This window comes from Miniopterus natalensis, chromosome 1, assembly GCF_054644295.1.
Source record: "Miniopterus natalensis isolate mMinNat1 chromosome 1, mMinNat1.hap1, whole genome shotgun sequence".
In the NCBI taxonomy this organism is placed as follows: Eukaryota; Metazoa; Chordata; class Mammalia; order Chiroptera; family Miniopteridae; genus Miniopterus; species Miniopterus natalensis.
In genome coordinates, this window is record NC_142081.1 from 61,551,611 (window position 1) to 61,681,281 (window position 129,671).

A 129,671-nucleotide genomic window follows, 5' to 3' on the forward strand; every position below is an offset into this window, starting at 1 on the left:
TGTAAGTCAGCCAGTAGGTGGCGCTGAAGTCCCACACCTCGTATTTCCTCAGAAACCAAATGAGTTCGTCCCTCACCAGCCCCCCACCTTCAAGGCTGGAGAAAAATCATTTCCAAATGATCAGGTCTGAACACAACAAGCCATCGGACCAGTCTTTCTCATCATGCCATCTAGGTGGTTTCCTTCTCAGTGCGCACTATTACTTAAGCGGCTCTGTTTCGCCATTTGCTTACACCACCAGATTAAAAAGAGAAGGGACCTAGAAGAAAAGGCAGCTGGCAGCGTTCAACCTGCATGCAGAACGAGGAAACGCCCTGCACGCGCCTCCACACATTGAAGAACAAGAAATTTAAATCACCCGTTAGTTTTCATGTAAGAATTCTGATTTACGCAAGAGAAATTTTCCACATAGGGATTCAGGTAACATTATATTACTAGTTAGTCTTCTAGACCAATTTGGAAACTGGGTGTGTTAACTATAAAGATCCAAGGTGAAATAAAAACCGTTTTATCACCATGATTTTTAATGAAGAAACTTGTTTAAAATTGTAAAGGAAAAAACGGGGATGGGATGGCAAAATCTTAGCAGCAAAGTGGTTAAAACAATTTGAAAATATTAATGCACAAACATTAAAATATTAAAGCATATATGTTGCATATAAAATACAGTACAGAACCAGGAGTTGCACTATACTGATTAGTGCTCAACAGAAGAAATGATTATATTTGTTCTTCCCAGAAGTATATACACAGTTCGTTTCCACAGCATTTTCCTATATAATAGCCAGCAAGTTATTTTCTTCAGTTATTCACACCTTGCTCAAACCTGAATTATAAACTCTGCACTTACAAATATGAAAATTTATTCACAAGGAAAACCAATATTCCCATTCCACCAATAAAAAGTAATTTTGAAAGTTAACAGTCTATTCTAGGTAACCAAGTTTAGCTGAAAACTTCAGGGATGAAGATCATCTGGTGTAGCAGCGTCCAAATATATAAACAGTAAAAATAAGACTTAAAACTGCTGCTACAGTGTCACGTTTGGATTTAGTGCATCCAATTGATTTTTAGTACAAAACTAGAAATAACCTCTTCTTCATAACATCTATAGTTATCAATATATTTTTCTTCTTTTCAATGTGAAATAATACTTCAAGATGATCTATATACACAATGTTGTCAGTTCAAGCTGTCATATAAATATAAAATGCTTTCTTAAAAAAAAGTATTTTACAGACAGGTAGTGTTATATACATTGTTCAGTTTGATCTGGGGCAAAAGAAGACAGCTAACACATGCTTAAGTGTGAACATAAAAAGAATGACACATAAATGACATTTAAAAACCTGCATAGAAAATTAGCTTCAAATGGTAGTGTGAGTTTAATGTTTATCACTTCTGAAACTTCAAGCCATTGAAAAAAAGGCACGCTTCTCAACTTTATCCCTCTAAGGGAATGTTCTTAAAGAACCTCTTCCTTGATTAGAGTTTGAATGTAATACTTAAAAAAATTAAGACAATTTGATCCCAAAGTACTTTAAATAATTTGTTGGAACATTTATCCAACGACTTTGTAAAAAAAAAAAAAAAAAATCCAGTAATACAATGCTCTGCAAAAGAAATAAATTTTTATGTACAAGATATTTCATTCACAATGTTGGATTAAATACTTCCCTGGGATAGTTTAGCACACACTTTAACATAAAATAATCTTGCTTCTGGCCGGTTTAAATACAGTAAAATAAAATGCAACTGAAAAAAGCTATTGTTGTTACATGAATAATGAGCACTGAGTATTAAGCTAAAAAAAATTAGTAACACAGCCGAACAAATTCTGGGTTAGCAAAATGATAAATGGAGATCTCAGGAGGAAACTTTGACATTAATTATCCAGTTACACTTTTTTGCCTTGTAAAATATTTGTAAATGCAATATAATTTTCTTGAAGGAGGAAACTCTGAAAGAAAACAACTTGCTGGTTGAATACCACAAAAAACAAAACAACAATCCCCAAACCTCATTTTTTTCTCTGTTTACTCAGTCTCTTTTTATATAAAAATAAGTGTTACGTTCCCATCAGAACACTAGACAATTACATCTGTGCTTTAAAAAAAAGTTGGTCACTCAAGGCTATTAGAATATTTTTAAGAATTTTAGATTACCAGAATGTACAGATATAACTCAATATAAACCGTAGCCAAAGGGAAATGATGGAAATATCAAATCATTCACATGGAATAAAAACGTTATATTAACTAGATGAGTAAAATATTCAAAATATAATGGAATGTGACAGTAGATATATGCACATCTACTTCAGAACTAGGAAGGGGAAGAAAAGTTTAATATGTCATAATTCGTACCCTATATTTAGTTAAATATAAACATTTGTTATTTATACATAAAACCGCTTTCAAAAAACAATAAATGATTTAGTTGCACTTGTTTAACTTCTTATAATGTCCAAGTGTTAACTTTTCTTAGACTGAAATCAGTTGTCCCCTAGTGCACTTTTAGTTCATGTCCTAATGAATTCAAACCTTTAAAAGTCCCATCACCTAATACATAAATATACAAAAATGCCAAAAATTAATCCCTTTTAGTTGGATCATGTTTTAGGTTCACTTTTTATAGCCGATAACCAGAAATGGTTTCCTTTCGCAAATATGCTTTACAACCTGTAACAAAACAAGCCATGCGCTCAAGGGAAAAGTTAGGCATGGCGGGCATCCGTGAGACGCCAAGAACTGAGGAGTTCTGCCTCCTCCACGAGTGGCCCCTACGACCCCAGGCAAGATTTCATGTTGCTTGCCGAAAGCTTCCACAAATCCAAGTTAGCTCATTCCTGGAAACAAAGATTACAAACTCATCCCGGCACTGGACCCTTTCATCCAGCAGCTTTGTGTTTCCCACCACAACACCCACACGCCTCCCCACAGCGGTGGCACATTCTCAGAGGGACGTAGCAGCACATACACGGCACAATGAACGACAGAGCTACCAGCGCTAACCATCGCAAGCAGAACTTGTCATCGCTAGTGTCACATGAACAGGGATCAGAAAAATCTCCCTCTGAGTCCGACATACAATGATACAACATGCTCTCGGCACAGAGCATGCAACTAACTTGATATATGCATCTCTTAATGGGGTCTGGAGCATCCTGGCACTTCCCCCTGCCATTTTCTTCATGATTAAACCTCTCCTGGCAGTATACGCAGCGAGAACGTTCACCATCTTCTTTCCTTCGTTTTGACTTCTTAAATTTTAATGAGGAAGGCTGTGTCTTGAATTCCTCAGAGTCTTTGAGTGAACTTAACTTAGTCTCATCTCCACAAGAGTACAGATAGTCTGATTTTTTACTGTCTGGTTTAGAAAACTGAATACTGGAGTCATTATCATCTCTCTCCAAGTCATTTTTCCACATGTCAGGATGTCTGTAGTCTGCATAGCGACGTATTAAGATGTCTCGTGGGTTTATTCTGACGATCTCATCCTCATCTTGAAAGCTGACGTGTCGGATTGATTTCAAAGGGACCTAAAAAGGAAGAGATGAAAACTGCAATAAAAACCGTAAATGCAAATTTTGTGTGTCAACTTGACTGGGCCACAGAGTCCAGATATTGGTCAAACATCACTCTGAATGTTTAAGTAAAGACGTATCTTGGCTGAGATTCACATTTCAATCGGTGGGCTGTAATGAGTGAAAATCATCCTCCACGACATAGGTGAACCATATCCAGTCAGCTGAAGGCCTGAATAGAACAAAGACTGACTGCAGCTCTTCTCTGCTTCTCAAGCCCGACCGCTTTCCCTGCGGCTTGTGGACACATACCTCCACTACCACATGCGCCGATTCCTTAACAAGTTTCCGTATATATGCACATCTTATTGATTCCGTTTCTCTGGAGACCCTGACTCATATTTTGGTATCGAGAAGTGGGCTGCTGTAACAAATATCTAAAAACATGGAGATGGCTTTGGAACTAGGTAATGGGTAGAGGCTGAGTTTCGAGAGTTTCAAGGCACGTTATAAAAAGCCTTGAAGAGACTATTGGTAGAAATGCGGACTTTAAAAGGGTTTCTGGGTGAGACCCCAAATGGAAATGTGGTAAAAAAATGTGAACAAATTGGATTCTAGTGTTTTGTGGGAGGTAGAACTTGTGAGTAAGCATGTTCTGAAGAAAACACCAAAGGCGTGGCCCTGCTGGGGTTGGCTCAGTTGGCTGGAGTGTCGTGCTGTACACCAAAGGCTGCAGGTTCAATTCCTGGTCAGGGCACATACCTAGGTTGCGGGTTCGATCCCCAGTCAGGGTGCAACCGACTGATGTCTGTCTCTCTCTCTAAAACTCAGTAAACATATCCTCAGGTGAGGATTAAAAAAAAAAAATACCAAAGGTGTGGCTAGACAATCATAGGTTTAAGAGGTTGTGGGTGTGACTCATAGATCTTAACAACCATCTCAGCTGAAATGCTGCCAGGCTGGATCTAAGGGGACAGAGTTGAGAGGAAACGAATCAAAGCTGTTGAAGTTACAGTATTTAGAAGGACTGGCAAACAGAGCTATCTGGCTGAGAACACGCATTATCTTTTAAGGGAAGAAATGAGAATGTTGGGGCTGTCTCCTCAGTTCAACAGGACAGGGCCACTTCCTCAAGCTTCAGTGGGCCAGGAAGCCTAGGGCCAAGGGCATGGGGCCACCCTCCCCCGAGGACAAAACATCAAGCCAAAGAGGATTATTTTCAAGCCTTAAGGTCTAATGGAATTTGCTCTGCTAGGGTTTGGACTTGTTTGAGAAGCTCATGACTCCTTTCTTCTTTCCAGTTTCTCCCTTTTACAATAGAAATGTGTATCCTATGCCTTTCCCGCCATTATATTTTGGAAGCAGGTAACTTCTCTGGTTTCCCAGGTAGAGAGGTATTTTGTCTCAGGATGAATCATACTTGAGTCTCACCCACTCCTGATTTAGATGAGACTTGGGACTGAGTGCTGATGCTGGAATGGGTTAAATTTTCGGGCTGTTGTGATGAAGTGAATTTTTACATGTGAGAAAGGCATGAATTAAGGAGGACCAGAGGGTAGACTGTTATGGGCTGAATTGTGTCTTCTCCAAATTCACAAGTTGAGGCCCCAACTTCCACTAACTCAACAAGTGACTACATTTAGACATAGGGCCTTTTAAAAGGTGATCAAGTTGAAACGAGGCCCTTGGAGTGAACCCTAATCCACTACGACTGCTGTACTTTGTTGTTATTGTTAATCCTCACCTTAGGATATTTTTTCCATTGTTTTTTTAGAGAGAGTGAACCAGGGTGGGGAGGGAGGAAAAGGGAAAGGGGGAGAGAGAGAGAGAGACATCGATGTGAGACACACAAATTGGCTGCCTCCTGCTGCACCCTGAGCGGCACCGAGGATCGATCCTCCAACCCAGGTACTACCCTTGACCAGGAATAGAACTTGCGACCCTTTAGTGCATGGGTCAACGCTCTAACAGCGGACTGATATACGTTTAAGAAGAGGAAACTGAACACAAAGAGAGACACTGGGAATGTGTATGAAACAGCAGAGAACAGCAAGGACACACCAAGAAGGTGGCCACTTGCAAGCAAGGAGAGAGGCCTCCGAAGAAACCAAATTGCTAACACCTTGACCTTGGACTCCAGTTTCCAGAATCATAAGAAAATAAATTTTTGTTGTTGTTCCAGCCACCTAGTCTGTTGTACTTTGTTATGATAGCCCTAGCAAACAAATATACAAAGACATACTTTTCAAAGCTTGGCTATGCAGTTCTCTGAAAATGACTTAAAATGTACCACACCACATACGCATACATGTACACGAACACATATACACAACCCTCCTAGCCCCTCCTTCTGGGTAGACTGTCTCCTTGAGGCCAAGAAGCAAAGGAAATCTTTTGGAGATAAATCATATGGGGTCTAAATCAAAATGACCCTTTTTTTACCCACACAGATGGGCTTTTATAAGTCATATTTGTATCTCCTAGCCCCAGTCCCTGGACAGTGACTAGTCTACAAGCAAACACCTGACCCAGGTTGGGGCAAACTTCTATTCCTCAGATATTTGGTATTGACGCTCAAAAAAATTCCAGGTCTGGGCTAAAGGTGAAGTGATTAATGCAGTCCATTAAATTAACAACGTACAATTCTTATTGGTTCTATCTGGTGATAAATACACTGCCGATATCCCCCAGACACACACCAGAAATGTGGATAGAACTTACGTATTTGGGTTTACAAACATATATGTAGCAAATTTATACACTAAAACTCTTTTTCTTATGCAATTCAACTATATAGAGAATTAGAAGGACTAGAAAATTTCACTTAAATGTTTATTAGTTATAGCCCACATCAGAAGATAAACTAAGATAACTTACCTTATTTTGGGACTTTAGGCCTCCACATTCCTTGGATATCTGCCGCTGTGCATATTCTATACTTCTGCCTGGAATGTCTAGGCTTGGATGACTGAATGTTATCTAAAGCACAAATAATTTCTATTTAAGTGACAAAAGAATGCACTTCTTACATTTAATAAAACTATATACAGTGTAGATTCCAAAATTTCACAGCCTATTAGTGGTGAAGATTTTCAAAATGTTGAGTCATCCTATGTATTATATAAATGTAGGTCTTTGCTTATACACTTAAAATTTAAATTAAAAAGTAATACGCCAGGCTGGGCATGGCTCAGCAGTTTGACTCCCGGTCAGGGCACATGCCTGGGGTGCAGACTCGATCCCCAGTCAAGGGTGTGCAGGAGGCAGCCGATCAATGACTCTCTCATCACTGATGTTTCTCTCTCTCTCTCTCTCTCCCTTCCTCTCTCTGAAATCAATAAAGATATATTAAGAAAAAAAGTAATATAGAATTCTGGTTTCTGGTTCTGCATGTAAGCAGCTTTTAAGTTGCCTCACTGTCCTAACAAGTAAAAAAAGAACACAATCAACATCACTTCTCGGGTCCATAAGAGAGAGAAGGGCACAAGGCAAGCCACTGCCTCCAAGACTGGAGAGACAGACAGAATAAAGAAAGTAACGGCTTTATAGAGCAGACTCATGAGTGATAAATGCCATGGAAACCAGTGCTGGGGTAGGAAAAGCTGAACTGTAATTGAAGAATTGCTGAGAGCTCAGTGTGGACAACAATGAGTTAAATACTCCAGGAGGTCCCAGTCATAGTAAGTCACCTAACTCCTGTGAGTTCACCTGCAGGAGGCTCAGCCAGGTCCCCACAGTAAATATCAGAAAAATCCCAAATGCTTCCAGTAGGGGGAGGGGAAAAAAAGAACCATTTTGAAATTAGCGAGCACTTTGCTTTTAACAAAGTCTGTCCTCAGGAGAAACTAGTTAACCAGAGTCTGACCTCCTGGGGTATCATCAGAACCTATCTGACCTAGGGAAAAAGAAATACACAACTCCAGTCCACTCTAACCACTCCACCCACCCCAGGCAGAGGAGGAAAAACTGAGAAACGTTTGTACATGGCTCAGACTAAAAGAGACCCAATCACAGGACTGTAAGAATGTCTCCTCTCCCTACACACCACTGCATTACTAAAGGCCTATTTACAAGAGTTCCTTTTACCCAGTACATCATGTGGAGCTATCAAAAAAATATTACAAAACATATCAAACAGCAAAAAACCAGAATCTGAAGAGACAGAGAACAAGCATCAGAAACCAGACATGACAGGGATGCTGAAACTGGGAAAGCAGGAATTTAAAACAACTATGATTCATATGCTCAGGGCTCTAATGGATAAAGTAAACAGTATGCAAGAACAGATGGGCAATGAGAGGAGAGATGGAAATCCTAAGAACAACAACAAAATGCCAGAGATCAAAAACACTAAGAGAAATGAAGAATGCCTTTGATGAGCTTAGTAGAGTAGACACGGCTAAGGAAAGAATCTCTGAGTTTGAGAATGTATCAATAAATACCTCAAAACCAAAGCAAAAAGAACACAGATTGGAAAAAATGAATGAAATATTCAAGAACTGTGGGATAAATGCAAGAGGCATAGCATATGTGAAAAAGGAACATCAGAAGAACAGAAGAAATCTTTGAAACAATAATGTCTGAGAATTTACCCAACTTAATGTCAACCACAGACCCAGGAAGCTCAGAGAACACCAAGCAGGGATAAATGAGCCAAAGTGAACCTAAGCATAATATTTGCAGACTATAAAAATAAAATCAAAGAAAAAAAGAAAATCCTGAAAGAAGCCAGAGGAGGAAATACCTTTCTTACAAAGAAGCGAAGATGAGGATGACATCTGACTTCTCCTCAGAAACCATACAAGGAAGACGACAGTGGAGTAAAACATTTATAAAGTATTGAGAGAAAATGCCCACCAACCTACAGTTCTGTACCCTGTGAAATTAGCCTTCAAAAGTAAAGGAGATAGATATGAACAATTCCTCAGGTGAACAAACATCAAGGAAATTTGTTCCCAGTACACCTGCCTAAAGAAATGTTACCAGAAGTTCTAAATTTCAAGAGATGGAAAATAGTGTAGGTCAGAAACTCGAATATACATAAGAATGGAAGAATATTAAAGAAAAAATAAGTAAAAATGGAATAAAACATTTTATTTTCTAAGTTTAATTGATCTAACAAAAAAGTATGTTCAGAAAGACAGCAACAATGTCTTACATTATCAAGTACATGCTTATATATAGTAAAATGCTTATATATAGTAAAATCACTATATATTGCTTATATATAGTAAAATGAGTGACAGCAATGATATAAGGGATGGGAGGAGGAAACTAGGATTATTTTATTATAAGATACTTGCTCTACCTATAAAGTAGTTTAGTGTTATTTGAAAATGGACGTAAATTAATTGTAACTGTATATTGTAAACTGTCCAGCCACCACTTAAAAAAGAAAGAAAGTATAACTGATATGTGAAAAAGGAGAGAAAATGGAATCTCATAAAATGTTCAATAAATCCACAAAAGACTTTGGGAAAAGTGAAATACAAAAATAGAAACAAAGAACATGGGTAACAAATAGAAAATTGTAACAAATATGATAGAAATTAGTCCAACTATATCAATAATCACTTTGAACATTAATGGCCTAAATATTCTAATTAAAAGACAGAGATCGCCAGAGTGAATTAAAAAAATAAGACCCAACTATATGTTGTCCATAAGAAACCCACTGTAAATATAAAGATACATATAAAGTAAAAGTAAATGGATGAAGAATAATATACCATGCCAACACTAATCAAAAGAAAGCAGGAGTGGCTGTATTCATTTCCAACAGACTTCAAAGCAAGGAAAATTAACAGTGATAATAAAGGATATCACTGGAAAAGGGGTCAGTTCTCCAAGAAGACATAACAATCCTTAGCAAATATGTGCTTAACAAAAGAGTGTCAAATTCCATGAGGCAAAAACTGATAGAGCTGCAAGAAGAAATAGATGTACCCATTATTGTAGCTGGAGACGAAATGGACAGATCCAACAGACAGAAAATCACTAAGGACAAAATTGAACACAGTAATACCATCCATCAAGTGGATATAATTGACATCTGCAGACTCTACTTCATCCAGCAGCAGCAGAACAGACATTCTTCTAACCCAGAAAGACCACATCCTGGGCCAAAAAAACAGATCTTAACAAAAATAAAAAAAAGAATTCTTACAATGCCTGCTCTCAGGCCACAAAGGAATTAAGCCAGAACTGAGTAAGAGAGAGGTAACTGAAAAATTGCAATACACGTGTAGATTAAATAACATACTTCAAAGTAACGTGTGAGTCAAAAAGAAATCTCATGAGAAATTAAAAGGTATTTTGAACTAAATGAAAACAAAACAACTTATCAAACTGTGGGATGCAGTGAAACAAGTGCTTAGAGAGAAATTGATAGCACTGAATGCATATAATTAGGAAAGAAGACACATCTAAAATCAGTAATGTAAGTTCTCACCTTAGCAAAGCAGAAAAAATCCAAAAGAATAAGAATAAGAATTAGAATAGAAATCAATAAAGAGAATTAACGAAATAAAAAACTAGTTCTTTGAAAAGAATCAACAAAATTGACAAGCCTCTAGTCAGGCTAGCTAAGAAAAAGAGAGGACACAAAGGACTAATATCAGCAATGAAAAAGGGAATATCACTACAGATCCCACGAAAATTAAAAGGATAATGAAAGAATATTATGAACAGCTCTACACCCACAAATTTGATAGCCGAGATGAAATGGATTGATTCCTTGATAGGCACTATCTGCCAAAACTCAATAGACAATTTGAATAGGCCTGTATCTATTAAAGAAGTTGAATCAATAATTTTTCAAAACAGAAAGCACCAGATCCAGATGGGTTCACTTAAGGAATAAATTATGCCAATTTTCTACAATCTCCTACAGAAGATCCAAACAGAGGAAATACTTCCTAACTCGTTCTATAAGGCCAACATTACTGTAATACAAAAACATTACAAGAAAAAAAAAATCCCTACAGACCAGTTATCTCAAATAAGCATTGATGAAAAAATCCTCAACTAAATATCAGCAAGTCCAACCCAACAATGTACAAAAAGAATTACATGCCATGACCACATGGGATTTTTCCCAGCTATACACGGCTGGTTCAACATTTAAAAATCAATTAATGTAATCCATCAACAGAGTAAAAAAGAAAAAGCACACAATCTTATCAACAGATAGAGAAAAAGCACTTGAAAAAATCCAATACCCATTCATGATAAAAACTCTCAGTAAACTAGAGATTGCAGAGAACTTCCTCAACTTACAAAGAATACCTACAAAAACTTTACAACTAACATCACTGTTAATGGTGAGAAATTTGAAGCTCTCCCGCTCAGATCAGATACAAGGCAGGAATGCCCCCTCTCGCCACTCCTTTCCAACACTGTACTAGAATTTCTAGCTAATGCAATAAGACAAGATAAGAAAATACAAGGTATAGTTTGAGGGAAGAAATAAAACTGTCTTTATTCTTAAATAACATGATCACCTCTGTAAAAAAATCCAAAAGAATCAACAAAATAACTCCTGCAACCAGTAAGTGAATTATACATAGCAAAGCTGCAGGATACAAGGTTAATACACAACAGCCAATCACTTTCCTATATACCAATAATGAACAAGAGGAATTTGATATTTAACATTTGATATTAAAGTATGTACAAGAGCTACAAGAGAAAAGCCACAAAACTCTGAGGAACAAAATAAAAAAAGTAAATGCAGAGATATTCCCATGTTCATGTACTGAGTGACTCAGTATTTTCAAGATGTTAGTTCTTCCCCAAATGGCCTATAGCTTCAATACAATCCCAATTAAATCCCAGCAAGTTATTTTGTAGATATCGACAAACTGATTCTAATGTTTATATAGAGAGGCAGAAGACTCGGTAGCCAACACATTTTGAAGAATAAAGCTGGAGTACTGGTATTACCTCATCTCAAGACTTACTATAAAGCTGCATTAAGGCAGTGTGATACTGGCACAGGAGTAGACAAATAGGTCAATGGGACAGAAGAGATGACCTTGTTTATGATAATGACTTTTTAGATACAACATCAAAGGCATGATGATACATGAAAGGAGTAAATGATAAACTGTATTTCATTAAAATTAAAAATTTCTGTTCTGCAAAATAGAATGTCAAGAAAATGAGAAGACAAGCCACAGACTGGGAGAAAATATTTGTAAAAATATCTGACACAGGATTATTATCCAAAATATACAAAGAACTAAAAATAAATAAATAAACAAACAAACAAGAAACCAACCAACCTGATTAAAAAGTGGGCCAAAGCCCTAGCCAGTTTTGTTCAGTGGTTAGAGCGTCAACCCAAGGACTGAAGGGTCTCAGGTTGAACCCTGAACAATGGCACATACCTTGGTTGCAGGCTTGATCCCCAGCCCAGTCAGGGCGCATATGGGAGGCAACCAATGGATGTATCACTCTCACATCCATGCCCCTACCCTGCCTGACAAGCAATGTAAAAAATATCCTCGGGCGAGAATTTGGAAAAAAAAAAAAGTGGGCCAAAGACCCCCAACAGACAGTTCACCAAGGAAGATATACAGATGGCAAATAGCATATGAAAAGATGCTACACACCATGAGTCATTAGGGAAATGCAAATTAAAACAACCACGAGATACCCCTGCACATCTACTTTAAGTCCTCACGCTTAACTTGCTTGATAGGTTCCTGAGCTGCAGTGAATGACACATAACAAAACCAACTTAACCATAGGCTAACTGATATAAACAAGAGCTAAGTTCCTATGGCATCTCCTCCAGGTTATAATGAAACCACCTTGAGGATCTCCTGTGTTGGAATGGCCAATATCCAGAACGACAATACCAAATGCTGACAAGGATGTGGAGCAACAGAACCACATTCACTGCTGGTGGGGATGCAAAATGGTATAGCTACTTTGGAAGATAATTTGGCAATTTCTTACAAAATTAAAGATACTCTTTTCATATGATCCAGCAAATGCACTACTTGGTATTTACCCAAAGAATTTAAAAACTTATGTCCACACAAAAACCTTACACAAATGTTTATAGCAATTTTATTCATAACTGACAAAACTTAGAAGCGAGCAAGATGCCCTTCATGGAGTGAATGAATAAACTGCTCCATCCAGACAATGGAATAGTATTCAGTGTTAAAAGGAAAACACAGGGAAGCTTATATGTTACCAACGGAAAGGAACCAATCTGACAAGGCTGCATACTGTAGGATTCCAACCACATGATTGATATACTGGTAAAGGCAAAACCAAGGAAACAGTAAAAAATATTAGTGGTTATCAAGGGTTGTGTAAGTGTGTGTGTGGGGGGGAGCAGATGAATAGGCAAAGCACAGAAGGTTTTTAGGGTAGCAAAAAACTACATGATGCTATAACGATGCATACATATCGTTATACATTTGTCCAAACCCAGGGAATATACCACACCTTATTTACATAAGAGTGAACCCTTATGTAAATTTTAACTTTGAATAATTACAATGTATCAATGTATGTAATTGTAACAAATGTACCACTCTGGTGGTAACTTTCACTTTTTTGCTATGTATTAATTTACACACACAAATGCATGCATGCATATATGTACAGCTTAAAAAAAATTTAAATAGGACCTTTTGCACTCTGCCTTACTTTTTTACACTTAATGATATATCATAGACACTTTTCTATTTTTTTAAAAATATATTTTTATTGATTTTTAGAGCGAGAGGAAGGGAGAGGAGAGAAACATCAATGTGAGAGCAAAACATCGATCTGCTGTCTCCTGCACACCCCCTACCAGGGATCAAGCTGCGATCTGGGCTCGTGGCCTGACGGAGAATTGGATCAGCAACCTTTCGGTGCACAGGGCGCCACCCAACCAACTGAGCCACACCAGCCAGGGCAGTTTTCTATGTTTAGACATACAGCTTTAATCTTATCTTTTTAAAATCACTCTTTTTTCGTTTTTGTCTATTTTTCTAACCTTATTTTTTTAACAGCAGCTTAATATTCCATTGAATGAATAACTTTTAACTTATTTAGCTAGCCTAATTAATATACACATAGGCTTTCCCAGTCTTCTGTTATAAACAACATAGCAACAAATATTCTTATATATTTACCTTTAATACACATGTCCAAGTATATCTTTGTATCACAAATTTCTACAAATAGAATTGCTGAATTAAAAAGTTTGTATACGTCAATTCAAAAAGGAATTTAAATGGATATATCCAACTTGAACCACCTTCTACTTTGTAGTGTCTTAAACAGAGAAGGAAGTTTAATGAAATTAGTTAAAAACTGAAGAGGTTCCCAACCTTTTTTCCTGTAATTTTAAAATTTTACTTTCATTAGCACTTTAATCACATAGGACATAAAGAGAAATAAAAACATTTCTATTTTAATTATCCTATAGAACCAAAGGGCTGATGTGGAATGAAGTGGATTATGGAATTTTATTTTCTCTAACCTGTCTTTATTCTCCACTCTTCTATGTCCAGTTACCTCTACCCAGTATGGAAAATTAAGAGCTAACACTTAGTTTTCCTTGAAGTTTCAATATTCAAGTATACAGGGTGTCCCAAAAAATGAATACTCATTTTAACAACTGATAGCTCAATTCAGAAAGTGAAATGTATTTAACAAACACTGCCTTTATAGTCAAATTATAATGCATGTGTATACATTTTCAGGGACTCCCTATATTTGATTTCCTAATAAATACATAGGACTAGTCTCTATGGAAAGCACAGTGAAGTAGAAAAAGGGCTCTTATGCTCACGCGTAGGATGATAAAGTGTAAATAAACTTGCAAAGTTATATAACTACAACTTAGGGTGAAATACGTAAGAATTCAGGAATTAATGGAGGAAGGAGGTGCTATGATTAAATGCTCTGAAAAAGATTCATGAAGAAAAAGAAACTGAAAGTAAACACGGAATAAAGCCAAGTATTTGTTCAGGTTTTGTTTTTTTAAAAGATGGAAGAGCATTATAGAAAAGTAAGCAGAGAAAATTTTTTATTTTTCCCCCTGATAGATGTACTTCTTAAATAAATACAGTGATAAGTTATGTATTAAATATACTATATTCCCGAGGTTTATTTTTAAAGTAAAATGTCCACTTTTTAACTTATTACTTAAATTTCACTGTCTCAGAAAAAAGTCACTAATAGCACCAAAACACACGCACTTTGAAACTACTCGAGTTAATAGAGTCTAATACTATTAATCCTCTCACACAACCTTTACATGAAAAAACAAATGGACAATGCTGGCTTTTACACTTATTAAGCACAGATGTTGTAAGATACACCCCAATTCACCAATAATTTTTAATACCCAGGGTATGCTGCAGGTCTTCAGAAGAATTTACTAGCTGAAAAAGCCATGGGAGATACTTCTTTAAAGCTGGTCACAAATGAAATTTTAAAAGGACATTTACAATGGCAACAACTACAAAATGGCACAAAGAATCTTATAAAAGACATGTATCTTTTCATGAAGAAAATGTAAAGCTTTATTGAGAGATAAAGAATAGCTAAACAGAGGGATATATTATATTCAAAAATAAGAAGGCTAAATTTTCCCCAAAACTAAGAGATTCAGTGCAATTAAAATACAAACTGCATATGGATTTTTCACCAAATTTCATAAGCTGACTCTAAATTTTTTGCAAGAGTAAATAGCCAAAACGTTTTGTTTTTGTTTTTAAATCTAAGAGGAACAAGAACGTAGGGGCACTTATTTTACAGATATTAAGATTTCTTAAGAGCTAAAGTAATTCTATAGAAAAGAAGATAATATGGCAGTGATGGCAGGAAGAACAAACCAATAGGTCAGATTAGAGAAACCAGAAATGGATCTCAACAAATACAGAAACTTGATATTTGACAGATACGGCATTCCACATCAATGGTGAAAAGGCTCCAATAAATGGTGCTGAAGCAATTAATTATACACATGGTAAAAATGAAACTGGATTCCTATCACAGAAGAGAAATCAGTTTAAACTGGGTTATAGACAAAACTAAAATTTTTAGTACAAAATAGGAAGAAAAATCTTTGAAACAAGGATAGGGAGGTGTTTATAAAAAACACCACCAGAAAAAGAATGATAAATTCAAATGCATTAAAATTTAGAATATCTGTTCATCAAACCCATACAGAGAGTGAAAAACAACCATAAACTACAACATGCTGGCCATAAATAAAACAGAAAAAGGAGAAGTGACACAGAAAATTTTATTGCTCAGTAACAAGGTTATTATATAAGAACATGAAGCTAAAATTAGTGTGCAAAGGAACAACCATGGCTATTTCTCTAATCTTTCAAATGCTCAATATATATGGCTTGTACTCAAAGAACACATGAATCCTATAGATTAACTCATCCCAGAGCCTTTTGTAGCCCACCAACCTCAGAAGCCCGCTCCTATATACCCTAAAGAAACTCCTGTGCATGAATAGCTGGGGGCCAACAAGCCTATACTAGTAGTATGCCCAATAACAAAATTATGGAAACAACTGAAATATCCACTGGCAGAAGAAAAATAAATTAAGTGGCAGAATTATCAAAAAAGCATAGGTGCCCTAGCCAGTTTTGCTCAGTGGTCAGAGCGGTGGCCCACGGACTGAAGGGCCCAGGGTTAAATTCCGACCATGGGCAAGTACCTCTGTTGCAGGCTGATCCCAGGCCTTGGTAGGGTGCTTGCTGGAGCAAAACCAATTGATGTGTCTCTCTCATATAGATCTCTCTCTCTCTCTCTCTCTCTCTCCCCCCCCTCCCTTCCACTCTCTGAAAAGCAATGGAAAAAATATCCTCGGGTAAGGATTTAAAAAAAAAAAAAAAAAGGCATAGAAATTCTAAGCAAACAAAATCCAAGGCAATGATAACTTCTAGAATGAAGAGAAGTAAACAGAAATGGGGGCATTCCTTTCTGTAAGTTTGGTGGTTTCTAGGTGTTCATTACATATCTTGTTTATGTATTAAATATGTCATAAATCTTTGATCATAAGCTCATCATTGGTGCATGTGGTCTTACGTCTCTATAGTGAAATAACCTCCAGATACTTGAAAGTAAGCAAAATTGAGTAAAAGAGCCACAACAGCTTCTAGGGATTACACTTAACTAAAACCTGAATGAGAAAATTAGCATTTTGAAAGAATGTACATCAAAAGGATATAAATAGCCCATGGAAGCATAGAAAATGAATCAAAAACAAACACCACAGAGAAAAAAACCTAAGTCACTCTTAAGTGACAATTCTCCATGGGTCTCACTTCTGCAGACCTAGTGAGCAGAGGCACTATCTGTCTTTGTTTCAGACTGTCTTTTCAAAGACCTGTGCTTAGTGAAACCCTTGTAAGATATAGTGTCTCCCCTTTAAAGTTAGGTTGTTTAGTATCCAGTATAACAAAAACAGTCTCCTTCCATGGCAAAAGTCAGGCAGGCTTATTGCCCATTAGAAAACATTTGGGTTCCCTAAGCACAGGGGTTCCCACTGTGTGTGTGTAACATCCATCTGAGCAACTCAGCACCAACGCAAGGGGACTTGGGAAGCAAGGGGAACCAACACAAACAGAAAGCTCATACTATTCTATTGTGCTGTGAGAAATGAAGTCCTTTGTCTCTTATCTAGCGGTCTTATGTCTTCTGGCAGCATCCATGCAACTAGAAAGTCAACTTGCTGGCCTTTAAGGAGGGTAAAATCTTAGACTCTTCATATTTCTTGGCAGTGAGGAAGCAGTCTAGTTAGTCCTGGCAAGGCTGTTCTTCTCTTGTAGAGAAGGGTCTATCAAACTATCCTAGATGAATGCAATCAAACATTCAAAGCATTTAATTACTCTGTTGAGCATATACATATACAAAGCTACCTTTTGGTAATGATGTAGTATCTCATGAAGATCTATTTTATGCAGACAATGTACGAAACAAGCTGTTACTAGTACCACAGTCCACAAAATGGCTTAAGATAAATTTTACATTATGATTTTACACAGTTTTCTTAAACTTGATTATTTTAATATTTGAAAGATTGATTCGAGTCTTACTATCATGACTAAATAAGGTTTCTAATCTGCGGTTGAGGGCCAGATTCTATATTATGGAAAATTCACTCTCTGAGATCTTTTTGGTGACATCCAAATGGACAACTGGCACATAATCCTAACAGTACTGTGCTAAATGCAAGTGTGTACTTTTCTACATGGTGACTACTTCAACCGTCACACCACTACCATCACTGCCATTCTGGGAGAAGAGTTCAGTTCTTTTCCCTTCCATCAATTAATTAAAAAAAAAGCTTTAAGTTTATAGTTCCCTCAGCCAAAGAGGTAGGCCAAGAAAATTCCAAGGATACAGATGATGAATATTAGTCTACTGTTAACTGTGTGTTACATTCACCAGGTTTTTTCTTCCTATTCAACTATACGAATCAATGACCTAGTTCAGGATGTGCATATCTTCCCTCTCTCTTCCCACGGGATAAGTTTTTCTGCCCATTACTCAAGATGTTAAAATGTATTTTGTATTTAAAAGGGTTAAAGTGGGTATCTCCAGGCTTAACTGCCCTATTTCCTAAGATGTCTGAAAGTTTATGAGCAAATAGGACTATAACGTTCTGATATCCCAAAATTCTTGAAAAGGACATGCGGATTATGTATGTTCTGCTTCTAGTCTTGATATTATTTTTGCTCAAAGTAAAACTGGTTCAGAATTACTTTTTCCTTAATACAATTTTTCTTGCATTTCTTAAAGAATTTCATAATAAACTTAGACAAAAATGCATATATTATAATTTCTATCCCAGAAATGAGGCAGTTTGTTGGAGTAGTTATTGTGAAGGTCAAAATGAATTATATAAGGAAAGTGCTTTAAACAGTAGCCAGCACACAGTGGGCACCAGCTGTGATAAAAATTTAAAACTGCAATGATCAGATTTAATGAAATATAAAGGTGCCTATTTACATAAGGGAAACATTTTTTAATCTGAGCTAGAAGAAAAAGGAGGAGGAGAAGGGGAGAAAATTTACCATTTCTAAATAAGAACTCCAATAATTCAGCAGTTACTAACCTAGTGACTTTGTTCAGGTACTTAATGATTCTACGCATGAATTTCTTCACTGATAAAAACTAAAGATATTGGCTCTGCTCAAATAAAATAATGGACTCAAAAGCACTTAGTGAAGCACCAAAGGACTATAAAATGTCATTCTTATTTTAACAGTCTTCTCGATTTCCTAAGGCAATTATAGAGGTGGAATACATTATTAAAGTGTTCTATGTGATTTTCCATTTAATAGCTATTCTGAACATGAGAGCCAACCTACCCAAAGAAAAATTGAAGGGTTCTCATTTGCGTGTTGTTGCTTTCAAGTAGCTTTCTGTGTTACTTTATTTTCTGTAGAAATTAATGAAAAACACCAGGCAGGAATACTAACAAGTTTCATCATGACACTGCACATACCATTCCTTCTATAACATGTTAAAGGGAAAAAATGTCAAGAATATCAGTATAAACTGCAGTTCCAATGTACTAGGAAAAACAGAAACACTCATGTCTGACAGAACAAATAAGATAATCAAACGCTATCAAAGAAATAAGAGTCCTCTCTTGTCTTTTGAGAAGAAAAAAATCTCCCTGAAAATGGATGACAAAACTAATGTTTCAAAAATGGCCAACACGAAAGTGAAATGGGCTACAAAATCTGATGTGAGTAGGAAAAGTAAAATTTCAGTCAAGTAAATAATTTTCAACTGTCTGATCACAAGAAATACTTAGGATAATCATCACGAAAATTTAGATAACAGGATCCATGCTGTTACTGTGACTACTGCTGAGACCAATTCTCCTGAGTGACCAAACTTCCTAGAGGGTTAAAATATTTATTTAGAAAGAAAGGGGGGATCCCATAGTCACATTAACTATGGGACCTCTCGAGCTTTCTTTCCCACTGGGACCCTAAACAACATTAAAGTTTGCTAGTATTTAACCTATGTCTTAATGAGTCTTTAATCCAGTAAGATCATAAAGAAATGTTTACAGATTGCTTAATTCACTCAGAAGAAAATTAGCAGTGCTACTGCTGGAATTAGAGGGTTTATCCTTATGCTAGATAAACACAACAGCCCACCAGTGAGATCAATTATCATGCCCCTTCCTCCAAAAACCAACACACATGTTCATGAGCATATCTACATGCTCGGAAGCACACACACACACACACACACACACACACACACACACACACCATCTGAGAGTTAGCCAACTATGGGTCCTAATCCCAGGCCAAGGCTGAAATATCAAATGTTATCTGACCTGCTGGGTTCCTTTAGCTCTCTTTACTGGAGGAAAACTCACCATGTAGTCCTTTTAAAGGAACCCTAAAGATGTAAGGGGTCAAATTCCACACCAATGTAGGGTTTGTTTTACATAAATAAATGGCAACAATAGGACATATTAACTATTCACTGTCCTAGTTTACATTAAAAACAAGCAGCAGCAGTAACAGTAAAATTAGAAACACTATCTTAGGATGTATGTATTTCTTCAACTTATGTTTTCAGACTAATTCAAATCACCATAATGTTTAGAAAACTTACTTTGTTCTTGTCATTGTTCTTCACTTAAATTTATCCCTCTTACTGCTCTACCTTTTAAGATTTTTGTTCTTTAAGGAACTGTTTCACTGTTTTTCTTTTTATGCTGCTGTTCTTTCAATCTCTATACTTTTAATCTCCTAACCCACACAAGTTTGGGAATTTTGTCTTTATACTCCATCTATTCATCATTAAGAAATATTTATCATATTTTTTTACCCTCAGTTTCTCAGTTTCTGGTTCAAATTTAGTTTTAAAATGTTAGCTACTTTTTAAAAGTGCTGCTTTTATTTACTTTTCCTTGACTTTTAAAGTTTTATACAGTGGTACCTTGGTTTTCGAAGTCTCCGTTGACGAACATTTTGGTTTACGAATGCCATAAACCCAGAAGTAAATGCTTTGGTTTTTGAACTCACCTCGGAAGTGGAACATGCCACACGGCTTCTGCTGAGGGCAAGACCCTGAGGCCTAACTGCCGGCTGCTGATCCCTCGGTTTTCGAACGTTTCAGAACTCCAACGGTCTTCCGGAATGGATGACATTCGAAAACCGAGGGACCACTGTATCTCATTTATGCTATCAGGACAAGTCATGTCTTTTACAGCCACTAAATAATCATGACAGTTTATTTAATCATGACATACATTACTCAGAATATAAGGGGTTACATGTTCTAACATGTTTGTGGTCTCTAACATACAATCCTTGGATATTAGGCAAATCACTTATCCTATGCTCTCTGACAAGAGCAGGACATGGTACTGGTATTGTATTGGCGGTGACAGATGTAGCCTTCCCCAATCTCCTCCATCTCAGATAATAGTATTACTGACCACTCAATTGCTTGGACCGAAAACTCAGAAGTCATTGTTGACTACTCTTTCCCTCATATTCCATATCTAATCTATTATCAAATGGGCTTTTTTGGCTCTTCCTCCGGAATTTATCCCCAATCCAACCATTTCTCATCATCTCTACCTAGTCCAGATCACAAATATCATTTACCTGGACAAAAACAATAGCCTTCTAAATTGGTCTTAATTCCACTTGTGACCATACTCTAACTGTCCATTCTTCACATAGTAGCTCTGTTTAAAAAATGCAAATGAGACCTTTATTGGAAATTTACAACCTTCCAACAGCTTCCCATTAAAACCAGAACAACATTCCAAGTCCTCCCAATAGCCTATCTACAGTATTCAAACACTACCAGATTCTCGAACTGTAATTTGTATGTATTATTATCAGCACCTTAATTCACTAAACTACAGCCACATAGGCCTTTCTGTCCTCCTACTATTTTATTTCCAATTACCTGGGAATATTACTGGTTATTAAGATTATTTATTGTCTCTCTCCCCCACTAGCATTTATATCCTTTGTGAAGCTAGGGCTCATAGCTGTCTTGTTCACAGCTATTCCCAGGGCTTAGATAATAGATGCCGGGGACACAGGTGTTCTAACATTCATCACATGCATATATATCACATACACATCAATGTATGCATGAATATGAATGTCCTTTCAAACCCCTAAAATAACATGTGGGAGTAAGTTATTTTATTATTGCTATTTACATATGAGGAAACAAGAAGACAGAGAACATTAGTAGCTTTCCAATTCTAGTAAGTTAAAAAGCTGGGAATTAAAGTTAGATCTGTCTGTGACTAAAGCACAAGATCTTACCCAATGTTGTAAAAATTTCTATCCAGGGGATAGCTTTTCCCTAATGCCTAGTCTGAGCCTAATAAGTAAACAGACCTTAAAGATAAATGGCAGAATAACTAGTCTATGGAGGAAACGTAAAATTCACAACTCCAATTTAAACAAAGCAGCAAGAAGCATCTCCTTACTCAAAGGTTGTGATGATTAGCCAAGTAACTCTCCTCCCAAACAGCCACAACTATGAATAAACTAGGACCTGGCAATGGACATAAAGGCAAGCCATAAGCTTATAAGACAGCCTGGAACAAGAGCTCTGTCTAAAAGCGGCAACGTTGGATAAAGTGTGCATCATTCTATCTCTCTGCACAATCTGTCCATCCTGTAACCCTAATACCTTTCCGATCTCAAAAACCCTAGCTGTATTTATAAAAATAAATTCTGAGAAATGCCATTCTGTGTCATTAAAATAAAGTCTTCTTTCCTTAACCTAGTGTGAATGGATATGTTACTTACAACCAAATGAGCCTAATTTAATCAAGTTCCCAATACTGAATGATAACAAGACTAGGAATAAGCTGAGTCAGAACATCATTTGCTTCCAAGGTGACACTGTTAGCATTTATTCTTTCATTTAACAACTGTTACCTGGATGCTTACTCTATTTCAGGAACTTCTAGGTTTCTGAACATCAGTGAACAAAGGAAAAAGTACAAATATATAAACTCAGTACGTGGGGGGAAAATAAAGCAGAGTAAGAATATAGTGATGGAAAGGTGGCTATTTAGAGTGCTCAGGGAAGGGTTCACGAAAGAGGTGACCTGAAATGAGAAGCTAGCTCTGTGCAGATGTGAGATTTATAGCTTAAAAGCATCACTTTGCTACTGTGTGGAGAACAGACTGTTGGGGTGGGGGGGAAGGATATAAGTGGAAGCAGGTAAGAAATGATGGAGGTCTGAACAAGAAATATAGTAGAGCTTATAGAACTGCCCACTGATTGGATGTATAGTGTGTGCAAAAGGAGAGGATGAGGCAGGGCGGGTTCAAGCTTATGCCCTAAGCAATGTATAAATGACATACCATTTACTGAGATGGCAAAAACTGGCATTACAACCAGTCAGGGTGGAGGGAAACCAAGAGATACCCTAATTGAAATTCCAATTTTGGGGGGACCAGGGAGGTTGTCTGAATAGGTTCTTCTATCATGGTATTTGTCCAGGTCCCTACAATATGTCCGGACCATCTGGCATAGCCTGAGAATAGATGTTTCTTGCAACCTTAAATAACCGTGTGTCCAACTTGAATACTGCAAATTATATTTATATGCTATGTTATGGCTGCATTGAGAGTTACGAGAAGAAAAGTTCCCAGATGATCTAGAAGGTTTTTTATTTTATTTTCAACCCCTGCCCCATTCAAGTCTTCAGGAGTAAAAAACAAAAGTTACATTTTAGGCTCATTCAAGAATGCTACGACCCACAATCCTGAATTGATAGAGTTTGGATTTCATTAACTTTCGGTCTCCTTCATAATAAATCTGTAATTGTACCTGAACTTCTCTTAAGCTTTGAAGAATGAAGTGATGCCGTGTCTCTCCACGCAATTCCTGCGCCTGTGTCCTCCACCGGCCCCATGGTGCCTCTGCTTTCAGTTACCTTCTCTTCCTTAACCTTCCAATTCTAAGCACATTCGGTGCTGGCCCCACAGCCCTCCAGCTCTACCTATTGTCTACAGGAAAACTTTTATAGTCAAACTTTTTGAAGGAATCAAAAATAATAATAATAATAATAATAAATTGTCTGTTTCCTCTCCTGTCATGAATGCCTCCTAATCCCACTAAAACTGTGCTAACATTACCAATTACCTTTATAGAGACAAAATCAAATTTTATTGGACCATTTAACTGCAAGACATTAACTACTCATCGTTTACTTTCAACTCTCCTTCCTAGGCATCTGAGAAGAACTAGGGAAGGGTAACGCCTATCATCTGTGACTGTTTCTCTTTACCTCACTGACTCTTAATATTTAGTTGCCTCAGTGATCTAGTTGCTTTTTCTCTCTCCAAATTTTTAACTGATTTTTAGAGAGAGGAAGGGAGAGAGAAACATCAATTGGTTGCCTCCCATGCATACCCCGAATGGGGATTGAACCCGCAACCTAGGTGTGTGCCCTGACTGGGAATTGAACCTGTCACCTTTTGGTGTAAGGGACAACTCTCCAACCAACTTAGCCACACTGGCCAGGGCAGTTTTGAACACCATTCCTACAAAGTAATTCTAACTGTTCTCATAGGTTGTTTTTTTTTGTTTGTTTGTTTATTTTATTTTTAGAGAGAGAGGAAAGGGAGAGAGAGACACTGATGTGAGAGTGAAACACTGATGGGCTGCCTCCTACACACCCCCTACCTGACCAGGAATCCAACCTGGCTGCCGTGAACAAAGCCCAACCAAGTGAGCCACACCAGCCAAGGCTGCTCTCATAATTTTAATTTCCATCTTTGGATAATGATTCTCAAATTTTTATCTCCAGCCCTTATCTCTCCTTAAGCCTCAGATCTAGAAACAATATTTGAAGAGACACTGGTGGAGAAATCTCTAAATCTGTTCAAAGACATAAAGGCAGATTCAAGAAGCTCTAAAACCGAATCAAAATAAATAAATAACCTAATACCTAGGCACGGCGTAATAAAACAGCTGAAAGCCAAAGATAAAGACAATATGTCTTCTAAAGTGCTGAAAGAAAATAAATGATAACTTAGAAGCAACAGTCAGCAAAATGGCCTTTAAAACTGGAGAAAATAAAAGATGTTTGCAGAAAAACAAAAACTGAGATTCACTGACAGCAATAAAAAACAAATAATCCTAGATGAAAGTACGGTAATAAACAAGGGGTTGAAGAACACAAAAAGTCATAAATAGGTATATAAATCTAAATAAATATTGACTGTTTCAAACTATATTTTGTGAGAGTTTTTTTTGTATATATATATGTATATATACACATATATGTACAGACAGAGAGAGAGAAGAGCGATAAAGAGAATGAAAATGAATTAAAATTTGTGACAGCACCATAAAAAGTAAATAAGAGATTAATGGCATTAAGGTATTACGGGATCCCTGCACTGTGTAGGAAATGATAAAAACATACAAACAAACAAACATTTTAGGGTAGATTCTAAGGAGTCAACAATATGTACTGTAATTCTAGGATAAGTACTAAAAATAATGAACAACTGTATTACTAATTAGTTAATAAAGGGGGAAAATTAAGTAAATATACTTGAATAAGCAAAGTCAAGGAAAAAGGGAGGAAATACACAGAGAATGGGGCAAGGAGAAAATAAGTAAGATGGTAGATTTATACTAAAATATATCAGTAATTGCAGTAAAAGTAAATGAACAAAAATCTCAGACACCCTGAGAAAAAACAAAACCCAAATATATAGTTTAAAAGAGACATATTATATATAAGATACAGAATTATTCCAAGTAAAGGAATGAAAAAATATGTTGTTCTGTGCTAACCAAAAGAAAACTGAGGTAGCCATACTAATATCAGACAAAGCAGACTTTTAGGCAAGTATTACCAGAGATAAAGAAGGATATCTCATAATGACAAAAGAATCAATTCAACAAAAAGGTATAACAATTGTAAAATTACATGCAATAAATGTATAATAGCTTCAAAATATATAAAGAGTTGATGGAATTAAAAGGAGATGATTCTACGATCACAGATGGAGATTTTTAAACATACCTTGCTTAGTTACTGACAAGCTGATTTTAAACAAATTACAAGGATATACAACATAAGTTCAAGTAGATGTCCAGCAACAAACCTGATCTAATATATACAAATGACACTGCATCTAACAACTAAGAATACACATTCTTTTAAAGTGCACACAGCACTTGACCATATGTTGAGTTATTAACCAACAACAACAAAAATCTTGAAGGAGAAAGTTAGAGGATATTAAACTCCCAGATCCCAGAATTATTATAAAGCTATAATATTTAAAAAGTGTGGTATAGGTGTAAAAATAGACACACAGGCAGAGGGAACAGAACAGAGATTAGAAACAGATCCACACACATATCGTCACATGACAAAGCTGACACTGCAATGCAGTAGTTTTTGGAAAACAGTGACTTTTCACTAAATTGTGCTGGATCAACTGGCTATGCAGGTGGGGGAAAAAATAAATCTTGACCTAATCTCATGCAATTTATAAAAATCAAATGAAGGGAAAAACAATACAGCTTCTGAAAGACAACGTAAAATATCTTCATGATTTGGTGAGGGCACACAACGATTTTTTAACCAGGACATAAAAACCACTAACCACTGAATAAAAGATTACTAAGTTGCTTTTATTAAAATTAAGAATTTTTATTCATCAAAAGAAATTATTAAGAGAGTGAAAAGGCAAACCACAGGGTAGGAGAAGATACATACCTATAATACACATATCCAACAAAAAGTTATTTCTAAAATAAATAAGTCCTATAACTCAATAAGAGAAAGAAAGACAATATAAGATGTGCAAAAAACTTAGACACTTCAGAAAACAATTTCTAAATGGTCAAGAGGCATGACACAAGTTGCTCAACATCAGTAGTAATCAGGAAAGAATAAATTAAAATCATAATAAAGTACTGCTTTACTTTTACAATTGACTAAAAGTAACTTTAGTTACTTTGGGGGGAGGGGGGAGTTGAGAGATACCAAGTGTTCAGGAATGTAAACTGGTACACGACTTGGAAATTTTTTGTCTTTGAGTAAAACTGACACTCCATAAACCTGCACTATGTTTAACCTGCAGTTTCTTGTGTCTTCTAGCACTTGACTGTGTACCCAGGTTTGTGAAGCAACAAACATGATAAAGTTCAAGGTGTTCTGCAGAACATAAAAACACAACAATCTGGCCCTTGTCCTAGCTGCCTCTTCCCTTACCCTCCATGTTGTTCTTCCCCTGGATTATGCATGCTTTTGTTTATGTTGTTCCTTGTATAAACTGAATGTTTATGTTTCACCAAAATTCATACGAAACCCTAACCCCCCAGGTGATGGTACTTGGAAATGGTAAATAGTTAGGTCATGAAGGGTGTGGACCCGGTCTGATGAGATCAGTGACCTTATAAGAAAAGACACCAGGCCGATTGCTCACTTTAATGCTCTCTCCTTCTGCCAGGTGAGGATGAAGAGAGAATGCTTTATCATTTTGTTCATTTGATTTGTGCCACTATCTATAGTGTATGCAAATTCCTTCCCTAACAAATTGTATGTCTGAAGTCCTCAGGTCAAATGAGAACCATTCAGTAAGAAACTACTGGGCTTTAGGCGTAACCACTATGTCACTGGACACTACTGCATCTTATAAATATCATCTATCAAGAAGAATAGATATTTTAAAACATTTTTTAAACAACTTTGATTGGCCTTTGATTCTGTAAACACTGAGTGGTTATGATTTTAATTACCGAGTTCACACAGTGTAAAAGAATTGTAACTAATACATTTCTCCTTTTCACCTTTGTCACTGAAAATTCTAAAGTCAAATTTATGGCTCAATTATTACACCTATAGAGGACTGTACGGCCTATATATTTATTGTCTAATTCTGGATTTGATTCATTATAAATCAAATTCCCTTGGGTTTCTATTGCTGTTTGTTTAAGAGCAGATGGCCTTAACCCTTGTCTAACATATTCAACTTCTACACATATGAAATAACACACTGGAAAATATTTATCTTCTCACCTGATTGGCTTGGCTTTGCAAGTAGACTCTTCTGGCGTTCAGATCTTCAAAGGGAGAAGGTCTTGAGCTTCTAAAAGGCTCACTGGTAACAACTGTCTCTTGATGGAAAAGATGATCTTTCACCAGAGAACTGGGAGTATTCTCTTCAGCAGTTGCCTAATGGGAACAACCCCCAATTCATTAATTGCCAGAATATAAAAACCAAAAGTAAAAAATTAAAGACTTTCACTCTAATGGGTATTTAGCAAATCAGTTAAGAATGTACCACTACCATCACTATAAATAACAATTCCCTAAACTCAAATGTGTATGATTAGGGAGTCATGTTAAAATAAAATTTTTTAAAAAAAATCAACTTTATGAAGAAACTGAGCTTTCTTACAGAAAACAACTTAGGAAGAATTAGAAGGCTAACCATTCCATGTGAGAGAGATATTTAATTATAATGAAGCTTTTAACTAACTAAAAGTGGCCTTGTAGTACACAAAGTGTTCTTTTGCAAGTTAAAAGGTACGGACCAAGAACTGTGCTCTACTGCATGACACAGGGAATCAAAAGAAGAAAGAGAGCAATCATGACCTTGCTAAACAGTGAATGAATTAAGTAGCCTGAACTTGTTGATTATTTTAAAGGATTAAGATCACACGAGACTTAGGTAGAGGATATGCTCAATCAATGACAGTGACTAAAAACATGCTTTTAAAATTTTATAAACAATTATTTCTGTAAAATAAATGTTAAATAAGTGAAACTTAGCATGCTATAAAACAAAAAGTTGTAAAAGTTTTTATTGTTTCTCTTTTTTTAAAGAAATGAGATACCCATTTGCTATAACTTTCCCCATTACCATATAACTACTTGGGAAGAAACCATGACAGTCAAGTAAAGATGACAGAAACACTTCCTTTGGCTCATTCTAAAATAATTTAGAATTAGGGGCTAACAATTTTAAAGGTACAAACCATTATAAGCTTTTTTAAAAAAAAATGCATTAAAAATTTTGGTGTTACTTTCTAAAATTAAACAATAGAATTCATAAAATGGCTAAGATATTTAAAACATAAATGGAAGTTCTAGCCCTTCTGGAACACAGTAGCCTTGTGACATTTGATTTCTTTGCAACCTAGTTGTCTCAATTATCAAATAATTATAATTCCTATTGTTTTATGACATGGATTGACATAAGGACTTACAGAGACGATAATATATGTGAAAATGTTTTGAAAACTAAAAGCTTTTATTTCATCAGGAAATAAGCAATTAAACTTTAAAAATATGAGAATCTACTGTTACTTAAATCTAAATATGTTGAACCCAGTTAACTGCTAGTTAGCTAATTTTCATAATAGTTGTCCAAATGTGTTGCAACAGTCAATGCTAAATTATCGGAAAGAAGTTGGCTAAATACTGGTATCCAGCAAACATTCTTTCAAAATGCATGATAAAAACTTGAAGGAATAAAAACACACTTATTTGTTCCAGAGAGTTCTCAAATAACTCAATTAATTGTCCAAAATTAAGCAAACTGAATAGAAGAATACACTGGGGGTGGGGAGTTTAGAGACAGGGCTTAGGGTGGAAACTTGTCTCATCCAATTAGGGTATAAAAGTTAAGCAATTCACTTCTCTGAATCACAATTTCTTTTTATTATAAATTGGGTATAATATTTGTACTAAAAATCTCAGGGTTAGTTAAGATACTCAAGAGATTAAAAACTACAAAAAAAAAAAAGCGTGAATGATAATATTTGTTATCTGCAGTAATTAAAAAGTAACCGCTTTTAATGGTGACAACTATTTGGATCAAGCTATCTTTACTGAATCCTAATATAATTGAAGAGTCAATTAAAAATTGTAAAATAAAATAAAACTTACTTTAAAATCTGTATCTAAACACACATAAAATGGTTATATAACCCAGTGTTTTACCGTACTGAATTGGGTTCATTCTACTTATATCCCATACATTAAACTGTAATACATTTCATTTTAAGACTAAGCATATTTATTTTTTAAAGAGTACTATCCCAAGTGTTTATTGTTTGGTTATTAAACAAAAATATGTATATTTGGGTAACAAAAGATTTAGTTTTACTTAAAAATTTTTACCAAAGTAACTAAAATCAACCTATTAATTAACTAGAAATACTTCCTATCACACAGTGAATTCAATTATACATCTAAATGGGTCTCAGATAATAAAATAACTAAAACATCTGTCAGGTGTCTATTATGGTAAAAACAAAAACAAAAAACCCTCACTGTTTGAAAATGCAGATTCTACAATTTATAATAAGGCATGTGTTATGCATGAATTGTGGGAAACAAATTAACATTTCTAAGAGAATCCTACACTGGAAAAGGGTGTTTTCCTACTACTTATCTCTTCAAAAAGTATACACATATTCATTTTATTATTTTTATATTATTATCTCATATAAAGGAGTATATACAGAATAATATAAAAATAACAAAATGAATATATGTATACATGTCATATGACTTAAGAAAGAGAATATAACCAATAACTTACATGTGTTTCTCCATGTCAGCAGCCTCCATCTCTACCACTTGGATTGCCAACAGGTAAACATCATTTTGAAGCTATTGGTTTTTTAAAAATTTTCTTACTCTTCCTTACAGAAGAAGTATTACCCTAAACAATATTTAGTTATAGATGCTTCTGAATTACATTTGACTGATATACTATTTGGGACATTATGGGACTTGCTTTTTTTTTTTGCTCAACTTTTTTTGGTGAAACTCATGTTGACAATATGTAACAATATCTCATTCACTTTCACTTCTTTGTAGCAATGATAACTATTACATATTGAGCACCTTCTTTGTATCAGGCATTGTCGCAGGTACTTTACATAGGTTAACTCATTTAATCCCCACAACCTTTGGCAGTAGATAGCATTATGATGTCTCTGTTCTATCTAAAGAAACTAAAACTCAGAGATTAAGTAATTTGCCTAAAATGAAAGTTACTTGGACATAATCTAAAGTTAGGCGGTGGGAAATGCCAAACATCTTCCACGAGAGCAGAAAATTTAATACATGATATGCATAAAGGCTATACATACATTTGCATGATCGTCAGAAGTTAAAATCATATATAGCAGTTATATATACCCACATTCAATGCTTTTAGTATTGTGCTGGCATAGGCTCATCGGCATTATCTATAAAGTAACCCATGCCAATTTTAATGTACAATAGAAATCTGTTTCACTCTCAGAGGCTGGTATAATAATTATTCTCCTATGGTTGCTAAGAGACTATTTAGCTTTTTTCTTTTTCTAAGGCTACAATTTTGTGTGTAGAGGCAAAAGGATGCCAGGTAAAGCAATAAAAGAATTTGGGCTGTACCTCTCCACCAGAACATAAGGCTAGACAAGAGTCGTGGAGAAAATAAAAACAAAATTTGCTTCCCTCCTCCCTTTGCTCTTCTTCCTGCATTAACTCTGAAGCAGAGAAAACTTAGTTTTGTTCTGTAAGCCTTCTTGAATGTATGTTCCCCAATAAATAATCAATCAAGCAAGAAAAAGTGGTAGCAGTCTACTTACTGCTCAGAAACGTCATTCTTGTAGCTGTATATCACAAATCAGTTTTCAAAATGTATGGCTGAGCCATATCCAGTAAGAGAAGTTTAAAATAATTATACTAATAGATTACTTTACAATGATCAAAATTTTTTTAAATGTTCTCTGATAAAGAAATTTTATATTTTAGTAGTGCATATGTTGAAAATGCTACCAAAGTTATTCTTGGCATTTAAAATTATATACTCAAATTATGCAAACTTAGCACAGAAAAGGAAAAAAAAAAAAAAAGACTGACAATTCCATGAACTTAGCAAAACCACTAACACTTTGGAGTAGCATCCAGTAGCAATTCATTTCAGATCTGACCATGACTATCTCCTATGCGGTCTTTTGCTTTCTTTAAGTTACTTTTGATTAGTTAAAGATTAGAATAAGCCGCTGGGTTTTTTATTTCACTTTTGTCTATGAGCTTTTTCTGAGAGCATTAACAGCACAGAGTATTTTGTTTAAGCAACCTGAATACAGTCATCAGTGAGGAAACAATATAAAAGGAATATGAGAAAAGTACCCAGCAAAAACAGAAAAGGAAAACAGGTCCCTCGCTCTAGGTTAATCAACAGAAAAACTAAACTAGTTTTGACTAATGACACTAGCTTGACTAAAAAATGGTACTAGATTTTCTGAGATTATTGTTTGTGACTCTGAATTAATAGGCAGTAGTTACATAGTTCCTGATAACTATGTAAATCTTTATACTATCCTTTAAATGGCAAATCTATTTCTAGAATTTTATCCTAAAGTCACACTCAGAAATACTAACAAAAATTGATGTAAAAGGTTGTGGAAAATAAAGTAAATGTTGAATGAAACGTCAATGATTAAATAATCTGTAGTACTGTTACGTAAGATACAGGCTAAATTCAAAGACTGTGAAGTCAGACCACGTGGGTTCAAATTTTATGACTTACGCTACTTAAATTCCAACCACCACCGTCACTACCATCACCAGTACAAATGAAAATCCTAACAAAAACACAATCAAAATGGAAAAGAGACTGATTCTGATAATTGCTTTTAAAAAGAAGTTTGCATTTAAATACAACATGCAAGAAATAAAATAAAAAAAATTTAAAAAGCCTAGGCAGGAGTAACTAAAAATACTAACAGCCGTTATCTCTGGTTGGGGAATAAATAATTCCTGATTTCTTCTTCATAATTTTCTAACTATCCAGATATTCTACACGAAAATGTGTTAGTCTAAGGGTCAGAAAAAAAAATTAGATAATGACAAACCATTATGCAAAAAGATTATACAGTTTTTTTCTCTCTTATTAAATAATAAATAAAACTCAATCTAAAATATACTGAGATTTTGGGAACTTAACTTCAGGGTAGTACTTAATTTAGAATGGTGATAAGTCACAGTAATATAAAATCCATTTGTTAGCTAAATAAAACCTATCGGTCGGAATGGTGATAAGTCACAGTAATATAAAATCCATTTGTTAGCTAAATAAAACCTATCCATTAACTTAGTTTTCAGATACAGAGCCTTATTAAAATGTTACTACCTCTGAAAATTAGTATACGAACAATTTATCCTCCTAGTCCATAGCAAAATTACTTTAAACAATAAATATAAATTACAAGCCATTTCATTATTTTGGCTCAGAAATGACATTACCTAATTCTAAAACAAGGATCTTAGTCAAATACTTCTCAGCAGCCAAAAGAAAAGATGTGATCACTTTTCACTTCAGATCAACTAGGTGCCATCTTTCTACTGCCCAAAAGCATGAAATCTGAGATCTTTTCCTCTTACAACCTCAAGTCTGTCATGAGGGAAATCTTATGGGTTTTGTTATCAACCTAACATCAGTCTAGCATAGCTGAGCAATTATGGCTATTGTAACTGAAAATTCCAGTTGGAGAGACACTATAAAACTGATCTTAAAACAAGTTTAAGCTAGCATTAAAAACAAAACAAAAACTCCTTAACTGACTCATTAAAATAGTCAAAAAAAGAGAAACAAAATGAAAAGAACATTCCTACCTTATTACTGCTTAGGTTTTTTTAAAAAATCCTGATTTTGAAGATTTTTCTCCAATAAACCTTTCTTGAATACCAACTATGTATGTGATCAACGCTGTACTAAACATCAGGGACATCAGGGATAAAAGATGGACAAGATACAATTTTAAATCCAAATGACAATGCGTTATGAAGCCCTTCAAAGACAGATGTGAAATAGGGAAGTAAACGCCTTCCTGTTGATTTATGCTAACTGATGAGGATATTGGTTATATTGAAAGCAGAAAGTTGTCCACCAGCAAATAACCAAATGTGTCTACCATACTTATTCAAAAAGAATACGTGCTCAAGTAGTTGCTCAATGAATTAATAAATACTCAAAATGAAGAGGATCTCCAATCTGATGTTTAATGCCTTCAGGACATTTATGATCTAAATATAATCAATACCTCCTCTAGGCTTAAAAATTAGATAATGGGTTATTCCTTTAAAACCATTTTAGTTGCCTTTGCAAATAATCACCAATAAAGTGAATCTGACATAACCACTGCTATAAATCAATCTGTACTCAAAATAGTATCAAACTGTTTATGCCACGGCCATAGGTGGGTTATGAAACAAGATGTACTTTACCCTAATACGGTAGCTAAACCAGCAATTTTCAACAGGTGTGCCGCAAGAATTTTTAGGACATGCAATGCCTGACTTATTTTCCCTTAGAATGTCAAATTAAAAAATGACAACAGCCAACACAACAACAGCCATCCAGTGTGGATGAATCAAAATGGCACCTATTTTTTTTAAGATCAGCAAAAAATATATTTCTTGATCTGCAGCAGAATTTTAGTAATTCGTTTATGTGTGCCATGAGATGAAAAAGGTTGAAAATCACTGAGATAAATAAATTAGAACACTTTATATCTCCACAATATCTTATTCCAAAATAAGAACAAAATGCAAAAACTTTGGCATAAATAGTAAGGTACATTTAAGAGTCCTTTGGTAGTTTTAATTCTGGATGTTTATTCCTCTTAAACATTTTCAAACAAAGAGTTCAGAAATATTTACCTCACACATTTCCTAGCCTTTCAGTATCCCACCCCCTCCCTTTTTGTATGTGTGTTATATGTCACTGTTGAGTTGGCTCCAACTCCTGGCAAAACCCTATGAATGAGTGATGTCCACATCTATTAGCCCACCTTTTTAAGCTGAATTTTAACCAAATTTCCTTTCACCATAGGATGAAATTCAGAACATGTTTCCCCATTTCTAGTCCCATGTTTTGATTGATATCAGAACAAAATGGAACCCTGAAAAAGGATTAACTAAAAAATATATTTATTTTGCATATTATTTATTTCTTATACCTAATTAACTCCAACTCACTGCATTTTTAAAATTATAACTAACCATCAACAAAATAAACAGATTAAAATTTTAAAGACAAAACTTTTATATGTACGAGTACTAGTAATTAGGATACATCTATTATAAACAAATTACATAAAAACAAAACCATTAAAAATTCAATATAAAAACATATTTAGAAAATACTGTTATTTAAGTGGAAAAAACAGAGTATAGTCTAATAACATAATAATACATGTATGTACATATTTATATGTAAGAAAAAACTCAAAAGCTGTATTTTAAAATACATATGGTGGTTACCATGGATGATAACAATTTATGTTTTTTCTTTAAACTTCACTGTACTTCTCAAAAAAACCAAAAACGTTTCTATATTCTGACTGCAAGAGTACATAAAACATTTTCCCATGTCTTTAGGTCACAACTATTTTTACAATATAAATAATTGGTTATTAATAAAAGGTATTCATATAAATTTAGGTTCTTTTATGTTATTCTAAAAATACTGTTATTGCAGCAAACTTAAAAAATACAGAGAAGTACTAATAAAAAAGCCATGTAGCTCAGAATTCCACAATCCAAAAGTAACTAACAAAAATATCTAACACTTTGAGTGATGATAACACCATATAATTTTTGTGTTTTTATTATTCAATATACTACAAGTAAATTCATAATTAATAAAATTTTAATAGTTTATAACAAAAATATACCTTAATAAATTCAACCATTCCCATTCTCCTATTTAGATAGCTTGTTTTTATTATCATCAGTATTTTATACACATATCCTCAAAAATCTGAGTATAAAAAATTTTGCCCATCTCAATTTCCTTAGTTCAGACTACTGGAAATGGATGCACTAGGTGTACAGGCATGAACGTTTCTATTTTAAAGGCTTTTTAATACAAATTACCAAACTGCTTTCTAGAAAGAATCTACCAATCTATATTTTCTCCAGCAGGGAGGACATTAATCTGTCAATCTCGTGGACAGACATAGTATGGGGTAATACCAATTTTTAAACCTTTGGTCATTGGGTAACTAAAATATGTTAACTTAAACTACCTGCTGATTATCAGTGAGATAAAACAGAAAGGTTTCCATATGCTTCTTAACAATTTGTAATTTCTTTTCTGTGATTTTTTTATAGAAGTACCTTGCCTAAGGGGTGGGTATCTGTGATAGTTAATTTTATGTGTCAACTTGCCTAATCTATGATGCCAAGCTATTTGGTCAAAAATCAGTCTAAATGTTGTTGCGAAGGCAATTTTCACATGTGACTAACATTTAAATCAGTAGACTCTGAGTAAAGGAAATTACCCTCTATAAAGTTGGTGGGCCTCATTATAAGAACACTTAAAGAAAAGACTGAGGTCCCCCAAAGAGTAGTTTGCCTCGAGGCAGCCTTTCAACTCAAGACAAAACATCAACATCAACGAGTGACAGAACTTCAGCATGTCTGCCAATCCTGTGGATTTCAAACTTGACAATCACATGAGCCAATTCGTTCAAAACCAAACCAAAACCAATGTGGATATGCATATGTATCTCCAAACCAAATCAAAACAACCTTCTCTCTATACATAATATATACATACATACATACTATTGGTTCTGTTTCTCTGTACTTCCTGACAAATACAGTGTCTTAAATAGTTTCTTAAAAACTTCTGAGTTGCTTATTTATTAAGGCTAGTGATTTCCTCTATATCCTTTATGTTTAAAAAATTCTTTCAAGCCAACTACTTACTTGTAAGTCATCTTCTGCTCCTTCAGTTTCATTTTTTAATGCTGGGCATCCTAAGAAAACAGGTAAAAGTTTAATTAAACATAGAATATTTGCCTTAGACTTTAAATTGATCACATCATTTCAGTACTACAGAAGTCTGATCAGAGACCATTCTGGGATGCCTGGCAACTAGTCATATGTTGGCCACTCATACTTGCCCCTTTATTAGAATAGAGAATAGAGTGATTGTTTTCCTCTTCTGCAGGTAAATTCCGAGTTACTTATAAAGAGATTTTTTTGTGTGTGAAAGTGTACTATTTCAGCAAGCCCTGCTCCTGAATTCTCTAAAATCTCAAACTGCTAGGTAAAGTATATGCACCACACTCCTCTGGTGTTTAGCCCATGTATGATTTCTTCAATTTTTCTAAACATTCTAACCCAGGAAAACAGTATTTACTACCCAGAAGTAGGATTTTAGTTTCTATAGTAAGAAAAATAAATAAATAGTCAATGGCCAATTGTTGCTATTGGCCTTTGTGTATCAATGTCTCTGTATACATTTTCATTATGTTCAAGAGAGCTTTTAGTCCAACAAATCAATGAAGAGGGATTTGTCCTAGCAATGAATTCTGAGTTTATGCTACCCTTGAGAGACATAGCTAGCACGGAGATGAGAAATCTGCCCTTTGAAAAGGGCTGCAATAAGTTCTTCCTTATTGTCACAGAAGGCTAAGAGAAATTTAATGAGATTGTTCAAAGTTTATACAGTGACTAACAACGTTTAAAAGTAACAAGACGGGTTGAATACAGCTGATGTCTATTTTACCTGGCTAGGAGTTTGGAAACCTCTCCTTATAAATTGTCTTTTTGAATGTTAAACTCAATCTATTTGACCCTAGTGAAAGAAGTGTCATCTCATGGGGACATAAGTATAAGCTTAAAAGTAATTCAAAACTTAATATAAATCATATCAAATCCAACAGCCATAGGTAATGATTTCCTCTTTAAAGCACTGGTTCTTCAACACTAGCTGAATACCAGAATCAACTGGGAAACTTTAAAAAACATACTGATGCTAGAGTATAGTACCAAAGCAATGTCAGAAATCTCTGTGAGGTGAGCCATAAGGGAGGGAATCAAGCATTTTTTATTTTTAAATTTTTTGCAGTGGTTTGGGAACCATAACCTTTGCTAGATAATCTGAAGATCTGTATTCATCATTTGTTTTTGAAAATTCATAATATAACCATTCAACTAGGATAACAATTCCTCATCACATCTGAAATGTCTAGGAACTTAAAAGAATATATATACATGAAATGCCTGGGTTCCACTCCCCAAATAGTTTGGTTCAAGTGACCTGGAGTAGGAAATAGTTATTCTTTTTCTCAAAAGCCTCCCCGGTAATTCAAACGTGCGGCCAACACTGAGAACACTGACATAAAAAGAACTTATCTCTCTGTCCCTCTCCCTTCCTCTCTCTCTGAAGTCAATATAAAAATATATTTAAAAAATCAAATAAAATGATAGACACATACTTCTTTAAAAAAACCACACACACACACAAAAACCCTGCAAGCTTTCGAGCTAATAATCTTAACAGACTGGAAAGATACACAAAGAGATAGATAGGGTTGTGGTATCCGTCAATGCTCAATAATGAAATCAGGTAAAAAGAAAAGGGTTTTGCGGTAGAATAACTGAAGTCTACCTTTATTTATTAGAAATTTTATATTTATCGTCACCCAAACAAGAATATGACTGATACACACACGGATTTCGAGAGTTGTAACTGGCTGCTCCCCTCTTCTTCACGCTCTTATTTGAAATCATCTGAATGATCTGAAGGGTACTGTTGACAGGCTCTTCAAAGGTAATAAATTTAAATGGTATATATTGTGATGCAACGAATATGAAACAGACTAAGGAGCCCATTATTTTACCTTCTTCACCTACAGTGAGCTTTCAAAGCCAGATCCCATTATTACAAAAGCTGACTTGTTCACAGTAACTCTACTTTTCTATATACAACTGATGAACAAATTAAGAAAACAGTGAAGAAAACTTACCTTGAGAAATATCCTCTATAGCTCTTCGAATACCTCTATCAAAAGCCCTAGCATCAGCAGGACTTTGAAAGGTAAGGCCAAATTTCTTGTCCTCAATCTTCCAGTGGTGAAATGTTGGAGTGACCTTATTGTAAATGAGGTCCTTTTTAAGCATACATTCCAAAACCACCTGTGAAAAGTTAAATGCCAAAGATTACTATATATATCAAATGCACCTAATGTAATTCTTAAATACGAACTGGAATGAGAAAAGAGCTATTACGTTTTCATGAGTATTTCAACCCTATATTAATACGGAGGTCTTGCTACTTAATCTACTTCACAGTTACTCAATACAGAAATTAAGATGGGACCAAAGAGGATTCTAGGAAAATGGAAAAGAACCACTAGGAATCTGTCTTCCTACCTAGACAACAACTGCACTGGCAGAATTTGTCTGAAATAACTATGCTGGAAGTCTGGAGTCTGTTGAAAGCTTGTAACTTCCAGAGGAACCCATGGATAGTTGTGCATGTGGTCCTGGGAGTTGTGCATGTGGTCCTGGAGCAGCATGCACACAAATCGTGGGAGCAAGGGTGGGCAAAACGAATCCTGTCCTCCGAATACCGGGTATCTGTGCTCTGATCACTGACTGCTGCTTCTGATCACAGAGGTAAAGACAAAGAAGAGGGCAGCCACTGCTCTCGTACCTTCCCTCACTGCTGCAAGTCCTTCCCCATCAGAGTGAAGTGACTTCCAGGGTATTTAAGGGGCTAGCAACCTTTTTACCTGTCATTTTTCACTTTTTCCCATTTTGAGAGCCAGGCATTAAAGACTAGAACATGCAAAAGCAACATATGTGGGGAAAATTAGAAAGTGACTATGCATACCCAGGAAAAGGATTAGAAAAGACATGAGAAGACATTAAGTTTATATCTCATTCTGCTCCTTGGCACAGAGACTAATAATAATAATAATAATAATAATAATAATAATAATAATAATAATGATATAGTACCAAAACCAGCAAACCCTGGAGAAATGAGACAATCTGATTTCCAGAGTTACCACATTATTAGATTCAAATGCGCAGTGTTCAACCAAAATATCCCAATGCATACAAAGAAATAGTAAAGTAAAGCTGGATTAAAGTGGGGTGGGGGAAAATCAACAGAAACTGTTCCTGAAAAAGACCCGATAGATCTACTAGACAAAGGCTTTTAAAAAACTGTCAAAGATTTTGTTTTGTTAAATATACAGTAAAGATTATTGATATGCTAAAAAAATACATTAATAGGTGATTTATTTACTCTGTAGGAAAAATAGGTAATGAGACAAACTATTACTGGCTGACAGGGAGTTATACCTATTAATTACCACTGTAGTAAACTAAAAGGTACTCTACAGAACTGAAGTGGTGACAACTCTCCAGAATAAATGACCTACACTTACTCTTAGAGCTTCTTTATATGTATCTGGTACAAAATAGATACTCCTAAATTCTGTTAAGACTCTCCTAAAGGCAAATGCCACAGCCATTACAAATATAATCTGAAAACCATTCTGTATATAGTTGCTAAAATTGAAACACGTCTCTAACTAATCTTAATAGTTGAAAAAAAATATGCCTTTTTCTAGGGTTAAGGAGATCTGAAAGTATGTAAATTTCATCAGACCTCCATGGTTAACGATGAATAACACTTATAAATTAGAGAGTAAAAATAAATTAAAAACTGAATCAGTGACCCTGACCTTATTTCTCCCCTAAAGAAAATATTTTACATTAATTTAATATAAAGCTATTCATAGTGTAAATAGAATTGTAAAGTGAAAGTTTAATAAAGACTGACTCAATAAGAATAACTATGAAAGAATATGTTGCCCAAAGAATATGACATCAATTAACTTTCCAGATCCATTAAGAATGTGGCTGGTGTGGCTCAGCAGTTGAGCATCGACCTAAGATCCAGGAGATCAAGGTTTGATTCCTGGTCAGGGCACATGCCCAGGTTGCAGGCTCGATCCCCAGTCAAGGGTGTGCAGGAGGCAGCTGATCAATGATGACTCTCTCATCACTGATGTTTCTATCTCTCTCTCCCCCTCTTCCTCCTTCTCTCTGAAATCAATAAAAACTTATATATAAACAAAAAGAACAAAGAATGTGGCTTGTTAACAAATAATAAATCAAAGGGTCACATTTTAGAATCAGCACAATACCAGAACTTTTTGAACTTTTGTTCACCTACAAGTGTGTTGGGATTAGAAATGAAGCATTATTTATTAGAAACTAAAAAATTAATGTATGATGAAAAAAATTAAAACTAGAAGAAAGCAACAACAGATTCAAAAGCTCTTTAATGTTTATGACTGCATGAAAAAAAAATTTTTTCAGACTTTGACATACCAACAGACACGACCATGTTTGCATGGAATATAATTTCTGTTAATAGACTGGCTGCAGCCAGCCTTAGGAAGGTGACTATTAATCATGAAGGAGGAAAAATACAACTATGTAGGGGTAGTATTTGGAAGAACAGCTTTGCATTCCAATACAGATCTAAGTTGGTTAAGACATACAAGTTTAAATTTTTTATTAGCTAAATACTTTTGGAACCATGAATATTTTAATGAGATCTTAAAGTCTTTCAATCTAGTTGTAACAAAAGGAACAATGTGTGTGTGTTTTTCTTCTTCTGTTAAGGGGAAACAGGTATTAATTAGGAAAAAATACATATGAACAGGTGAAGTCTAAAACTAAGAAAAGTGAAACTACAATTAGCATAAATGTAAAAATCTGATACAGATAAAGGGAGAGGGAGGAGAAGTGGTCCCCCTATAGTACCAGGCTAGGAGTTAAAAGAGAAGGGAAAAGAAAAAAGGTGGTTGCTGAAAACGGATGTTTGCACAAGTGAAAAGTGTCCAAAATAAAATTATTTGAGGCGTGAATAACAGAAGGAGCAGGAACAGGGCACATATATCCCCACTCCTCCCCCCAAAATGTTAGTACTGTGTAAGAGGAATTTGGAATAGTGGGATAGCAATTAATTAAGCTTGTGGGCTTTGCAGCTAAGATCACCTGGGTCCCATCCAGTCTCCACCACTCATTCATTCTCCATCTGACTTTTGAGAATTAAATGAGGTACTACAGAGTACTCAAAATATGCCTGACACATAACAACAAAACTTCAATAAATATTAGCTGCAATATTGAGGTTGGTCTCTAGGTGATGTCACTAACCGTAACAGAACAGTTGCTATGAGAGGCTAGGAGGTCGTTATTTATGAGGGGACTTTTTTTGAGAATGGAGGGGGAGGGGTTTGAATGATAAAGGTACTCAGGACCTCAAAGAGCTTGTGAACAGATTCTGAGGAGCTTAAGTTAATGGGTTCTAAAAGCAGTGAAAACATTTCAACCTCCCCATGTTTTTCCTTCTTCTAAAAGAAATTCTAGGGTATTTGATGGGGGGGACACACACCAAGATCACTAAACAACTAAAACTTCTGAAGACATATTCCAAGTTATTTTGGGAAATATAGAGTAAAACTCCCATCATAAAATTACTAGACTTGTTTTCCACAAGCATTTAAAATAGAACAAGCCAAAAATGGGTATAAGTGCATTTTTGTTTAACTAACAACTACTAATAATTTGGGAGAGCAGAGTAAAATTAAATATGTGCTTTAAACTACTATGTACTTTATTATAGTTGCTACCTTACAAGTAGAAAATTACATGTTCACAAATAGTATTATCTAAAAAGTAGTACAGCTGGTAACCAAAGCTAAAAAAATTTTACTAGTAACTTTCTGAAACACCTGTGAATCACTTCATTTTTTAAATAAAAATTTCAAATTCAAATTAAATTATTTTTAATCAAAATCAATAATTGGCATCTTAAATAGTTGCCTCAGATTATGAACTTTAGTCTTCTGGATGACATAAAAACAGTATCCTTTATGAAGGAAACCAAGGCATCCTATGAAATATGAAATTGTATTGTTATTAAATACATTATTCTTACTAATTATTAATAAAAATAATTTATATTTAACACTGTTCTGAGCTGAGTGGGATTTTAGAAATTTTTAAAAAATGACAAAAGAAACAATAGCATGTTTCTTGCATGATAGCAGTTCAGCTAGTAAAAAGGGAAGGAGGCAGTACTCGTTCAGAAAGCCTGCGTCATAAAGCACAGAAACTGCTCCACAGCAAAGGAGAATAGACACACATGGCCTAATGCTTCGTGAATTTTTACTGAAGGAACAAAAATGTTCTAAGAACATTATTAATACAGCTGGCAAAACTGGAGTATGGAATCTACACTGAAGTACTATATTTATGTTAAATTTCCTAAATAAAATAATTATACTTTGAGTATATAAGAAAATATCCTTGTTCTTGGGAAAAATACAATAAGTATTAAGGGGTAAAAGGTGGGATGTATGCAACTTACTTCAAATACGTAGTTTAAAAAACATGCGAGCGTGTGTGTACTACGGTGGGGAGAGAATAAAACCAATGTGGCAAAATGTTAAAAACTGGTGATTTGGGGTTAACGGGTGTATAGGAGTTCTTGTACTATTCTTGCTCAAGTTGATTCTTTGCCAATACTAGGGAAATGGACAAAAGAGGGCACAAAGTACAAATAAACAGTATTAGAAAAGGCAAGGGACAAAACTGAAGGCACAGTAAAACACTCAGAAAATAATAAATACAACGTAAGGGCTTATGACCCCAAATTTGAAAACTTAGTGAAATAACTGATTTCTTAGAAAAACTACAACTTACCAAAACTAACTGAAAAGAAACAGAAAACCATTAGAGACCTATAACCATTAAAGAAACTGAGTAAGTAGAAAGTGAGAATGACAGGGGATGAGGGAATGGGAGGAGAGATACAGTGGGATTCTATCAGCACTAAGGACCATAAGCAAGAAGGCCACTCTCTGTGGAGAACTGAGGGGATTAATATCAGCAAAAAGAGAAGGGAACTGTCACAATAATTAGGACACTGCTCTAACTCCTGTTGGCCATAATAAAGAACAATATAAAATTATTGGGCACAATGTAAAGGTTTATGACCCCAAGGTAATATTCCTTGCTTCTTTATTTGGCTCCTTCCCAAGTTCTTATCATATAGCCTGTTAGATCTCTGAATTGCCAGAATAAAACTAAACAAGCTTAAACGATTCTCTTCTCCCTCAACTGGGTCTGTATAATTTGGAGAGGGGTCCAGACAATTCTGATGGAATCAATCTCAATGATCTAATGATTTAACAGCTATGAACCTTTATTAATCGATTTATACAGCAATATCTATATAACACAAAAATTATTTAGAAACTCAAGAATATCCAAAAACTAATGATGGTTGGAGAGTTTCAGCCTATGAATGGAAGGAGACCAAAAAAGGATATATAAGATTTGTATAATTTAATAAAGTTTAAATAAAGTTTATGGATGTTGGAATAAAGAAAGGACTCAAATCAGTAACTGAAGTTTCTACCTTAAGAAATTAGAAAAAGAGCCAAAACCTCAAAGCAAGCAGAAGGAAATGAAAAACAGAAATCAATAAAACTGAAAACAAAGGGGGGTAAAAATCAATGAAACAAAAAGCTGGTTTAACAAACAATAAATTGATAAATCTCTAGCAAGACTGACAAATTAAAAATGAAGACATAAATCACCAATTTCAGGAATGAAACAGGATATCGCTAAAGATGCTGTAGGCTGCTAAAGATACTTGGGGAGGAACAAAAAGAGCAATGAAACAAAATGGGGAACATATACAAAAATGCTCAACTGACTTTTACCAAAGTACAAAAGTAATTTAATGGAGGAAGGACAAACTTTTCAACAGATGGTGCTGTAAAAACTAGACATTCATAGACAAAAGAAATTAACTTTTATCTAAGTATCATACCTTTGGTAAAAATTAACAACTATAAAACTTTTAGGAAGAAAACATAGAATAAATCCCAGGGACCTACCTAGGGCTAGGCAAAGAGTTCTTCTTAGAGTTGACACCAAAATCATGATCCATGAAAGGAAAAAAACTGATAAACTGTACTTCATCAAAATTAAAAACTTTGTTCTACAAAACACCCCGTGAAGTAGGTAAAAGGAATGGAAGAAAATATTTGCAAACCATATGCTTATCCCAAAAAAGAACTAATATATCTAGAATATATAAAGAACTCTCAAAACTGGCAAAGGACATGAACAGATATTTCACCAAAGAAGGTACACATAAACACAAGAAAAGATATTCCACATCATTAGCCATTAGGGAAATAAAAATTAAAACCACAATGAGCTATCACTGCACACCTAAAATAAAAAATAGTGACTATACAAAATTCTGGCAAGAATGCCTAGAAACCAGATTGCTCATACACTATTGGTAAAAATTTAACATGGTACAGCCATTCTAGGGAAAAGTCTGGCAGTTTCTTACAATACTAAACATGCAACTATCACACCACACATCAATTACACTATGGTCATTTATCCCAGAGAAATAAAACTTATGTTCATAGTAGCTATACTTGCAATAGCCCCAAACTGTAAAGAGCTTTTATTTCTTTCAGTGATTCAATGGTTCAACTTTTTTACATAGCTGTCGTAGAACACGAGACAACAAGAAATAGGAACAAACTATTGATACACACTCAACAACCTGGATGAACCCTCAGGGAACTATGCTGAATGAAAAAAACCAATCCTGTTACATAGTTATGATTCCAATTACATAACGCTTTTGAGATGACAAAATTATAGAAATGGAGAACAGGTGAGCAGTTTTCAGGCCAAGAGGGAAGAAGGGATGTTTATAGAAGAGTAAGTAACGGGAAAGGATTCTTATGGTTACTGAATTGTTCTGTATCTTTTCTATGGTAGTGGACACATGATAAAACTATATAGACCTAAATACATATCCAAATGAGTACAGAACTGGGAAAATCTGAGTATGATGGATTGTGTTGATGTGAACACATATTCTGGCTGTGATACACTAGTTTTGCAAAATGTTACCACTGGGAAAACTGGGTAAAAGGAAACCAGAATCTCTTTACATTATTCTTTACAAAAGCAACTCATAATCTATAATTATCTCAATAAAAAGATCAATTTAAAAAGTCTATGGAATATTTGCAAAATCAGATTTCAGAAAAATTAGTATCAAATTCTGATGGAAACATAAAAGATATCAAAGACACTTCTTTATTGTAACAAATGACATCTCAAAACAATAGTTAACATCCTATGTCTCTCTATGCAACACTAGAAATCCCGTATTTAATAATTCACAAAAAAGCCAACATTATCTAATATTATTCTGGAAGTTCCGCCCACCACTATTTGAAAAGAAGATGAGTTGCATGAATGAGCTTTAAAAGAGACCAAAAATGACCCCCCAAAAATCATATACACAGTCACAGAATTTTTTATATATGTAGGAGAAAATGTAAATGAATGTACCTATATTTTAAAAAAATTGTTTATAGAGTTATGGAAAAATGAGCAAAAATAGACCCCAACAGGGGGATAAATCAGACTAATGAGGGGAAAATTAGTATTAGCGGATATTAAACTCTATATAAAATTAACTTAAAACGTGTAATATTCACATAAAAAATCAATAAAGAGTGGAATTAATCAGGAAGCGGTATGGATATAATTTCATTCTTCTGAAATCTAGACAAGAGAGTTCTCACCAGAAACCAAATCAATCAGCACTCAGATCTTATAGACTTCCCAGACTCCAAATCTGTTAGAAAATAAATTTCCACTGTTTTAGCCAACCAGTCTATGGCATTTTTTATCACAGCCCTAGCAAACTACTACAAGTCTAGCATATAGAAGGCACTCAAGCAGCTGTTAATTAAAAGAATAATAGCAATCAACCAATCAATTAAAAGCATGCTACATTTGCATGATAATTTAGATTCTAGCAGAGCAAAAGTAGTGACAAAATATTTAGAAAGCTAGTAAGTGAGATAAAGAAAGTTTGAACTTTAATTTAGCTATCAGGGAAGCTATTAACTATTACAACGATTTAACGGCAGTTGGAATGTAATGGAAGGAATGTGAAATGTATCACAATCCGGTATAAAGGAGAATGAAGCCAAAATAATCCTGATGAGCTTGATAGACCAGATCAACCAGTATAAATCAATAACTAACGAATGGAATGATTTTAATTTAAAGCAAGCCAATTAAGTAATAAAGAGGAAGTTTAGTATATTCAGTAAAGAGAATACTGAAGGAAATTAAAGAGTTCACCTGAAATTTTCTGAAAAAAGGAAATAAAAGCAACAAGGCAGGTAATATGGGAAATACGCTAAATCTTAATCTCCAGAAAACAGCTATTACATGACTCCAAGAGAAAAATAACAGATACGCTAACAGGCAGGTTTTTTCTCTTCAGGGAGTATTAGCAATATTAAGAGTTAACTGTTGAAAAACAACTACCAAGAGAAAGTCACAAAATTTATGGTTATACAAAAAAGTCATTAATAGCACAATTTATCATCTTTACATGGATTGACCCTAAAATGAGTAGGTAATTTTGGACTAGATGAATGTTATCGTTATTATTAGCACGTCTTCCAATTCCAATTCTTCACAGGAAAACTGATTTGCCCAAGGTGCTTTCTTTAACTCAATTTTCCTAGTTTTTCATCTATGATTTACCTGTGACAAAAAAAGGAAATTGTTCCTGCCATTATTGCTTCCTCAGGACTAGCAATCTGTCTACATACTCTGCTCCACATAAACTCTTAGTATGCTATCTATAGTTCTTTAGTTAATATAAAAGAGGGGAGGGCATTTCCGTAAGTTCAAAGCTTGCTTTTGGTAAACAATAGCTAAGTAAGACAACATCATGAAAGTGTCTGCCTTGCCCGGCGGGGCGTGGCTCAGCGGTTGAGCGTCGACCTAGGATCCAGGCGATCAGGGTTCGATTCCCGGTCAGGGCACATGCCTGGGTTGCGGGCTGCAGCCGATCAATGACTCTCTCATCACTGATGTTTCTATCTCTCTCTCTCCCTCTCTTTTCCTCTCTCTGAAATCAATAAAGATATATTAAAAAAAAAAAAAAGAAAGTGTCTGCCTTTGGGAAAGGGCAGATAGATTCAAGACAAAGGAAGTAAAGGCCAGATTATAAAAGTTCCTCCCCCACAGCCCTGGCTGGGGGGTTCAGTTGGTTGGAGTGTAGTCCCGAACCAAAAGGTTTTGGGTTGGATTCCTGTCGGGCACATACCTAGGCGGCAGGTCTGATCCCCAGTAGGGGCACATAAGGGAGGCAAGCAACAGATGATGTTTCTCTCTCTCCTCCTCCCTCTCTCAAAAAACAAAACAAAACAAAACAACAGTAAAGACATCCTCAGGTAAGAATTAAAAAAGTTCCTCCCCACAAATGAACTCCCTACACTTCTTTCTCCTGACTTGTTTTACCCATTATCACTTAGGACTATCTAGCATATTAATCTTATTTATTTCTTGTGATTTTCCTTTATCCTCACCACACTGTATATTATCTTAAAAACTAGAATTTCTGTCATTGTTCATTTAGCTATTCCCAATGCTTCGAACAGTGTCTAGCACACAGCAGCTTCTCAATATATACTTGTAGCACGAAAGACTAGCCTTTAAAAGGGTAGTAATTTTCTTTTAATGATGTAGAATTTAATGAAGTTCCTTTAGTGTAAAGTAAGGTTAAAAACTCAGCAACATATTGTCTACTGAAATATGAAGTAGTTTAAATTACTGACAAAAAAAGTTAGATTAGATTTATTTTTATCTTTATTGTTGGAAGTATTACAGATGCCCCCCCCATTAATCCCCTCTACCCCGCATCCACCCCACCCCCAGGCCTTCCCCATACCAATGTCTGGGTCCACAGATTATGCATATATGTATATAAATTCTTTGATTAATCTCTCCCCACCCACTCCTTCCCTCTGAGATCCCTCAGTCTGTTCCATGCTTCTGTGTCTCTGGATCTATTTTGTTCATCAGTTTATTTTGTTTAAAAAGAAAATAATAAAAAAGATACTCAAGCCAGAGGAATCTAGTCAAATTGGGAGAAAATCGGAGGCACAAAGTAATAGAATAAGCATGAAATTGTAGAGCAAGAGAAGGGGAATAAAAAAGAAATGACAGGAAATTGTAAAATTCCTCAAATGGAACAGTTCTGGATAGCAACCAGATCCAGGAAAGCAGCCTGCTGAAATGAAGACCAAAAGGTCAAGACTGCAAAGCAAAGTAGCCAAGAATAATGATGAGGTTCAGATGTGGAAAAGCTGGCTATGGGAAGGAATGGCTAAGGTCAGCAGATGAAAATGAAAGCTAAAGGATGGTGATCTGAATGGTACAGTGTCAATAAAAGGATTTATATATATGGCTGATAGAGTAATACCCTGTAAGACGAATAAAGTACAATAAAAATGCTAACACCATCTCTACTCCCACTCCCCACCCCAACTGTGATATTACAGTGAATAGGAGAACCAGTATCTTTCAGGAGACAGAGCTGTTCAATCTTAAAGGGAAAACTAGCTAATGCAATCGGCTTTAGTGGAAGACTGAGGTTTCACAATGCAATAATTCACAGAGGCACAGTGGGAAAAGCTAAGCAGGAAATTGTTGTTCTGTACTTTTATAAAGTTCAATCCAAGGCACAAAAATGTTTCCCTGGGCTTTTAAAGTTTCCCATGGTGGAAAGGAGGTGTGTCTTATTGTTAAGAAAGCTACTCTTAAAACTATTTTCTCCCTAGAAAACTAATACTCTAATTTTGTTTTAGGCTCTAATAACTGAAAAGAAACCCCATTTTACAATGTGTCATGTTAAACAGTAAAACTATTATCTTACAAGCATTTTTATAAGCCACTTTTTATCCACAACCTAATTATACTTATTAATCTGAAAAACATATCCTTAATCTCTTTGGCAACTTCCTAAACTTGAAATGTTTCTTGTTTTCCCTTTCTTCACTTCATTTTTACCTTTATTATTTTTACCTGTACTCATTATTACCTTTGTCACTATAAGTTTAGAATGGCAACTATCTTATAACGTTGCTCTGACATAGCACAATGCCTTCTTCTTGTTTCCACAGATCTTAAGTAATCCAAATGTTAAAAGTCCTACTGTACCTTTCTATGTAACCTATTCCATTTTTTGTCATCTCTTAGCATATAACATGCTTTTAAAAGCATAATTTTAATTAAATTTGTAAATTTACAGGATTTTATTGCCTACTACATAAACATTAGAATACCTAATTTAGATCCCCATCGTAATTTAAAACTGTTTAGTAGTAAATATTTTAGCAAATTTTTAATGCCATTATGGACAGTTTATTCAGCTATTTATAAAGACTCCAATGGTGTATTATAATAATACAGTACTTTAAACTTACATATCACATACAATTCAGCCCAAAAATGGTCAAAAAACATAACCTATACATATGATAAAATGTGAATAAAATACAAGTCTCATATTAACAGAGAAGAGCCAACATATCTACGGAAAAATGAATACAAAGGAGAAATTTTCTATTATGGGGAATGTGAAGCTCTATAGTAAAGATTACACAAATTAACAGTTAAATTTTAAGAAATACATGATCCAGGATATAAAACTAACTTATACTAGAGACTTAAATGAAGAAATCAAGGCAATAAAGATTTAGAAGGAAATGGAGGAGGCAACTCATACAGATCAAAGAAAGTGGTTCTGAGAACCTATCCTTGTGAAAGACCATCCCACCGCAGTACTTTGACTACCTTAGAGTACAACACCAAAAACCTGGTGTTTCTCAGTGCTTCCCAATGTTTTCCTCAAGCATACTTTAAAAAATAACATCTGTAAGGCAACCAGGAACAAGGAGTTGCTACTGGTTAAGAGGCAACAAACCTACAGGCTCTAGCCACTTTTATTCATGGCAAGTAGCTTGGGAAGCTCTAATTTAGAGTATCAGAAGGGTAACCTATAAAATAAACTCTACCTTTGTAAGCATCATAAAAACAAGGAAGTTATAAGTAAGCATCACAGGAAATAATTTCTGATTACTCTGAACAAACCAATAAATGAATGACTTAGACTACCACAATTACACACAATGCTGCATTCCTAAAAAAATCCCAGTCAGCCTACGCTTTATTTGTGCTCCCTTTCTTATTAAAAAAAAAAAAAAAGTGAAATATACCCCTTTGGGAAGTGTAAAAGACATATTTTTAGTACAAGTAATTGCTAATCAAAGGCTAGAAAAACTCTTCTACAAAAGTGCTTCTTTCACCCTTGAGAAAAGCCTTTTTTCTTCTTCACTATTGTTACCAGTAATGAAGGCTCCTTAAAATAGTATCAATTTTTCTTTATTAGCTATACAAATGGCCACAGGTACATCTCTTTACTGATTATCTATTCTTTCTTAAAGAGCACAAGTTTTTCTTGTGGAATGAGGGGCAGGAAATCATTTCTAGAATTCATCTAAGGTAGATGATTCTAAGTTGTGACTGACAGACAAAAAATGTATACAGAGCACAGTTTTTAGCAAATATCTTTTATATGATTCAAATGTAGTTTACTCACCAAGAGGATTTTAAAGAAAACTATCAACTTAGGAAGAACTTTGTAAATTTATAGACTCAACAGTCACATAGTACTTCTTTCTTAGATAAATCAATAAAACTAGAACTCAAAAAACTGAATCAAAATAAAACCAGTCAATAAAAATATCTATAGAAATTAAGAATTCCAAAATGCAGTGATAACGAAAAAGAATATATACATCATGTCTGTATTGCTTCAGAAGTATCTGGTCAAAAGTGTATTACCAGCAGAGGGGGGCAATTAATCTGCTTATTTTAATGTCACTGTCCCATTTGTCTTGAGACTCCACAAGACCGCTGTTTTCAATTTAAAACCATGCATTATTGCCTCTGCCCTTAATCATACAAATCCCCATAACCTAAAATGCTTTACTATATAGCTAATCTCTACAAGAAATATGGCAATCCTCCAACTGAGTAATTTTTCCTTCCTGTCTCCAATGAGATATATTTATTATCCCTGTTACACAGATAACAAGCTTCCTTGAGGAGAAATGGTTAGGTGAAACAACAGGTGTTCTGATTCCTAAGTCAGTGCTTCTATCAGAAGAACATATTTTTTTGTTAGTCTATTATGATTCTACACCTAAGGGATCTTTTTAAGTCCTGCCATAGGGAATAAGTTTGTGTTCTTTCTGAATCCCAGGTTTATTCTCACTAGCTTTATGTCAAAGCCACAATGAGCAGCACCTAATCCATCAGTCTGGGCTGTCTTTGATCAGCCCCACTCCTAGTTATGCAGATTATGTCCCTTATTAAATTATCCTAAAGTAAACTGCCCATTAATATAGCCAATATTTTTAGATTTTCACTATTTTACTCAGTTTCTAAAATTTACAACAACTCCAACAACATTTCCCAGTTATCATTAGCTTAGACAAGAAGCATTACACTCCAGGGCAAGTCACCATAAGCTCTTTCTCAGAAGTCTACAAAGCCTTACTTTAAATTAGCATTAGCATGTGCCAGCCACTATCTTATTGAAAGCCAAAATCACCTTTAAATATTTAAACTTTTAGAGACGACATGTCAAATTTATTACATATACTTCAAAATTCAATGGGGTTTCCTACAATCCTAAAACTACATTCTGGTTCACTGAGATACAGTCAGGAGTAAATCATAAACTCAAAAAACACTAGAGCTGGAAGGCTTTCAAGGTCCACAAGACAAGTTAGTTTAACAAGACAAGTTAAATTACTGAAACAATTCAACAGTAAAAATTATCCAGAAACCAAGAGCTGAAATTAAAAGTAAATTTATTTAAAATGTTCAGGCCCTGGACAGGTAACTCAGTTGTTTAGAGTGTCGTCCCGATACACTAAGTTTGCTGGATCACCAGTCAGGGCACATACAAGAAGCAACCAATGAATGCATAAATAATAAACGGAACAACAAATCTCTCTCTCCCTCCCCCTTCCTCTCTCTCTTTTAAATCAACAAATTAAAAATAATTTTAATGTTCATGTATGAAAAAATTATTTGAAATTTAAAATACACTTTCAATAGAAATGACATTATAGATGCTAAATAAGCTCACAAACCAGTTCACAAATACATTTTCAAGGGTCTTAGAAATTTTTGGCACTTTATTCTCATTATGCTTCTAAGAGTATGTTCTCCTTTTACTTGACGCAGAAATGACACTAACATTACTCAGCTTTTCGGATTATGATTAGAGTTGTTTTTTGGCTCACAAATGAAATAAAGGAGAAAGAGCTTTCTACACTAATGAAAAAGTAAATATTTAACATTACCAAAGGTTAGATTCAAATTTTAAAACACATAGATGAAAGAAAACACTTGTCTGGGTGGAAGATAGCAATGTTAAAAACTAGGCTGGTCACCGGGAAATCTAACGAGACTAGAGTAACTAAATAAATTAGAAATGAAGAGAGAACCTGAAAAATCAAAAGTCTAGGGTAGGGGTTAGCAACGTTTTTCTGTTTAAGGGAACAGATATTTATGGTCTCTGTTGCAACTACTCAAGTCTGCCATTGCAGTATGAAAGTATCCATAAACAAAATGTAAATGAATAAGCCTGGCTATGTTCCAATAAAATTTTATATATGGACATTGAAATTTGGATTTCATATATTTTTCATATGCCACAAAATCATTACTCTTCTTTGATTATTTTCAATTATTTAAAAATGCTGGCCCTGGCCAGGCAGCTCAGTTGGTTAGAGCATTGAACCAACATGCCAAGATTGCAGGTTTGATTCCCGGTCAGGGCACATACAAGCAGCCGCCAATGAATGCATCAATAAGTAGAACGGCAAATTGATGTTTCTATCTCTTGCCCCCTTTCTCTCTCCCTCTCTCTCTAAATTCAATCAATAAATTAACTAAATTTTAAAAAAATGCTAAAACCAACTCATGGGCCAGACGAAAACAGGTGGCAAGCCCGGATTTGGCCTGTGGACTATATAGCTTGCCAGCCTCCAGTCTAGGAGATAGTGGGGAGGAGAGGCAGGGTCTACCTGGTTTAATAACTAGGGGGACTATCAATGAATACTTCCATTAAATCTAACCAGAAAAGCAGCTCACTTCCAACATGTGTATATTGTCAGTTTCAGTTGCAAAAAAACAGGAATAGTCCATTGTGCTTAATATTAAAAGAGCTCCAGAAACATAATCATTGATCCTGGGCAAAAATTATTCTCATAAATTATGGTACTCTAGTCATAATTTTAAACAAATAATTCATTCTATGGAATCGTAAAATTATAACAATAAATGTATTATTAATTACCATTTTGTCCCTGAGTCGCTCTCCACGGATAAAAAAGTCAGCACAGCCATTCTCTTCCTGGTGAGAGACTTTGAAGACAGTGACGCAGCTCAGTCCACTCCCTCCAAGTGGTAACCATCCACCACTTGAGTCATCCCGGGTCATCACCACAGCTCGCACTCGTGCATAACTATTACTAAAATAAATGCAAAGATTATAAATTAGCTTTCCCATAAACAAAAACCAGTCAAGCTGTCAGTCTTACATGAAAAACCGAAGACCATGTTAGTTAATGTGTAGTAACTAAAGTGTTTACTACTTCCATGATAGTCCACAGAAAGTAACCTATTTGAAAGAGGTCAAAAACCACAAACTAACTTAAAAGGTTAACCTTTATTTGGAAAACTAACCTCACAATAAGACTACAGAACTCTTACTTCAATTAATCATTTATAGTTTTAAGCACATTTGAGTGCCATGGAGCAAGTTAAGAAAAATCCCGGAGACAAACACTCAAATTACATGGGCCATCATCAAACTTGTCTATATATATTCACCTGGACAAATTACTACTGTATTTTGGTATATTTAATAGTGAAACCTCTAAGTTTCTAACACTTCTGGATTAGATTATAAATAAAATTCTAAACTCGGATACCCCACTTTTTATTTCTTCTAAGAACTGGAATCTAAATCACACAAATCATATAAAGACAAATGTTCTGTTTCAGTAACTTTATTGAGCAAATTAGCCTATAGAAAGCTTTCATGCCTTCTTCTTGGCAGACTCTATTTTGAAGAAACTACATTCTAGTTCCACTCAGAATCATTTCCCAGTATTAACCACAACTATATTTTACACAAAATCTAAGTGTGTTTCAGCTACTAATGTTCTAGATAACCAACACCTAAGCATTTTAGTTCTAAAACTTTTAATAAAATTACTGATGAAATTCTTTCTAAGAGTAGTATATCTTGCTGACTTCTTAGAAAATTATACTGAACTTAAACTTGTCTTGGTTATTATGAATGTCAACAGAGGTTCTATGTAACAGCTCTATGCTACTACTTAGTCTCTCTGTATGTTCTAAGTCTTAGGCTGCCAGCTGTAATTTCTCATCATAGTGCTTGTCTGAAATCTCCCCCTCTCCTTTCTTTTACTTTATGTATTTTATTGAAAGGTATTTCACATATGATAACATATATTGATTTTAAATACATAATTCAACAAATTCTGACAAATGTACATATCTGCATAACCAACATGATAATCATGATATAAAAGATTTTCACTACTCCAGAAAATTCCCTTAAGCCTCCTTCCCATCAAATAGATAACCATGGCTCTGATTTCTAACATATACATTACTTTTGTCTATTATGGTACTTCACATAAATGGAATCAAACAGTATCACCACTTGTACCCTTTAAGTCTGATTGCTTTCACTAATTATGTTATTGTATTAACAGTTCTTTTTTTTTTCCCCCCTGCTAGTCCTCTCACTGAATAAATATATCATATTGTATTTATTCTTTCTTACATTGATGGACACTTGGACTGATCCTAGCTGTTGATTATTATGAATAAAGCTGTTAAAAATATTCTAGTACAGCCTTTCTATAGAGACATATGCTTTCATTTCTCTTAATTACCTAGGAATGGAATTGATAGGTCAGATAGTATGTTTAACTAAACTAAAATCCTGTTTTCCAAACTGGTTATACCATTATCATAGTCCCATCAATAATGTATGGTAGTTTCAGTTGCTCCACATCCTTACCAACACTGGATGCTTTCAGACTTTTAAATTTAATTCATTGTAGTGAGTATATAGTGGTAACCTATTCTGGTTTTAATACCCATTTCCCTGATGACTCATGATGTTGAGCATCTTTTCATATGCTTACTGGCCATTTGTATGGCTTCTTTATAAGTCTTTTGTTTTTTTGTTTTTGTTTTTTATTATGCTGCATTTTATTACTGATTTTTAAGAAGTTCTTTATATATTCTATATACAAATCTCATCAGTGAGCTATACACTTTTAAAGCTGTACTGTGCTGTGGTTGAGTGAGAAGTCTAAAGTCAAGCTTTCAAAATTTGGATCCTGGCTCAAAAACTTACTAGCTGTGTGTCCTTGAGATGTCACAGAATTCACCTATAAAAAATGTAAACAATGCCTGACATATAATAAACACTATAGAAGTGTTAATTATTATTACTACAACAAAGAATTTTAAGCTGATGTAGTTGTCATCCTGGTAATTCAAAGCAAGGTAGGGAAAAATAAATTTTACATGGATAACTATAATCGTCTATTACTAGGGTCAAAATAATTCTTTATATAGAAGCTCTGAAAGTCTTGAGCTTTACAGGTGACATTCTATCTAAGTTTTTTATTATTCAGTTATTCAGAGGCTCTAATTCTAGTTTTGGCCCAATGCTGACCAATCTTCAACTCAGAGAACTGGTCAGTGGAGGTATGGATGCATAAAGGCTGGACTGACATAAATATCAAATTGGAATCCTCCTCCTGGGAGGGACTGGAACAAATACCTCTACTATAAACACAGCATGTATCTCAAGAACCCAGGGAAACTTATTTCAGTGGAAACCAACTTGAAGGTGTAGACAGAATACTAGATGAAAATCATTTTCTTTCAAGTCTAAGGATATATCAAAAGCATAGCACCTAACTTAGACATATTGGGTTTAAATATTTGTGAACTAAACTAAACCCTTGTATTTGAAGCTCAACACATTTGAAGTTCAGTGAAGTTACCAAGAAGTGGGTTAAAACCTAAATTCAAGTTCCCAATAATAATTTAGGTGTCTATTTTACTACAGAATCCTGACTTGTCCTTCTTGTCTAATTAGGTAATAACTGGAAAATTTAAAATTTTTATACTAGATTCTGTAAGACTTGGAGAAAAATACCCAATTTAGAAGCTTAGGGTATATCTTGACTTCAGAGTGTGAGAACAGCTATCCTCTTTAGGGCACAGACTCTTATTTTATCATCTTTGAATCTTTCAAACTCTCATTTACAACTTGTATAATGGTTCTCAGGCATATTCTATATTTTAAAACTATAAAAATGTATGTAAGTAAGATTATTTAAAAAAACCCTAGTAGTCACTTTAGGATGGTGAAATTAGGTATAATCTCTTCATTTCTGAGTTTCTTCAAAAATTATTAAATTAATATTTAAAAACTATAGGAAATTTAAATCAATTAAAAACACACATTTTATCTGTCTTTGGCTTTACACAAGCTATTGTAAACATTTTAGAATGTTATTTTCAACAGTGTATAAATATGTTTTAAACAAAAGTATCCCTAACATAATTCCTCACAACAGCCCCAATTTCTTTTGTTTTACTTTATAAAAGTACGACCTAGAAGAGATGTGCTGTGCTGTCTAGGAAAATTGAATAAAACAATATTTCCTCACAGGAAGAGTAAAGCTGCCCTATTCACTGCTCACCTTAACACAACAAGAGATTTTTAAGTTGGCCAGTAATTTAAATAAACTTTTTTGAATCTCATGTTTTCAACTATACTAAATATATGTGTTTTTCTTATCTATTCAACATGATCCTTCAAGCTTTAAAGTATTCCAAAAACCTATGTAAATCTGTATTCCCCTTACCATAGCCTTCATTAGTTTATAATTTAACAACTCAGCTTTCAACTTCAAGACCTAAGACTAGAATAAATACTTACCATAAAAATTCAAGTTGTTCAGTATCATGTGGGGTTATTTTTTGTGACAGACCTTCATTCTTGACAAGATTAATATTTTCCACTTGTTTTTAATCTCATAACCTCCTTGCCCTCAAATGTCCTCCTCTTTTCCCAAATAAAAGCAGTAATTCTTTTGTCTAAAACACGAACCCGCTCCCAAAGACTAATGGCAGCTCTTACAAACTGTCATATTCTTCTTTATAGCATATTAAAGTTTGCACTTGTCATTCCCTCCTTCCATAAAACTGACTTAAGAGCAAGAAACCAAATCATACTCTTCTATTTAAAGTAATAAACATTTTTCCTGATCACGTAAACAATAGAAGCCCATTCTAATAAATGTGCAAAGTAAAGAAAAATAATATTTGCCATCATGGAATTTATATTTAAAAATTTGTTAGATTTTTACTCTCTGGGTATCATATTTGCAACCTACTAGTCTCTGACATAACAGCCACTGATGATGACAACGTGCTCTCAGAAATTTCACTCTAATAGTTAGTTGAAAGGCATTTGTTCCCGCTGATTTACCCAAAAAGTCAAATCTGACAAGAAATAGTTCTTTAGTATTATTTTCAAAAATACTTCCAACTAAAGCTCTATTCTTCACGTTGACAATGAACTACATAACAACCACTTTTTAAGCCTAGCTTTCATTCTAATGAAATGAAGAGGCTTTTATTGCAAATTGTTGCTTGGTTTCCTTTATTTTATTCAAAATCTAAATTGTACTTCAACTGTTAATCTCTGATCTTATTTGAACAATGACATCAAATATATCCTTTCATCCACAGTAGATTTAGACAACAAATGTAGAAATCCAGGTGAGAGGTGCTGTTGGATTGGACTAGGGTGATACTAACGGACACAGAGAAATGGACTGACTCGGGTCTACTTTGGGGGAAGAGCCAAAATAACTTGCTGATGAGGTTATGACTATACAGCAAGTGTTCTTAATTATCTAATCTTAATAGTAACCATGAGTTTTATTTTCTAGAATTTTCAACTGGTATTTCAAGAAAAGTTAAGGCAAAAGGAGGACCAAACACAAAGATAAACGGCCCCTTTTTTAAAAAGTTTCCTTTTGCCCTTGTAGAAACCTCCTGCTCTGTTACTACCAAACCTATTATATATTTACCCATCTGCCTTCTTGCTCTTTTCATTCTTTCTGTGCTATCTTTCCTATCCTTTGTCTTTGTTCTATTGATCTGCATAAATTCTTTATATTATAGATATTAATTCTTTGCCAGTTACTTTAATTATATATACCTCCTTCCAATCTGTGCCTTCTTTTATTTTTTAATGTTCATCGTTTAAAGAACAAAGCTTTTATTTTACTACGGTCAAATGTATTTCATTTTTTCTTTTATGATTTGTGCTGTTGACTTTTTGTAAGATCTCATACATACATACCTATTTTAAACCTTTTAGAGCCCATTAAGAAATAAAACTTTTTTTTCTTTTGAATTCATTTTAGCAAACAAAATACTCTACTTTCTCTGAAAATCTTTCAAATCACCTATGTCAGGCAGAGCAGAATTAATGCATTTACTGAATTATAACTCACAGTAGTTTTTTTTCTATTACCCAGAAATTAAGACCACTTTGGTCTTTTGTTTCTCTGCTACATATGATTCTCTGTTCTCCTGGGCACGGAAACCAGATCTTCATAGCTGTTGAACAGTGTTGTGGAATTGAGACCTATCTCCAATAGTTTCTTTTTGTATCTAGGGCCTATTCTGGTCTAGCATGGATCTGTACTAGAAAACTTCCCCGTCTCATTCCTACACTTAATACAACTTCTAAATCTTCCTGCCTTTTCATACTTTAAAACTTCCAGGTGTTGTTTTTTTTAACTTCATTGATATATTTAACATTATTTCAAATAGTTCTCAATTATATCTTCACCAAAAAAACTGGCAAATTATTACAATATTGCCAATATACATCAATTATGTCCTTCCTTACTAAGTTTCCTATCAAAAGAGGGTGTTTAATAAAGATTTACACAACCCGAAAGAGCAGAAAAATGTGTAACAAGAGAGACTGTTGGCAAAGCGATTACTAAGGAAGTTGTTATAACAACTTTTACATAATAACATCTTAATAAATATAGATGTTTATAAAGGCATGTTGTCATAATACTAAACCTATCCGTAAGGGAAGCTAGAAATTGTAGTTTGTATTTCCAGGCAACCATGTACCCATGTAAAAACTGGGAACTAAAGAAAAAGAGGCGGCTCTCTCCGTGAGTGCGCCGCTGAGCTGCCCCAGGCATGTGTTTCTTGCCTCTCTCTCCTAAGTTCCAAGGGCCCTTCTTTTGCCTCTGTAACTTGTTTCCTGAGCCCATTTCTTAGAAAGAGAGAGGGAGAAAAAGAGAGAAAGGAAAGAAAATGAGAAGAGATATAAGCAGGCTCTCTGTCAGAAAGGTAAAAAAAAAGAAATTAACATCTTGGAATCAAACTGCTCTCAGCACTGTGTCTGGAGGTGCAGGGGGGTGGGGGGGTGGGGGGTAGGATGAGACAGCAGAGAGAAAGAGGGGAACAGAGAGAAAAGGAGAGAAAAACAAAGGAAAGTGTTTTAGAAATATTAAGTTTAAAAACCGTCAGTTATTATATTATAAATGACCAACTGGCAATTAGAAATGTATATAAATCTAGGAAACAGATATGAGAAAAAGCCAGATCTGTGGAAGTCATTTTGTTTTGTATAGAAATGGTTCTTAAATTGAGGTACTAGGGTAATCACTGATGCTAACTGAAATTGTGATTAAAGCTATGGACTATTTCTCTGAGAGAAAAAACCAAAACAAACATATATAGCTAAAAACTCATATTTGAATACAATTCCAAGAGGTTCACAAACCTGAGATTAAGAATATGTTGCTCTCTGATAAAATTTTAGGTCCTCTAATTTAAACATTTATAAAGATGATATTTCCTAGCAAATGAGTTACCCAAATGCTGGTTAAGTGAAGTTACATCATCCTCCCTCAAGTAAACCATAAAATTATCACACTTCCAAAGGAACAAAATACTTTAAGCAATATTCAGAAAAGGAAAACAAAACCAATATAATGTCAATTTAAGTGGAAAAAGGAGGCATATAGATTTGCAGATGCTACACTGCTTGGCTTTGAACACAGATAAGGGTCATAAAACAAAGAATGCAGGATTCTTAGAAGCTGGAAAAGGGAAGAAAACTATTTTTCTCTGGGTCCTCCATTGAGAAGGAATGCAGCCCTACCAATACCTTGATTTTAGCATAGTGAGATTATTTGGACTTCTGACCTTTAGATTACCATAGTACCAAAACAAAACAGCCCCCCCCCCCAAAGATACTTAGAACCCCTTAAGATCTGTTCAAGTACACAGGAATTTATAACATTTTCCACAGGGGGATATTTACAGTAACAAAACATCCTATTCTCTACAATATATTTTAAGTAAACATTATCATCCAAATATTAAATATTATTACAGAAACTGGGTATAAAAGAAGTAAACATTTAATAGAAGTAGTTTACTACTTGTAGTTTCCCCCAGATACACAAACTTGTTCAAATATAGCCTGGCATCCCAGCCTTCTCCACATACTTCTATAGAACATCCCTCAAATAGCATCGTATGCACGTATTTCTTCTAAAGATATGTTGGCTCATTTTACTAAACAAAATTGCTCTGTGAAAGGGGAGATAAGAAATCAGGTCCTACCTGAGGAAAACTGTATATTCCCACATTGGATATACAAACGTAGGCATGTCATAAGAGAGAAGATACGAACGCAGAAGGTAGAAAGACAGAGGAGGGAATTCCAGAGTGCTCTTGCACCTTAGATGGATATTTTGAGAAAGAAAGATGTGCTTGAGAAGGGTTCCTGGTGGTAGAAGAAATATTACTTTTGCCCCTTGAAAGCAGCCATAATTTTAACAAAGAGGTGTCATTACAGACTCCAAGGTTATTGGACAACCTCTAAGCTAATACATTATCTAGTTATACTTTTTACTCTCTAGGAAGTCTTCTTGATGCCTATTACTGAGTTAGGCATCTTCTGTAAGTGCTTTCATCCTGTAAGGTATATGGGTAGAAGACTCAAATAATTAATACTTGATGGTTAGCTGTGGTTAAGAATTCTTATTTAACACAAAAAAGCAAACACTGTTCCATTTTTCTGATTTAAATTAGGTACATGATATCCTTGTGTGTACCATGGGGTTATATGAGAAAGTCCTTTCCACCAGGTAGGAAGAAGATACAGTAGTCTATTACACTTGTTTCTCGGTGTCTTCAATAAAATTATATTGCCTGGTCTTATCTATGCTACCAAATACTAATGAAAAAATTGTGGATTTATGACTAAGATAAAGTAATACTCTTCTGACTACTCCAGGGAAATGGAAAGAGAATTTAGTGAGAGATCGATGCTGTCTCTGTAGACTCAAGGAGATTCAGTTGACACTCAGGAGGCATTTCTTTCATTATCAGCATTTAAGATGCCTTTCTCTAGGGAAGCCAGCAGAATCCCTTACATTTGTACCCACAACTTTTGAACACGTTGCCAACTCCTACGGTTCTGCACATGCAACCTTATTTAATAGAAGCGAAGAGCACTCACTTTTTTAAATGCACCTGTCAGCAAGTATTTAAAGTACAGCCTACTGAAGCTGAGAATGCATATAACCATGCATGTAACATCTTACTGGCAAGGAACAGAGGAATAAGAAAGGTAAGCTGGCAAACCTGCATATCTAAGACGGCAGTTCTTCATGGACCAGGCAAACAAGCCAAAGATGCTAAAAAGATATGGAGTCAAGATATGGCCCAAATTAATCTACAGTATAATCTCCTGAGAAAAGTGAAGTATAAATACATATAGTATTAAAAATCACTAACATCTAAGAGACCTGGATATGGCCAATGCTTGAAAATGTGTCCTACTATTATTTCCGTAAAATAGGAATTTAGTAATACTTGTATAGAAATTTAAAAATCAGATGAAGAATGCTCAGTTCTTATGAATACCTATCAAGAATGCTTTTGGAGAGAAGTGGACAGCACAAACTGACTTGTACACTTAATCAAATGAGAATCTAGTCAAAATTTAGGAGACTACAATGATACAGGTACATAATTACACAATGTTAACACTTCATCCTTTTGAAAGAAGTGTAAAGAGTTCCTCTAAAAATGTCACACTAGTCTGGGAATAAAAAGTATAAGGGCAAATAGCTAATCCTAATTGTGCACAACTGTGGGAACTTTGAAAACTTTAAACAGTTTCAAATGCCACATAAATGGATTCAATATTCACTGAAAACTTACTACTCTACAGCAGTGCTGTCCAAAATACAGAAAATGCAAGCCATATATGTAACCTTCAATTTTCTAGTAGTTACTTTTAAAAAGTAGAAAGAGGAAGATGGTATTGAAAGTAGCTCCAAGGGCCCAACCCTCAACAGAAACACTAACAGAGTAAAAATTTGTCAGAATTTTCTTTGTTAGAACTCTAGAAAATAGTCAGAGACCAAGTAAATGCTCTATCAAAAGGCAACTTTAAAATGATAGGAAAACTGTGGTGCTTTTACTGGTAGTTGGCCTAATCCCACTCTCCACTCCCACACCTCAGCAGTGATCTTGAAGACAGAAGCCTACCTTCTCAGCAAGGGATCCTGGTTCCTGGTTCCAGAGAGAGAACAGACCTTAGTTCAAAGAATTGTGTCTGGAGCTAGAAGGATCAATGCAAGGTGTTTGTGTTCCTCAAATACACTGTAAAGCAAACAACCAACCAGCTGCTGCCAAGGACAAAATATTATAGAGGCCAACAACAGATGTACCAAAAACCTGGGAGGAAAAGCTGAGGAGACAGTTTCTTTATGAAATTAGAGCAATCAAAACTGATCTCATATACTGGTGAATTCAGAAAGCCACATGAACACACAATAAACAACACATGTTCAGGAAAGATCTGAGAAGACTCTAAGGTTTTATCTTGGGCTGACCTCCAGGCTCAGCACAAGCAGGAAATAAAGGGTAAGGCAAAGTTGTAAAGGGCTTGGGTAAGCACTGAAGGAGTGCCTTGATATAATCTGCAAAGACTGAAAGAGTTTTTATTTCTTTCTTTTTTTTTTTAGCTGTCAAAGCATGAGAAAACCACAGGCTAAAGGAACAGAGACTTCAGATACCACACATGGCAAAGAATAAAGACTTTACAAAAATAGTTTAGAAAAGTAACCAAACAAACTACATCTCACAGCCAGCAACAAAAACAAACCCTAATGTATCTGATTTCCAGAGTTATCACATTATAACATTCAGTAAGGTCAGTTTCCAACAAAAATTTATGAAGCATGAAAAGAAACATGAAAGTTTGGCTTATTCACAGATGAAATTAACAGAAATGGTCCCTGAGGGAGCATATACATTGGACTTTCTATACAAACACTTAAAATCAACTTTCTTAAATATACTCAAAGAGATAAAGGAAACCAGGAAAACAATGTATGAGCAATAAAGAAACAAATTATAAAAAGGAGCCAAATAGAAATTCTGAAGCTAATAATAAGTACAGTAACTAAAATGAAAAATTCACTGGAGGGTTTCAGTCACAGAGTTGAGCAGGGAGAAGAATTAGTGAGCTTAAAAATAGGTAAACTAAAATCATCCAGTCTAAGGTACAGAAAGAAATATGAAGAAAAAGGAACAAAGCCTAAGAAATCTGCAGGACACTATAAAACATACCAACATATATGGAATGGACAGTCTCAGAAGGAGAAAAGACAATGGGGAAGAAAGAAGATTTGAAGAAAAAAGGTCCAAAAAACTTTCCATATTTGATAAAAGACATAAACCTATGCATTTAAGGAGTTAAAACTCCAAAAAGGACAAAGAGCTAAAAACCAAGACAATAAATAACCAAGTTGTTGAAAGACAAAGAATCTTGAATGTGCAAGAAAGAAGCTATACATTATCTGTAAGGGAGTCTCAATAAAATTCAGAGTCAAGCCCAGCCCTCGTGGCTCAGAGGTTGAGCATCAACCTATGATCCAGGTGACTGAGGTTCGATTCCCAGTCAGGGCGTATTCCGGGGTTGCAGGCTCACTCCCCATCTGGGGGTGGGGTGGGGGGGTGGGTGTGTGTGTGTGTGTGTGTGTGTGTGTGTGTGTGTGTGTGTGTGACCGCGCAGGAGGCAGCCAATCAATGATTCTCTCTCATCATTGATGTTTCTCTCTTTCTCCCTCTCCTTTCCTGTCTCTGAAATCAATAAAAACATATTTTTTTAAAAAATTAAGAGTCAATTTCTCATAGGAAACAATGAGGCAAGGGCTGGGGAAAAAACTGTCAACCAAGAACTATACACAGCAAAACTATCCTTAAAAAGTGAAGGGGAAATTAAGACATTCTCAGATAACTAAAAACCTGAGGAAGTTTGACACTAGTAGATCAGCTCTACAAGTGCTAAAATGAGTGCTTCAGTTTAACATAAAAGGACACTAGACATGAAAACAAAACCATATGAAAAAATAAAGAATTCTGGTAAGGGTTACTTCATAGGTAAATATAAACTCATTATTAAGGCATTTTTGGATTGTAGCTTTGTTTTTGTTTTCAATAATTATAAATCTAAGTTAATAGTCACATAAATGTATAAATGTAATTTGTTACAACATAAAATGGAATAGAGACCTGTAAAGGAGCAGAGTTTGTATATCCTATTAAACCTAAGCTAATAAAAGTTTAAACTATAGTTGTTATAAATTTAGGATGTTAACTGTAATCCCCACGATAACCACTAAGAAAATGTCTAAAATATATAGAGAGAAAGTAAGAAATTAGAATGGAATTAAAAGTATTATAAGAAAATCAAATGCACAAAATAGGGAAGAAATGGAGGAAATAAAGAACAGAAAAAGTATGAAATATACAAAAAACAAACAGCAAAATAGTGAAAGTACTTCACTACAGTATTAGTAATGATTTTACATGTAAGTGGATTAAACTATCCAATGAAAAGGCAGAGACTGGCAGAAAGAATTTACAAAACTACACACAATCCAACTATATACTATCTACAAGAGATTCACTTTATAGCCAAAACCACAAACAGGTTTAAAAATGAAAAAATGGGAAAAGATAGTCCATGAAACGATAACCAAAAGAGAGCTGGGATGAATATATCAATACCGCCCCAGTCTTACTTAAGACAACATAACAATTATAAACATATAGGTACCAAAACTGCAGGGTCCCAAACCACATGAAGAAAAAACTAACAAAGCTGAAGGGAGAAATAAATAGATCTACAATAATAGTTGAAGGCTTCAATACCATACTATTAATAATTAATATAACATCATCTATAAAAAATGAAGTACTGATATGCTACAATGTGGAACCTCACAAATATAATGCCAAATGAAAGAAGCCATACACACAAGGTCACATATTACATGATTCCATTTATAAGAAATATCCAGAATAGGTAAATCTATAGACAGAAAACATAGTGGGTATGTTTTTTACGGTGATAAAAATGTTTTGGAACTAGACTGAGATGGTGGTTGCACAACATTGTGAATGTACTAAATGCCAAAAAATTGTACACTTTAAAATGGTTATATTTGTTAAATGGTTAAATTTGTTAATTTTACCTCAATTTTTAAAAAGTAAAAACAGGCAAAATTAATATTAATAATATATTTGATTTAATCTGATATATCCAACAATATCATTTTAATAGAAAATCAATATAAATAATGAGATAATTTACCTTTTCTTTCATACCAAGTCTTCAAAATTTGGTGCACATTTTATATATATAGCACATGTTGATTCTGACTAGTGCTTGATAGTTATGTGTAGCTAACAGCTACCATATTGGATAGGGAATCTTACAAAAAGATTATAAAAATAAGTTGTCAGGTGAGCTTATATTGAAAAGACGGCATTCTATCTGGAATCTCACTTTCTACCAAATCCCCAATGCCTTCTTTTTTTTATATACACTGAAGTACCCACCTAAGAAATAAAATGTAATTATTACCTTTGATAGTATTTTTTCCCTTGGAATGCTCTTTACTTCCATGTTAAAAACCCATATTTAATTCTTGTCTTGACTTCTAGAGACTATAAGGGCTTCTCCTTCTGATGAATTCAATATATTTATCATCTGTATTTTTCATTAGGCAGTTACTACCCTTATAATTCCTCTAACATTACCTTCCATTATTTAACTTCAACCTTCTCCCATTTACACCTTACGCTGCTCCGTACCATGCAGAGTACCTCATACACAGCAAGAACTTGCCACTCAACATTTACCTGTTCCATCACAACTCTGTTCCTACTGCAACCAATAAACAGTATTTCACATGCAGGTAATGACAATACCAAAAGGGTATCTGCAATACCCACTCTTAATGGATTGTTTTCAGCTGAACTAAATAATCAAAGTCCAGGCAACCTGAATTAGACTACTTAGCATCCTTAACCTAAAAAAAAAAAAAAAGAAAAGAAAAGAAACACAGCAGGGTAACTTCAAGACTTCTCTTCAGCAGTCCTCATAGCAGTTTAGCTCCTTAACTAATAGTACAGTTATGAAGGAATGAAACCCCATGGGTAAAAATTACTCCTGGCTTAAAAGCCCCACACTCCATAGAGGAACTAAAATATTTCCTAACAGTCTCATGGACATATTTCTTTAAGTCCTGGCAAGAATACACCCAGGTAAAAGAATACACCACTCAGGGCAGATCAAAGCTCTGGCTTTCCACCAGGCATATACATTATTCCCCTCCCTCTATACGTGGTTTTGATTTCTGAGGTTTCAGTTACCTGCAGTGAACTGTGGTCTGAAAATATTAAATGGAAAAGTCCAGAAAAAAAACAATTCATAAATTTTAAATTGTGCACTGTTGTGAGCAGTGAGATGCTATATCGCACTGCCTCACTCCATCCCACCCAAGGATGTAATCACCCCTTTGCCCATCATAGCCACACTGTATATGCCACCCATCCTTTAGTCACTTAGTAGCCATCTGTTAGCACATTAGGCAATCATGGTATGGCAGTGCACGTGTTCAAGTAACCCTTATTTTATTCTCATAATTGTTCTAGGTTTTTATTAGTTATTGTTATAATCTCTTACTGTGCCTAACTTATAAATTGAACTTTATCATGGGTATATTTGTATAGGAAAAAACAGCATACACAGGATTTGGTACTATCTGCAGTTTCGGGGATCTTGGGACATATCCCTCAGATAAGGGTCCACTACTATAGTTCATTCAAAAACCTCCAGGTCCAGATGCTATTTACCAGTCCACAATGTTGTCTAATACAACTGATGTTCTATCTTCATCAGGATTCCAAAAAAACAGAGCTTAAAAAGTTAACCCACGATAATTTTTCCAATAAGAAGAATGGATTTGGTTAAGTCTTTATTATTATATAAAACTGCTAAGTTGATGGGAACACATTTACGTACATATCTTATTTAAAAATGTACTTTCTCATTGTAATTTACTAACATCAGCTAAATATTGATATTGCCTGATTACATGTAATCTAGTCATTATAATAATACTCTAACTGTATAAAAATAAAAACCAGTAAGAAATGACTATAGTCACTTTTTAATAACCTGAGTTGTAAATGTGAAAAAACACTGCTGCTTTTAAGATATCCTCCAACGCATCACCTAAAATGTCACTGACAGAGGTAGAAGAAATTCTAATAGCATTTTACTTAAAAAGTGACTGCCATAGAATATCAAATATGTATCTGAAGTAGGGGAAAAAGGCAAGTGAGAGAGTTTATAAGACCTTCCAGTCAATTTGTGCTGGCACAGAGTAGATTTACTTAAAAGTGGAAAGGTAGGACATATGCTCCTCTGAATCAAGTCTTCTGAGGAGAAAGTCTTGGCAGATGTCAATTAACCAAAAGAACAGGGATCCCCCCTTTGGGGATCAAAGCAAAGACACCCTCTCTTGGTAACACTTCTCCAGTTATATAAAAATAACTAAGATTTCGTTTCAGAGCTATTTTTCTTCGTGAGATTTCCTTAACCCTTCAATTTTCCCATATGCAATTAAATAGTAAGTGACAGAACAAGGAATCAACCGAAGGTCTAAGTAGAAAGCCTATGCTTTTCATAACCATTACACTGATAATAAAAAACAGTATTTACATTTATATGTACTCATCCACTCAAAAATAAATTCTTTTATCTCATTCCTCAGGGTTTCAAGAAGCTGGTGGATTCCCTTAGTGTAAGCTAAGAGCAGTCTCTCTTGCACATGTGTGTATACACACAAACACACACCCTGACTGCATGTGGACACAATATTCAATGCCAGCATAGGAAATTTAGCAGGATCCCTGCTCTTTGGGTTGTCTGAAGTGTACTGACAACACTTCAAATCAAATGGGTTTTAATTTTAAATAAAACTGACTTTATTTTAAAGTTGGTTCTCATTAGGTTTCCTTATCTATCTCCCCACCCCATTAGCTTTAGGTACTCAAAATCCTTATAGTCACAGTCCCTCCTCTCAAGAGTTCAAAAGTCCTGGAATTGAGTCTCACTGCCTCTGATCTGTCTGGCTTGGGTCACTGGATAATCCTTGAACCAATCATCCCACAGAGGGTGAATCCATCCAAATCAAAAGGCCTGAAAGCGAAGAAGGGATGATTCCCCGGAGAAAGGTAAGGTGCTCTTGGCACACTAAAGCAATAGACAGCCATTGCAATACTGAAGGAGGGAACATGGAAGTGGATTTAAGATAAGGTAAATCATTTAAAGTGAGTGGGACATCATGAAAGTAGACAGAGTGTGCAATACATGCTATTCTTGCTTGAGTTGGAAGAGTACTGAAGACAACAAAAATGACTTAGACTAAATAGGAATCTACCGGTGAAGGCCTTGGGTATTCAAAAAGGGAACTATTCTAGGCTCCTGTGCAGGGGGAATATCACTAAATTGGTATCTAAAAATAATTATATTGAAAAAAAGGATCAGGGAAGCTTGGAATAATCAGGAGCAGAGACAGAAAGGCAGCTAGGAAGATGCTATTTGAATCCAAACACTATTTCAATAATGAAGCCTGGGAATAGAGTACGGTAGTGTCTTTATACAAGAAGTAGCAGGCAGAATCCTAGATCTATTATTTTTCAACAAAATTCAGAACAAGTACTATGAAAGTAAGAAAAGGGCAGTATTAAAAATACAGGAGTCAAAGATAAACTCCAAGAGTGTGGGCTTGTAAAGATTCAGTCCAGTGGTGCTGTATATAGTGTAAAAAATGTAGAAAAAAAGTTGTCATCAATATAGGCTAAGAGTTCAGGTGTCATTGTGGTAAGAACACTCAAAGGAAGTAACTCAAAAGCCATGAAGAGCTTAAGTAATTTAACAGTCTCTAGCACGTAATAGATGTTAAATGGATGGATGGACTGGATGTCTTTTACAAGCCAAATGATATATTAAATAGAAAGTATCCCAAATGAGTAAGACACAGTCCCCGATCTCATGGAATCCACTACACAACTAACTTGAATAAATAATAAGGGCAATACGTTTTTTAAATTGCTATCAGAGTTCAGAGGAATGAGTGATTAATCTAGTAATGAAAGTTGCAAGAGAGAATCAGAAGCCTGTGTAAAAAGAAAAGTAGAATAAACAACTGGAACTGAGCTTTAAGAAAAATAATTATCTTAAGGAAGAAGACAGGAGTCAGAGATGGGGGTCAGGATACTTAAGAGAGGTGAGAAAATCTGAGGAATAAAGTGTAGTAAAAGCCCAGACAATAGATTCATCTTAAATTGCAAAAGAGAACTCCAGTTTATTGGAAGAATGATTTGAATGCAAAAGTACTAATCAAATGATAATAATAAATGCGGAATACTCATTTCTCCAGTAATAGAGAATAAACTAATAATTTACGTTTTGTTAATATCCATTTGTTAAGCCAAGGCATTTTAAGTAGGGTAGTCTGCCTTTTAGAAAAGAATTAATAGCTATAAGTAAATGTTTGAATTTTCTATCTCTTTTCATTTCACAGAGGATTCAGATTCCGCCTATATTGATACCTAAAATATTACCTTAGATCTTAAAACAGAGGTCAAAACAAACATAAGTGAGCAAAGATTACTGCTTTTGGTGCTTAGGATACTTTGTAGAGGTGAAGACTGTGGCCATGTAACTGGAGCACTTAACACCCTACACTCCAGCAGCTGCCTTATAAGAAGGTAGGCTCAGTATTATAAAGAATGTTTTGAACTTTTTAGAGAAGCTAGAAATCCTGCCTGTATGAAATTTCCTGATATCTTAAATACTGGCTCATTTATATGTGGCCTGATTGCACCTTCAGTTTTCATCTTGTCTTAAACAAAAAGTGATTTTTTTTTAGTTCAACAGAAATACAAACTGGTTTTATCCATTTTTACCACTGTATTTACCTATTTTTTAACTAGAAAACTATACAAACAAACACAGTATATTTTAGGATCTCCCAAATAATGCAAGCAACAAGAAACAGCAATTAACCAATCAGTACTTTATCCTCAGTTCCTTAAACTAAACGTCACTTTAACACATTTGTCATTACAAAGTGCTGAATACACTTTGCTACTAAACATGAAATACAAAACTTATAAAACCCCAGCACATTCATTTAATAAGGACCACAAAGTGACCCAGAATGATGGCCAACTGTGTTCTAGATAAAAATTCCACTGCCTCAGAGGTTCCTAAATTCATGTCTGAAGATTAGCTCTATGAGGGTTATATGGAGAACTTTTTAAAAACAGATTCCCAAGGTCCACTCCCTGATTCCTAAAGGATGGGGCTGAGCAGACCTGCATTTTAAATTTCTGAAGTAGTTCTGATGTGTAGCTGTATTTGGCGATATTAGTAAACTGTAAGACTAATCTTAATTTTGAATAAATTAACAGAAAAGTGGTCACCATCAAATTCTATTCAGAATAATTTATTTCTTATCATGTCACGCAATATAGCTAGCTACTCTAGTTTTGGGATTTAAGATAATCTTAAAAATTAAGTTTCAAAGGAAAGCACTAATACAAGAACTCTACAGTCAAAGCAAAAATACTGATTAAAGATAGCTTGGAAATCTAAAAGCTTTTAACAGCTCCTTACCATGACTTATAAGACTACACCTCTTTGACTCTCTCCTAAATGACTCACACTATCTCCAGCCACAATAGCATTCTTTCTATTCCGTAAACATTTCATCCATCCTAGGGCCTCTGCACTTCCTGTTTCCTCTATTTGGATGCTCCCCAAGTGTCAGCTAACATGAATCTTCCTCAATGTGGATTCACCCAATCTAAACTCATTCCAATGCCCAGCTTCCTCCACCCAAATTATATTACACTCTATTTCTTTTTCTGGTTTTATTTTCCTAATGCTTATGACTATCTGAAATTATCTTATTTACTAATTTCTTTAGATATTTATTGTCTGTCTCCTATTAACAGAATTTGTGTTCCAGGTGAGCAGAAACCTTTTTTTCCTTGCTCATTACTGTTATGTAAGATTTGGTAAGTGCTCAATATGTATGTTATTGTTGAGTAAATGAACAGAAAAGTATACAAACTCCAAATCTTAGTCTCAACTTATTAATGTGTCATACAGATGAGCCTCTATAAAATGTTTTCTAACATATTAGTCCTAAACAAGATTAAAATAGGATAATTTCAGTTCCCTAGCTTCCTCTATCTTCCTCCTCTCAGCAACCTTCCTCATTCCCCTGTACGCTTGTGGTCAGGTAATTTTTACTGGGGTTAGGTAAACATAAAAGACTCCAGAAGCAACTCGAATGACATAGGGATGTGTCAACAAATACATTCTTACAACTCAAGCAAAAACTAGAAGGTACAGAACTTTTCTATCTGTCATTCAGAGAAGACCACCTGGGATCTCCGAGTGATTTGTCTTTCTGGGAACCAGGTACACTCTGAATCCTAAGAAAGCTGAAGGATGCATAGAGGTAAATTATAAAGAAGGGAAAAAGTAAAGAAAGGGGAAGAATGACTTTCCTGATAGATTATTTCATGCAAAGGGCTCCTACTTCCTCAAGGAGTCCACCATCTTAATAGCATCATTACGTAGCACTGCAGACAAGACAAGTAGCAACAAAACAACATGCTGTATGAAAATACATAGAAACAGAGAAGGGGAGAATCTTAAATATAAATTTGATAAACTTAATAAGTTGGGGCCATATTACCTACTTTTACATAGTTTGCACCAAGATTCAAATGCTGAAAAGGGAACTAAACTGGGAACTGAGAGCCATTATTTCAAAAAAACTTTACTATTTTGAATGATGCTAAAAAAATTTTAAACTCAACATTAACTCTTGAAAATATTCCTGGTAAAGAAATACTAGAAAGATACTCCTTAACACGGTAAACACTGTTTAAAACACAATAAATATTACTATACCTCAAAGTGAAACACCTGAGGCATTTCTATTATGGCCAGATACAGGATATTACTAGGAAGGCTTTAAAAAATTAAAATTATAGTAATATGATTAAAATAGGAGGAAGAGAAAGAGAAGCAAAATATAAATATCAATTTAAAAACTACCTTATTTGCAGATTATATAACTGTTTACCAAAATAACTACAGCAACTTTTTTATTAAAAAAGTAAGAAAAACTTTCGGTTTCCAATCCAGTCTGAAAGAAGCTTGGAAGCTGCCAATTGGTGCTAACAACAAGCTAAACAAACTGAAAAATCAATAGCTCTTCTTAAATTCGTAAGAGTAGTAAAGACAAAGGGCAAAATGCCATCCCCAAAACTGGAGATACAGGCAAACAAATACAGAAAATCACAACTTACTGGAGCAGAAACTCAAAGCAAAGAGCAGAGACCTCTGTGGGAAACAGTACCACAGTAGAAAAACAAGGTACAGTGATGAATTGCTGGAGGCTCAGTGTGGACAACTGTGATAAAAACTCCACAGAGACCCAGGCATTGAAGTGCTCCACACTTTTGTGAATTTTACCTCTTGGAGCTCTTCCAAGTCCTTAGGATGAATATCAGAGAAAAACCCCTTCATGCTTCCAGAAGGGAAGGGGAAAAGGAAGCATTTTGAAACACATCAGAGCACTCTGTTCTTAACAAAGTTTGCCCTCAGCAGAATTTATTTAACCAGAACCTAACCTCCTGGAGTTTTATCAGCACCTAACTGATCTCCAGGAAAGGAAACATCCAACTATAGCCCCTCCAGCCTTCTTGTCCTACCTAAGAGGGGTCAGGAGGAAAATAAAATGCACTTAAAATTTCACAACCCAGAGGTACATAATCACAAAAAGACTAAGACCTAAGGAAGTTCTGCAGATCAAATGTACAGCAATGTAATTATAATTAACAATACCATATTATATATTTGAAATTTGCTAACAGGGTACATCTTAAATGTTCTTACAGCACAAGAAAAAAAAGAAAAAATGGTAACTATGTGCTGTGGTGGATATAGTAATCAGACTGATTGTGGTGATTATTTCACAATGTGTATGTATACCAAAACATCAAGTTATACACCATTAAGTATAAACAATTTCTGTCTATCATACCCAATAAAGCTGGGCACTGAGACCTAATAATAGGACTATAAAGCACTTTCTATACCTCCACACTACCACTACATTACTAAAGGCCTATTTACAGCAGTTCCTTTTATCAAGTCTGGCTATCAAGAAAAAATTACAAGGTATACTAAACTGCAAAAAAAAGAGAAACTCACACAATTTAAAGAGACAGAGCATATCAAAATCAGTTATGACAGAAATGTAGGAATTATCAAACTAGGAATTTAAAACAACTATGATTATACTCTAATCGATAAAGTAAACCATATGCATGAACAGATGAGCAATGAAAGCAGAGGTGAAAATCCTTAGAAAGAATCAAAAAGAAATGCTAGCGAGCAAAGACACTGAAACCAAAATAAAGAAAGTCTTTGATGAGCTCATTAATAGAGAACATGACTGACTAAATGTATCTCTAACTTAAGGATATCTCAATAGATACCTCCAAAGCTAAAAAGCAAAGAGAAAAAAGTCTGGGGAAAAACCCCAAAACAGAATATTTAAGTACTGTGTGACAATTAAAAAATGTGTAGCATACGTGTAATGGGAATACCGGAAGAAGAAGAAAAAAAGAGACATAAGAAATATTCAAGACAATAAGTACTAAGAATCTACCCAAATTAATGCCAGACACCAAACCACAGATGCAGGAAGCCCAGAGAAGACCAAGCAAGATAAATATCTCCCAAAAAGTGCACCTAAGCATAATATTTTCAAACTATAAAAATACGAAGGTGCTCTGGCTGGTGTTGCTCAGTGGTTAGAGTGGCAATCCAAGCACCAAAGGGTCTTGGCTTTGATTGCTGGTCAAGGGCACATACCTGGGCTGCAGGTTCCATCTGGCCCCCAGTCAGGGCGCATTAGGAAGGAAATCAATTGATGTGTCTCTCTTACATCAATGCTTCTCTCTTTCTCTCCCTTTCTCCTACCTCCCACCCCCTTCCTCCCTTCTACTCTCTCTAAAAAATAATAATAATAATAATAATCGAAAAAAAATCCTTGTGTGAGGATTAACAAACAACAACAAAGAAAAAAGTAAAGGAAAAATCCTGAAAGAAGCCAGAGGGAAAAACACCTTATTTGTAAAGGAGCAAAGACAAGAATTACATCTGACTTCTCAGAAACCAGGCAATCAAGAAGAGATTAGAGTAAAATATTTAAAGGGTTGACAGAAAAAATACCCACCAAACTAGAATTCTGAACTCTGCAAAATTATCCTTCCAAAGTGAAGGGGATATAAAGATCTTCTCAGGCAAATAAAAACTGAATGTGTTGCCAGTAGACCTCTCTTACAAGTAATGTTAATAGAAGTTCTTTAGAGAACTTCTCTTGACCTGTAGATACAGGTCAAGAACCTAGATCTACATAAAGAGATATTTTCCTTATTCTTAACTGATGTAACACATAATGTTTGTTGAAAATAATGACAATATACCCCATTATGTATGTTTATGTGTATGTAAACATGTATGTGTGTGTACATATATATAAGAAACACATATAAAATAACACATGGGTCAAAGAAATCTCAAGAGACATTTTAAAATATATTGAATTAAATGGAGATGAAAACAATTTGTTGAAATATGTGGGATGCAGCAAAAGCTGTTTTTAGAGGAAAATTTAAAACAATTGAATGCATATACCAGAAAAAAAGAAACATCTAAAATCAGTCATCTAAGCTAACACTTTAGCAAGGTAGAGGAAGAAGATCATATGCATTCAAAGAAAGCAGAAGAGAAGAAACAAAAACCAGAGCAGAAATCAGTGAAATTGAATACAGAATAAATACAGAAAATTAACAGAAAAAAAACATCAAAAGCTGGTTCTTTGGAAAGTTCAATAAAGTCTACCAAGGCTAACTAAAAAAAAGAGAGAAAAAAATACAAAATATTAATATCAGGAATGAAGAAGGAAAAATTACTACAGATCCCAAGGGTGTTAAAAGGAAAATAAAATAATACTATGAACAATTCTATGACCACAGATTTGATAAACTACATGAAACAGATCAATTCCCTGAAAGACACAACCTGCCAAAACTCACACAAGAAGAAACAAACAATCCGAAGAGGACTATATATCTATTTTTTTTAATTTGTTCAATAATTAATAATCTTCCAAAGCAGAAAGCACGAGGCTCACTTGGGTTCACTGATGAATTCTCCCAAACATTTAAGGAAGAAATTATACCAATTTTCTATAATCTCTTTCAGAAAAGAGGAACAGAGGAAACACTTTTTAACTCACTCAATGAGACCAGTGTTACCGTAATATAAAATCCAGACAAAAACATGACAAGAAAACGTCAAAAACAAACAAAACATTTTCAGACTGGTATCTTTCATGAACAAAGAAGCAAAAATCTTCAAAAAATAATTTAATTCCAATTTAATACAACAATCTGGAAAAAATTATACATGGCAATCAAGTGAGATTTACCCCAGGTATACAAAGCTGGTTCACCATTAATAAATAATCAATTCATGTAACCTATCACAACAATGGGTTAAAGAAAAAAAACATGATTTTTATCAATAGATGCTAATAAAGCACTTGACAAATCCAACACCCATTCACAATGAAAACTGTCAGTAAAATAGATAAGTAATATCTTGAGAAAGAATATTAGAAAAACACCTACGGCTAACATCATGCTTAATGGTGAGAAACTAGAAACTTTCCCACTAAGATCAGGAACAAGGCAAGAAAGTTCCCTCTTATCAGTCTTTTTCAACAATATATTGGAGGTGCTACCCAATGCAGTGAAACAACAGAAAAAAATGTAGATGGATTTCCCAACACTGTACTTAAATTTCTAGCTAATTCAATAAAAAAGAAAATGAAAGGTAGGTAAGTTGAGAAGGAAGAAATAAAACTATCTGTTCACAGATATGATTATCTATGTAGAAAATATGAAAGAACTGACATTAAAAACTCCTGGAACTAAGGATACAAGGTTAATATACCAAAGTCAGTTACTTTTCTATATATTCTAGTAATGAACAAGTGGAATTTGAAATTCCAAACACAATGCTATTATTTGCATTAGCACCCCAAAATAACAAAATATGTATCAGATCTGTAAAGACCACAAATCTAATGACAGAAATCAAAGAACTAAATAAATGAACATTTTCAATATCCATGGATAGAAAGACTCAGTATCGTTAAAATGTCAGCTCTTCCCAACTTAATCTGTAAATTCAATGAAATCCCCCCCCAAAATACAGCAAGTTAGTACATACCTACAAACTGATTCTTAAGTTTATATTCAGAGGCAAATGACCGGAACAGTCAACACAATATTGATAAGAGAACAAAGTTAAAGGGCTGACACTACTTGGTTTCAAGACTTAGTATAAATTTACAGTATCAAGACAGTATGGTATTGGCGAAAGAATAGACAAGTAGATCAATGGAACAATATAGAGAACCCAAAAACAGACTCATAAATATACTCAACTGATCTCCCCTTTGAAAAAGGAACAAAAGCAGTACAATGGAACAAAGATAGATAAGTCTTTTCAACAAATGGTGCTGGAACAACTGGATATCACATGCCAAAAAAATAAATCCAGATACAGACTTCATACCCTTCACAAAAATTAACTCAAAATGGGTCACAGATGCAAATGTAAAACACAAAACTATAAAATTCCTAGAGGATAACATAGGAGAAAAAATATGTAGATCTTGGATTCAGCAATGACTTTTAGATACAACACCAAAGGCATGATACATGAAATAAAGAATTGTTGAGCTAGACTTCATTAAAATTAAAATATTATGCTCTGCAAAAGACAGTGTAAGGAGAATGAAAAGGTAGGCCACAGTGTGGGGAAAAATATGTGCAAACGATTTATCTGATAAAGGACTAGTATCCAAAATATACACAGATTTTTTTCTTCAAATCCTTAAGAAAAACAGGGTGTTCAATTGAACAGAAGAGAAACACTAAAGTAATCAAGACTACTAGACGTGGGTAAGGAGCTGGATAGAATTCCTACAGCACCAAGGATGGCCACACTCCCGTCCTCCACCTGGCATGGCCTAGGCTGGGAAGTTTGGTCCAGGAGCCCCACAGAGGAGTGCAGATCAAATCACAAACCATTTAGTCAATCTATTGCATGTAGACGATCTTTAGGGGCAAGGAGTATCTTCTCTCATCAGGAACACCATTGCAGTTGGAGCTGGAGTTTATAACTTTTTTTGAATATTTTTATTGATTTCTTAGAGAGAGAGGAAGGGAAAGAGAAAGAGAAACATTGATGTGGGAGCAGAACAGCAATCGGCTGCCTCCTGCACACTCCCAAGCAGGGATCAAGCCTGCAACCCAGGCATGTGCCCTGACTGGAAATCAAACCAGGAACCTTTTGGTGCATGGGAGGACACCCAACCAACTGAGCCATACTGGCCAGGGCTGGAATTGATGACTTTTAAGTCATGAGACTTAGGCCAGTGCACAGACTTCCCTTCTGGGGGGTCCCACCCTCCTCTTCAGGAAATAACTCCTTCCAAGGTGATTCCCGAAGGTGCTCATCCACAGACACAATGTGTCCCTCAGTTGTAAACATGTATCTGGTTCCAAACTTGTGTACTGGGTTCTCCTCATCAAATAGCAGGTACAAGTACTTGGAATTCTCACTGAGGAAGAAGCTCTCCATCTGGTCCTCCTTGGACTTGTCAATGATGTGGTACAGCGAGGCGTACTTTGGTGTACTTTTCCAACTCTGCAGAATATCCATTCCTACATGGACGTAGAAGGGATTCTTGATTGCCTGGTAGAGGAAGTACATTCCACCAACTCTGGCCTCAGTGGACAGAAGAGCACCTAGGGGGCCTGCAGCTGCCAGCTGTACCTCTCTGAGAGGGCCCTGAATGGCTTCCATATGGCATAGTACAAGGCATACAGGCAGATGGCCTCTTCCACATCCCCTATCAGGACCTGCAGCCAGGGGAAGGCCTGCAGATGTCAATCCACCTGTTCATCAGCTGCCCACTGAACATGTTCACATTTTGGGGGGGACAAGGGGAGTTTCCTCCTTCCCCCCGTTACAGGCTTCCTGACCTCTTCCTAAGTAGTTCTGAAGACTCTGAAAGGGAGTGTTAAAAATGTCTAGGTCTTCTTTTTCTCCAAAGAGAATGTAAGATTTCAAGAGGTATTCATAGAAGGAGTCCAGTCCAGCACCCAAGCCACTCTGCTTCCCAATCCAACGGCCAGTCTGAATGTTAACAACATTGCCTAATAATGCCGTGTCATTGCTCCAGAGGTTACAAAGGGCTTTCACTGCACATCTGGCCACCCAACTCAAACATGGAATCCCCCAGTAGTTGGCTCAGGATCCCCAACTCAACCAGAAGGGAACTAGCTCCAGCCCTGCAAGTCTCATTATTGCTGTCAGGAGGAAAGTCTGTCTTTAGATTCACCCAAGGATAGGGAATTCCTGTCTCGGTGTTTCCAAAAGCAGGGAAGAGCCCCATGGCCAGGTCGTGAGCCCTATGCAACAACAATCCATTATCATAGTCTTTAATTGTTATGTTACCAAAGGGCTGCCTGAAGTCAATTATTATTTTGTGGGCAGAAATGAAGTTTCTCAGGATACTTAACTGTGGCCTCAAAGATTTGGATGGTGGAATCTTAGTCAAATGAAGCTGTGTTGATCACTGACTGCTTTCTGAAACTCCAATGAATTTCCCATCACTGCAAGTGTATCCAACACATCAACGTCCATCGGTGACTAATTCCCCAGACATCACTGATGTTCAGATTAAAAGGGTCTCCAGGGCAGTGGATGGGGTTTGAGCTCGTCCTGCATAAAGGCCATGTAGTTGCTGAAAACGAACATGCCCCATGTCAGGTCGCACGTTTAGGCACACATCTGCTGCAGGAAGGTGCCACTCTATCGCTGCTCATACTTGCCTCCGCCGCCTGGTTGCCCAGTAAGTAGCCCCAGAGCTCTGGCCAGCACAGGCTGGCACAGCCCCCACGCCCCAGGAGGCCTGGGGCTGCAGCCACTACAACCCCGCCGCCCCCAGGCATACCAGCCAGCCCGAGGACCCCTCAGGCACTGGAAGCCCAAGCTGTGCAGGAAATGCTGGTAGAAACAAGCCCATGCTGGGTCCAAAGTACACAGTAAAGGCCAAACCGCAGGAACAGCAGCCCCAGGAGGACTGTTGCATGGTCGCGGGAGACAGGGCATGCTCCCAGAGCACGGGACCCGGAGCCGGCTGCCCCACCCACGCCCTACACAGAATTCTTAAAACTCAACAATAAGGAAACATGATAAAAAATGGGACCAAAGACCCTGCCACCTCACCAAAGACACACAGATAGCAAATAAGTATGACACGATTCTGCATATCACATGTCATCTCATTAAAACAAGGAGATTCCACTACACACCTATTAGAATAATAAAAATAAAGAATATTGATAACACAGAACTCTGGTAAGGCTGTGGAGCAACAGGAACTCTTTCATGGCTTGTGAAAATGCAGTCACTTTGGATGTCAGCTTACCTGTTTCTTACAAAACTCAACAATACCATACTACACACAAATAGCTCTCCTTGGTATTTACCCAAAGGAGTTGAAAACTTATGTTCGCATAAAAATTGCACACAGATGTTAATGACAGCTTTATTCATAAGTGCAAAAACTTGGAAGCAAACAAGATGTCTTTCTGTAAGTAAATGGATCAACTGTGATGTATTAAGACAAAGGAATATTATTTCTAAAAAGAAATGAACTATCAAGCTATGAAAAGACAAAGAGGAACCTTAAATGTATATTGCTAAGTGAAAGAAGCTATACACTGTATAATTCCAACTGCGTAAGACCATATGATATTCTGGAAAAGAAACTACGAAGACAGTAAAAACAGCAGTTGCCAGGGGTTTAGTGGGGCAGGGATGAGTAAAAGCACAAGAGATTTTTAAAGTAGTGAAACTAACTCTGTATGATGTACTATAATGGTCGATACATATCATTGTACATTTGTCCAAACCCAAAGAATATACAACACCAAGAGTAAATCCAAATGTAAACTATAGACTCTAGGTGTTAATTATGTATCAATGCAGGTTCATCAATTGTAACAAACGTACCATTCTGGTGGGGGATGCTGAAAATGGTAGAGGCTGGTCAGGCCATGACTCTTGCTCAAAACCCTGCAAATTATCTATTTCATTCATGGTAAGAGGCCAAATCCTAAAGACTCAGTTTTTGAGGGAAAAAAAAGATAAAATGTATATAATATGCTTCTAAAGAAAATCTGTAAAAAATATACAACATGATGTCATCATGGCTATCCCTTAGCAGCAGCGTTAGAGGTGACCTTTATTTTCATCTTTTATAATCACAAGCAACACTAAAACTATCTAAAATGAAACAAAGCAATCCAAGCTCTAATAATAAACACTGAATAGCAAAGATTGATCTAGCTCTTACTATCTGCTTAATCGATTTTGTGTATTTGGTTAGAGGTATTAAATTTTGATAATAATCCTGCAAAATGGTGTTATTCCATATTACAGATGAGGAAACTAAAATTTCAAGAGGTTAAAAGTGACTTCCATCACTTGTAAGTAACTGAGGATTTAAAACTCATGCTGATATAGGTCTGCTATGTGACTTAAATAGCTGTGACAAGAAAGGAAAAAAAGCCACCGTTTACCCGCAGTTTCATTTATGTAAAAGAATATTTGGAGTAAATAGTCTCTAGCAATTACATTTTTTCATTTTTGTACAATTTTATAAGTCTAAAATGTAAGCTCATAGCATCTACTGAACAAACAGGAATCCATGATCATGACTCCCCTCCCGTAGAGAAACAAATTTCAAAACCTATGATCCTATTTCACAAAGTAAAGATATCTACCTTGACAACATATCCTTTATATAATGCCCAGTACCCCTCAGTCCCTACCACCGTCAAATGTTCAGCAACTCAGTACACTTCATGGAAATATACTAAAACTTAGGAGACACTTTTTAACTATGAGCAATACTGGTTTTAAATAAACACCATGGTTCTCATACAGTGTGGTTTAAAAATAAAGGAAAAACAAAAACATGCCAGTATAAGGCCCTTATAAACCTACAAATCATGGTCCTTCCTTGGAAGAAAAAATAGGCAATGGTAAAATAAAAACAATCATCACCAGACAAATTTTAATCATCATGAGACAAAATATAACCTGTAAACTTTCATTTCAAAAGTTGTAATGAATAAAAGACTACAGTAAAGATGTACAGAATTCATTTCCCACTGATATTAGGAAATAGGCATGGTTAAGAATTTTCAAGTTTCCAAGGTCTAAAAACACAAGCTACTCTAACACCACTTATCCATGTAGGTCAGTAGCTTCTACACGGGACACACTGGAATGAATTGAAGACAGTATCCACGACTTCTTAAGCAGAAAAAGGAATACTTAATGCATATACAGTAAATCCACATGCATTCCCCAAAAAATGTATTATGGAACTTATATGGAATATTATGGACTACGTATAATCTCAGTAATGCTGGTGTCCATTGGAATCTAACAATGCAGAAAGGAGTATCAAGGGTCAATCACTTAAAACAAGTAAGTTAGCCCAGCCGGTGTGGTTCAGTGGTTGAATGTCAACCCATGAACCAGGTGGTCACGGTTCCATTCCTGTTCAGGGCACATGTGGGGGGTTGTGGGCTCAATCCCTAGTAGGGGGTGTGCAGGAGGCAGCAGATCGATGATTCCCTTTCATCAGTGATGTTTCTATCTCTCCCTCCCCCTTCCTCTCTCTGAAATCAATAAAAACATATTTTTAAAAAAAGGAGTGAACGCTTTTTCATTCCATAGGTATATTTCATGGAGATTCCATAGATAAATTTAAAACAGCCACAAAAACACTCTCTTTGCCCTCTAAGAGTTGATGACATCTACTAAAGAAGAAGACACGCAGAACTGGGTATCAACTTTACATTTAAAATTTTCAGGAACTGTGTGAACATAAGCTGAATATGTGTGCTTTCCTTTAACCAAAAGATTAATGGGGGCCGGCAGCATGGCTCAGCGACTGAGCATCAACCAGGTCAGGGCACATGCCCGGGTTGTGGGCTCAATCCCCAGTGGGGGGCATGCAGGAGGCAGCTGATCAATTACTCTCGTCATTGATGTTTCTATCTATCTCACTCTCCCTTCCTCTCTCTGAAATCAATAAAAACATATTTAAAAAGATTAATGGGTATTGACTATTTTCTTCTTCACCCAGAAATCTCAAACTATAAGGTATTTCTCTTAAGCTATGCATTTCAATTTTATTAAAAAATGTACATTTTTAAGAAAGTGTACACTTCAAAAACACTGTAGTGTATTATGTGCATAAAAATTAAAAGCATGGAACTTAGGCAGTTATAGGAACCTGAAAGAACACAGCACTCCCTTTGAAAAGATCTACACAGATTATTAATCCTTTCTGCCTCAGATTGAAAATAACTAACATGTTGAGAAACTCCCAACATGAAACAGTCCATCCATTATCAGTTAAATCACATTATTAGGAAACTGTCTTTTGTATAAAACAAATATTTACATCCCTTCTCCTTTTTAACTACCATCCATTGATTCCAGTTTTATTCTCAGGGACGAGATCTAAGTTGACTCCTAATATTTTATGAGGCTTTCAATTATTTGAAAATAGCTTATATTTTTCATTCCACTCTTCTCCAAGCTCAACCTGACAAGTTCCTATGACTTTTTCTCATCTTACCTTGCTTTCTAAATATCTCATCATACTGGTATATTAAGAATTTATCACAATGGTTATATATGTATGGGAAAAAATAATAACCTTTTAGATATGGATGTTAGGTGATGGACTCATTCATAGCAGAGTGATTCACTGCCTTCCCTTTAATGTGCTATCTATTCTACAATTATATTCCATAATGATGGTCATAAGAGATGCTAAATAATTTGCACTTACTCATTCTAACTCATTTGGTTTTGCAAAAAATAAATGTAGTTTGTAGGTCCACATACAGACTCATTAACTTCATGAGTACAGTGCCCAACCAAATGTCCTAAATAACCAAGAATAAATTATCACAACAGTTTAATCTATCTTTCTTTAGGTAAAATAGATTTAGCAGCCTAATTCAATTATAATTACCACCACAAAAACAATATTTAAAAAACAACAACCTGGGACAAAGATAACTAATTAATTTTGGGTGACAAGGACATAGATGACTGATAACTTCTTTGCATTTTTCTCTCTTAAATTTCTAATTAAAAGAGCAACTCACTCAAAAGTTTAAAAAAACCTATTTCTTGCCAAGACCCTGGTGGCTAGCATGGGAATCTGAACAATGTGCTTTTAGAGAAGCTTTTTCACTGGCCTGTTGGTGCTGCTCGTATTAATGAAAGGATTCTGATTAAAAGCATTATTAGTCTTACCATACTCCCCGAAAGAGGCAAATTAAGTATTTCTCTTCCAACACACATTTGCTATATTTTAGAAATCAGTACTGATACTGGTATCAATGATTCCTAAAAATAATGATGATGTTCCCAAATAAATTATTTCCCTTAATGTAGATTGAGACACATAGTGGAGAAAAAAATCAACAGTGGAGAGAACACTGAGTTAGTCATGAAGCCAAAGTTTCTGCTGAGACTGACATGCAACTGTAATATTTTGGGCAAGTTATTTTATCACTCCAGGCCTTAATACCCCTCATCCAAGAAATTAGAGACAAGATACTACTTAATCAAAATCCTTTCAAATTCTAAATAAATCTGATTCCACGAAATACCAAGACTTGTAAAATTATCCCAAGTAGTCTACCGTAAATATATGTCATATTATTATTTAGTATTTATCCTATAGTATTAACTTTATTTTTATTGATTTTAGAGAGAAGGATGGGGGCGGGAAGGGGGGGGGGAGAGAGAGAGACTTGTTGTTTCACTTACTTATGCATTCATTGGTTGCTTCTTATATGTGCCCTGATCAAAGATAGAACCTGCAACTTTGGCATATGAGGACAACACGCTCTAACCAACTGAGCTACCCAGCCAGGGCTACAGTATTAAGTTTTAATGTTTCTTTTCAATGAATTAATTAGAACTTCTACTACTGACATTAATAGGAAGCTAACACTTCATTATTTGCTATGTGCAGACACAGTTCAATGCTTCACATGGATTACATTTAATCCTCACAATAACCTTCCAAAGCAGGTATAATTATTATCCTCATTTTACAGATGCAGTTTTTCACAAGTCCAAGATCACAAAACTGGTTAAGTTACAGAGCTGGGCCTTCAACCTTGGCAGAATGAATTCAAAAGCCCCCACAAAGGTGTACAGAATAGACTTGTTCACCAAATCTTCAACATCAGAACTAAGGAACACTCTAAAAGCCTGAACAAAATATATAACAGAAACAGTCCTTCACACAGAAGGGAGTATAAAAATTGGATTTAAATCTACCTTACGATATTTATTAAGCTTTATGATCTTACGTACATCACTTAATTTAAGTCTCCTTGCTAATTTCAAATATGGGACAAATAATGTCTCCTTGCTAATTTCGAATATGGAACAAATAATATCAACTCAAGAAACTATTGCCAAAATTAAAAGTAAAAACATAAAGTGCTTAAGTGTGTTTAGCAAACACATAGCATTTAATGGTTATATAATAGTACTGAAATTATGAAATGAGTGTACTTAGAAGAGGCATATAAATAAATGTAAATCTAAATACTATATATGTTTATGTAGTATATATTTAACTATAATATATAAACCTCTAAGCAATTTGGATTCATGCTTAATGAATTAATTTACAGTAGCCATATCACCTATCCCTACCCTTTAACTATATCGAGGGGGAAAGAAGCCAGAATAAATAAAACATTCTCAGCCCAATGTCTCCCCAAAATATATATGCATATACTCACATACCACCAATGTCTAGTACACTGCGTTACGCATAGCATGCATATAATAAATATTTTTGGAATGGCAATTACTTTTCTGTTTTAAGATAACTATACCTACTATTAGCCAATAATCTTCTTGAGTATTAGAATTAGATTATGTCCTGTCCTTGCCAAAAAAACAACAAAACTGATGGAAAAGGCAAGTGTACAAAAGGAATACTATGGAGAGTAAGTAGAAAACCTGGACTCTGGACTGAGAAGGTCTGAGTGTATGTACCAACTCTGTCACTTTTATCTGGATGTTATGAAAAAGACTTTAAACCTTCAGTTTAGTTTTCTTCATCTGTAAAATAGGGTTAGTACCACCAACCTTACCCTAATGCAAATGAGCACACCTAGTACCAGGGTAATAGTTTCTAAATATAATTTCCAATAAATGGAAACAGAGTTCCTTGGATAAATAGGATAACTCTGAAGCTGGGGCAGAGAAAATATGAGATGAACCTGGAACATCTTGTGAAGCCAAAACAGAAGTGCTCAAAAAATAAAGGAACATGTTAAAAGGGCACAGAAGTCACCTTGATGGGCCCCAATGGCCAAATTTGGGACAAAGGAGTATCAAAATGATGATAGCAAAGAATTACAATCCATATCAACAAAAATGCTTAAATAAATAAATGTGGGGGGAAGAGAAAGCTTGTCTATAGAATTTTAATTAATAAAAGTAAAAGAAATGATGGCAGTAAAAAATCATCATTTGCAAATATCACAACTGTTGCAGGCAAGAATCAACAAATGTCAAAAATAGCAGTAAGTATATAATAGGAAATAGGATGTTTTTTACATAGTCTCGAAGAATCTCTCTTCAGAAGATGCTTATTATAAAGATAATTTACCAGCTGAGAAACCATCTTAGCCAAATGATCAAAGTTCACATTATCAGTATGGGAATATATCAATATCATGGACTTCCTGATTTGAAGGATGAGGTTATCACTTCACAGCAAATAATATTATATCAATGTTAATTTCCTGATTTGGCTATGTAATTTAGAGGTGAACATTTTGGAAAGCCAGTTGAAGAACATATGGATATTCTTTGTGTGTTTTTCCTACTTTTACATAGGTCTAGATCTAAAATTGTTCCAAAGTGAAAATAAATATACGTGTATATATCCACATACATATAAATATTCTGAAGGAACACAACAATGTAAGGAAGACTAGCTTATACTTATTTTTTCAATAACTCCACATACCTTTGAATGACAGCTCTTTAGCATATAATAGTGAAAAAGTTCTCAAGATTACCCAGGCTGGTAAGAGGCAATGATTAGCCTTTTTTCCAGCATATTTATACAATTCCTTCACAGCTTCTACCTTGACCTCTCACCCATAAAAATTTCCAAGTTTTAGCACAAATAATTGAGAGGAAAGGGAGAAAAATTCTATTCTATAAGTTTATGATAATTTCTTTGTGGAGTTTGAATCCTTCCCCTAAAATGCCCCTTAGTCTTCCAATCAGAAATCTAGGCTGTTTGGACCATTGATGCAATTTAGGATGACAACCACCTGGTTTAATTAGCTACAAATTACTCATCTGAAAACTCTTGCTTAGTGAAAAAAATAATTTAAAAGATTAAAGCCATACACATCCCATAAATAAATATCATTCATATATAAAATTTTATTTACAATACATAAATGCTAAAGTTATAAAAGGGCTAGGTTCACAATATTCACCTGATCCTTAGCTCTAAGTTGTTGACACTAAAACCTTTTACCCTTCTTACACAATCTATCCTGTCATATAAACTTCAAAGTAAATCAAAGACAGTTAAGACTCGATCTACTTTGTCCGATCACAAGACTATTGAACTAGATGTAAAGTTAAACATAGCTCATAAAGATGCCTCTTCAAAATGAAGTAATTTTTACTTTCAATAGTTTTTCTCCTCTTCTAAGAAAATTCTATTTTCCCCTAACAAGAAATCAATATATCCAAGTCCTTCATTACCAAAGAACCTATCATTTGGTTCTAATATCAGATTGAGAACTCCTTGAGGGCAAAGATGCAGGTTTTATTCATCTACATCCCCAAAGCCTACCCTCTCTTAACAGCTGGAACACAGTAAACCTCAAAAATGTTAGTTCCAATCCTTCCTCTGGCATATAATAAATGCTCAATAAATGTTTGTTGTAGTTATTTCATTCAGTATCAACATTAATAACTGCCAAACCTAAGAGCAATGTAAAATCTGGGAAACGGAATAAATCTGACTAATAAGAAATGCTGCAACATCCTGATCTCCATCTGTTTAGCTGCTTGTATCAGCCAACCATTCCAACACATATGTGATTGATCCTTTTGTGCCCAGTGCACTGAAACATTTAACTACCACTAAACTATGCAGCACACACATAATGGATATGAATCAGAAGACTTTTGCCTATGAAAAGGCCTAAACACTGTTTTTAGAGAACCTGAACACTTTAACATCTGAGTTTAGATGATACCTTACACTTTGGCAAGAAATATGGATAATTAGGTATTCATTACTAGGTCTAGCACTTTGTCACTTCACAATTATTAAGCAAATAAATTCTCATCTACACTAGAATTATAATTTTAAAGTAATATTTTATCTTAAAAAACTCAGTACTTAAAAAGTAAAACAAAAATCATTTGTTGAGCATCTAGCAGTTGATAAAGATGAATGGCTTAATAATGAACTACTTCAAGGACCTTACCTAGAAATGTAAAAGGAAAAAATTCCACTCAGTTCGTGATTTATGCACAAAAGCTTATGTGGAGATTAGTATACATTAAAATCCACTCCAGAATTTTTTAACCACTTAACACATTTAAAATATTCTGTAAAAAAAGAATTAAATTCAAATAGAATTATACAAAGAAATAAAGGATAGTAAATTATTTCACATTTTAATAGTAAAAAAAGAGAAAATTCAAATAACAAATTATTCCAAAAATAATGAACTATATAGGAGAGTAGGTCAAATTACAAAATACTAGGAGCCAAAAATGCTAGAATCATCTTGAGCCACCTTACTCATTCTAGCAATGAGGAATCAGGTTTTGCAGGAGATCGCTTTTTTAAAGGAATACTACCCAGTGGACCATCCTAACACACAATAATATAAGGATAGAATGACGGGCACTCACCATCGCAAGCACATAAAGGTCAAGAGACTGGTAGGGGGAGAGGGAAAGAGTATGAATGCACATTCAAACACAAATATAAGATTATTTAGAAAGCCGGACTCTGGAGCCTAACCTGACCAAGTATTAATCCTAACTCTGTCATTTATTAGCATAACCTCATAGAGCCTCAATTTCTTCATTTATAAATGGATGTAACAATATCTACCCAAAAGGGTTGTTGCGGCATTAAAAGAATTTATTAATTCATGAAAAGAATGTAGAACAGTGTCTGGCACATAGTAAACACTCAAAAAATTTTTGGTAAAAATCATTATCTGTTATAGAAAATGCAAATCAAGACCATCTTGAAGTACAATTTTATACCCATTCTTTTACATTGCTAGTAGAAGGACAAACTGGGACTATGTTGGGATACAATTTGGAATTATCTTGTAAAGTTGGAAATTCACAACATATCTTGCAATCCAACTATTTTACTCCTAAATATATACTCAAGAGAACATTTAGCACATATGTATCAGAAGCATATTATAAAAATGTTCATAGTATTAATGTTCACGATGGCAAATAGCTAGAAAGAATTCAAACACTCTTAGACAAGAGTGGTAACTTCACACAATGGAATAGTATATGGCAGTGCAAATGAATAAAAAAGTACACCAAAAAAATTGGATACATCTTGGTAACGTACTGAGAAAAAATATATAAAATTCCAGGAGTTGAAATATAAGTAAATATATTCCTTTTATAGAGTTCGAATATATTTAAACAATGAGATACTGTTTAGGCATATATGCATGTAATAAAACTTTTTTTAAAAAATAGGAAGGGAATGGTAAACACACAACTAGGTTAGAGTAACCTCTGAGAAGTCCAGGGAGTACGAGAGATGCACATTAGGTAGATGTTAGTTCTCACTAAGGTCCTGATGCTTGGATTGTACTGTGACTGGGTACTTGTCAAGTAAATAAAATATTAAAATAATAGACTTCAGAGGTCTATACATAGACCAATGACAGCATAAACCAAGATAAAGATTAATCCAATTCTGCATACCAGAGGGTGTTTTAATTTAATTTAATTTAATTTAATTTAATTATAGTTGACATACAATATTATATTAGTTTTAGGTGTACAAACATGCTGATTCAACGTTTATATACTTATGAATTGATCACAATAATTCTGCAACCATACATAATTATTACAATATTATTGACATATATATTCCTATGCTATACATTACATTCTGTGACTTATTTTATAACTGGTACACCAGACATTCTTTAAAAAAAGGATTGAGGATTAAGTATAATCTGTTTTGGAGTGAAGGATTAAATAAAATAATTCATGTTTGACATACAGCAAAATGCTTAATGCAAATGCTTTGCTATCATCCAAAATGTTATCGTCAGAAGTTATTAGAGAATAAAACACATTTTAAAATTTAAAATCAAATCTTACTCTAAACCAACCTCTCTTCCGTTTTTGCCAAAGCAGAAACCTTACCTAAAAAAGACAGACTGCCTCAGCAAACTAGTGGCATAGTAGGGCTCTTGATTCCCTACCAATGCAATTCTCCTCCTACTAACTAGATAGGTATGTCACCACTTTTTTTGTTTTGACATTTACTACCTTCATCAATATTCTGCTGTATATGTGTACCACGTATATTATCAAAAAAATGTTCATAAACAGAAAGGTTTTAATCACTACAGTCAATTTAAAATCCAAAACTATCACAAGCCATAAATACACAGTAATCAAAGATTTTAATATAGTAAAAGTCAAACAGTATTGGCTTATCTACCAGAGACTGGGATTGATAATTATTCCTTCCTTATTAAACACACACACACACACACACACACACACACACACACACACACACACACACACACACACACCCCCCATGCGCGTGCAGGTAAATAAACAACTTAATTAAAATGCAAAAAAGTACTGAAAAAGAAATAACTTGTCAATTTAACTTAATGTCATGTCTTTGATAAAACTAAAATTATCTTACATACCAGGGCAAGTTACATAGTTTGGAAAAAGCGGCACTACCTCAAGCTAACTCCCTAATAAAAAAAAAAATTTTGAACTTTCTTCAAAAACTGGCTAAGATTGAATAGAAAACATGTCATTGTTTCCAAAAATTTTCTGGAATTCAAGAATTAGAAACACTCAGTATCTGTGCCATCTAAACAAAAATCACTAGCCGCACATGGCAATTTAAATTAAATAAAATTAAAAAGTTAGTTCTTCAGTCCCTCAAGCTACATTTCAAGTACTCATTAGCCAAATAGCCACATATCAGCTACCATATTGGATAGCACAAACAGAACATTTCCATCATCACAGAAAGTTCTAATGGAAGTGCTGCTTTCGACCATCAAGGATTCTAACAAGGCCCAACTGGTAGGAAATGGAAATAAGAAAAATTTCAACAGGAAAAAACCCCACTATCTTTCAGTAAAGTAATAGGAACATTTTGAAAGAACTGTGAAAGAATGAATTAAAAGCTGGTGGTAAAAATATTTTTTCTTTTTCTACAATTCCTTTATAGTTTGATGATTCCAAAGGTTGGAGATGTACTAAAGCAAGTTGGACTCCCTCCCCAACTAAGAGATTATTATTGCAATTGAGAAACAGACTTAAAAGCTTAGAAAGAAAATTAAGTTAAGATCCCTGGCCATGTAGCTCAGTTGGTTAGAGCACCATCCCAATAGGCCAAGGTTTCAGGTTCGATCCTCAGTAAGGGCACATACAAGAATCAGCCAATGAATGCATAAAATAAGTGGAACAACAAATCGATGTTTCTCTCTCTTGCTCCCTTCCTCTCTCTCTCTTGCTCTAAAATCAATTTTAAAAAAAGAAAGAAAAGAAGATTAAGGGACTGGGGCCATATGTGAATGCATATTGCCAAACATTTATTGCTTATTGTGTACCTAACACTGTTCCAATATGAGCCTACAGAAACTCTTATAATTACCTTACCTTCATTAATTAAACAATAATGAAAGCATGTCCAAATAATGGACAGAATATCAGAAATATCTAGCTTTTAAAAATAAAAGATCTTGTATAATGAATTCTCATTTTCCATCCCCAGATCACTTCAAAATGTGTAGGGTCTCCCCCTGTCCCCTACATGATCTCAACATCCTTGTAAATGTATTGTTTTGTTGCAACCAATATTTTAAAAGGGAATTTTCTAGTTCAGTTGATACACCACCCAAATTTTTGGACTGATTTTAGCTATGTAGATATTTTTCAAAACTTCCCAATTTGTAGGTTATATAACCTATGTAGGTATTTTACATAACTTCCCAATATGTAGGTTATATAACCTTTTAACTTAGCTAATACCTCTTATACAGATCTCATTTATCTCCCAAAACAAGCCTAGACATTTCAAATCTAAGGTCCAGTTCATTTTCCTCAGCTTTCTTTCTCTCCCTAAGGTTTTGCTATAACTTTTCCTTTATCTGTCTGCCTTTTAAAATTCCAATCCTCTAGGAAAAAAAAACATTTTCCCTATAGGTAAATCAAAACTCTATAGATAAATCCATTCATATATAATTTTTCTTGCAAAAGTAATTTATAAATGGGAAAAGATTACTGTCTTCAATAAGAGATGCTCACATATGAAAAGATCTGCTCTAAGTCACATAATTAAATGGCAAAACTAAGGTAAGAATCTGAGTTTTCTTTTCTACATAGCACTGCAGATTTCAGAGTGCCAATTAGCACAACTATTTGTTCAAACACAGGTAATTCACTATCTATATAAACTGTATTATTTACCTGAAGTTTTTATAGAAACAACAAATTTTAAATTTAAGATCCCTTCTATATCTTTGCCTTTATAATATTTTTAATATAAAAAAGTACACAAAAGAAAATTTCTTCTATAGGTATTTTCCATCTTCCAAATTTTTACAGTGTGATTATATTGTTTTTATCCATCAAAAAGTTTATATTAATCTTTGCTGAATCCGTATGTTCCTACTTTTTGTTTGAAAATGGCAGTCACTATAATTACAATCATGCCCTGGTCTCAGGAGCACACCCTGGATGTATCCCAAAATACTGCCTCTCTCAAGAGAGTACACTTCCAGGAATGTGCAACATGGGCTATGAACACATAATGCCCATAATGCCATAAGCATAAAAATGCACAAAGATTTTGTGGTTAAAGAGCTTTCCAATTTTTCCTAATATAAGTAATTAAAAACATTTCAAATGGGAAATACAACTATATTATTGATTAGAATGCAATATTCACATTAATCTTTGAGACAGTTTACTAGATTTCAAAATAATTCTATGCTTTTTAAAGGCTGCTTTTGGGAAGCATTCCCTTATCTTTTTGGGCAATTCAGTGAAGAAATCTGCAAAGCAATGACACAACACTTCTCTATATTCTAGCTATACAGCAACTCAATCCAAGTTCCCCTGCAATTCCTCACAAGTCAACCTTGAAATGGACTCTCCTGAGGATCCTATAACTTTCAGTATTACTTCTTATTTCATGAAATAATAAACTGAAGCCTAGTACACATTATACAAGTTCAAACTGATCTGCTATAGGGTCTATATGACATCAAATACATTCTCTTTCTTTTTGGCTCACTTAGAAGCTAAGTTTGCTTGACTCAATTATCAAGAAAACTAAGGTGGTTAGAGGCTAGCTTGTCTCACTCATTCATCTCCTATGTCTCCTCTTCCTTTTAAAAATTATCATAATACAGTTAAAGAATATCTTATTTTGATATATCAAAGTTATTTGTTGTATGTTAATTTTTATTAAGTTAATTAAGTTTGTGTTTTGGCTCGAATAACCCTCAAGAAAAAAGTATATACAATTTTTAATCATCATATTTTTTAAGTTCCTGATTTATGTTCATTTAAGATCTTGATTGAGACTTAATTTCAAATTCATTCCTAACCCAAGTTTCAGTAATTATGTATCTAAAGCAGTTATTTTTGAATTAACAAATTATAGTTTTAGAATAATGAGGCTAAATATCAGGCTACATTAAAGTATAAACAAGGTTTTGCTTTAGTTGCTGATGACTATAAAATGAACTAAAACATAAGCTACAGACTAAATCAAGAGCAATGAACTAATAAGCAGATCTAGCCTATTTTACTTATCATTAGGATCCCTATGAATAGATCTAGCCTATTAATAGGAATTCTAGTTTGATTACAGTTGCAAAAAATTAAGTATCTAAATCTTTAATAAGCTGAAAAAAATTTTCCTCTCCCCTTCTCTCCCATGTAAGTAGATTTTTGCTCTCCATACAATATTTGAAAGTTCTTGCGTTCAACTGAGAAAGATGACTTTTTCCATTGAAAATACTGGAGAGACGTCAAACCTACTTATACTTCCAAAATGTGCTCAGTATTAAAACTGCTTTCATTAACAAGCTCCAGAACTATATACTTTCATAACTAAATAGTCGTATCAAATACCAAACAAAGACTGGCTAGAGCTAGTTCTTTGCCTAGCACTTGTTATATGCTCCTTACTCAATCTTTGCTCAGAACATGGAAGAAAATGTTCACAATATAGATTTATATTATTTTCTGCTTGTTGGAATTATTAGATTTTAAGTTTTTCTGAAAAGTTGCATTTTAACATTTAAACTAAAATACAAATTTTCCAGCAGGTCAAATCCTTTTTAAAAAATAACCCTACCAGCAATGGCCAGGTATTTCAGTTGGTCAGAGTGTCATCTGATATGCCAAGGTTGTGGGTTCAATCTCTGGTCAGGGCACATACAGGAAGCAACTAATGAATGCATAGATAAGTGGAACAACAAATTGGTGTTTCTTTCTCTCTCTCTCTCTCTCTCTCTCTCTCTCTCTCTCTCTCCAAAATCAATAAATAAAATAAAAAAAAAAAAAAAAAAAGTAATACCCTACCAAAAAGAAAAGTAAACCTACCCCTCAGGCTAAGTGAAAGCACTGATTATATTTCATGAGCCTTTCTTCTCAAGAATTAAAAGTTATTTTTAATATTCTCTTATCTCTAATCAAAAGTTTTATTAGTGAGGGGAGGTTACATTTATCTTAACATCTCTCTGAAGTACTGACACATTATCCTGGTTTTACAGATGGAGAATCAAGCACAAAGACAGGTTACGTGATTTGCCAAAGTCTTAATGCAACAGTCAGCAGTAACCACAGGATCATGTTAATTGTGAACACCAAGTTACAGAAATTTAGTGAATTTTGTTTTGAAAAGGCCTATCTAACCATTAAGACTGGAGTACCCAAAGAATACAAAACCTTCTGCCAAAGACAATATAACTTATTTGGATAAAGTCAACATCTTGGTTAGTCTTTCAGAAAGCTTAAAGTTCTTAATAAAATCCAAATTTGGATAATTTATTCACAACGTCTATCTTCCCTTCTACTTTCTAATTCCTAACATCTCTCATTCCTGACAGGGCCATTATTATAGGAGACCCAATCATTTCCAATATTCTCAACTCCTCCCAGATAAGCCCTTCCCTTTTCTCATCTTCCTCCCTGACGCCCTCTTCTTCAACTTCCAATTCCAAAATTCTTATTGCTGTCTCTTTAAATTGTGGAGGCAGATGTCAGCATTCATACTCCCACTCTAAGCTGCTCATCCCACACGCACATTAAATACATTGGCCTTGGCTCAGGATTCCTCTCCACCTCAACTCCTAATACCAACCCAGCAAACTGAACAGCCACATTGTTGGCCTTTTAAAATATCCTAGCAGATCCTGGCTCCTCTACTCCAACAACCTGTTTTTACTTTAATCTTCCCTCATATGTTAGCACTCTCGAGTCTGTGTTCTCTGATCAAAATCTATCTTTACATTTTCCCCACTTCCACTCTGTGTGTCCTTTAACTTTATCAAAAACTTCCAGACCCTCAAAACATCTGTCAATTCTATTCATCTACCTATCCCTCCAAGCTTAATTTCTTGTTTAAAGTCAAGTCTTGCCATAACGTGCTTAAGGCACAGTAGTATAAGCACCGCACTGTGCAATTTGAATCAGTTCTACTACTTACTCCCTTGTGTGGCTGTGAACAAGTACTAAAACCTCTCAAGTCTCAGTTATCTCTATCTGTAAACTATGGATAATACTTGGCTCATGTGGTTCTTAGAAGGATTAAATCTAGCACTGTGTCTGATAAGCAGTAAAACAGTTTGACAGATTCCTCTTTTCTAGGCGTCGCTCTACCAATTACCCATCTTTCCTTAAATCTTTTTTTTTCTTGCTTTCTAGAACGGACATCATCTCATTCAACAAATAGTCTCAACTCCCAGCTTCCCCTTAAATGAGTAAAATCTTACTCTTTGCTTTCTCCATTTCATCACTTCCCATTTTGTCTTTAAAGCTTTCTCTCTGAACTCTCCTACCTTTCAAGACTTTTCTGTCTTTTGGCGTCTCTTACCCTTAAAAAGGCTGCTGTTGACTATTCAATTTTCCATTTCTACTTAATATTATCCTTGGGTAATTTTCCACTAGCTTCAACTATTACATATGCTGAATATGTCACCTCTAACTTAGCCTTCATAACCTTCTTTGGGCACCAAACCTATAATTAAAACACCTTATGGGACATTTTATACCTTGACACCCACAAATTTTAAAAGATCAAAATTGAGTTATTTTCCCCTTAAAAACCTTCCCTTCCTCTTCCCACCTTATTTAAAAGCATCACAGCAGCCCAAATTTAAAATGTTGAAATCATCCCACACTCTTCCTACTTCTCTCACATCCAGTCACATAATCATATGCACTGGAAATCTGAACTGCCTTACAAATTCATCCTCGACAGTTCCAAATGAACTATTTCCAGCTGTTCTTCACCTTATTACATCTTCCTCCTCAATTAGAGTTCACTTTCTTCTTCTTTCTCTCCCCTCTAATCACCTGTACAAAGGAGCCCTAGTATTCAACTTTCTATACAAATTTAACATCACTTCTTCACTTAACATTATGGTTCCCCACTGCCTACACGATAAAGACTGGTGCTTTTCATGATTATCCTTACTGGCCTAAGAGTTGTGGTGAAGAGGGAGAGAAGCTCAAAGAACAAATTTTCTTTTAATGCTTAATCTGAAAAATTTAGGGGAATTCTGTTCAAAATTAATGTTACCAACGTGCGGAACAGTTAAATAAATTTCTCTCAACTTTTAAAAAAAATATGTCTTTATTGATTTCAAAGAAGGAAGGGAGAGGGAAAGAGAGAGAAACATCAATGATGAAAGGCATTGATTGGCTGCCTCCTGCATGCCCCCTGCTGGGGAACCAGCCTGCAACCCAGGCCTGTGACCTGACTAGGAATCAAACCTCGATCTCCTGGATCACAAGTCAATGCTCAACCACTGAACCACATCGGCCAGGCTCTCTCAACTTTTCAAAAAAAAGTCTTGAAAAAGTTTCCAGGAGCTTCTGTCGCATTTATTTTGTGGATGTCAGGCTCCAGGACTAGCCATCACCTTTGTCCCAAGATTGCTGATACATAGTTAAGTACAAATCTATACTTACAATGTGGCCACCAAAACCTTTTTATCTCCCACCACTCCTCCAAACATAGTTATCCAAAAAGCTATTGCTTGTCTTCAAACCTTCTGTGCTGGCTTGTTTTATTCCCCACCCCCTTCTTGAAATACCTTTCCCCTTTCTATCTCATCTCTAGCTGACTCTTAAACTAGACGGTTTCTTTTCTGAAACCGTCCTTCACACATAACTCGCACCTTCCCATCCACCCCCAGACAGAATCACTTTCTCCTACAGCTTTGAATAACTTCATAAGCAGAGCACTCATCACATTTCAAAGGGATCTAGTTCCCTTGTTGGACAGTGAAAGCAGTTATCAGGTTTTACTTATCTTTGTATCTCCAAGGCTAAGGAAAAGTCAAGAGCAAAGGAGGCGCTCAAACATCGCTGAACTTAATTCCTTTTTTTTTTTTTTTAAATATATCTTTATTGATTTCAGAGAGAGGAAGGGCGAGAGATAGAAACATCAATGATGAGAGATCGACTGCCTCCTGCATGCCCCTGACTGGGGATCAAGCCCCCAGGGCACAATCCAGGCATGTGTCCTGACGGGGAATCGAACCATGATCTCCTGGATCATATGATGTTCAACCTCTGAGCCACACCCAGCCAGGCTGAACTTAATTCTTGAAGAAAGAGTTACTAATGCTATCTGTCCTGAAAAACTATTAAGAAATCCATACACATAATTCAGCAACTAAAATTCTGAAATGCTTTCACATATTATTAATGGGGCAATCTCAAAATAGCAATGTAATTAAAAATAAAACAGTAAAATAAAAATGTTTGGTGACTTTATGCCAAAGTTACAAAAACATCCTAATGTTGTGAAAGTTATGATAGCTTTGAAAAAGTGGCATCAAAAAAGTCACGATTCACTAAATTTCACCTAAAGCTCTGGTAAGCCTATCACAGGAAACCAATACAGAGAAGCTATTAACAAATAACCAGTATCATGTATTTTCTCAAGTAATCTCTAAACATGTGAATAAACAAATGAGATGTGTTTAATCATATACAATAGTATTATTAAGTACTACCAGCAAAACAATTGCATTCTACATTCCAAGTCATAATGGACTTTGTCTAAATTATAACCTGTTATAAAGATAACATTTAGAAATAAAATCAAGAAACTGATTAGATTAAATGTTATTTCCAATCATTGTTGAATTTACTAAAGCTTATTCTTTGCACTCTAAATGTACAAAGAAAATGCTTTCCAAGATAATTCAAAAATCTCAGATACAAGGAAATCTTCAGCAGTCAATTCTATACTTATGAGTAGCAGGAATGCTCTATTAAATGTGGTTCAGAAATACAAAGAAAATCACTTAGGATTTTAAAATTCTTGAACTAAAAGAAATCTTAAATCTGATCAAATCCAACACTCTCATTTTAAATCAGAAAAATTAAGTCTAAAATTCTAGGGAGCAGAAATAATATAAATCTGTATTTATTAACATTTATATTATAAATCTATAAATTATGAACATTTACTCCTATGGGCAGAGATGAAATGACAATATTGCATTTCTGGCACTTATTAAGACTGTATCATTTCTCTCCTTTAATCTTCAAATGTGATAAAACGACATGGATTTTCTTAGGTTGATCCGTTCTTGCAATCTCAAAATAATCCCAGTTTGACTGTGAGGCTTTGTTTTGTGTTTAGTTCACTGAATTGGGTTTAATTTGCTACTTCTTGAAAATTCTCAGCCATTATCTCTGAATATTTCCTCTCTCCCATTATCTCTTCTTTTGGAACTGTTAACTGCATGTTGAACTTGTTCGTCTTATCCTTCATGTTTCTTAATCTCCCCATTTTATATTCATATCTTTGGTTTCAGCCTTCTACAGATCTTTTTTTTTTAAAAAAAGTTTTTACTGATTTTAGAGAGAGGGGGAGGGAGAGGGAGAGAGAAAACAACATTAATTGGCAGCCTCCTGCATGCCCCCTACTGGGGATGCAGCCCAAAACCCAGGCATGTGCCCTGACAGGAAATTATCAAAAAGGCAACCTTTCAGTGCATGGGACCACAATTAACCAACCAAGCCACACCGGCCAGAGCTACAGCAGGAGATCATAACCTTTTGTGCCATGGACCTCTCTGTCAGTCTGTTGAAGCCTATGGCCCCCTTCTCAGAACAATATTAAAGGCTTAAAACAAAATACATAGGATTATAAAAGAAATCAATTACATTGGCATAATTATCAAAATATTTTAATTTTGAAATAGTAATACAAAATATATGTGTTTTATTAACACATTAAAATATAAGCTCTAGCAATAGTTTAATAACTATAATAATTTCAAACTAGTGACTATAATGAGTGCTATTTCAAGATACCTATTAATCCCTGGACAGCAATTGTACTATTAAAAAAATCTGATTTCTATTGCTGTTATGGGTGAATTATATCTTTCTAAAAATAATGTTGAAGTCCAAAACCCTAGTAGCTCAGAAAGTGATCTTGTTTGGAAATAGGGTTGTTGAAGAATATTAAGAGGAAGTCACACTGGAGTAGGGTGGGCTCCTAATCCAATATGACTGGTCTTTATGAAATGGCCATGTGAAAACACAGAGATACACAAAGAGAACACCATGTGATGATGAAAGCAGAGTATGGAATTAGGCAGTTGTAAGCCAAGGAATGCCAAAGTTGCCATCAACCACATTAGCTAGGAAGAGGCAAGGATGGGTTTGCCTATTGATTTCAGAGGGAGCATGGTCCTGCCATCACCTTGATTTTGAACTGCTAACCTCCAAAACTGTGAGGCAAAAAATTTCTATTGTTTTAATATAGTTTGTGGTACTTTATTATGGCAACCCTAGGGAACTAATACAATTGCAATCACAAGTACTTCTAATTCTGCTACGGTTTGTTGGTATTTCCTTCAATTATGAATGTAAACAAGATTCAGTTAGGGATTAGTAGTCTGAATTCTAAGAACTTGATGTCTCAAGCAATTTAACACCTTAGTCTAAGATCCATTACGAATAAACTATATTTTAACAATAATAATAAACTATGTTTTAACAAAAATACATCAATACTTTTTTTTAAAAAAAATCATTCTGAGTGCCACAAAAATCAACATGTTAGGAGTCTGTAATGACTCTGGTTCTGGGCTCTAAAATGAGATGATGCTATGATACAAAATTTGTCATAAACAGCAAACTAAATCTAAATATTAAAAAATAAAGGCCCTGGCTGGGTTAGATCACAATGTCCCCAAACGTCAAGAATGCAAGTTCGATCTTTGTTCAGGGCACACACAAGAAGCAACCAATGAATGCATCAGATCAGTAAGTGGAACAACACATTTTTTTTTTCTCTCTCTCTTTTTCTGCCTCTCCCTCTCTCTCTCCTTCCCTCCCTCCATCCCTTCCTCTCTCTAAAAATCGATAAAACATATCCACGGGTGAGGATTAAAATAAATAACTGGCAAAATTTTTTTCTAAGAGAACTGGACAGACATTTCAAGGTATAAGCACTCTCATACACTGAGTCTTTCTTTTCTAGAGGGCAATTTGGCAGAAAGAATAAAATAATTTAAAACTTGCATCCCTTTTAACTCCATTCCTATACTATCTCAAGGAAAAAGTAATATATTTGGATGAAGACAGAACGAAGGATCAAAGGCAGCACTGTTCAGAAGCATCCAAAATTAGAATGATTAAAACTAATGTATGTTATACATTGAATATAATGTAGCCATTAAAATGATATTTTAGAAAGTAATGGCACAGGAAAATATTCACAATATATTAAGCTACAATAGTATCTACTATGCAATTCCACTCTGTTGAAAATACATGTATATACATAAATTATATAATACACGAGTAAAGTATATATTTATCACAGTGCTTGCCACATAGGAAAAAATCCAATAAATATGATTCATGAACATCATAGGAAATGAAAGGTTTGTTTATATATCAAGTGTTAAGACATTATTTTAGTAGAAATGTAAATAAATTTTAATTTATTCACTTCAAAGGCCATTTTGTACATTATCTGAAAGAAACTATTACTCCTGCGTGGAGGGAATTATTTTTTTAAACTGCACTTTTAATTCAGTTCTAGTTCCTACTAAAGGTTGGGGAAGAAAAGCAGAATCTTACCAACCCTTCCCTAAGTTTGGTATTGCATAAGAGAAAGTCTTACACATAACAGATCCTTCACTAATTCTTGATTAAATATATACTCACAATCAACCTCTGAGAGCTATCTATCTCTCTACATGTAACTCTTATTTCAAATAATAGAGCATGTAATAGAGGATTTCAAAATGAGGCTTCAAAGGCCTTACTGGAGTTTACAACAATGACCAGAAAAGGCTAAGGTTTCCGAAGATATGATTTTCACGTTTTTCTACACTTGATCTTAGCCAAAAGGCCGAGAAGCAATTCACTTTTTTTTCTAAAGGTTGAAATCAAGTGAAAAAACATTCGCGTGTTAAAATCAGTCTCTACTGTAATTAAATTCCTATGAGACAAAAAAAGGGAAAAAATATGCATATGGATTTTATAAATAAAGTCCAAGGCAGTTTTAAACTATGCTAAGGCTTCGAGGACATCTGTCATAATATATCTCTTGTATCTTCATAATATCTATGAATATAAATAATAAATTGCCATTTCAAAACATTACTTTATATATTAAAGATGAGATATATAAATTACCACAAAAAAAGTTACATTCCAAACAAGTTCACTGTGGTTTAGCTAATGCACAATGTTGACCCTAATAAAACTGACTACCAAATGAACACATCATTTACTAATTATTAAAAAAAATTTAAATAAAACCCCAAGAGTTTGTCCCCATGAAGAGTTAACATCTAATAGCAAAATATTATATGCTAAAACATTAATTTTGTCCTATAAAAACTAGCATAACAAAACTCCTAGGGAATAACATTAATAAAGCAGGATAAATTTGTGAAAACAGAATTCTAAAAGTCTGGGTGAGTGAGGTTATTTCCAAGCTGTCCCATACTAAGTACATTTAAAATTTTTTTTAAAAAGAAGCAATCCTCCCAGTAAAAGTTGCCATTTAGTGTTTCAAGTATCAACGTCTTCGGGATTAACCAACTAGGAATGTTTACTCATTTTTCGGGTAACAACCAGATCATCCACTGACATCACTACACCAAAAACTTGCACTCTGACTTTGTCCACAGCAAGTATTACAAAAAGAGCCCGTTTAGAAACTGTATTTTACACGTGTGTCAATTCGCATTCCCTCATCTGCTCTTCTATTAGTTGCACCCAACGAGGAGGTAGTATTCAGTATTTCACTTTAAATATGGTAATTAGTCTTTTCCTATCTCTCAAATTAACTTGACATTTTGATCCAAGCTGCTTTCTTAAAAAATACTTATAAAAACTATCGTGCTTCGGTTCAGAATTTTCAGCAGTTGTCGTCCTCACGAAGCGTTATCTGAGCTACAGCACTTCTTGATCTCTCGGAAAGCAGGTCTAATCTGCGGAAGGCAGCGAGACAGTGCACTGCACTGTGAATGGACAGCCAGGTATTTTATGAATGGAGGCGATCACGTGATCCCAGCACCTCCCCGAACTGATATTTCCCACATAACTGTGTCAACATTCTGAGAACAGGGGTAGTTGTCTGGGTGCGCGTGCGTTTTTGAATTTAACCTCTCACTTCGAACTCTCCTGACTTGCCCAACTCAAAAATCGACACGAAGACCATCGAGCTTCGACTCTTTTTTTTTTTTCCTTGGGAAACCCTTTCAAGATGTCCAAGGTGATGGATGTTTAATTATTTTTTTATGAATGAAGAGTGCGCTATGCAAATGAGGGCGATTCACAAAAAAAAAAAAAAAAAAAAAAAAAAGAGAGAGAACATGGCGGCCACTTCTGCTTCTCGGCTGCACTGACACTGCAGCAATCTACCTTCTCCCACACCCGCTCATCAGGCGAGTGTGGCGGGGGAAGGAGGGCGGGGGAGGGAAGACGCGGCTCAGCGTTTCCCCAGCTATTTTATGTTAAACAGGCCTAGGCTTTGGACTTGAAAGTTCTCTCAAAAAGGTCTGACTCGAGGAATGCACTTTATTTAAAGGAATGCATCCGAGGGCTAGCCCTAACTCACTTAACTCTTTCCAACCCTCAAAAGATAACAAAATTTGAGTTACAAGAAAACGCCTGCTAGGATCCTGCGTGAAATGAAATCCCACCCCAACAGAAAACTGTCATCGCGTCATCACTTCTCCAGGCAGCGATTACGTGAAAGCAAAATATGGTAAAAGGCAAAGTATTTCGTTTAGAAAAACATAAGGACAGCCCGCGTAAACAAAAACTTTAACCGGGATGCTCTAGAAGTTAATCCCTGAAGTCATCAGCATGTGCAGCAATGCAAAGACTGTTAAGATGTTACATCAACGTAAACGGTGTATTTTCGTAGAGCTGAAGAACAAATACCAGCATTCAAAACCCTTCTGGGCACCTGATAAAGACAAGTCTGATGTTCGCTCAGGTAAAATATAATGGTTCAACATCTCCCACACTCCAGGCGTCCTTAATCCTATTAAATTCTAAAAATGTTCCCCTAGCCCCATTTTTTACAAGAATCTTACAGGTCATAAGTTTAAAAAAGGAAGGGAGGGGGTGGAGGCTTAATCGGTTTTTAAGAGTCACTGACTCATCGAATTAAGATTCAAGAGCAGTTTGCTGCTGCAGGAGGTGCTCCCACACATTAGTTTCCAAGCGAAATAGCTATAAAGGAAGCAGGATGGATATTCAGGGTACGGTGATTGGCACGCTCAAGTGAAAAAGGACAGGCCGGAGGTCTTCCAGGCAAAGGGCTAATTTCTGCCCTGCCTCCACCTATCCATCCACATTACTCCATCTCCCGGACGTAAAACTGCCATCCAACCCCAACCCTCGATACCCCTCCCCCAAAGAAAGCAACTAAATGGGGAGGGGGGCGGCTGCCATTGAAATTAAATGGCTAAAGAAATCAAATATTATCTGCAGAACGAGATGCACCGAACTCTCCAGGGCTGCACGCTTTCCCGCACCCGTGTCTTCGAGGGGTCTGGGGGACAGCGGAGGAAGGGGGGTAGTAAGATCAATGAGGCGCTTACTCGTTGTCAGAAGTCGCCGTCTCCTCGCTCATCTTTCCCTCACCGTGATCCGATCTGGAGATGGAGGAGCAACAGCAGGAGGAGCAGCAGCAGCACCGAGGGGCAGGAGGCAGCGATGGCCGGGGGGGCGCGGGGGCAGTGGCTCAGGGGCCTCACCATGGTGGATGCCTCACCCGGAACGGTGCCCCCCCAGCCGGGAACCCCGGCCACCCCCGCAGGGGGGTGGCGGCAACAACCTCTGCCGTGGCGACCCCAGCCTCTTCCCTGGTCTCTGCGCCCAGCCAAGAGATGAGAAGAGGCCCGGGAGGGTGCGTGGAAGAGAAAAAAGGAAGGGGGGCTGCAAAGGCTGACTGGAGAGCTGCTCCTCCCGCCGCCGGGGTGGAGTGCGGCGGGGTCCGGCCGGGAAGGAGCGGGCGAGCGGGCGGAGAAGCCCGGAGCAGAGGCGGCGCTTCCCTCAGGGATGCGGCGAGGAGGAAGCAGAGCTCCGCTCGGTGGGGGCCGGCGGGGGGGTGCCGAGCCCAGGCTCCGGGCGGCGGCGGCGCGGTCCTGCCGGAGCCCACCCCACCATCTCCCGCGTCGCACCCGGCTGCCCGCTCAGCCCCCGGCAGCTAGCGGGGCGGTCCTCGGGCAGGAGCCGAACCGGGCGAGGGGCCTCGCGGCGGCGGATTCCTCCAGACACGCTCCAGCCGGGACGGCTCCAGAGGGGGGAGAGGGGGCGGTGGGGAGCGCGTGAGGCGGCGGAGGCAGGCGAGCCGATCGCCCCCACCAGGGCCGGCGAAGAGGGAGCGCTCCGGCGGCGGGGGGGTCAGGGTCCCGAGAAGCAGCTTGAGAACGAGACGAGCGGCCGCAGGTCCCCCGCCAGCCGGTGCCCAGCAGCAGCTCGGCGGGCCAGCTCCTCACCGCCTCACACCCGCCGGAGGGGAGCCGCGAGGGGGGCGGCGGAAGCGCTCACGCCGCCCGCTCCTTCCGCCGCCGCCGCCGCTGCCCGAACCGGGGGCGCCCGCAGGAGGAGGCGAAGTAGTCCCTGGCGACTTCTCCCGGCAGCCGGCTTCCCCCCCCGGGGGGCAACGTGAGCACGGGGTGGGGTTGCAGAGCAGGGCGCCCGGGCTGTGAGCGCGTGCGAGTAGGAGGACCAGAAGCTGCGGCCTCCGAGCGAATCACTGCAACTCGAAGTCGTGTGCAGCATAGCAAGTTTCAGGAAAGTAGTTCCCTCCTCCCTTCATTTCCCAAATCGTTGTCGAGCCACTGAGCGGGGAAAGGGAGGAGGGAGGCGGAGGGATATGCCAGGCGCGGCGCTCGGTGTGCGTGCGCGCGCTCCAAACTCTTGGCACGCTGCGAAAGGGGGCGGGGGTGTGAGCTGCACAGGGAGCTGCTCGCGAGGTTGCATTGTTGCGGCGCGGTCCTCCCCCGTTACTCGCTTTGGAATATCCGGGTTATTTGAACCAAGACGCTAGAGTGACAGTGTGCTCTAGGAGGACATCGGAGGCTACTCTGTCCTGCCGTGTGTGTGCGTGTGTGTGTGTGTGTTCTCCTTGCAGAGCAAAGAATGGAACTGGCATGAGTTCATCTTTAGTTGGTGGGGGTTAGAAGAGGGGCTGTACGGAGAGAGCTCCGCCTGCTGTCCTCGGCTTGCATTGCTGCAGTGTCCTAGCTGCATGCACACGGGTGTGTGTGTGTGTGTGTGTGTGTGTGTGTGTGTGCGCGCGCGCGCGCGCACGTGCGTGAGAGAGAGAAAGAGTTGGTTTTAATACCTTGGATTCTTACTGCTCAAGGGGTATGCTGTGCAGGGCATTCATTTCCGAGAGCTCGAGTGATTGTTAATGGAGAACGACTTCCATTGAAGCCCGGGGTAGGCGTGTTACATGAATCTAGCGCAGGCAGAAGCACAGGAAATCACTCCCGCTGCGAGTGAGGTTGCATAACTATAGCGCAGAAGATGCCTCTGTGGCGTGAGCGGCTCGGGACGGAGGCGGAACGAGCACTGAATAGGCAGCTGTCACGTTTGCATTGTCAGAGGACAATGTATGCGTTCATCTCAGAAGGTTTTTGCACGGGAACCTGCTGGGGTTGCGGGATGGAATATCGGGTCTCCTGCACCAGAGGACTCTAATGATGGAGTATGGGGTCTCCTGCACCAGAGGACCCCAAGCCCCTCGCTCCGCAATTCTCTTCTCTCTCCTCTACCTAGAAAGCCAGCCTCTGCATGGTCCGGCCTGGGGGAAGGAGTCGCAAGCGCTCCAGGTTTTCTGATGCATCTCCCTAGGTAATCGGTCTAGCTCAGTGCGCAATGTTTTTCTCTTCATTCTCAGGTTTGTGCGACCTGCTAATGAAGGTTGCTGCTCCTGCCACCTTGAGGGGGAGACTAATTCCTGAGGAAGAAGAGAACGGGAGAACCTCCCGCACAAGTTGGCACTCGTCTTCTGCCATCCGTCTCCGGGAAGTTTCGGGGTTGCTGTTCTCAGGAGCACGTGCACTAACTAGTCTGTTAGCAGTGTTTTGAACATAGTAGGTGCTTAATAACTGTGTGATGAATGACTAAAGGAGCTAAACCAGTCAGTCTGCCCCCAAAAAGCATCCCATTGATGTCTGAGGTTTCTTGCATCCTGCCTCAGCAGCAGCATTGTCCTTGCTCAAAGGGAGGTCGAGGTAATGTTGGTGACAGGGAGAGGTGAGAGGATCTGAGGTAATCACACCTTACTCTGTTACCTCTGGACCTGAGGTGTTTTTGTGTCTGTTTTTTATCTTGTTCCTGCTAAGAGCCTGTGACTGGGAGTGCCGGGACTGGCCTGCTCTCCTTCCAGTACTACTGCTGACCTCTTCAACTGCTCAGATTTGAGTCAAGTCCCATCAGTTATAATTCATGTTCTAGACAAGTTACTTAAACTCAGCCTGTGTACCTAACTCATAGAGTTGCTGTACTGATTAATAAGGTATAAATATACATAAAGCACTTAGAACCGATTAAGAGCTCACTAAGTCCTAGCTTTTACTGAACATAATAAACTCCATGACAAGGCAGTAGGAATTGCTCTGAAGGCTTAATGTGAAGCCTTGATCATTCAGTAGCCTTGATCATTCAATAAATAACTCAGGTTTTTCCTACGTACCACTCTTGCTAGGCACATACCCTGGCCCTTAGTAAGTCATCAGTAAGTGATAGTTCTCAGAGTTATGATTAAAAAAAGTTGGGTCACTTGCAAAACCTCGTTTTCTTTTGAAGAAGTATGTATCTGTTGGAGGTTCAAGTGCATCGGGGAAATTATCAATAACAGGCTTTGGGAGAAGATATGAAAACCATCTTGGCTGTCATTTGCAAGGCCCTGTACAGGTCACTTTCACACACAGTGCTTACCCAAAGGGGCAAGATATAATCAACAGACTGAATTAATGCTTTTAGATTGTTCCCAATCCCATGACCAAGACACAGTCACCAAACAGTTCTTTTTTGAAGTACTATAGGTCCTCACAATGTTCATAGGTTCTGTGACTTTAAGGGAAACGAAGTATAACAAAACCACTTTTACCATAGGCAAATTGATATAAACAAGAGTTAATTTCCTGTCTTATAATAAAGTTATATTGAATAAAATATTATTTGAAGACATGCTGTACACTGCAAGTACTGCTTTAATGCAGACTCCTAGATCCCACGCCAGAGACTGTGATATTGTGATCTGGAATGGGACTAACAAACCTGTTTTTTGGTGTGTTTTTCCCTGAAGTAAGCCAGGTCCTTCCTAGCCCTTCACAGACTCTTCCTCCTTTCTTTCTACCTACATGTGTCATCACATCTCTGAACATATCTCTAATTTAAGCCTCTATTCCAGCAGAACACAAAAAAGATGGCCCAAGGTATATCTTAGGCTAAGGTCAGGTCAAGGCCGGAGAACTGGTTCAGCTAAGGAAGACGGATTCGACAAGTCTTGAAAAGCTGTGTGAGAAGATAAATATAGGCCACAGTTTCACCTTAAGTCCCAACTCCATTCGGTTGGTTTAGCACTAGTCAAGAAGGATTCTGTGGCCATATCGGGGTCAGGAGGGCAAGGGACCCTTGCATTTGCTCTTATATTTTCTCAGAAGGTTTTGTGGGAAGGAGGCTGGTTATACTAGTTGGTGCTTCCAGATGGCTCTCAGTACTACTGTCCTGAGCTTAAGAATTAGCCACAGCCACTTAACACTTAACCTGTTATAGATGATTAATTTTCAAAAGCATCCATGGGCCAACAGCACAATTGCTAAGTAATTGTCACTATAGGAAATCATCAAAGTAAAGAAAGTACAAGTGGGTTCTGAGTTCCAGGTAGATATCGGACCAGAGTTCACGAGGACAGTAAAATGGCCTGTCCTCGTGGAGGCACTGGAAGATGGCATGGAGCCTCCAATTCAAGGCTTTCTCCCTCTTTCCAGACCACTTGGTCCATAGTGATCATTTTTCTTAGGAACTCAGAATTTGTCTTCTCAAATTCTTTTAATTGTTTTTTCCTTTTAATCCTTTAGAGAGAGAAAGACAGACAGACAGAGAACTAGAAACATCAATTGGTTGCCTCCCGCACACACGCCAACCAGGGATTGAACCCTCAACCTAGGTGTGTTCCCTGACAGGAAATCAAACCCACAACCTTTTCTGGAGTATGAGATGATGCTCCAATGAACTGAGCTGCCTGGCCAGAGCTGTCTTCTCAAATTCTTTTATTTTTACCTTTACTGTTCTAAACCTCTATTAGTAATTTTCTTGCCCTCTTTTTTTTTTTTTTTTTTGGCGCTAATTAACTTCATGAGTTTATGTTTGTTTTCCCAGTTACACTTTAAGTGGCTTGAAGGCAGAGGCAGCATTTCCTACTTTTTGTTGTTCTCGTCAACATTGGTTTTAAGTAATGGAAGCTTTTCAAGTGAAATATGATGCCAAAGCTTTGTGCATATATAAAAATGAAACTGTATTGACTGACACTGATGGAAATGAGGAGTCCCCTCTGGCCTCCTATTGTAACTTGAATACTGCTGCAGTTCAGCATTTCACACACACCATGCCTTGTGCTAATAAGCTCACAGCAGATATGTGTATACTTGAAAAAGCCAAAAGAGGAAACGGCCATGCCAACATTTGAGGTTCTAACAGAATATAAAATACATGTACACATTTCCACTTCTAAATCTACTCTTAACGTTACCCCTTAGCAGATGTTATTAAAATTTTATATTTTAAAACTGTAGTTAATATGTGCCTAGATCAAAGGGGACACTATTTTCATGCTGTACTTTGTTTAATGAATGATTTTTTTTCTCCGCATAACCAGTCTCTTGGCTAATGAGCTCTGCCTCTCAGTGGAATTACTAAATGGTAACCATGTTTCTAAATAGTTTCCTTGCCTCTGGCATGAGTCTGTTTCTCCGTCACTAGGGTTTCCATGTTCTTCCAAACTAATACAAAGTATAAAGAAGTACGCTATTTTATTTTTTTCCCAAAGGACTGCAATTGTTGGTCTGGTAGTATCCGGTGAGTGTGAAATCAGTTTACTTTTAATGCTATAACTGCCTTCTACAGGAAGTTTCCACAAGATTACAACTAGTACAAGGGAAATGAGCAGTCTGCGATTTCCTTTATTTTCAGTATAATCTTAGCAGGGAGGATGCTTACTAGGCCCCACATACTAAATAAAGCACTCCTCCCTTACCACCCTTCTCCCAGATAGCTTTGGCATGCTCAGTCTGTGAAGGTGATAATCCCATTACAGCAAGATTTCCAAGACCGTGTGCGTGCAACACAAATTCAGTACACAACAAGAGTGTCTATGCAGTTCCTTGGATTTTGTTTTAAATATGGCATTTGACTTCCCTTTTAGTGAGCAATAGTAATTAGCCACTGTATAGGACTGTAAAACTTATGCCCCTCAGAAACTTACCTTTCCAACACCCTTACCCACTAGGTATTATTATCAACTCCAATTTACAGGGAAGATTAGAAACTGAAGATCAGAGAGGTTAGGTGACTTACCAGAGGTCAAACATTCGCGAAGATATGACTAGAGCTCAAACTCAAATTTTCTCCTTCAAAAGCCTCTGTGTGTGTGTGTGTGTGTGTGTGTGTGTGTGTTTTAATATTATATATAACTTGTCAAAGACAGGGTCCTTAGTAGGATATTCTTTCACTTCAGGTCATTACTGTGGAGAATGACTTGGCAGGACAGCCATACTTTAGATAACGAGACGATTAATTCCTTAGCTGTTATCAACTGCCTCCTGTGGGCCGACCTCAGTTCCATAAATTCCTTTATACCATCAGAGTGTGAAGTGAAAACCTCTGGTGTCTCTTTTATGAATTGGTAGCAAATGCTTGAGTCCTTGATAGGAAGACTACTTCCATCGGGGGCAAAAAACATCTGGCTGTCTTTTGGAATACTAGCAGCTTTGACGATCATGCTGGCCACTAGCCAGCACCTGTGGCTATTTAAATTTGAATGAATTAAATTAAATTAAATTTAAAATATACTCCTCACGTGTATTAGCCACATTTCGAGTGCTCAATAGCCACAGGTGATTAGTGGCTACCATATTGGATAGTTGAGATATAGAACATTTTTATCATCACAGACTATTCTCTTGGGCACTTTGATGTGCATTTGTGTTGCTGTAAGCAACACAGGTGGTTATCTTGTTATTAATATAGACATCTAACAATGATTATGCTCTCAGGTATATAATTGTCTGTTTGAAACTGGGCACTGTATTCCCTCTTTTGACCTCAGATTATGTCTTCATTGCCATCAACTCGGGGTAAAAGGGAGGGTAACTTCATAATTAAAGTCTGTGATAAGCCTACAGAAGATATCTATATTGGGAGGCACTAATTCATTGATTTATTTTATAAAAATACTTTAAATGCTCATGTTTAGTACTGTAAAATAAATCCTTGCCATTGAAAGCAGCAAAGCTTCACCTGGGAGCTTGTTAGAAATGCAGACTCTTGAGCCCTGGCCCGTGTGCCTTGGTTGGTTGGGTCCCATGCACCAGGAGGGTGCCAGTTCGATTCCCAGGTCAGGGCACCTGATGGGGTTGCAAGCCCAAACCCTCAATCCCTTGATCCCTGAGAGGGGCTGTGCAGGAGGCAGCCTATCCATGTTACCCTCTCACATCTCTGTTTCTCTCTCCTTTCCTCTCTCTCTAAAAATCAATTGAAAAAAGAAATGCAGACTCTTGGGCTCCACCCCAGCCCTACTCAGTTATACTCTGCATTTTAACAAGATCCGCAGGCGACTCATCTGCACATTAAAGTTTAAGAAGCCCTGCTGTAAATAATCTCTTTCTAATCGTGGCCCTTCCTAACCTCGACTAGGTATATTTTTCTTCATACTTGTCCAGCCTCCAAGTGCATGAAAGTAAGATAGACCCACCCATCATTTCCAGCCCTTTTCCTAGCCCCCCTGTAAGAGGATTTTTGTTCAGATATGCTGTTAGCCTCTTTCTGGTCTGTGATTTAGACCACTGAACAGCACTTTGGCTCTGCTTCTCCCTGGGTTAAGCCTAGATGATTTGAGGGCTGCCCCTTTCTTCCCTCCCTGCCCCTTCCCATTTCCCTTTTCTATCAAATCTCCCTATTTTCCTAAAAAGCATTTCTTGGACCTCTACCTGTGTTGGCAATGTGTGTGTGCATGTGTGTGTGTGTGTGTGTGTGTGTGTGTGTACATAATTTATCGTTGAACAATTATAATGGAAGGAATACAGACATTTAGGTGACAAAGGGAGGAGGAGCATCATAAAGGAAATGTCAGTATTAGAGGGAAAAGATAGCAGGTATTTTTATTATTTGTGTTGTATAACACCTTGTGTTATCTAAATGTTTCCTTTCCGTGTTCCATGTCTTCCTAGATCTATTGTAAGCTTTTGGAGACCAGTAAATAGGCTGTTGCAGTGGTCTACAGAAGAGAACAAGTTGGGCACTGGTCAGATGCTGGAGAGAAGAAAATGGATACAAATATATGTAGGTGCAGAATCCTCAAGGCTGCTTTAGCTCCTGGGAGGCCTGCGTTCTGGAAACTTGCAACTGGCTGGGGAGACAGAAAACCAAAAGGAAACATTTAGAAAATACAAGATGTTATATGAATACATGCCATGGCAAGCAATAAAAATAACTGCTGTTGCTTCCTCCAACAACACTAATCTTATTAGCGTTCTCAAATACGTCCATTTGGGAATCCTGTGATAATAGCTTTAATATCTTTGTATGATAAAATCTAAAATGCATGCCACATTGAAAATTTCTGTTTAAAATTAATTTTAAACTTCAGTTCCGGTGACATCTGGCCAGTTCTTACCTCACCAGAAAGAGAAATTTTCATTCTCTGTAAAGTTTAAAATCCTAAGAGGACGCCGGCTTGTTTTCCTACTAGAGACCGCCACCCTCAGCGCCAAAGCTCTTTATCGGGAAGCCCTAAAACACTTCACACCCTTATCGTCTTCTGGGTCTTAGCCAATCTTTGTTTATTCCAGGTTTCCTTCCTTTGTTGGATATGCCAGTCTTCCTTCTGGGTCCCCTGCCAAACTGTGCCAAGGACTTTGAACAGTCTCTCTTTACTTGCCTTATTGTCTTGGCTTATTTTAAGTACAACTCCTGGTATTTTCCATAACGCCTTTTAGAATTGATGGGGGTGGGGGGGAAGATTGCTTTCTATGGTCCTAGAGCATTTGGTCTAGTCTACATCTTAGAAATGCAGTTATTCTTTTATGTTTTATTTTTTAATTTGTAGTTATTCTTGATATATTCCATGACACTATTCTTAACTATGTATTTGCTTAATGTCTATAGTTTTGCATTGTTCCCAAGTGTTTATAGAACCCAAATATTCATATGTATCAAATTATTTTTGTATAATAACTCGTAAAGTGAGATATCTGATCGGTGCTTATCAAATATGATTTTATATGGTAAGAGTAATTTATTACTCCAAAATGACAACTTTTAATTTCTGTTTTCAATGTATGTCTCTGGAGCTCGTATCTGTTCAAATGTATAAATGACATTAGAGATTTTGCCAAGCTTTCATTCAAATCCATAAATTCTAACTATGTGTGATTGTAGTTTCTTTTCTTTTCGTATATCTGCAATGTCAGATTTCAGTGGAAATCACTTGAAATGTAGCTTATTTAATTCTAATAATAATTATTTCTTGTTTGTGTTTTTTTATCACCTTCACTTTTGATATTGATCTTTTATAAAACTGAAAGTTCTCAGTAAAGGATAGAGAAAACCTTCAGAAATTATCATTAGAATTCATTAGAGAGTGGTTTAGGATCAACTCTCAAAGAATCCATCTTCAACAAACTCAAAGAAGATATCTGTATCCAAAATATTAATTAATTGATTGATTTTATAGGCCAGGCTCAATAATAGAGATGAAATTAAAGCAGTCCTTGACATCAGTGAAGATGAAAATTGGTAAATTACCATTACCATGGTAAGTGCTGTAGGAATTTGAATAAAGTGCTATGGGAGCAATTGATTTTGCTTCACATAAAACAGAGGATTAACAGCAGGTGAGTTACCATTAAACGTTATTGTGAATTATAAACAAGAACAATGAAATGAAAAGTCCTGCTTGAATATGGCTTCACCCATGTGTCCAAGGAGATGGTAAATAGAAAGAAAGAAAAAAATGCTGATGGTTGTATAACTTCAACCTCCCAAGGGACAATTGGAGCTAAGAGAGATTTGATCAATCTTTGGTTCTTTTTTGCACACTTTTATATAAAGGCAAAGCCAAAATGCTGAAGATGAAGCCCCATGAGGATAAAGCTTTCACAGCTGCTCCCCAACCTTCACCCTATTTAAGTGTTACCCTTTTCACCAACACCTATCCTCATTTTCCCTGGGAGAACGTCCTTCTATTACCATACGGTGACTTGATGGATTTTTTTCAGTTACGTTTCTGCTAGTTATTTATTGTAGAGGTCCTTTTGGTATATTTGAGCAATCTCCCAGTTAGTACCTAAATACTCTGAGGAAATAATCTTTTACACAGGCACCTTGTTTTGATTCCCATCTCAAGAACTCTCTGTGGTTACTTTTTGTGTACTAAATGTCCAAGGCCACCTGTCCTGCTCTCACCTCATCCATCCCAATGTAGTTTTCACTGGGCCTTCCATTTCTCTTGTCTCCTTTGAACACATGTAAAAATTCTATACTGGACATATTTTTGTGTGTTTATTTGATTCCAAAAAGTGTTTTTAGGTTCCTAGTGTATGTTCTGAATATCAAATGGACGTAACAGGGGCCTTGGCTTCTAAAATTTCTTTTATCTTCCCCAAATGTATACTATTGTACACTCAACAATGTTGACAGAAGTGGTCTGTTGCACCCTAGTAATCCCCAAGTGCAAAGGCAAAAATATTAAATTGCCCTTTTTTATTTTTAAATTACAACAAATGGTCCTTATAAAAACTTAGAATTCTATAGAAAAGTAGTATAGAATAAAAGTGAGAACTCTAATTCAACTTGCCTCAAAGGTGACCACTACTAACACTTTAGAATATACAATTCAGATTATTTTATCTATATTTACACATATATAATAAACACAAGTTTTAAATAGTATTCTACTTTTTTTTAACATACCATGTACATTTTCAGTATTAGTGTTCATTCTTTTAAATATTGTTATACAGTATTTTACATTGTAGGCATACTAGAATTTATTTATCCCCTCTCTGTAAATAGACATCAATCATTGATTGTTTCCAGATTTTGTTCTATATCTATTAGAAACAATGTTTCAGTGAGCATAATTGCACATTCATCTTTGGGTTTAAAGGTGAAGATTTCTGTCAAAGATTTATGTAAGTGAAATTGCAAGGTCATAGAGGATGAACTTTTCTTTTTTTAATATGTCTTTATTGATTTCAGAGAGAGGAAGGGAGGGAGAGAGATAGAAACACCAATGATGAGAGAGTCGTTGATCGGTTGCTTCCTGCACGCCCCCCGCTGGGGATCAAGCTCGCAGCTGGGCATGTGCCCTGACCCGCAACTGAACCCCGATCGCCTGGATCCTAGGCCGATGCTCAACTGCTGAGCCACACTGGCTGAGGGAGAATGAACATTTTAAATAATAGAAGGTAATGATCAATTGTCTTCTAAAAATACTGTTCCATTTTTAATTAATTATTTTCTCACCAGTAGGAGAGTACTCTTTTCTTTATACCCTCATTCAACTTTTATATAAACACTCTCTTTTAATTTTTGCCATTGTAATATCCACCCCCACCCCCAATATCTTATTTTCATTTTATTTTCCATTTCCCTAATTACTTGGTTTAGTTTTATTCATGTTTCTTCTTCAGTGAATTTCCTAATCCTGTTTCTCATTAATTTCTCTTTGCCTCAACTTCCTTAGCTGTACCCTCAGCTAAATATTGTCATGAAGTGTTATGAAAATATTCATATATTAAACATTATTACCAGTGGGTCACTTTCTTTCCTAAGAAAAGTAATAGATAAAAATAAAAGTATTATTTTGAAAGGTTTTGCAAAATTATCTTTCCTGTATTTGATATTCTATTTTTATTTATGTAATTTTAAAATCTGCTTTTTCTCCAGTCATGCAGAAGCACTGTATACATTATATTCAGACCAGCAATAACAATGCATCAGGGAGAAATTTAATGGAACTACTTATGTTCTTTTACTATATTAAGTTCTATTACATTTGTCCATAGTATTCCCCTAGCACAGCTTCCCTGACACAAAGGTGTTAAATAAAACCAGCATTATTCCTAAAACACAGACACCTAATTTTCTCCTCTCCCAGACCAGTAATATAGAATAATCTACTCCATAAATACAAATGGGCAATTGTTGCTGGGCTTTTTTATATAAAATTGTGGCACATGCTCTTCCCTGGTGGAGGACTTGAAGATAATCATAATAGCTAACATTTATTGGTTGCTTGCTGCATGCCTGGCACTGTCCCATGACCTTTAACATATGTTAATTTTCGTATCTCCATTTTCTTGGTGAGGAAATGAAAGCACACAAGGTTAAATAACTTGCTGAAGTAGGTTCACAGAAAGAAAGTAGCAGAGTTCTGATTCGAACTCAGGCCACCTGGTTCCAGAGCCCCATCCCAGTCAATGCTGAACTCCCATGACCAGTGTTTGACTAAAATAGTAGCAGAAGAGAGGGGAGGGGGGGAAAGTGGGAGATAAGAGGAGAAAAAAGAATGAAAAATAAAGATGAAAAAGAAAAGGGAAGAGATAAGAAAGAAAGAAATGGGGAAAATTACCTTCTGATTCATGCCACCCACCCAGTGGCCAACCCGATGGAGCTTGCTCATATCAGCACCAGGGAAATGCCCTGCATTGTGGGGTCCGTATTCCTCATGCCTAAGGCCGTGGCCCGGCCCCCCCTTCACACCCACATCAGGCGCACTTCTTTCAGCTTGGGGATATTGTTCTGGCATCTTGCCTTGCTGTCCTTCTAAGACTCACAAAACTGTAGAGGTGTGGACTCTTACAAAGGAAGATGAGATTGACTCTACACTCATTATATGATTTGAGCTTTTAGGCATAATATAAGTTGGAGGCCAAATGTTTACAAAGTGTGTCCTTAAAATATTCTAGAAGAAACAGTAAAATTTGGATTTCTTTTTTTTATTTTTATTTATTGATTTTGAGAGGGAGAGAGAGAGAGAAAGAAACATGGATTTGTTATTCCACCCATTTATGCATTCATTGGTTGATTCTTGTATGTGCCCTGACTGGGATCGAACCCCCAACCTTGGCGAATTGGACGCCGCTTCATCTTCAACACAGTAGAAAAGATTATGGGGAATCATTACATGATAGTTGTACTCAACAGGGGGCGATTTTGCGCCCACTGACTCTTGGGCATTTGGTGGTATCTGGGGATATTTTTAGTTGTCACAACTGGGGCAGGGAGAAGGAGAATACCGCTGGCATCTAGTAAGTAGAGGCCAGGGATACTAGTAAGGAGGGCCCCTCACAACAAAGAACTGTTCCGCTTACTATGTCAGCAGCGCTAGGGGCCAGAAGCCCTGTTCCATACCACGATGCTACCCAGGCTCAGGTTAAAACTCCCCTCCAGTGGCATGAGAATTTGTTCTCGAACAAAAATACAAGGACAGCTGGAACTTTTCCTTCCAGCCAAATTCCACTCTTTCATTCCAATTCCTTCCTGTCTGGCCGGGCCATTCATGAAGGGGGGAAAGGTGCAAAAAGAAAGTAGTATAAAAGCCCAAGCCAAAATATTTGGGTGTAATTTCTTGCCAAGGTTCTCTACCTCTGGTCATGTGTGAATGATATTATTTGGGTGTTTCTTTATAAAGCCAGGGATTGAAATGAAACTGAGAAGATGCTATTTGGGTAACAATAGAAGAAAGGAAAGGAAAACTTTTATTCTGCTGCAACTGCCTGAGGAATAATTATTATCCAATAATTAGACTAAGGTACTTCGATGAATCTTCCTAATCTTAAGAAAACTTACTTTACAGATTTGAATATTGCCTTTTTATGTGTTTATTAGTGATAACATGTGATATATTGAGAGATTCTAAGAAAATCAAAGTGTTCGATAATATATTTGACATTTATGCATTATTTTAAAATTTGTGTACCAGGTACTCTGTTCAGTCCTATGTACATTATCTCATGTAAGCCTGATATAACAATTTAGCAGGTGTGGAAACTGAAGATTCAAAAAGGTGAAGTTATTTGCCCAAGCTTACGTAGCTGGTAAGAAGCAGGTCAGGATCTGAGTTCATGTTCTCTGACTCTGACCAAGTCTAGCATTATTTGCATAATATAATTCTGCTTATCATTAACTCTGTTCCCAAGATCATTCAAAGAATAGAATATATCCCTATTGGTAATTTAAAAAATACAGCCCCAAATAAAATCAGTATGTAGCCCTGGCTAGGTAGCTTAGTTAGTTAGAGTGTTATCCCAATATGCCAAGGTTTCGGGTACAATCTCCAGTCAGGGCACATACAAGAATCAACCAATGAATGCATAAATAAATGGAACAACAAATTGATGCCTCTCTCTCTCCCCCCCCCTTTCTAAAATCAATAAAAAAGTTAGGGAAAAGAAAGATATTATAATTTATTGGATAAAATTATTTTCATCTCAATAGATAATTTAATAGATAAGTGATTAATTTAATATTTTTAATTGGGGAATTTAATGTGAGGATTCTAAGGCATCTAATTATATAAAGGACAGGAATGCATAGGACCTCTGACTCAGCTAGGATCATGGATCTGAAAGCTGTTTCTGTCTCTCTGCTTGACTTCTGCGTCCGTTTTTTTCTTCTATCTATTGGATACTGCTACCACTCAGATCAAACTGGGGGAGGCGGCCCACCAGCCAGTTGCAGGTTTGTATTTTCTAAGTTTCAGCCACGAGAAGGAGGCTAATATTAAATTTTTTTGGTTCTAATTCTGCAATTCTTTGGAAAAAACTCATATTGGCCTAGCTTGGGGGTGCCTATGCCTGGACCAGTCAACATTGTCCAGGGGAAGGCTTAGATTTGACTGATTTGGGAATTACTAGTGTGATCCCATTATAATCATACAGATGATAGAGATGAAGGGGGCAGGCCCCCACTAAGGGAGAGCTTGGCAGAAAAAAGTATCTGTATCTACCAAAGAAATAATTTAGTCCAAGCCTTTCAAGGAACAGGCGGTGACACTGACGCTCAGAAAAGTGGGTTGACCAAGGCTAGTGAGGAATTCAGAATTGGATCTCAGGTCTCCTGAGGACAGGCTCATGTTCTTTTATTCAAGAGACATTTACTAATCATTTACTATGTGCCAGACCTGGTTTCAGGTGCTTAGGTTGGCTACAACAGGAAACAAACATCACAAAAGTTTTCCTTGACTTCACTATACTGCTTCTTAGGTGAAACAGATTGTCTTCTGACCTCCCTTTTTAAATTTTATTGATTTTAGAGAAGGGGAAGGGGGGGGAGAGAGAGAGAGAGAGAGAAACATGCATTGGTTGTCTCCCACAAGCACCCAGACCGAGGATCAGACCCGCAACCTGGGTGAGTGCCCTGGCTGGGAATTGAACACAGCCTTTTAGTGTACAGGACAACACTCCAACCTACTGAGCCACCTGACCAGGGCTTCTGATCTCCCTTCTTTTAAACAGCTTCTTTTTAAAAATCATTGCACTTAATCTTCCACATAGAAAATTCTAGAACCCATTCTCTCTGCCTCTTGATTGCTTCCCCACATGCCATTGATTCCAACATTAGCTTTTCTAATATCCATATGAAGAGTTGCTCTAATAGACAGCCAGTCACAAGATGCATGTTTAATATGCACAAGGCTTTTAGGGATGTTTTCACCGCACAGGAGGCACATTGTAAGTGGAAAGGAAAAACTAAACACCTTTACTTAGTAGTATGATGCCCCATTTACTACTTTGCCTCAAGGGAGGAACATTTATATGTAATGATTGAAAATTCTTTGGAAATATTTTTGGAACACCAAAAGGGGAAGAAAATAAAGGAATGGACACTAAATTGAGTATTGGTGTACCGTCAGACATCCATTGCACTTTCCATTTGCCAGCTAGGTGACCTTCAGTTCACTTAATTCTCTATGCCTTAGTTACCAAATCAATAAAAGTGGGGACTAGACAATCTCTATTGAAATTGTTTATAATTCCTACTTTTACTATGTTATTTTTGTTCTGTATTATTATTATTATTTAGTTTTAAAGAGACAAAGGGAGACAGAGAAAGCAGCATCGATGTGAGAGAGAAACATCGATCCGTTGTCTCCTCTACATACCCTGACCAGGGATTGAACCCGAAGCCTTTTGGTTTATGGGTGGACACTCCAACCAACTGAGCCACACTGGCCAGGGCCCTACTTTTACTGTGTTGTTAAAAGGATGAGAGGAGCCAATTAAATATAAAATCCATTCCAGTTTCAAAATTCTGCATATTCATGATAGCAAGTGGTTTAAGTCTGCTTTATGCAAAGGTGATTAGCCCTGCATTTCACTATTTGTACACAGATCCTAAGTGATCCAATTATGTTCATTAAATCAACAAGATTTCTTTGAAAACGAGATGGCTTTTTCTCCCAGTGCTAGCATTATAATGAGCCACTGTTGTGATTTTTAAAATTTCTATTTAGGTAGCCAAAAAAATCTCATACCGGTCTTACATGGAAAAATGCCACACTTCCAAACAATTTCTTCCTCCCCATATTACAAGGCTAAGATATGATATGAACAGGTAATTCATATTAGGAAGTCTCCATGCATTTTATTCCATGAAAATCTAGGAGAAATGAAAAGGAAAAGCATTTCACTTTTGCTCACTGGATGACTCCAGTATGCCTGCCTGATTAATTTGTTTAGGCTTGCTTTAATTTCCTTTTTAAAAATATGTTTTTATTGATTTTTTTTAGAGAGAGAGGGAAGGAGAGGGAGAAAGAAACATTGATGTGAGAGAAACATCGATCAGCTGCCTCCTGCATGCATCCAACTGGGGACTGAACCCCCAATCTGGGCATGTGCTCTGACTTGGAATGGAACCGGTGACCATTTGGTACACCAGACAACACTCAACCAACTGAGCCATACCAGCCAGGGCTAGGCTTGCTTTAATTTTTTAACTACCTGGGTGCACAGGTCTGTGCATTTTTTTTCTTTCTGATATTAGAACATTTTCATATTGAATTCTATAAAAAATATTCTTGGGTCCAGCATTTCTACACTGTCTTTTGTTCCTTTGACTGCTGGAGATGGTTGGCTATGCCTTGACAGGCCCTAGAAGGGACAGCATGTGAAATGTGCCAGTTCCCAGAAACAGCATACAGTCTCTGTGGCCGGATTCTGGATAGGCATTCCTGGAAGCAACCACTCAGGAGTGCTGCTTTTAGCAACAATAGCAGCTAAGATATGATGCTCTAATGCTCCAGTCAGGATGTTGTGCTGGATCTTTTCTAAGTGTCTTGAATGAGGCACTGTTTGTGGGTGCTTACTGAGCTCATAGCTGAATGCTAGTCTTCATGTGACATAGCTCTCAGTGTTTTCCCACTCAAAAGTGGCCAGAGAGCAAACCTTCTGGAGTAGCATCTAGGTAATGGGATCAAAAGCCTTAAAAATACACAAAACTGATCTTTGGAATTCTACCTCTTAAGAATTTGTCTTGAGGAAATAAATGTGTAGTATAGTGGCTCGCACATGAAAAACATGAAATAAATGTTAGCTGTTGTATAAAGATGGTCATCACACCAAGATCTATAATGGTGAAAAGTTAGATTAGACCTAAATGTCCAAGAAAAGGAGATTGATTAAACAATATCATGTCCTTGTAATGTACCATGGGACAACCAAAAGTATGTCAGTAATTCCAAATTTTGGTGTGCATCAGAATTTCCCAAAGAACCTATTAAAAATGAAATTTCCCAAATATTCTAAGAATAACTGGAAAGTTCTACAGGTAAGAGAGAAGGTAGGATTCATACATAAATTCAACATATATTATAGCAGGAATATTAATTTTGCTTAAAGGATTATTATTTATGTCAAGACTTGGTGGCTATTCTTAACCAGTCTATCTCACAAACAATCCATCTATCTTAAAATGACCCATTTAAATCTTTCAGGCCATTGAAAACAGGCCTAACTTGAAGCTGTACATTGTTCAATGAAGTTTTCTTTAAATGGGCATTATTATAAAATGTCTTTTCCCCAATCCTCCAAATGATGTAATTCTCTTTCTATGTAGGTAAGTAGATAGATATCTTTTTAATAGAAGAATAAAATTTTCCTTTAAGAGGAAGAGTCCATTTGGGGGAATATTTCACATTTAGGACTTTCAATCTGCCTTCTCTTGTGTTTCCCTAACATCTGTATTGGAATGAAGGGGAGTTGGAAGGCTGTGGCTGAGTGTAGTGAAAGCACTGAACTATCAACTCAGAAGGTCGTTCCAGCCCCAAGATAAATAACTGTTTATTTGTAGTTTTTCTTTTGCTCAAAGAAGTATACATACTATGGCCAACACAGTGTTTAACTGAACAAAGAGGCCATTAGGCTGAGACGGATTCAGTGCCTTAGTAGTCTACAAAGCAAACCAAAGCTGAAGCCTGAAAGGCCTCAAGGCAAAGAAATCGAAACCTAAGGACAACCAATCACAAATTTGGAAAAATCCAACTAGGATTTTCCAAATAAGACAAATGTTTGAGCTGTAGCCAATCAAACGATTGCTTTGGTTTGCTTGTGCCTCTTGTGTATATAACAGAAAAAAAGTCTTTCCACTAATGAGCTGTTGGTGGTGAAGCGCTCCTAACCACTTCCGGTTTGTCTCTGCCCTATTTGAATCGATTTTTGCTCAAATAAAATAAAAATGTAATATGCCTCAGTTTATCTTTTAACCACAGGGTTTGTTTTCTTCCAGATGAACCATTACTTCAAGATCAATGTCATAGATTTTATTGACACCAAGTCCCAGGTATTTCTGCCTTCTGGGTGTTCATTGCTGCTTGTCATTATTGTCCCAACTCGTGGAGCTAAGCCATCAGCAGCAGAGCGACCCTGAGTACTCATAGGCCATATTTTAGGAAGTTGGTTAAAGCCCTAATTTCTTATTCCTTCCCAGGCGACAACTTCCCTAATAGCAGCATTTTGTAATTATGTAGTGCCTATCTGTGCCAGACGCTGTTCTAATTACTTCACTTAGGTTTGTGTTTCCATAGTTAGCTCTCATCCTGTGAAGTGGGGGCACCATTATTCATCCCCATTTTACAGATGAGGAAATCGCACCAGGAAGGTTAAGATCATGTGGTCAGCCCGGCCAGGCGTGGCTCAGCCATTGAGCATCGACCTAGGATCTAGGCGATGGGGGTTCGATTCCCGGTCAGAGCCCATGCCCGGGTTGCGGGCTAGGCAGCCGATCAATGACTCTCTCATCATTGATGTTTCTCTCTCTCTCTCCCTCTCCTTTCTCTCTGAAATCAATAAAGATATATATATATTAAAAAAAAAAGATCACGCAGGCACACACGGATCATCCATAAGGATCTGAAGCCAAGTGTCCTGAGAGTCTTTGCAGGCGCCCTCCGAGCCCCGCCCTTAGGCGTGCTGTTCCAGGCTGACTTCTGCTTTTCCTGGAGAACTACTGGAGGAGGGAATGCAGACTGAATGGCAGAAGGAAGCGCCTCAGGACCAGCGCAGGGAGAGCTCTGCAGGCTGCCGAGTGGCACTGTGGCCCAAGGAGCCTGGCCAGAAACCCTGCCCTTCCCTGCCTCCGACTGGCTAAAGGCCCGTTGAGAGGGAATTTCATTTTTCTGGACCTCAGTTTTCTGTTTTGTAAAAGCCGACCGTAATAACACTTCCATCATGTCCTCATAGTGAGATAAGATAATACATGCACGATAGGCACAGAGAAACCTTAGCTGTCACCTCTCCCCACCTCCAATCAAAGGCAAAGAAAGAAACTTGAGATCTTTGAATTTACTAAATTGAAAAGACAGGTTTCTGAGTAAATTTTGCTAAGGGCTGAAAAACAAAACAAAGCAAAATAAAGCAACAATACAAAAACAACAAAAAAAGGCAGCCCTTTGTAAACATTAATTTTCGTAATTTCAAATGTTCTTTTATTTGCCTCCCCCCCTTTTCTTCTTCCGCCTTGTTCATTTCCCCTCATTTCTTAATAGAATCCTTTTTTAGAAAACCTCCAGCTTTGACTTCGCTAAGAGGGAAGGAGGGTGCATTTCTACTGAGGCCAGAAATCTATGGAAAGCGGACTGCCCTCCGGGACACCCAGCTGCCAAACAAAAACACAGAAATGCTGGCTGAGCTGGGAGATGAATATTCTAGAGGGAGGAAGTGTGGGGATGACTAAAAATTGCAGATTCTTTCCGGCCTGGGATAGACTTTCCCAAGTTCTACTTTGCTTATATAAAGTTGATTTACTTTACTAGAAAGAGACCCTTTGCCCAGGCCACCTTATTTTTCCTTTTGTATTTCCTTTAGAACCATTTAAGTTGTTTCAGGCACATGTGTCTCATTTGCCATCCGAACTGCTGGCTTGAATAAGAAAATGCATCTTCTCTTTTGGTTCTACCTCTGCGTGTGAACAGGAAAGAACTGGGCTGCGGGGGTCAAAGAGCCGTGGGTTGAACTTCAGCTCACTACTTATTAGACAGGTGACCTTGAGCACATTGCTTAACCTCTCTAATGTTCTTCCTTTGTAAAGTGGCCATAAGAACAGTAGTAACAGCCACATAAGTTTGTTTGATTAATACATGTAAAGCACTAGCATAGGAGTGGAGCCCAAGAAGTATTCATTATATGGTAGCTACAATGGTTATATTTCAGTCTATTTTTCTCTCCCACAAATGGCTAACTGGACTCAGTTTAATAAGTGTTTTTCAGGTGAACTATATAAATGAAACAAAGATATACTATCAGTCAAATGCAAAAGATATTTTATAGTAAAAGGCTTGTTTCTTTCTAGGGGTTTGACAAATTTTAATGATCTAGGTTATGTTTTAGATGGAAACCAGAAAGGGAAACATGGGAACATGAAAATAATACAGAGTGATATCCTGTATAGGAGTCATACTGGTTAGGACATCTTATTTACATAAATAATTTTTATTGTCTTAACTATATTAGTAGAATACCCTATTATTTGACAAGTTAAAAAACAGGGCTTGGTGTCCATCAAACTAAAAAAAAAACTAATTTAAAACTGAACAATTTTAAAGATTGTTCAGTTTTAAAGATTGAAAAAGTGCTTCAATTCCCACTACCTACCCCTTAATTAGCAGCGTTTTGGGTGGATGAGGCTAACAAGTAGGTACCTTTCTGCCTCTAAGTGACTTGTTATTTTCATTTCACTTCAGTTAAATAAACATTTTATATGCATATACCATGTACTAGGCACCTGGGATTCAAAAATGAGTCAGCTACAATTGTAACCCTGGAAAATAAAAATCAGATTGCAAATGTATCGAGTGCACGGGAATTGTGCTTTTGAGGAATGTGGTCGTGCTCGTGTCTACTTATGTCGAGGCGAGAGTGTGATCCGTCTGATCACTCCCACTGTGTCCTGGTGACAGAACTCTGCGTTCATAAGTATTTTCCAGGTTGCTGGTTTACTAGGTGAGGCAGATGTTTATTTTTCATCTTGTGAATGACAGTCAAAATTTATGCCCCAGAGTCAGGAGCTTGGGTGAGCCATTTGCTAGGGCCCTGAAAACCACCTTTCTCTGTCACACAAGCAGTTGTTGTAATCAAATTGGCCCCATGCCTAGAGCAGGCTGTGTGACTCAGTGACAGTTGCAATCAGAGCATGGAGTTGGAGACAAAGAAGTCATAGATCAGGAAATCACAGTGACGACGGTCAATCAGGATTGGAGGGTTTTATGTGAGTGGAGTGTTTTTTAAAGAAAACTTTTAAAAAATACCATTCATCAAGGACACACTTAATTCTATTACTTTTGCATGAGATTTAAACTTTTGTCCTAGTAACACTCTGTTCAAAAGTACATGGCTGACTCTGTACTAAGGGAGAGCTCTCAATGTTTTAACAACCATTCAGCATTTCTAGTGATTTTAGATCCATGTTTGGTAAGAGCATATATGCTTCCTCTCACTTGAATTAGATTTACTTTTTAAAGTCACTCTGATTTTACCATCACCCCCAAGCTAGATTCAATCCATTCTAGTGAAGATAACAGAATTACTTTCCAAGAGCAATCTTAAATCAGAAGTCTTGAAATGTCTTGAAGTTCATAACATGTATATTTTGTTAAAAAATGATCGTGCACTTAACTTTTGTGATTACCAATCTAGCTATTAAGTTATATATGTACATGGCAAAAATGTACATGGTAATAAAGATAAAAGATTTGTAACTATTGGCCAACTTTAAGGGGAAAGAGTGTAAAAAATTAGGGAAGGATGAATAAGGGTGTTAAGTTGTGTTGGTTATGATACAATTGATTTTTTCTATTTTTACAGTGTCAGTTATATGGTCAAACAAGGTAGAAATACTCTGGTAATACCTTAATTGTGGTTGGGTAGAACTGATATACTATGGGTAAAGATGAATGTAAATGGGAGACCGGCACTAGATTCTGAAATAATATCCTTGCATAAACTTAAAATATTGGGTATAAGGGAGCAACTATTTCACACTGTACTTGGAGTGTATTTGGTGTGAAATCCTCTTATAGCACCTTAACCCAGTAATGCTAGGGATCTGAATGAGACAGATATTTTAAAAAGCCATTGAAAAAGGCCTGGAGAATTGTGATACTATTTGAGACAGAGAGTTGATTTATTTTTTATTCTTCTTCCTTCCCAAAGGAATTTTATTTTTGTAATTGTCCATTATTTGAAGATGCAAATTTTATATTTTATTAGGAACATACCTGTCTACCTTGAACAATGTCTCTTCTTTGTAGTTATTATCATCTACAGAACTGTCATTCAACAAATATTTATTGAGCACCTGTTATGTTCTAGGTACTTCTCTAGGGTCTTGGGATACAATGAGGAACAAAATGGGCAAAAATTCCTGCCCTCAAGGACTTTACATTTTAGAGTGGGGTGATTGACAGTAAATACTAAATCTAATAAGTAAATTAAATAGTATGAAAAAATAGAACAATATATCAGGGTAAAGGGAATCAGGAGTGTTGAGGGGAGAGTGTTGCCATTCTAAACAGGATCAGGGTGGGCCTCATTGGGAAGGTAACCTAGGAGCAAAGACTGAAAGGAAGTGAGACAGTATGTGGCTATCTATTGGTGGAGCATTTCTAGAAGAGGGAAGAGTCAGTGCAAGTGTCCTAAAGGTCATTGCTTTCACATAGCTCGCTGTCTTCTTTATTCAAGGGTGATGGCCCGCTACTCATAGAGAGGTTGTTGTATTACACTTGGTGGGATTGGGAGAGAGAGATGACTTTCCCCAACTTTCTGTCCAGGGTTCCTAACCCCTAATGCCTCAAATCTCTGTGATTTTTGGCTCAGAGAGTGACTGTGGACAGTCGTGGCCATATCTTATGGATCTTGCTTGCCTTCTTGAACATGCATACAACAGGAAACCAACTTGATTATGAGGTATTAATTTTTCTCTGTTAGACTGAACAGTTTGGGAAGGAACAACTGTTGCTTACCATCTATATTTATTGATATAATATGAATATACTGTAAGAATAATTGTTGCCTCCCCAAAATATAATTGATGAACTTGGCAGCATCAAACCTAGATAGTAAATGAATGGTATGGTACATGCGCGCACACACACACACACACACACACACTTTTTTCTATGTGATATTCTTTCCAAAATTTATTCTTTAGTAATCTTCAAAGTACATGTGTTATATTGATACTAAGTATTTAATATCAATTTCAGATGCAGAAATGTTATTTCTACCATATGATAAACTCTGAAATAAAATACTTCTCTGGCATTGTGGCATCATTAATATAAATGAATAATGATAAATTGCCATCCTGTATATATGCTATTGAATATACATTCATATGGGTGCATGTATGTGTGCACATATATAAGGGGAAAAAAAGAGACTCTAGAGGATGTAAATAAAAATAAAAATAAAGCACACATATGCCTTGCCCAGACAGAGCATACCTTATTAGGCAAACCACAGAAATCATTAACAAAAATTTATTGGGCACCTACTGTTGGTGGCTACTGTGGCAAGGGCCCCTGCTCCATTGCAGAATTTGAATTAATTCTGCTTCGGGAAGGAGCATAATATATAAGCAACAATGAAAACCACAACCACCACCGTGCACTGAGTGCTTATTACTGGCCAAGGAATGCGATAAGCACTTGCACTTGCATTTTGGTACTCCTGCACCAAAGCATAATTTAACCCTGTGCACTAAGTACTATTGCTATAGACCGATGAGAAAACGAAGGCTTAAAGAAGCTCAAAAACTTGTGTAAAACCTTAGAGCTAGTGAATTCTGGATCCAAGTATTCTGTCTCTAGGGTCCATAGGCTTAACCACTGCAGAGTGTTTCTTGCAAAGGGTCTCAGAAGTTGTGCAGAGAATACTGGAGTTAGATGAGATCCAGGTTTAAATCTTATTTCTGTCTCTCATGCGACCATAGACAAGTTACTTAACCTTTGAGACTCAAATGTTAATAGTGTAGATACTAATACCTAATGTATAGTATCTATTGTAGTATAGTATCTATAAATACCTATAGGTACTAAGACCTACAGTACTAGTATCTATAGTATAGATCAGCAATTTTCAACCATTTTCATCTCACGACACACATAAACTAATTACTGAAATTGTGCAGCACACCAAAAAATATATTTTTGGCCGATCTGACAAAAAAATTGGTATAATTTTGATTCATTTGCACCAGATGGCTATTCTTGTGTTGACTGCTGTCATTTTTTTATTTGACAATTAAGGGAAAAGAGATCAGTGGCCCTGACTAAATAGACAGGTATTGCATGTTTTAAGAAGTCTTGCGGCCCAGCAGCGCGCCACAGCACACCGGCTGAAAACGGCTGGTATAGATAATAACGTGCTTTGCAAACTGCCACGAGATCAGAGATATGTATGTGCCTGCCACCTGGTTGCTATTCAATAAATGATAGTTGCTGTGATTTAACTGCTCTATGTAAGTCTAAACAGAGTCATAGAGGAAAAAGGCTGTGCCAAACTCAGAGTGCACCTAACCTCTCCCTTCTCCCATTAACCAGGGCTACTGGTGGCTACTTGATAACTTGTCCCCAGAATCAAGTGTGACCATTGCTAGAGGAAAGAAGACCACACGCTCCTTCTGCATTTCACACAACTTAGAAAATG

At 36.2% G+C, this 129,671-nt stretch overlaps 1 protein-coding gene, 1 long non-coding RNA gene and 2 pseudogenes across 3 annotated transcripts; 1 reads left to right on the forward strand and 3 right to left on the reverse strand.

Annotated features, from left to right (window-relative positions):
- Positions 1 to 502: 502 nt before the first annotated feature.
- SPRED1 (sprouty related EVH1 domain containing 1) lies at positions 503 to 105,363 on the reverse strand. Of its 2 annotated transcripts, XM_016220393.2 has the most exons (7): positions 104,832 to 105,363; positions 53,689 to 53,863; positions 38,333 to 38,501; positions 36,285 to 36,334; positions 27,579 to 27,734; positions 6,404 to 6,505; positions 503 to 3,541 (listed from the first exon to the last, which is right to left on the reverse strand). In XM_016220393.2, the coding sequence occupies exons 1-7, from the start codon at positions 104,861 to 104,863 to the stop codon at positions 2,891 to 2,893; spliced, it is 1,335 nt and encodes a 444-aa protein (XP_016075879.2). In that variant the 5' UTR covers positions 104,864 to 105,363; the 3' UTR covers positions 503 to 2,890. The 2 variants fall into 2 exon arrangements, with proteins under 2 accessions (XP_016075879.2, XP_087678498.1); XM_087822372.1 differs by lacking the exon at positions 104,832 to 105,363 and having other exon boundaries at positions 53,689 to 53,916.
- Positions 78,033 to 79,985, reverse strand: LOC107542986 (ER degradation-enhancing alpha-mannosidase-like protein 1; annotated as a pseudogene).
- Positions 101,961 to 102,130, reverse strand: LOC148094158 (U2 spliceosomal RNA; annotated as a pseudogene).
- Positions 105,364 to 105,838: 475 nt separating the features above from the next.
- Positions 105,839 to 114,018, forward strand: LOC107543023 (uncharacterized). Its single transcript, XR_015715316.1, has 3 exons — positions 105,839 to 105,900; positions 107,141 to 107,336; positions 112,695 to 114,018. It is a non-coding gene; the product is annotated as an uncharacterized LOC107543023 (long non-coding RNA).
- The last annotated feature ends 15,653 nt before the right edge of the window (positions 114,019 to 129,671 follow it).

Coding starts and splice junctions, on each gene's coding strand:
- SPRED1 (XM_087822372.1), bottom strand. CDS start 53,901: ATGGGAAAGCTAATTTATAATCTTTGCATTTATTTTAGTAATAGTTAT. Junction 38,502..53,688: donor AGCGACTCAGGGACAAAATG/GTAATTAATAAT, acceptor AACTTTTCACAG/GTGGTTTTGGAATGTATGCT. Junction 36,335..38,332: donor TATAGAGGATATTTCTCAAG/GTAAGTTTTCTT, acceptor CTGTTTTCTTAG/GATGCCCAGCATTAAAAAAT.